At 39.6% G+C, this 144,179-nt stretch overlaps 1 protein-coding gene across 1 annotated transcript; it reads right to left on the bottom strand.

Moving 5' to 3' along the window:
• Positions 1-42,970: 42,970 nt before the first annotated feature.
• On the bottom strand, positions 42,971-116,900 carry LOC148362861 (solute carrier family 23 member 1). The gene is made up of 12 exons (XM_088340435.1): positions 116,758-116,900; positions 88,210-88,341; positions 83,309-83,466; positions 77,769-77,949; positions 74,787-74,968; positions 69,668-69,785; positions 68,474-68,630; positions 65,078-65,331; positions 60,959-61,123; positions 52,832-52,940; positions 46,508-46,603; positions 42,971-45,666 (listed from the first exon to the last, which is right to left on the bottom strand). The coding sequence occupies exons 1-12, from the start codon at positions 116,830-116,832 to the stop codon at positions 45,473-45,475; spliced, it is 1,821 nt and encodes a 606-aa protein (XP_088196561.1). The 5' UTR covers positions 116,833-116,900; the 3' UTR covers positions 42,971-45,472.
• Positions 116,901-144,179: the final 27,279 nt, after the last annotated feature.

Genomic DNA, 144,179 nt, shown 5'->3' with positions numbered 1-144,179 from the left:
TTAGGACGACATTGCTGCCCGGCGATGCACCTTGTTATCCGCAAGTGGATTTATCAGACCTGATTTTCTGAATTTGTGTTATTTGTGAATGTCAACGACTGCCTTTTGTAAAGTGACTGATCTCATTTTTATTATTATTTCAGTTAAGTACTTTATATGCCAATTAAACAACTGTTTAATTTATTTTATTTATTTTTATGCTAAAATGAGTGGAAAATTAAGTTTCAGACATAGACACCATCAAGAAGTTTGAAGACAGGACATGTAAATTCATTTTCATGCAGTTGCGTAAACCTGCAGAAAGCACCTTTAACATAATTAAAAAAAACAAAAAAAAACTTAATTCCAACTACTTTTATGACACAAACCACTGGCACACATCCAAGGCCTGTTATGTATCTTTCCTAGCAGCGGTCAAATTTCCAGTCATCAGAGATAAGATAAAATTTGACTTTCTTTAAAATAGTGATGGACAAAATAAACAGCTAGATGGGCTTTTAGGGTAGGGGGGTTCTTAGGTGTCAGCACCTCTTTTATCACAGTTTGACAAGTAGGACATTTGTGCCACGCAGTGGGCGGTATCAAACAATTTTATCAGCTTTAAAAAAAATGTGAAATGAGAACTTGAAGATAAACCAACCTTGTGAGCAACGTCTTCGTATAAGACGACCCCGCCACTGTCAAGCAAGCTTTCTAGCTCATAAGCTCGATAGTTTGTTAGACCATTACTGTGCAGGCTAATGAATGGAACAAACAATTAACTTTCCTTTGGGTGCCTCTGTTGTGTGGGCCTATATAGAGTAAACGATGCAAGGCTGAGTTGTATCCACCAAGCCCAAAGCCAGGCCACTTGTCAGCTACTTGCTGCTTGTAGGATTTAAATACATTGTATCAGTCAGTGTTTTTCAACCAGTATGCCGGAAGCCCTCGTCCAGTGTGCCGCAATAAAATGCCCACTTTTGTTTTGGCAAAAGTGCCATTGTTCGGTAATTTTGTTTTCTCCCAGTGATCAACTGAATAAGTGTAAAATTCATCCATATCAGTAGGTGGCAGCAGGTTACTATTTTTGGCTATATATCAGCGTATTTTCACAACCATAAGCCGCATATAAAAGTCAGATTTTCTTCAAATTAAGCAGCATGCCCTATAGTGTCTTATGTAAATCAGTGGGTGCAGCTGCCGTTCACACTACACATCTTAATGCTCAAGTCCGATTTTTGCTGATGTTTTCGTGAGATTGTTGACATTTCGAGCTAAATGCGGTCTCCTGTGACGTCTATAGGTCTCTATATGCAACGGCATCATATCCCGCTTGCGCGGAAGCGAACACGAGACGCCAAACACAATGCATTGTTTGCGGAAGTAGTCATGCTAACAAGTCATGTCAAGTCATTTTTATTTGTATAGCCCTAAATCACGAAGAGTCTCAAAGGGCTTCACAGATTATTACACTATATTACACAGACTATTTTTCAGCCGATGAGAAGCGTAGGTTATTCATATGCTATGGAGTAGAAGTGAGTTTTAAGCTTAGATTTAAACATTTCCACTGAGGTTGCAGATCGGATCTCAGGGGGAAGAGCATTCCACAGCACCGGTGCCCGGATGGAGAACGCTCTCGAACCAGCAGAACACTTCTTTGCTTTTGGGATCACCAGAAGACCGGCACTCTCAGATCGTAGGCTTCGGACCGGGACATAGGGGCAAATCAGATCTCAGAGATAAGAGGGAGCAAGTCCATGTATGATTTTGTATAATACTAAGAGAACCTTGAAATCACATCTAAGGCTAACTGGGAGCCAATGCAGGTTAGACAAAATCGGTGTTATGTGATCATACTTTTTTGTCCTAGTTAAAAGCCTCGCTGCGGCATTTTGTACAAGCTGAAGAGACTTGATTCTAGACTTCGGGAGACCAGAGAGTAGTGCATTACAGTAATCGAGACGGGAGGTAACAAACGCATGAATTATAATTTCCGCATCCGACTGAGACAGTATTGAACGGATTTTAGCAATGTTACGAAGATGGAAGAGTCACTCTGTGTGATGTGACATTTGTCAATGTTCACAGCAGTTTTTGAGAATAAGTCACGGCATTTAGATGGACCAATGACTAACATTTCGGTCTTTTCAGAGTTAAGACGCAAGAAATTGAGTGACATCCACTCTTTTATCTCAATTAGGCAGGCCTCCAAATTTCCACAGTTTAGTGTGGGAGATTCCTCCAACGGAAGATATAGTTGAGTGTCGTCTGCGTAGCAGTGGAAGCTGATATTGTACTTGCGAATAATATAACCTAATGGAAGCATGTAAATGCTGAAAAGAAGGGGGCCAAGCACTGAACCCTGCGGAACACCACAGGTAACATTAAAGGGCTCAGATGTCATTTCGCCATATTTAACACAGTGCGTCCTGAGAGAGGTAGGATCTGAACCACGAGAGGACGGTTCCTGAGAGACCAATCCATTTTTCCAACCGTTCTAGTAGGAAATTGTGGTGCACTGTGTCAAAAGCAGCACTAAGATCCAGGAGCAGCAAAAGTGATGAAGCACCAGAATCCATTGCCAGTAGGAGATCATTTGTTACCTTGATCAGAGCTGTCTCAGTAGAGTGGTTAGCTCTGAATCCTGATTGCATAGATTCAAAAAGGTTATTCTCGGATATGAAATCATTCAGCTGCTGTGCCACTACTTTTTCAAGTACTTTAGAAAGGAAAGGTAGGTTTGACACAGGTCTATAATTACTTAAGATTTCTGGATCAAGGTTGGGTCATTTCAGTGTGGGTTTAATAACGGCAGACTTAAAAGCTGCTGGAACTTCACCTGAGGAGAGTGATATGTTTATAATATTTAGAACTGAAGGTCCAAGGACGCCAAAAAGACTTTTGAAAAGTGAATGTGGGAGCGGGTCGAACTGGCAAGTTGTTGGTTTGGCCGCATTCACCACCTGTTTGAGATCACCAAGTGACAGTTCAATAAAACTGGACAATTTCCCTGGACAGCCACCCTGTTGTGCCTCTGTAGATTTCAGCCCTTTAATATGTGTGGTATTAATAGTATCTTTAGCAATTTCTTCCTGTATGCATTGAATCTTCTTAGTAAAGAAGACCATTAAGTCATGAGCAGAGTGCGTCGAACTATCTGCGATAGTCTGTTGCCTTGTAAGCGATGCTACAGTGTCAAAAAGGACTTTGGGATTGTTCTTTTGAGACACAATCACCCTTGAAAGGTAGGCCGATTTTGCAGAGGCAAGGGCCGCTTTATACTTTAACAAGCTGTCACACCAGGTTTGATGGAAAACCTCAAGCTTGGTAGCGCGCCATTTTCTTTCCAATTTCCTGCATTCTTGTTTAAGGGTTCTAGTTTCATCAGTAAACCAAGGCCTGCGTCTTTTAGGACGTGATTTTAGCTTTATGGGCGCTATTGAATCTAGGACACTAGTCAGGATAGTATTGAACTCATTCATGAGTGAGTCAATCGAGCCATTGTATGAAGGAAAGGACGCAACTGCTCCAGGAAGGAGTTCAAAGAGCTCAGAAACTGTGCCAGTGCTTATATTGCGTTCGCTAAATCCTTCAGCTTTTTTAACACTACATTTAGCTAGCACCTCAAATGTAACTAAATAATGATCCGAGATAACGGTAGTACACGGTAACACCATAATGTTTGAGGTTAAAACTCCTCGAGTCAGAACCAAATCTAGCGTGTTTCCATCTTTATGGGTTGGCAAATCAACCAGTTGATTAAAACCAAATGCATCAATTAGAGATCGAAACGCAACAGTAAGTGAACTGAGTGGGGAGTTCATATGAATGTTAAAGTCCCCCATAATTATAAGTTTGTCTGCATAAGTTACTAGTTCAGACAAAAGTTCAGCAAATTCGTCTAAGATACCGCATCACAAGAGCCTCAAACGCCTTGTAATTATTAGTGGTACGAGGATTAAATTTGAGCGTTTTTTCAGAAATGAGCGCGACACCGCCACCCTTCTTCAACGTGCGTGCTACATGGCTACTCACGTAGTCTGGGGGGGAAGCATAATTCAGCGGTAAATACTCATCCGGGCGTAACCAAGTTTCACAAAGACCGATACAGTTAAGTTTATAATCACGAATAATGTTATCAACAAGTAAAGCTTTAGGAGCAAGCGATCTAATATTTAAAAGACCAAATTTTAGCTTTGCTGAATCATTTGACTTAGCTGAAGTCTTTGTAGTCTTTGTAGAGATCGTCAAAAGATGTCGCCTTTGGGGCCGTTCGTGAGCGTTGAGTTTAAAGCATCGGTTGTCCGGCGAGGAATGAATGGTGGAATTAGTCACATCCTCGCGTCCTTCTTGCTCCTTTGACTTCGCACGCTTCACACATCTACCCGCACGGCAACCACGCTTCTGTTTTCTGTCTTTACGGTGCCGTTGTCGTCGTTTATTAGGAGGAATGGTTGTCCACAAGGATGCCGGATCTCTTTGAAGTTCGCTCGGTATATCATAGGCGGTGTAAAAAGTGCCCGAAAAGTCGAAATTTAGACGCCCACCCAACCGAATAAGTTCGTCCCTACTGTAAGTATTTTTGGCCACGCATGTGTCCAAAAAAGAAAGCAAAAAAGACCAGAAAAAGGCAATAAATAGAAGATTAGCTGGAGAGCAACTAGCCGCAGCAGCATCCACGCGCGCCGCCATGTTGCTTTTTTTCAAACACCATAGCGTATCTAGCAATTAGATTTATTTTGCCACCAGAGGCTGAACAGAGTAGTCTACCCAAATATAAATTAGATCCAAAACCTCACTCTCCCCTTCGTTAAATGCTTTTTGTTTTTTCGTCAGTAATGCTGTGTTGATTTCTAAACTACATGGAAGAGGAAAAGTGAGCTGCTGCAAGAGGAATGAAGACTATATGGAGGACGAACAGAGAGCATTCATTATGTCCTACAACCATAAGACAGCTCTCCTAACATTGTGTGCAGCTGTCACAAACTATTTGCTTCTGGCTGTTAACATTGCACACAGAGGTACTGTATTTCCAACAGCAAATGTTGGCCTGACAATCATTATTTCTTGTGCACAACTGGAAGCTCTTTAGCTCCTGCTGGCCCTTTGTGCTTCTCTCTGGTTGTTGGATTGCAAGAGTTTGTTGTCATTGCTTCAGTTATGTTGGGTGGGAGTTTTGGCTTTCTTTCCAATAGACTTTTCATGTGCCAAGTCACATGCTCCTTTGAAAGCTCTGAGGAAGTTTCGACGTCCATTGGGGATTCCTGTTAGAATTCAAGGTGCTAAGCCCTGAATAATGAGTAGAAGTTCAAAGTGGCAATCTCAATCACATTTTACCAAAGTACCATGGCCACCTCTGTGTCTGGCGCTTGCATGTCTAGTTGCCAACCATCTGGTCCACAGTGTCTACTCCTCCTTTGGTCTGTCCGTAGAAGATACATACACATAAACATAGTTGATCATAGTCATACAGCTATTGAACCTCCCTGGACCTGTTAGCCTTCATATCCGGAGGGATGTCTGGCTTGATCTGTCGCAAAGCTCACATAGTCAGTCTTAAGTCCCAAAGCCAGACCCTTCTCAATGAGATGCTGTGCAAGAGGCTAACTGGTGAAGAAGTAGTCAGTGGTGAAGTTGTGACCTGTGTGTCTGACGGACAGTGTTTTCCCCCAAATTCTTCTTGATGTCCTCCCCTGGTTGTCTTCTAGTGTACACAATCCCTGCTGAGTGCAATGACACTCAAGGCTTCTACAATGCCATCAAACTGCAGTTCTACCCCTGCCCGAACTGCTGCTGGAGACGTTCTTTTCAAGGACCTTCAAGAGATTAATGACAGCTGGGCCAATATCTTTGAAAGTCTATTTAATCACCCCAACCCAATAGACCCCAACATTCTTGACAATGCCTCTGTTGTGCCTCAGATGCAACACCTAGACAGCCCTACTGACTTCACAGAAACATGCAATGCCATAAGGAGCTTGAGCTTAAATGGCAAAAGCCCAACCTGATGGCATCCTATTAGAGGTGTTCAAAGGTGTTCAAACATGGAGGTTGTCTCCTCGCACGCTGTGCACAACTTTTGATCACCCAAATCTGGAAATTTGGGAGACTACCCCAGGACTGGAAGGATGCTAACATAATGTTCCCTACAAGCAGAAAGGGGACAGTGTAGACCGTGGCAATGGTCACGGTACATCCCTTCTCTCCACAGAATAGTTATAGCAAAAAAGAATGCTGTCTCGGCTGGTGGCGTACATTTAAAAGTGTCTTTACCTGAAACACAGTGTGGCATTTGGAAGTCCAAATCCACCGCTGACTTGATCTTTGTTTTACGGCAACTACTGGAAAAAAGTTGAGAGCAGCATACAGACCTTGAGATTGCCTTTATCTACACCATAAATCATGACATGCTCTGGAAACAACTCCGCAAACTCATTATCCTAAAGCAACTACATGATGGTATGCAAGCCGGAGTTGTAACGGGAGGACTCCAATCTTAGCCCTTCCCCATCGATGTTGGGGTGAAGCAAAGCTGTGGCTTTTGTGCCAGTACCTTTCAATCTCCTCCTCTCAGCTGTCACCCACTTGCTCCACCATGCCTTGAAGCACTAACATAGTGTGGACTTGAAATACCGCCTTGACGGTAGCCTCTTCAACATTCTACATCAGAGAGCTCCGGGCTAATACAAAGTCATCAACATAACACATCCATGAACTTCAGTACGCAGACAATTGTGCAATTCTGGCACTTATTCCAGAGTCTATGCAGTACGCCATGGACACCATCTCAGCTCTCTACTAATCATTTGGCCTTCAAGCTAACAACAACAAGAGATTATGGCTCAACTCTGTACTGCATCCCCCCCACCCATATCGATGGTAATCCACCCAGTGTTTTTGACTGTTTCACATATCTGGGTTCCACAGTTTCTGCAGACTTTTCATCTGACAGTGAAAAACACTGTGGCGTTGGTAACGCCTCACTCACTTTTGGACGCCTCCGAAAAACTGGGTTCAGCAACCGCAACCTGAAAACAACCACCAAAGTTGCAGTATACAATGCAGTCTGTAATGGACCGAAACATGAGCGCCCTACAGATGCCATATAAACATAAAAAATATCAGATATTTTCAAAAAATTCTTATCCTGACCTGGGAACATATTAGCAATCGGCACCATAAGCATAGAAGCAACTCTGGCCAAAAAACATCTACACTGAGTTGGCCACACCACCCGCATGCCTGGCTAACGTCTCCCACACCAAGTCCTTTATGGATAAATGCCGGTGGCCAAAAACGCGCTACAAGGACTATACTATAAAGCACTAAAGCGCAATATAAGGGCAGTCCTTTTACCATTTACCAAATTCTGAGGCGGTGTAACATTAACTTCGGCCACCTAGAGAACCTAGATGAAAGCAGACCAGCCTGAGGAGACACAAAAGCAACTGATGAAAAAATTTAATTTAAAGGAAGATAGCAGCAATCAACCTTCCTCAAACATCAGGACATGCCAGCTTCATTTGTGGGAGAGTGCGTGGCTCCAAAATCAGTCTCCATAGCCACATGAGATGGCATCAATGTCAGAAACACTGACCCATGCCCCCTGCTTTAAAAAACAACATCATGAGATGGCTTCCAGGAATTGATTTTTAAATATTTTTCATGCATGGCATTTCTCGAGATTTTGTAAGGAAAACGCGTATCTTGGCTCAAACAAGGTAGAAGAACACTGAAATAGGAATTGTATGCAAAGACTAAACAACAAATCTTCCTTAATTTTTCCATGTTATCAATTGAATTTTTGGTTCAATTTGATGCCGTCCACTGTCTGGCACAAATGTTCTACTTGTCAAACTGTGATAAAGAAGGTGCAGACACATAATATCCCCCCACCTTAAAGGAACAGTATGTAAAATGTAGTGCTTCTTAGTGGTACAAAAAAACTTGTTTTCAGTTAAACAAAAAAAGTGATTTAAATACCGGGCAAAAAAATACATTAATTTTCATACCATTGTTAATTTTCATAAACAAATCATAGATAGAGAAATGTGTAATTTGTATTTTTTTAGTTAGTGCAATCCCTGTCCAGAAATCGCCGCCATGTTTGTCTTTGGTCTCGCTGCTACGGGCACCCAAAGAGACCAAAACTCGCTATGTATTTTAAATGTTGAAAAAAAAATGCGCGAAGCTCCCTGTTCGTCTGCAACTTTGAGATACTATCTATCTATCTACATTGGTCATATCCCTCAAGAGAGGTGACCGACAGCAAGACAAACACCTATACAAAAACAAGGACAAGAAAAACGGAAAAAGTAGCAAAAAACACCCAAAAAATTTCCACGGCCATTCCAAATGCCCAAACACCCAAACAAGTTAAGCACCTAGGCACCCAAGTTGGTCATGCTTTCGTCCCTCCAGATGAAACGGGACACAAGAAAGCAGCCATGTCACTCGGGTCAGAGTGACACAACACACTTTTCTGTTCAACAGCAGGAACCAAAAGCTTTCACTGGTTTACCCCTGCCATATCATACAAGTGCCCTGCTCATCCCTTTGAACGCGTCCAAACATCCCACTATCCTTTCACAACATCTCTCCACTCATTCTTATCACCAACAAGAGCTCTAGCTTCCCCTACTTTTAGACCTCTTTGCTCCAGTGCACTCATAACACTATCCATCCACGTCAATCGCGGCCTTCCTCTTGCTCTCCTTGTTTTCCGACTGCTATTTCTCGCCATGTTTTTATCTCGGTGCTTCCCGATAAATGGGACTCACAGCCACTCATGTCTTTTTATTTACTCGGCTGGTAGAATTAAAATTGTCCTCATTGTCATTGATATCAACGTTGGGAATTATTGTGTGCAGTAGTTTGTTTGCATTTTGGAAGAAAATATTAAACTACAGTACTTTGTTCGGAGTTGGGTTTGGGCGTCCGTAGCAGCAAAACCAGAGACAAACATGGCGGCGACTTCTTGACAGGGATTTCAACAAACTAAAAGTCAAGTCATATTTATTTGTATATCCCATTATCACAAAAAGTCTCAAAGAGCTGCACAGAGCACAAGAACGACAAAATAACTAGCAAAATGTAACCGACAAGAAATACAAATTTCCTTAAACAATGATTTTTTTTCTTTTTTGGGATGATAGTTTTTTGTACCCTTAGGTGGCAATAGATATCACACACTGTCCCTTTAAAAGCCCATGTAGCCATTTATCTATCTATCACGTGGAGAACAGGATGAAGACAACAAGAATGCAGGTGAGATTCGGTCTCTGACAGTTTGTGGAAAAATGATTTAACAATAACAGCCAGATCTCCCAACATGCTGGATGTGGACGTCCTGGGATCATGTGTTTTACACGTGGTCATTGGTTTTGAGACCAGTTAGATAGATTTATTGTGAAAGCATTTGAGAAACCTTCAGCTGATGAATGGGACAGGTCGGAGTCAGGGTTGAAAAAGGCTTGCCTAGTATACACCGAGGTTCGCAGACGGACTGACAAAAGGGGACAGATAGGAGTGGGTTTAAATAGGGACAGGGAGCCAATCTGAGTCCGAGGCAGTTGGCGCCAAAGAAGCGGGCACAGGAGATTCACATCAGTAATCATGACACAACATTTATATTTTCTTTTAATGGGCTTTGGGCGACTTTGCAGAAATATTACTGTTTTTTTTATTACTAAAGTGTATTTGATTTTTTTCCAAAATTGCATTCAATTTTAATTTATCTTAGTTAACATGTTTTTATCAATGTACAATTGCCTTTTTTGTTCAGGTTTCTCAACTCTTATCCTTATCCACTAAGCCAGAGTCTCTCAACATTTTTTGAGGTTTTTGTCATTAGAGGAATCTCAAGGGACACCATTTTTACTACGTTCTTTTTTCAGATGTACCTCTTCTTCAGTAAATAACAAAACAATACAAATTAAACAAAAGTATGTGCAATATTTTTACTTCCATCCATCCGTCATCTGCACCGCTTATCCTCAGTAGGGTCCCGGGAGTGCTGGAGCCCAACCCAGCCATCTTCAGGCAGTTAGCAGGGGACACCCTAAACTGGTTGTTAGCCAGTCGCAGGGCACACAAAGACAGACAACTAACTCGCTCATTCACACCTAGGGACAATTTGGACCGGCCAATTAACCTGACATGCATGTTTTTGGGAGTGTGGGAAGAAACCGGAGTGCCCGGAGGAAACCCACGCAAGCACGGGGAGAACATGCAAACTTTGCACAGGAAGGTTCAATCTCATGACCTCAGAACTGTGCCGCACATGCGCTAACCACTGCGCTGCCGTACCGCCCTGACTTTTACCTTATCTTGATTTATTTTATTATTTTTGCAACAAAATCTTAAACACCTTTAACAAATTACTTCATATATATTCCTAAACAATCTCTTCAGCAAATAATATTGAAGAGAAGAAGCAATTTCCAACTTAGGTCAGTCTTCAAAAACTCCCATTAAAATAATTTCCCTATGTCATTTTTCTCTTTTTAGTCTCTATTACACGTTATCTGGTTTACCCTGGACTGCCACTTCTATACTCGATGCAAACAGTTTTGCTATCAAAGACAATAAAGAGTAGTCTATTTTAAATTATATTTTGCTGCCACCAACTGATATGGATGGATATTTTAGCTACTCTTCTGATCAATGTATGAAAGTAAATAAACTAAAAAATGGCATGCTTTTTCCAAAAATAAAATTGAGTAATTTTCTACGGCAAATTAGACAAGGTATCACGGCAAAATAGTTTGCAGAAAAACACTGCAATAAACAATTGTCATTATCACTGCATACGTCTTTAATGAGCATTTCGGTGGCGTAACATTTGCACGAACGTAGTTAAATCGCAATTAGCATTACACTTGAAAGTGACTTCTTGTTACGTTGCAATAAAATCCTGAAAAGTACATGAGGAAGTATCTCCACTGTTTCCTCATGTTCTCTGTAACTCTGTGCATTGAATCCCATCTGTTCTACATCAGGTGTGCGGACAGGGTTTTGACGCAGAGAAACACTGATGACCCTGCGAGTGTAATCTAAAATCACCCCAGATTACAATGCACTTGTAAACAGGAAGTGGAGATTCTCTTGAAGCCAACACGATTAGTAGACTAAGAATACAAGCACCCGGCATCTTGATATTCCCACATGGCATCTACTCGCAAGTGCAGTAAATTTATGTATAAAAAATCGTATTGTACTGTGTTTGTGAGAAGCCCTCCAAGCACTTTTTCATGTTTGACTGCAGGGTTGCAAAGAATCACATCATGAGATTTTGAGTTTTGTATGAATTCTACTTGTGTGTTTGCGCTATTCTTGTAAATATCCTCCTAGAATAACTACAATCAGGAGGATCAGTATGACAAGCCAAATCAAGCCCAAGCCCTGTTATATGTCGAAGTGTCCATGGGCAAGACACTGAATCCCTATTGCCCCCAATAAGCAGGTAGGCGCCTTGCATGGCTGACTCCCTATTGACGTGTGAGTGTGTGTGTGAATGGGTAAGTGTGAAGCACATTGTAAAGCGCTTTGGGAGGTCTTCATTGACGTGAAAAGCGCTATATGAATGCAGACCATTTAGCATTTACTTAATACCCCCAACAGTCATTAACAAAAAAAATTGGCAAGCCTCCACAGGTGAGTCATGCCACCCAACTTGATGACCATCAGGAGTTTTAAAGCCAGAGAAGGCTGCACAAATCTGCCTAGTAAAAAGCAAACAGAGTTAAAATATGGTTGCTGTCCGTCAGTCCATCACACATGACCTTTTATACTGATCTACTGGGTCTGATGTGATTACCTTTGTGAGTTACTTGGTAATTGGTTGCACTCAAATCTAGATTGATCAATCGTGCTTGGGCCCTTCTTGTTTTTGCCAGCTTGAGACTCGTGATTCCTCCCATGGTAATTTTCTTGTAAGCCGACATACTGCACTAGAAAGCTGCTGGAAGTGGGTGATTAAATTAATAGAAATTCAGATGATATGTTTCTTCGGTTTGAGTAAACTATGCATGCAAAGCCCCATAGTGCCCCCTAAATGAACATAATGTGCAACAGAAGCTGGAAATTGTTTAAGTATGAGAAACTGCATGTCTTGCTGACCTTTTGAGTCATATTTTAAGCTCTGATAAGTATTAATAAATGCTACTTTCCTCAAAATTCAAGTTTTCTTTACAAACATACATTTCAAGAGTAATGAGGGTTAGGCACCTCCATGGCCGGAGTTGGCACTGTACTGAAGAATACATTGCCATCGGAAGCGTTATAGGGTCATTGTACACTACTGTTTTATTTTAGGTAAGACAAACTCAACCTAAATTCTTCATGGTCACAGATTCATGGTTAATAAACTTCAAATGTTCTTTGTTGACACTTTTCCATTCAAGAGTTGAATGCCAAAAGACCTGTACAGATGCTCTGCAGATCTTGCCAAGAATCCAACACATGTTTTTGTACTACTTCTACAGCTATGATGCAGATTGTTAACAAATGATTCACGCTAGTAAGGGGTCACACTTTAGAAATATTAATAATATATATTTTTCTGTAATTAGTGTTTAGTTCAAAAGCATGATCAAAGAGAGGTGTGACATTAATCACAATATCAACAACATCAAGACCATTTTGTACCTCCAACTGAGGAGAATTGCCAACAAAACGTGATGACGGAAGTCCTGGCAGTTTTTTTGAGAGTGGAGATCAGCTATTATTTCGACTGCACTAATCAAAATGGTGTATAATGGTAAGAAATCAGATATACAACAATTCTCAGTTTAATTAAGATTCACATACCATTGAGAGTGATGTCCTTGACTATGGTCCATTGTTTCAATAATATTTAGATGCCAGTGGCTTTTAATTCTTAGATAAGCACTGCAATTAAAAAAGGCATTTCTGTATAAAATATGTGGGCATATGGACGAGATAAAACTAAACAAAAACCGCTGTCAAGTAAACATAAACATAGTTAATTGCACAAGTATACAGTTTAAACAACACCTGATAATGCAACGAGCTTTTTATGCCTGATCTTTTCAAAAACGGACGCGGCAGAAAAGTGGGACACAAAGCGGGAAAGCGTAAAATAAAGAAGAAACGTGCGGTGTGACCTGCCAAGTTTACATTTCAGGCTGTAAAAGTATCTATCTATCTATCTATCTAAAAGAAAAGTACCGGTAGCACTTAGATTGTTTTCAGGGCTGAGTTCCAAAGCAAATACTGAATTTGTGAAAGCAAGGTTGAGCTAATGTTAATGGCATGCACACCTTGTACATCTGTGAGGCCCCAATGTTGCTGAAATAATTCAGGTTTTGGAGAAAAAGGAAAAGTATTTTTCAAGGTCAGGCCTGTTTGCTTTAGCAATACAATTGCAAGCCATGTTATGCATGTACAGTAGACTCTCGGGATACGGAGACCTCGCTTTCTAACATTTTCACTTTCCGATGTGGAATAAGATCATTTTTGGGGCCCTCTGTATGGCATTTCTCCAACAAACTATTACTAAAACTAAAATTCCAACTTTGCTGTGTTGGTGCGTATGTGATTACAGCTCTTAAGCTACCCCTCCTGCTATTTGTTGAGGTCATACTGATACATCATAAAAACCCAGAAATAATAAATTACTTACACCTTAAAATGATGCTAATTTGCATACATCATTTACATTTGTTATTTTTCCATTATTGAGTGGTAGAAATAAGTTAAAAATATACAAACACTAAAAAAGTAATGATAGCAACAATCTCCAGAATAATTACACACTTTTCTTAAGTCAGCTCAGCTATGGTTTAGAAATTTTCATGTGTTCTTAGAGCCAAAGCTGAAAAGAGGCAGAGGTGGCTGCCTCCAAATGTTACAGTACATGCTATGAAAAAACTGTGAAGATTTGCCTACTGGAGACTGACGTGTGGTTGCATGACGATGTTTGACAGAGAGCGATAAAAAACCTCATGGCATTTTTCCGTTTAAGTGGCGTCCCGTATGGAGGTTGCATGTCACAGCCATGCTTTATGCAAAGCAAACAATGTCTACTCTTTACTTATCAGACATCTCTGTTAACATCGTCTTCAGGCATTTAGCTTCACCCATCATAGTATTCTTACAAGAACAGCACAAAAAGAAAGTCTCCCTCATCTTAAGTCAAAACTCAAACCATTTATTCTGGATCAAGTAGCTTAAGTAAACAATGCAGAGAAAAGAAACTTCTTATTTTGTACGACCATGGGAGTTTTGCGACCAGCATGGACATGAGGTCTTTGGTTTAGATTCGTCCAGATATGCTTAATTGTGGCATGAAGAAGAAACATTGTTCATGAGGGAAGAACATGACTTGAAAGTGGTTTATTACCATTGAGAATTTTTAATGTCATTGACTGCCAAAAGCACGGGGTACTGGAATGCTCAATATTATTGCACGTCTTATCTACCACTGCAAATTGGACTAAACCAAAAACTAATGTAGTAAACCAGAAAACAAAAATGTATGTGACAAAGTTAATGAATTTGCTATTGTGTAAAACAGGGCTCTCATACTCAACTAACTTGGGGACCGCCGGAGCTAGGGTCAGGGTGAAGTTAGGCCCTATTGGATTTTCCACAAGAAAAGCTTTATTCAATACATTCCATTGCTTCAAATTACTTTGTATTGTTTGTCTACACAAGCAACAAAACATCAAGAATTAGTAGTTGGGCAGCGCAGAGGTATCAATATCAATCTTACGCAGCATCAACATTAAAGATTCATAATAAGGCAGGGGCCTCAAACTATCACTGGAAATTTGAAACCTCTGGTGTAAAAGAACTCCCAACCGTGGGTACACCAGCTTAGTTGCACACGAGACTTAATACTGCCAACTACCTTGTGGTTTTTTTGTGTTTTACAAGTGTTGTAACAGGGAAGTGCACAACTTTTTGGATCGACCACACGCCAGACTCAAGACTAAGAACGCTAATCATTATTGAAGCCTAAGATCCTCCCTGGCTACCTTCCTCAGCGCGGGGTAAATGAGTTCATGTCACGGAGAAAAAAAAGAACGTCGACTAATCTCCCGTCTGTTGGTGCCCTGCGACCGAATACAGTTGCGCTACACTAAAAACAACAATTTGCCAATCTTTCTAAAATAGCAAACACTTGAGTCATATGTTTGTTGATTGAAACTTTTATTTCTTTCTCTCTGTACATCAAATACTGGGTTACAATGAATTCAAAATCAACAACTTTGATAAGCAATTAAAAAACAGATATAAAAATAGAGCTGATGGTGAAAAGCCAGAGCTTATCTTGTCACTGTCCCCTCACAGCCCAAACACTTTACACATTAATCAAATCTTGTAACCAGTTTATATGACAATAAACAGAACTGCAGATTTTTTGCCAGTACTACTGAAATGTACTTAAAAGACTAGTACACAACAATTCAGAGGAGTGGATGATGTCTTTTAGAATTAACTATACAGAAGAGGCAGAGGGATGACCCAGGCAGGCAGACAAACGAGCCAGGCTAGAAAACGTGCAGGCAGACGGACAAGCCAGGCTGGAAGAGGTGCAGGCAGACAGACGAGCCAGGCTGGAAGACGTGCAGGCAGACAGACGAGCCAGGCTGGAAGACGTGCAGGCAGACAGACGAGCCAGGCTGGAAGACAAGCAGGCAGACGGACGAGCCAGGCAGACAGACAGACAACTCAGGCAGGCGGATGATTCAGGCAGGCCAACGGTGGCACCACATTTTCCCCAAAACACCCTTCGAGGCACAGCAATTGCCATGGCGGGCGAGTCCGTAGACCGAATGGGCAGGAACCGAGACAGCACGGCAGGAGGAGAGCCCCCGGGAGGCGGGGCCGTTGCCGACAGCGGACGTGACAGGAGCTTAGTAAGATTAGCTTTCTCCTGCCGACGCGCACGATCCGTTCAATTTTCTGGAACAGGAGCTGAAGGACGGTCACTTGACAGCTCTCCCCAATCCGCGCTTGGGTGAGCGTTTGCTGGGTCCATTTCTTGGTCAGCCCGTACTATCAGAACCAGAACAGATACAGGACCCAATCGTGTGACGTTCTCACACGAGCTTTTTATTTTATGGGAAATGGGGAGTCATGCACATTAGGAAGCCGGTCTGGCGTGGAAGGACAGGACGCCAGGGACCGAAGAGATTGATAAAGGATCAGGGTAACGAAAATAAACAAGAGAAACGGGAACCAAAACTGGAGAAACTAACCAACAGGACAAAAATAGACGGAAAACAAACCTGGAACCAGGAATCAAACAGTACAAAAATAAAGGGGAACAATATCGGACTGCAGATATCATGGGAAAACAGGACAGAACCCACGTCTTGTGGGGCAGAATTTCGTTGACGGGCTGACACTGAAGCAAGAGATTACTGAGCTTTATATACACAGAAAGTCAACCTCTAAACGGGCCGGAGCTGCACCACACGGGCGGGGTCAATTGGGCACCATTGCAACCGTGACACACACGGGCAGGGCCAATTGGGCACCACGTCAACCGTGACTCACACAGACGCGGCCAAGTGGGCACCATGGCAACTATGACATTGATAGAGGCTGCAATAATAATTTCAGCCAGAAGATGGAAAGAGCAGGTAGAATAGTTTGTTAAGTTATGGACGCTTACTTTCACAATATCATAGCAATGAAAAACATTAAAAAGTTTGTTTTCTATGTGTCGTCCTACAGAAACCAGATTTAAAATATCTATATTTCCCTCCTCTTGCTTTACAATTTCCAAGCATTTTTGAAGACGCTCCAGGGAACCACTAGGCCAGTGCTTAAAAGCTGCGCGTGGCCCTATAGCTTCAGGTTGCTGACCGGCACTCTAACTCCTGCGGTTATTTAAGATATACAGAACTTTTATAACACTTTATCGGAATTGTTGAACCAAATTATTATTTCAGGCTTAAAAAAGGGTGCTAAAATTTTATTTCTATGGTAGCACTTTGATGCTGACTCAATAGGCCTGTGGGCGAGCAGGCGTAAGAAGGCGCTTGAGCTTAAAACGGGTGGCCTCTACATTTAAAAGGATTTGACAGGAAGGGTTCACGGCCTCTGCTGGCACAGCAGGTGACCCCGACCAGGCAGCAACCCTCCTTACAGCTTTAGCATTATTGCTAATCTGATTAAGGGGCAGGCGGCAAGAGATCACCTGGCGTGTTATGTTGTGTCTTACTTCACAATTACAACTGTGCTGCCCTGAAAATGGCGGCTGGACAATGGAAGGCAATGATAGCTTCCATTTCTGTTGATGCTTAGAACATGCAAATAAAAGCACAGGAATGACAATTGTTTTCACAGGTGGTGACTAAATTGTAAGATCGGAAGCAGAATGGAGCAAAATAAATGTCAAGTATTCAAAAACTATATACAAATGACAAGTAACCAAAATTTTGCATAATGGGTCTATGGCATGGGTGGCTCATTTTAGCTCAGGGGCCATATATCAGAAAAACTACTCTCATGGAGGACGGTCTTGTCAATTAATTGCATTGAAAGTGTGCCTTAGCTGTAGGCCAGGGTATCTTTCGGAGCCTCACAATTAAACCAGGTTAATGAATCTGTAATGCACTACCCTCCAGTCTGCCGAAGTCCAAAATCAAGAGCCTTCAGCTGGTACAAAATGCTAAAGCGAGGCTTTTAACGAAGACAACAAAGTTTGATCACATTACCCCGATTTTAGCTAACCTGCATTGGCTCCCTGTTAGTTTAAGATGTGATTTTAAGGTCCTGTTGGTAGTATACAAAATCATTCATGGACTTGCTCATATCATTAGGATTTAATTTTCCCCTATGTCCCGGTCCGGAGCCTTTGCTTTGAAAATGCTGGTCAACTAGTGATCCCACAGCCAAGAAGAGATCCACGTTCTCCATTTGGGCCCCAGTGCTGTGGAATGCTCTTCCCGCTGAGATCTGATCTGCAACCTCAGTGGAAATGCTTAAATCAAAGCTTTAAACACACTTCTATTCTATATCTTATGAAATACCTATATTTTATGTTGACAATATCTGTTTATTATTTGTTATTGCAATATGCATTGCAGTCTGGTCATCCTGGATGGGGGGTTACCTCATGTGTGTCCCTTCTCAAGGTTTCTTCATTTTCTTCATGTTGAGGTTTTTGAGTTTTTCCTTGCCCTCATGTAGGTTTTACATCTCCAACTCAAATGATGCAAATTTTCAGCTTGTTGGCAAGCTGTGTGTAAGCTTGATAATGATCCAGGTGATAGGAATCACCTGCATTGGAATAGAGAAATTCCGAAAATATGCAGAAGATGCAGCTCTCAAGACCCAGGTTGGCTACCCCTGTTCAAGCATCTTTGAACTCATGCAAAGAAACCCAGGTTTTTTTTTTTAACTTTTGTACTTTTGAAACAAAATGTTAACTGATCATTCCCAATCATTGTGTATAAAAAGCATAGGTTAGTAGCAATTAAGAAAAACATTCACGCACTACATGTGAGTGCAATCGTATTGCCTTAAACAGTGCTTCCATGACTTCTGTTTAAAGTCAAATAACACTGAGGTAAGTGTTTCCTCAAATGTTTTCTGGTTGATAGATGGTAGTCAGGAAATACAGCTGTGGTACCTGACTTGGGCGACATCAAGTGGGCAGATTTATAATGGCAGGAAATTGATGGGCGCCCTTTTTTTCTCATGTACTTTTCTCTGCATTGTCTTGTGGGCTGGATTAAATCCGTTGGTGAGCCTGATAGGGCCCATGGGCTGTATGTTTGACACCTCTGGTCTATCGTATCAAAGGAATGGAAACCAAACATTGTTTACTAATCCTCAAATTATCCCATGTGTGTGTTCATTTTATCCATTTGTCAAATAAAAAAGACAAAAATTGTTGAAAAATACCGATCTTGTTTTCAAATAAGAAGCTGTTGGCTGCCCTTATGTTGCTTGTGTGACTGATAAAGTTTTTTTTGTTATTTTAAATTTTGTATTGGGAATATTTTTTAAATAAAAGAATGACTGATCTGGTAAATTGTTTTGGTTGAAGATTTGATATTTAAGAAATAATATGACAGTGAAAAAATGTTATTTTCAGCAGACTGCTGCTTTCTAGGAGGTTGTTCATTATTCACCTGAACTGGAATTTTCTTACACTTTACTGTGGTGGAGTCAAATGCAGGAGTAGATGTTTTTTCCCAAAATCCTTATTATACATCATTAGATGTTTTTAAATTATATTGTTTTGGGGAATTTGGTGGTATGTAGTCAAGAACAGAGTTTTGCCTTGTATGGAGGGGGCCCGTGCCCACCAATATCAAACAGTCACTGTTTTGTCCCAAACAATTATATGTGATCACTTTTCAAAAATGTATTTTGTCCCCACCAATATTTTGTGATCACTCAAAAAAATATACTATGTTCCCACCAATGCCAAAACCAAAGCTACGACCTTGTGAATAGTCAACATTAAGAAATCCAAATTTTGTCTTTACAGTGCATCCGGAAAGTATTCAAAGCGCTTCTCTTTTTCCACGTTTTGTTATGTTACAGCCTCATTCCAAATTGTATTAATTTAATCTCTTATCTCAAAATTCTACACAAAATACTCCAGTATGACAATGTGTAAAAGGTTTTTTTTTTACTTTTTTTGAATTTATTAAAAATAGAAAACTAAAAAATCACATTTACATAAGTATTCACAGCCTTTGCTTAATACTTTGTTGATCCACCTTTGGCAGCAAATACAGCCTCAAGTCTTTTTGAATATGATCCAACAAGTTTAGCACACCTATCTTTAGGCAGTTTTGCCCATTCTTCTTTGCAATAAGTCTCAAGCTCAATCAGGTTGGATGGGAGACGTTTGTGCACAGCCATTTTCAGATATCTCCAGAGATGTTCGATCGGATTCAAGTCTGGACTCTGGCTGGGCCACTCCAGGACATTCACTGAGTGGTTCTGAAGCCAATCTTTTGAGATCTTGGCTGTGTGCTTTGGGTCGTTGTCCTGCTGAAAAATGAACCTTCGCCCCAGCCTGAGGTCAAGAGCGCTCTGGAGCAGGTTTTCATCCAGGATATCTCTATATATTGCTGCATTCATTTTTCCTTCTATCCTGACTAGTCTGCCAGTTCCTGCTGCTGAAAAACATCCCCACAGCATGATGCTGCCACAGCCATGCTTCACTGTAGGGATGGTATTGGCCTGGTGATGAGCGGTGCCTGGTTTCCTCCAAACATGGCGCCTGCCATTCACACCAAAGAGTTCAATCTTTGTCTCATCAGACCAGAGAATTTTGTTTCTCATGGTCTGAGAGTCATTCAGGTGCTTTTTGGCAAATTCCAGACGGGCTTCCATGTTCCTTTTACTAAGGAGTGGCTTTCGTCTGGCCACTCTACCATACAGGCCTGATTGGTGGATTGCTGCAGAGATGGTTGTCCTTTTGGAAGGCTCTTCTCTCTCCACAGAGGAACGCTGGAGCTCTGACAGAGTGACCATCGGGTTCTTGGTCACCTCCCTGACGAAGGCCCTTCTTCTCCGATCGCTCAGTTGAGAAGGCCGGCCAGCTCTAGGAAGAGTCCTGGTGGTTCCAAATGTCTTCCATTTACGAATAATGGAGGCCACTGTGCTCATTGGGACCTTCAAAGCAGCAGAATTTTTTTCTGTATCCTTCCCCAGATTTGTGCCTCAAGACAATCCTGTCTCGCAGGTCTACAGACAGTTCTTTTGACTTCATGCTTGGTGTTTGTGCTCTGACATGCACACTCAACTGTGGGACCTTATATAGACAGGTGTGTGCCTTTCCAAATCATGTCCAATCAACTGAATTTACTGCAGGTGGACTCAAATTAAGCTGTAGAAAGATCTCAAGGATGATCAGTGGAAAAAAGATGCACCTGAGCTCAATTTTGAGCTTCATGGCAAAGGCTGGAAATACTTATGTAAATGTGATTTCTTAGTTTTCTATTTTTAATAAATTCAAAAAAAGTAAAAAAAAAAAAACTTTTTTACACTGTCATAATGGAGTATTCTGTGTAGAATTTTGAGATAAGAGATTAAATTAATACAATTTGGAATGAGGCTGTAACATAACAAAATGTGGAAAAAGTGAAGCGCTGTGAATACTTTCCGGATGCACTGTATATTGATGACACTGTACATTGATGATAAATGACTGTTATCTTTGTTTTTCACATTTCATACATTGAATATAGTCGTCTTGATTTGGGCCAACAGATAGATAGATAGATAGATAGATAGATAGATAGATAGATAGATAGATAGATAGATAGATAGATAGATAGATAGATAGATAGATAGATAGATAGATAGATAGATAGATAGATAGATAGATAGATAGATAGATAGATAGATAGATAGATAGATAGATAGATAGATAGATAGACAGACAGACAGACAGACAGACAGACAGACAGACAGACAGACAGACAGACAGACAGACAGACAGACAGACAGACAGATAGATAGATAGATAGATAGATAGATAGATAGATAGATAGATAGATAGATGGATAGATAGAAGGATAGATAGAATAATAAAGCAAAAAGAATACAATATACAAATACCCAATGTGACGTGCTAATACCCACTGTAGCATGTTATATAGAGTATCTAGATAGTGCTACACAGAATACACATTGCAATAAAATACGGTAATATGCAATGTAGGGGGTGTGGTTTAATGTGGGCCTTTTCTCCGCCGGGTGGAGTTAAAGAGCCTCATGGCATGAGGAAGAAAAGATCTCTTCAGTCTGTCCGTGGTACAAGACAGTGACAGCAGTCTGTCGCTGAACCTGCTCTTCTGTCTGGATATAATGCTGTGTAGTCGATGTGATGAATTGTCCATGATTGACCGCAGCTTTTTCAGTGCCCGTTTCTCAGCTACTGTTGTCAGGCTGTCCAGCTCTGTGCCCACAACAGAGCTCGCTTTCCTCGCCAGTTTATTGATACGAGAGGCATCCTTCTTCATGACGCTGCCTCCCCAACACGCTGCCGCATAGAAGTGGGCGCTTGCCACAACTGTCTCATAGAATATTTTCAGGAGCTTTTTGCAGATGTTGAAGGAGGCCAGCCTTCTGAGGAAGTAAAGTCGGCTTTGTCCTTTCCTGCACAGAGCTTCTGTGTTGGAAGTCCAGTCCAGTTTGTTGTCCAGCTGCACACCCAGGTATTTGTAGGTCTGGACAAATTCTACACCTTCTCCTTTGATGGTTACAGGAGTTCTAGTTCTCCTGAAGTCCACCGCCATCTCCCTAGTCTTGGTGGTGTTAAGGTGCAGGTGGTTTGCGTCGCTCCATTGGACAAAGTCCTGAATCAATTTCCTGTACTCCTCCTCCTGCCCACTTCTGATACATCCCACGATTGCAGTGTCTTTAGCAAACTTTTGCACGTGGCAGGACTCTGAAAGTCCAATGTATACAGAGTTAATAGGAACGCAGAGAGAACGGTCCCCTGCGGAGATCCTGTGCTGCTAACCACAATTGACAGCAGTAAATGATTTAATGTTAGTCCAAACGTAGATGAGACACCAATTAGAAATCTCTTAGGCATCTATGGCTCAGAGGGAACTGTATAAAGTTGATGGTGGAATCACGTCGATCCATTATCTGTTATCTGCACCGCTCGTCCACTGTAGAAGACACGTCACAACTTCCATCCATCCATCTATCCATCCATTATCTGCACCGCTTATCCTCAGTAGGGTCGCGGGGGTGCTGGAGCCCATCCCAGCTATCATCGGGCAGTGGGCAGGGGACACCGTAAACTAGTTGCCAGCCAGTTGCAGGACACACATACAGACAGACAACTCACTCGCCCATTCACACCATTTGAATTGGCCAATTAACCTGACATGCATGTTTTTGGAATGTGGGAGGAAACCAGAGTGCCAAAACGGAAACCCACACAAGCACAGGGAGAACATGCAAACTCCACACAGGAGGATTCGATCTCATGACCTCAGAACTGTGCTAACCACTCAGCCGTGCTGTGTCACGTATTGTACATAAATTTGGCCACAATAAAAGTTAGACAACATTGGGAAAAATCCGTTAACTACAGTGATCTTGTCTGTGCCATGAAATTCCACGAAGCGAGTAATATTCTTGACAATGTTTAAAGCGTTTGTCTTCCTTAAGCCTATTTGGTGGTTCTTCCCTGGGGCTGTCCCCTTTTCCAACCCGTATCATTGTAGAGCAATATAAACGACATAATCTTTTCCTGCTGCGGCAACTAAATCTAGCTTACATTGAGTCAGAGGAGACATTTCAAATAATGTATCAACTTGTCTTTGTAGACCTGTTTCCACATGCTACAACGCTGATGGTATTCATAACTAGAGGCGTTAACCATTTACAGAAAACAACATACCTGAGCTGTTAGTAGGACTGTGGGAAAGAGACCCCGAAAATTCAAATAACGGAAAGGGCATGTATAACTATACTTTAGAAAAATACATTTGGATTTATTTTTTTTCTTATAAATGAACACATTTTAGTCGATCAAATAAATAACATGATTTTGATTAGAACAGCATTTATTATGCAAATGTGGGTTCAAAACTAAAAGTTTCGCATTGAATGTCATAAATAAGTGCAAATAACATAAGGACTGAATATTGACATGCATCATTATGTAGTATGTCTTAAGCACGGTAGCAGACAGAAAAACCTTACAGAGAATAATCAAGACATCCCAGAAAATAATCAGCTGCTTCGTACCCAGTGGAAAGAACATTGCCGTTTCGCGATACCACAGAAGAGCCAAACACATAATTAAGGACTCTCTGCACCTCAGCCACTACCTCTTATACCCGCTGTCTTCTAACAGATACTACAAGTCCCTTAAAACCAAGACTAACATGCCCAGACACACTATCTTCTCCTGACACAACACCACCCTAAACAAGCGCGCACATATTCATATGTTATACCTCAACTCAATTTTTGGAAATATAGTGGAGCAAAAGGGTATTTAGTCAACCACCAATTGTGCAAGTTTTCTTACTTGAAAAGAGAGGCCTGTTATAATTATCATGGGTAAACCTAAACCGTGTGACAAAATGTAAAAAACAACAACACATTGTTTAAATTTTAAAAGAATTTAGTTCCCATAATAGAGTGGAAAATATATATTTCTTCACCTACAATCAAGCAGCTTTCTGGTTGTCAAAAAGGTCTAACTTTTCTAAAGAGGTCCAACAAAACTCCACTTTATAGAGTGCTTCGAGGTCCTAAGATTACCCACAATGCATTGCTGGCGCCCATTTCTGAAGTCCACAAAGCTTTTCACTTCATTGTTATTGTTCAGCGAACCAGTTAGATTCTACATTGTAATGCCGAATACGTGCGTTATTGTTGGCTGTTGTAGCCGAGGGGAAAAGGGTGGGAAGGGCTTCTTTAGACTTCCGAAGTGTGTTTACGATCAGGGGATTGAAGCTCAGGAGAAAAGTGAACGGCGAAGCGAATGTGGCTGGCAGCTATCAACCGGTCGAATTTGCCAAAGCTTGACTGTGTTCGTGTTTGTTCTGACCACTTTCTGACAGGTAAATTGAATTATTTATGATGTAGAAATAAATTTTAAAAAGGTTATGGGACATGTGTACTTCATGACAACAGCTCGACGACCCCAAACTACTTTTATAACATATATGTGAGGTATTTCGCCGAAAACGACATTTAAAAACCGAACAAAACTTTCTCATTCGTACACTATTTTGTTGGAGAAATTCAACGCGGTTTCAGGGAAAGAGAGTCTCCTTTCCTCAGTCAACTCGCGTCAATAGAGGATTTAAAGCCCCCGAAAGCTAAGCTAACTTAACCACCGGTGCGCCGTTCGGAGAAGCGTTGCCTTTCCCGGGTTGTTCAACATAGAACAAAAGGGAAGCAACATGAGAACAACATTCCCCTAAACCTGCAATGGGCACACAGAATCGATGATGACTTGTCAACAATGATCCATGGTTGTAAACTTGGCTGAGACAAACTCTGAGAATGTAGAACTTTCCCTTTCACAGTCTTGTTTTCATCACCTTCGCTTGTGTGCACAGACACATCCCGAACCCAACCAGACACAAATCTGTCGTAGGCTTCCATACTTTTGTAATTTTGAAAATCCTTTAGATCACAAAAGGGACTTGGGTGGAAAATAAGATAGTTAACAAGTTCGATGTAAGTCACACACGGCAACAAATCGGGATCAGACTTCCAGTCCTTGTTTTTAATTTTGTAGGGATCCAATTTTCCAATAAAATGCAACTTCGCAGCGTACCGCTAGCGTGCTTGCTTGTCTAAACTCTCCACGTAGTTTTCCATAGTGTTGATGGACAAAATCCGTACACAAACGAAGCTAGTTGAGTAAATAAATAGACAAACTGAGTAAATATTTGCTCCTCTCGCTATCACCGCTTGTAATCGACAGACTTCCAAGATGGCGGCACGAAGCCGTGTTACTATTTTTAGCACAAAGCGCGGAGCCCTCTATACCTGTAGTAAGGGCACCTCTTTTAACTTTTGTCGGAATAAAAGACAACTGTCAACAACCTTATTCAATCACACTCAACTCCACTATGGACAAGACCAAAGAGTTGTCAAACGACACCAGAGACAAAATTGTAGAAATTTACCAGGCTGTGAAGACTGAATCTGCAATAGGGAAATCAACAGTAGGAGCAATTATTAGAAAATGGAAGACATAAAAGACCACTGATAATCTCCCTTAATCTGGGCCTCCATGTAAGGTCTCACCCCCTGGGGTCAAAATGATAACAAGATCGGTGAGCAAAAATCCCAGGACAACACAAGGGGACACAGTGAATAACCTACAGAGAGGTGGGCCACAGTGACAAATGCCCTTTTCCACTAAACGGTTCTGGTCTTCCTCGCCTCGCCCACCCCTTTGGTTTTCCATAATGAAAAGGTAACCGGTCCTTAGTCCCTGGGAGCCTGGCCTTAGGTACCCTCTCTGTTGAGGTTCTATACACCGGACCAGGGACTTAAAACATCAAGTGCCCCACTGCCGACCATTGATTGGTGCACTACATTGGCGCACTGCTGACCACTGATTGGTGCGATTCCAAATTAATACGACTTTCATGTCTCTTTTCAGAAAACAGCCACACACAGACTACCAAGTAAATTAACAGCTCCGCGTCCCGTTAATCCGTTGTCGCTTGTCTTAGTGTGCTCCTGGTTTGTGCTGAAGATTCAAACTAAAGACTCGCGCCAAATATAACGCTGAAATGACATCAAGATGCAGCTCCGACATTAAATGCAAAATGTACTCGGGGGAGGCTGGGAGAGGCCTGGTAAGGCGAGGAAGAGCAGAACCGTGTGGTGTAAAAGGGGCTAAAGCAGGGGTCGGGAACCTATGTAGAGCATATATGGCTCTTTCTATGAGTATCTGTGGCTCAGAGACAAATTTGATTGCATGGAAAATTTCTCCATCTTGTTCAAAATTTGAAACGTCAATGCAATTCAGGTCCACGTAAGGCCAAACCAAAGCTAGTTAACAAATGATTTCTTCGCAGTATATATAGGGCACGTTTTCACTACAATTTACAGTCAAGGTGTCACACAAAAAAAGGGGGGAAAAAAACTCGTTTTGGCTGTACAACGCTAAAGAATCCTTTATATAAAAGTTTACTATATAATCTGTGTTAGGTGTTCAGATACCTTATGATGAATCCACAGAACTGTAAATACGCCAAAACACCGGAAGAGAACTTAGTCATTTAATTGGGTGAGTGGGAGGGATGGGTGGAGCTATGCAAAATGTGCAAGCACTTCCTCCCATCTCTCGCCCTACGCCGTCTGCGCCAAAAGTGAGCTCATCAAGCTCCCTATTTGCAGAATGTTGTGACGTTTTTACACAATAACTGCTTGCATCTGGTTTTGAAACCAATATGTATGAAAAAAAAGGGTAAAAAGAGTTTAACCGATCTTGAGTAATTGCAAGAAAGAGACAAGTTTAAAGTGGTATGTTTGTTGATTTAGGGACAGGGGCTCTGGCATTATTCTCTTTTCATAATTTTTATCAAATCATCAAAAATAAATGTGCTGAAGACTATGCTTTTGTCTGGGGCGCGGGTTTAGCAATTTAGTAAATTTGTCTCATAATATATGGTGTGGCTCTTTCCCAAAATAAAATTAATATTTTTTGCTTTTATGGCTCTTTGAGTCAAAAAGGTTCCCGACCCCTGGGCTAAAGGCTACTATCAGTAACAGAATGCACCACAAGAGACTTAAATCCTGCACTGCCAGACGTGTCCCCCTGCTTTAGCCAGTACACATCCAGGCCCTTCAGGGGTTCGCTAAAGAGCCTCACGGGCCTAGGCCACCAGGGGACAATGGCAACCAACAAGGCCGAAAGACACAGCCTGGCCTTTTCCCTATCCCTCGGCTGAGCGAAGCTACCAGATGGATTGAAAGACTTTTCTGAGGAAAGAGGCATTTTTGCCTTGCGGCCAAGAATGGGACCATGCATTGAAAGATTTTGAGTCAATCGCCTTCCGTCAACAAGGGCATTGAAGATAACATGTGGCTGGGTCTTTTAGCATGACAATGAACCCAAACACAAAGCCAGGGCAAAAAAAGGAGTAGCTTGGTAAGAATAATTCAAGGTTCTGGAGTTGCCAGCCAATCTCAAGGTCTCAACCCCATACATAATCGGTGGAGGTAGTTGAAAGTCCGTGTTGCTCCGATAGACAGCAGACAGCGGGGACAGCTGAGAGAGGCCGCTCTGTGTTGGATGCGTGTGACTTTCTGTGTGACTGTGATGGGCCGGTGTATGCTGTCAGTCCAACAGAGATCAGGTGCTGCTTCCTGAAACAAACTGGGAAGCATAATGGCTGCTAGCTTTTAGCAGCTTGTTACATTGAAAAACAATTAATCAATTAAATCAGACAATAAAGACAGTCAGAAAAACGCAAAGAAATGGCGATCACCAGTGGATGCTCCCTGGATTATTATCGGCTTTGAAAAACAACTAAGGCAGCGTCGGGGAGAAGGCAAAAGCGGTACCCCTGGATCGGCCTAATGCTACGGCTAAGCTACATAGCAACCGTCACAAGCTACCTCTCCGGAGCCTGCATTTCAGCAACGCCAGATCTATTACCCATGAAACGGATGACCTGAAGCTACAACCGTTGGGAAACTGTTGGTATTGCTTGTCAATACTCAGTTCAGTGTCCAAAGCACTACTATAAAAATATTTCTGCCTATTTTCATAACATTCTTTTATCTCATGCTTTCATTTAGATATTTATTAAATATTTAGCCTGGGATGCCATGTTTATTCTGGTTGTAAACCAAGTTCAGTACTTTATTATCAATGACAATGAAGACAATTCGAATTCTAATATGAACATACGACACCAATGATACCTAATTTCCCTATGTTTAGGCTTCCTTAATTTATAGAAATGGTAAATACTATTTGATTTATATTTCTACCTAAAAAGACCCTCAATGCATTTAGATGGCACCCAGTGTATCCTCCAAGGCTCCCCATCACATTTACGGAAAAGACAATTAAAAATTTGCAAAGAATGTTGAAAAGAAAAATTTTAAAAAGCCCACAAATGGCGAACACAGGGTCAACAACTTAATCGGAGTGTCACGCACACAGGCAGAACTACAGACACAGTGGAGCCACCTAGAAAGCTTCCTTGTTGAAATGCGACAATTGATTAGTTCAAGTTTCATTTGGCCCTTTACAGTATGTAGTCCAGCCAACCTTAGAAAAAAAGAAGTTTTATGCTCTAGCCGCACATTTGTTTATGTAAAAAACAAAGGTTCAGTTGTGGAGTTATTTTTCTACAAATCTTTCGACAACAACAGATTCTAAGCTCCCTTCTAATCAAAATCTACATTTACACACAGCATTCAAATTATCATTGCATTAGTGCAGTGCTTTTCAATTATTTTCTGTCACGCCTCCCTCGTAAGAAAAAATCCTCTTGCGCCTCGTCTCTCTTGAGCCTCTTTTTTTTTTAAGTGATCACATAATATCGGCTTATTTTCACCCAAGAAAAAATTAAGCGTCTTATCAGCGTGATTGGGTGTAGTGTCTTTAAGTGACGGCTTAATTTACTTGGCTTCGTGCTGTCCGCTGCCGACATTTTTGACATAGCAAGCACACTGGTCTTTTCTCTTTTCCCCCCGTGGTCGCAGTAAAATGATTCAACCTGTCTCTGCATCCTGTGTTAACTATTTTATTTTATGGGGTCACTTGACGCTCTCCTAAACTTTGTGACTACAATTCATACTCTGTGCTTAATGCACTGGATGGAGGCTGAATGTAAAAACACTGCCACTGAGAATGCCACTGCTCCCTATTGTAGTGGAAGTGCAATTGCACTTTTTTTCTGGGATGTTATAAAAAAATTAAAAAAGGCTTGCTGAAGTCAAAGGAGAATTTTACCAGGCTCAACTGTTCTTTTTCTAAATACATGCTCGCTTCTAGCTTACCAGTAATTATACTGTAGCAGGGATTAGTTTGATTGTTCAGTTTGACTTGTGCGTGTGTAGTTCTCTTTGTTCCTTTTAATTATTTTTTTAAAACTTCTGTTTTGCATGACACTTTGGCAGCAGTCTCATTTGAATGCATTCAGTGAATGTGTGACCATGTTGACAAAATACTAACACCTAAATGCTTCTTATTATGTATCAAGTTGAATGTAAAGGCTTTCATATCCACTTATTGAAACATGAATATTTTGTTTGTTTGTTTGTACATGATTCAATTGTTTGTTTGTTTGTAAATGATTCAAATTGAATCTTTTCTTCCGGCGCCGTCACGAATGGCAGCCACTCCAGCAGCTCCCGTGTTATTTTCGATTGTTCTCGATTGTTCTCAGCTCAGGGATGCTGCTGGAAATGTGAATTTCCCTTCGGGGATGAACAAAGTATCTATCTATCTATCTATCTATCTATCTATCAAATCAAAATGTATTTGTTAAGCTCTTTTCCGATAACGAATTACAAAATTACGACTGATAAAAAGATTGCAACACAAGTGAGAACTCGTCTTTTTCCGTAGTCGTCATATGTGGTTGCCATGGTATTGGACCTAATTTCGTTCTTTTGTCATTGTTCCTTGAGGATTAAAGGCTACCCTAATATCTGGACGATACAGAAAAGGAACTGTAGGCTTGTAACATTCATTCCATGCTGTTCGATTTGTAAAATTAAGACTATGCTTAATTTGTGGGTAAAGAAGTAGAGAAATTGTGAGTACATTGTAAATAATGAATAATGCACTGTCAAACCTCCTGTTTTGTTCATGTTAAAAATTATATGAATAAAGTTGGCAAAAATTAACAGACTTATCCACCCAGAAATCAGACAGATAAAATAGCAAAAGAATGTTAAGACGTTTAAAAACTAGTAAATGTACCTTAATATCGTTTCTTTCGACAAATATTTGACAACCAAAATCAACTTGCAAATAAGGGATTTTATGCAAAAACATAGCTCTCAAATAAGTGTTGAACATTTTGTAGATTCCTGACTACACTTTAAAATGAAACAATGTAGTTGAGCAGTGTTTTTCAATAAGTGCGACAGAGCACACTTGTGTGCAGTGAGACCTTAACTAGTATGCCGCAGGAAATGTCCCAATTTAATCCTTGCAAAAAAAGCATGCTGTTATTCTTATCTTGTTTTCCAGTGATCAGCTAAGTAACTGTAACATTAATCCATATCAGTAGGTGGCAGCAGATTACCATTTATTTTCCTTTTTATTCAATCATTATTTACTCATGAGGTAATACAGGGAAATATATTTCATAATTTTTTTGTTTGTTTGATGAAACTGTTAAAAAAAATAATAAAATCAAGCAAAACAAAATCTTGTACACAATTTTGCTGCTTTTAATTATTATTTTCCTATTTTACAAAAAAAAAAAAAAAGAGAGAAATGTTAAAACGTAATAAGAGAGGTTTTAGTTAAACTGGCTGGTAATTTTTGCTCATTTTAAGCTCCTGACTACCAGTAGTTCAAATTTTCTTCTCTGTAGCGGACATTTCTAAACCTAAACACACACAATCCCCTTTTTTTCTTTTCTTTGTTTTCGTGTATGTGTTTGTCTTGCTGTCGGTCAGACCTCTCGAGGGATATGACCAGGTTAGATAGATAAATAGAAATACACACAATCGTGTTAACTCCTATTTGAGCTCCTTTATTGAAGACATTCAGTTCCTTCCAATGAGACCAAATTTATAGAGGTTGGTAGAAGAAAATGACCTCCCTCAGTGCAAGCACTTTTTATGGGAAGAGGAGAAGGTAAGGTTTAATAGTTTGCATCCAGCACATTTTGTCTCAAAATGATGTTGGTATTTTGTTTATAAGACTCTTATGAACGTGTTAAAGTGTTGTTTGAGCTATTTTAGGTGTATTTTAGCATAGTGTCTCAAAAACCTTCCCTGTAGTCGACATTTAAGTCCAAACATTCAAATGTATTGGGCCTCAAGTACTAAAGTAAAAAGTTGGGCGGGATCCATGACAGAAAACATTTTTAAAAATTGAGAAACAATCAAGATTGTCGAAGACCTTGATGTTTCAGATGAAGAAAAACAATGGATCAATTGTAGAGAATCAGGCCCCACTTGAGCAAAGTAAGTCAAGGATGTCTGAGTCTGCCAAGAACAGGAAAATTCTGCATTGACAAGAAAATGTTTCCTTTTACTGGTCGATGCCCAGTCCGCCAGTATGTACCAGGCAAACCAAACCCAACTGGACTGAAAGTTTTTGTCTTGGCTGCACCAACTGGTTTTATTTAGGATTTTGTTTTCTACCAAGGCAAGACAACTTTTACAGCTACAGGAGAAAGGGCATTGGGGATCAAGCTGTTTCTCAGTTGACAGAGTCTGTTTCCCCAAGGCACCCACCTGTTCTTTGACAGATACTTTACAACAATCAGCCTCCTTAACACCCTAATGACAAAAAGATTGACAGTGACTGGAATCAAAGATCCAAAGGACAGAAGGTCATAAGCCAAAAGCTATTCCAAAGAACAAGGGTCGAGAGATTGTGGTGAGAGGATGCACATCTGAATTTGCTGTGAAAAAATGTTTGGACATGGCGTCATCTGCCTATGGGATTGAACCTCAGGAACCATGCAAAATATGATCCAAGAAAGAAAAGATGTATCCAAGGTTCAAGGCCACAGGCAATTGTGGACTACAACACAAGAATGGGTAGTGTAGCTCTGAGACACTATGGTGCTGAGCATCTTCAAGAGATGGTGGATGACACACATGCATCAAGATATCGCCAATCTAGCTGCAACATATTACTTGCTCCAAGATTTTTCTTTGTGTTTCCATAAAACAGGATTGCTTTTTAAAGTGTCATACCACATAAGCATAATGAAAACAAAATGAAAAAGAATGATGGCCAGTTATGTCTGTTGAACACTTTGTAAAGTTGACATTTTGATTTTGTTTGTTGGACTGTTTCACAATGAAGTTCATTTTCCACTGTATTGGGTTCCGATGTCCACTGTCGAAGACACGTCAAAACTTCCATCCATCCATTATCTGCACCGCTTATCCTCAGTAGGGTGCTGGAGCCCATCCCAGCTATCTTCAGGCAGAAGGCAGGGGACATCCTGAACTGGTTGCCAGCCAGTAGCAGGGCACACAGAGATGGACAACTCACTCTCTCATTCACTCCTAGGGACAATTTGGACCTGCCAATTAACCTGCATGTTTTTGGAATGTGGAAGGAAACAGGAGTGCCCGGAGGAAACCCACACAAGCACGGGGAGAACATGCAAACTCCACACAGGAGGTTTGATCTCACGACGCCAGAACTGTGCCGCATACGCGCTAACCACTGCGCTGCCGTGCTGCCCCACGTCATAACTTGAAAATAAAAATTTCAAAAATGTATTTTGCAGTATTCTAATTACTTTATATGTGTACCGGAATTTCAAAATAAATATGATTTGGATAACATTTTTTTCTGTTGGTCAGAAGACTATGTATACTTTTTGTTATTTTTCTATTTAAAAAAAAAACATGATTAAAATATGGTAAAATTTGGAAAAAATGGTTACAAATTTGGTAAAATGGTAAAATGATCAACCAAACAAAAAACCTGTATTACTTCCTGAGCTACGGTGACCAAAAATGAAAAGAAAAACGTACTGTCAATTAAGGCAAAGTGATAATTTAAACTTTAAAACGCATAACTGATGCTGCAAATTTTTCTAAAGATTTTTGAAGGAATGTTTTGAGATTTTTTGAAAGAAAAAGAAAAAACCAAAACGTTTTGTTTTAGCTTAAAAGGGGTTGAGAAAAACTGCGGTAGAGCTCAATTCAATCTCAATCTAATTGTTGGGTATGGAGATTGCACGCATGATTTTTAAAAGCTTTTATAACCCCAGGGAAAACATGTGTTCACAGATTACATACGACCACCCTCCAAAATGAATCAGAAAACGTGTGACTCACATCAACGCAATTGAGGAGGAATTATCCAGGATACATAACAGCCAACATTTTACTTTCAGCTCCTCCATGTTTGTATTGATTCCTAACGACATTTGGCCATTGTGTTGACTTGAGGCATCTGCAACATATTGAAAGATTTAAGTCAGAAACATGTGAACACAGGCGAGCTGTCAAGTCAGGACTTTGTGTAAATTATTATGCACCCACCATGTGTCATCTTTCAACTGTCCATTACAGTTCGTTCGCTTTCTAGTTTAGATTTGCTGTTTTAAATGAGGCAGGCTATTGAAATGAAGGGACACGCAAAGTTTAAACGGGGCTCCCCCTCGTGGCTTGATGTCAAATTCCAGGGCACTTACAAGACAGGTCAATTGTTTCCAAATGAAGAATTACTGACTTGAAATTGATTATTTTTCTTCAATGAAAAAAGTAAACAATTTAGGGATTTCTGTTTTGACTCAAGTAGTATTTTTCACGTGGTGGTTATGGTTTTTAAAACAAAAAAAATAATAATTTTTACGTGAGGTTTTAAATTGAATACATATTTTATAATGTATACCCCAAACACACAGCATTATATATTTCAAGGGAATGTTTGGTAAATGAAATTTCAACTGTAAGGTTGCAGATGATGGTGAAGAATATTCGATACCTATGAGTTGCTGCTAGCGCTAGCATGCTAGCTCCTCCGTGCTAACAAGCAGTCTGGGTAATTTTGACAGCTGCCACGCACGTTTGCGTTTTTTTTTTAAAGGGGCAATTTACTGGATAAATGAATACATAAATAATTAATTAAATGGTTACAGTACAGACGAGTAATCTATTTCCTTCGAGTCAAATTTGAAATTGAGCGCGTCAAAACAAATAGATTCAGCCGGGCTCACGTCGAATGACGTAATTTACGGCCTGTGTCGCCTAGCGTTGTGGTCAGCAATGCGATGCCCGCGGGCACCAGCTAGTCCGCAAGAATGCATGAGAAGCCCGGGGACCAATTTTGAAAACCACCCACCAGTGACGGGTCATTGTGATTTTCTAAGAAATATATTTCTAAATGACAGGATCTTGTAGTTGTTGACTAAGCCCATTTCGATCCTACTTGTAATAATCCCATACCTGTCATTTTATATGGTTTCCCAGTAGTTTTTTTGATAATTTCAAATGGTCTTCGCTGAACACAATTTTTTGCTTGGGGAAAAAATAATTTAAAAATAATATTCTCGTCTTGCCCATTTGCCTCTAACACAGATCATCTTGGGCAGACAACGTCATCATATATTGCTAGTATTGTCTCTGTACCCTACATAGTCTGTCTTACTGTGAGTTGATAGATGCCACGTTGCGTTTGTAAGGTATATTATTGCTTAATAAGCTTAATTGCAATCGTTAATAAGGGAGGTAATTGGCTGAGGTGGAGAGGTATGTAATTCCAACCTAGTTAAAAACATAGTAAAAGCATAAATAGATAATTCCCGCAGCAATTGTAAGAGTTGTGATGGATCTGGCAGATGTTGGTAGAGAACCGGTAGCGTTGCGTTGTTAGCATTATGAGTTAACAAGTTTTTAACTCAGAGGGATGTATTTGTACTTTTTTACTTGGTTCTGTGGGGGGACGCCAAACAACCCCCCCCCCCCCCCCCCCCGGTACTGGCAAGTTCATTTCAGATGGACCCATAATTGTTAGCAACAAGGATATGCCTTGTGGAGGTCTATAAAAAATCACATTCATGGTAATAAAATAGTAATAAAACTGTTATTACACTTTAAAAACTTTTAAAATATATATGTTCAAAGAGAATGGGCCATTCTATTTGAATTGGCCCATCCGGAATGCATTGAGCCCATTCAATCTGCTGAGTCTTTAGCATGTTAGCATTAGAATAATTTTTCAGCATGAAGCAGTTAGCATTTAGGCGTTAGCATCACTTTTTAGCATGTAGCAATTAGCATGAATCAATAACATTTTCCCATTGATTTTTTGGCACATGGCGGCGCATGGATACATGCTTGCGGCTCGTTCTCCAGCTAATCTTCTATTTATTGCCATTCTCTTGTCTTTTTTGCTTTCACTTTTGGACACATGTGTGGCCAAAAATACTTACAGTAGGGACGAACTTATTCGGTTGGGTGGGCGTCTAAATTTCGACTTTTCGGGCACTTTTTATACCGCCTATGATATACCGAGCGAACTTCAAAGAGACCCGGCATCCTTGTGGACGGCTATTCCGCTTAATAAACGACGTCAACGGCGCCGTAAGGACAGAAAACAGAAGCGTGGTTGCCATGCAGGTAGATGTGTGAAGCGTGCGAAGTCTAAGCAGCAAGATGGACGCGAGGAAGGACGCGAGGATGTAACTAATTCCACCATTCATCCCTCGCCGGACAACCCACACGAAAAGCCACAAGAGCGGCAGCTTTTGAAGATTTCGACAAAGACTACAAAGAGATCAGCTAAGTCAAATGATTCAGCAAAGCTGAAATTTGGTCTGTTAAATATTAGATCGCTTGCTCCAAAAGCTTTACTTGTTGATAACATTATTCGTGATTATAAACTTAACTGTATGTGTGGTGTCGTGTAATACACTCCCCTTCCTGCGGTGTCACTGTATACTTATGCGCAGCCTTGTACTTGTGCTAGAGAACTACCGAAGAAGGAGTTGAGTAAACACTCTATGACTGTACCGTCCGTGCCTGTCTCTGAATCCGACTGCACCCGACTACATACACAACATATTGGCGACGAGGATGACTTGGATCCAACTTGCTCATGCTACACACCAAGGGATAGTTCGCACAAAACAAAGACTGAGAGACTTGTACTGGTGGCCTGGAATGGATTCTCACGTTGAGCTCGCCATCAAATCATGCACCACCTGCTTGCAGCATGACAAAACCGCAACCACGCGTACTGCACCATTACAGCCTGTGCCTACCCCAACTGCTGCCTGGGAAAAAGTTGCTGTGGACATTGTTGGTCCTATTCACTCTGCGCCTGCTGATTGCCGCTTCGCCATCACCCTCATTGACTATTACAGCCGATGGCCTGAGATTGCCTTCTGCTCAAATGTTACTTCTGCCTCTGTTATGACTTTTCTTTCCATTGTGTTTAGCAGAGAAGGTAATCCACAGGAAATTGTTACTGACAATGGCCCTCAGTTCGTGTCGACCGAGTTTGAAGCATTCCTTAGTGACAGGAACATCACACACCGTCGCAGCTCTGTGTACTACCCCCAAGCCAACGGTGAAATTGAGCGTTTCAACAGAGTCTTCAAGGACTGTCTACAAACAGCCAACATCGAAGGTAAACCACTGAAAGCCTTCTTCACTGAGTTTTTACAGACTTACAGAGCCACACCACATGCTGTGACTTCAGTATCCCCCGCTGAACTGTTGCATGGTAGACCACTGAATACAAAGCTTCACATCACAGGTCTTCACTCCATGCGTCCCACTGCTGACAAAGGCAACATGCTACAAAACATACAAAACAAACAACGGAAGTCCAAACGATACACCGACAAACGTCGCGGTGCAAAATCACCCAGCTTCCAGATTGGCTCTGCGGTTCGCATCCGCAAACCTGGAATCATTGCGAAAGGACACTCAAGGTTCACCAAGCCACTGACAGTGGTAGCTCAAAAGGGTCCAGCCACTTATCTGCTGTCTGATGGAAAGGTGTGGAATGCTTTCCACCTTGCCCATTCTTCCACCTGTGCTGCTGTTTCAGCGCCACAGCCTCCTGATAATGATGCTTGCCTCCTGCCAAGCGACCAAGTTGCTGAGCCACCCGAAACTGAAACTGTGCCCTCAACACATCCCTCTCCTAGTGCACCGAGAATACGACATGCTCCTGCATGGCTTCAAGATTATGTGACTGAAAAAAAAAAAAAAATACAGAAAAGATGTGATGATGTAAAAAAAAAAAAAAAAAAAAAAAAAGACATGATGAATGTTCATTGTTAAAAAAAATTGTCATGTTTGTTTATGATGTGATCTTCATACAGTCTGCTTAAGTTTACAAGGTTTACACACTTTTGCTTACCGATATTGACAGTATAGTTCCTTACGTTATTGCTTACCTCTGATAAATATTTACCTCTAATCTGGTAATGAATATTGAAATGTATGTTTTCTACAAGCTCATACTTACCGAAGAGTTATTGCGTATTTTAGATTAATGCTACTGTTGTGTCCTATGCTAACAAAAAGGGAATATGTGGTGTCGTGTAATACACTCCCCTTCCTGCGGTGTCACTGTATACTTATGCGCAGCCTTGTACTTGTGCTAGAGAACTACCGAAGAAGGAGTTGAGTAAACACTCTATGACTGTACCGTCCGTGCCTGTCTCTGAATCCGACTGCACCCGACTACATACACAACAGTATGGGTCTGTGTGAAACTTGGTTACGCCCGGATGAGTACTTAGCGCTAAATTATGCTTCTCCCCCAGACTACGAGAGTAGCCAAATAGCACGCACGTTGAAAAGGGGTGGTGGTGTTGCGCTAATTTCTGAAAAATCGCTCAAATTTAATCCACGTACCTCTAATAATTACAAGGCGTTTGAGGCTCTTGTGATGCGGTCCTCTCTATTGTCAATTTATGTAATAACTATCTATCGTGCACCTGGGCCATACACAACTTTCTTAGACGAATTTGCTGAACATTTGTCTGAACTAGTAACCTATGCAGACAAAATTATAATTATGGGAGACTTTAACATTCATATGAACTCCCCACTCAATTCACTTACTATTGCGTTTTGGTCTCTAATTGATGCATTTGGCTTTAATCAACTGGTTGATTTGCCAACCCATAAAAATGGGAACACGCTAGACTTGATTCTGACTCGAGGAGTTTTAACCTCAAACATTATGGTGTTACCGTGTACTACCGTTATCTCGGATCATTATTTAGTTACATTTGAGGTGCTAGCTAAGAGTAGTGTTAAAAAAGCTGAAGTATTTAGCGGACGCAATATAAGCACTGGCACAGTTTCTGAGCTCTTTGAACTCCTTCCTGGAGCAGTTGCGTCCTTTCCTTCATACAATGGCTCGATTGACTCACTCATGAATGAGTTCAATACCACCCTGACTAGTGTGTTGGATTCAATAGCGCCCATAAAACTAAAATCACGTCCTAAAAGACGCACGCCTTGGTTTACTGATGAAACTAGAACCCTTAAACAAGAATGCAGGAAATTGGAAAGAAAATGGCGCGCTACCAAGCTTGAGGTTTTCCATCAAACCTGGTGTGACAGCTTGTTAAAGTATAAAGCGGCCCTTGCCTCTGCAAAATCGGCCTACCTTTCGAAGGTGATTGCGTCTCAAAAGAACAACCCCAAAGCCCTTTTTACACTGTAGCATCGCTTACAAGGCAACAGACTATCGCAGATAGTTCGACACACTCTGCTCAGGACTTAATGGTCTTCTTTACTAAGAAGATTCAATGCATACAGGAAGAAATTGCTAAAGAAATTATTAATACCACACATATTAAAGGACTGAAATTTACAGATGCACGACAGGGTGGCTGCCTTGGGAAAATGGCCGGTTTTAGTGAACTGTCACTTGATGATCTCAAACAGGTGGTAAATGCGGCCAAACCGACAACTTGCCAGTTCGACCCGCTCCCAGGTTCACTTATTAAAAGTCTTTTTGGCGTCCTTGGACCTTCAGTTCTAAATATTATAAACATATCACTCTCCTCAGGTGTAGTTCCAGCAGCTTTTAAGTCAGCCGTTATTAAACCCACACTGAAACGACCCAACCTTGATCCAGAAATATTAAGTAATTACAGACCTGTGTCAAACCTACCTTTCCTCTCTAAAGTACTCGAAAAAGTAGTGGCACAGCAGCTGAATGCTTTCATATCCGAGAATAACCTTTTTGAATCCATGCAATCAGGATTCAGGGCTAACCACTCTACTGAGACAGTTCTGATCAAGGTAACAAATGATCTCCTAATGTCAATGGATTCTGGCGCTTCATCACTTTTGCTGCTGCTGGATCTTAGTGCTGCTTTTGACACAGTGCACCACAATATCCTACTAGAACGGTTGGAAAAATGGATTGGTCTCTCAGGAACCGTCCTCTCGTGGTTCAGATCCTACCTCTCAGATAGGACGCACTGTGTTAAATATGGTGAAATGACATCTGAGCCCTTTAATGTTACCTGCGGTGTTCCGCAGGGTTCAGTGCTTGGCCCCCTTCTTTTCAACATTTACATGCTTCCATTAGGGGACATTATTCGCAAGTACAATATCAGCTTCCACTGCTACGCAGACGACACTCAACTCTATCTTCCGTTGGAGGAATCTTCCACATTAAACTGTGGAAATTTGGAGGCCTGCCTCACTGAGATAAAAGAGTGGATGTCACTCAATTTCTTGCGTCTTAACTCTGAAAAGACCGAAATGTTAGTCATTGGTCCATCTAAATGCCGTGACTTATTCTCAAAAACTGCTGTGAACATTGACAAATGTCACATCACACAGAGTGACTCAGTTAAAAATTTAGGTGTCATATTTGACCCTGATCTAACCTTTGAGATGCATGTAAAGAAAATTACTAGAACCGCTTTCTTCCATCTTCGTAACATTGCCAAAATCCGTTCAATACTGTCTCAGTCTGATGCGGAAACTATAATTCATGCATTTGTTACCTCCCGTCTCGATTACTGTAATGCACTACTCTCCGGTCTCCCGAAGTCCAGAATCAAGTCTCTTCAGCTAGTACAAAATGCCGCAGCGAGGCTTTTAACTAGGACAAAAAAGTACGATCACATAACACCGATTTTGGCTAACTTGCACTGGCTCCCAGTTAGCCAAAGATGTGACTTGAAGGTTCTCTTAGTATTGTACAAAATCATACATGGACTTGCTCCCTCTTATCTTTCAGATCTGATCTGCCCCTATGTCCCGGTCCGAAGCCTACGATCTGAGAGTGCCGGTCTTCTGGTGATCCCGAGAGCAAAGAAGTGTTCTGCTGGTTCGAGAGCGTTCTCCATTCGGGCACCGGTGCTGTGGAATGCTCTTCCCCCTGAGATCCGATCTGCAACCTCAGTGGAAATGTTTAAATCTAAACTTAAAACTCACTTCTACTCCATTGCATATGAATAATAACCTACTCTTCTTGTCGGCTGAAAAATAGTCTGTGTAACATAGTGTACTAATCTGTGAAGCCCTTAGAGACTTATTGTGATTAAGGGCTATACAAATAAAAATGACTTGACTTGACTTGACTTGACATTAGCATAATTTGTAAATATGAAGTCGATATATCATAGCCATTACCAACATTTTTAGCACTAAGCAGTTGGCATTTAGCCGTTAGCATGAAGCGTTAACATGTAGCCATGAGCATAATTTTTCAGGATGTAGCTGTTAGCATGTAGCTGTTAGCATGATTTGTAGGCAATAAGCAGTTAGCATTGACCAATCAGTGTTTACAGCTATGCCAGCCCAACACTTTGCTAGCAGCGCACATAGCTGTTAGCATCCTCTCGCTAGCATCCACTCTTTGAAATTCACAATTTACCCATGGTTAAAGGTAATGTAGGTTGGGCCCCCTCAAGCCACCTCTGGACAGTCCCTGGTTACTATGACTACCCGCTGGAAAAGCCCTCGTTTCCATGACTACCCATAGAAATGAATGGGCCCATGTATTCCGGATGGGGAAATCTCAAACCCCATTCATGTCTATGTAAGAAAAAAATCATCTTTGTGAGGCTCCTGTGTTGTCATGGTGATTGCCATCCCTTACCAAAATCATAGCACGCGATTCCCAATCGGGCCAAAGTCTTGGTGTATAAATCGTTGGGTTACTTTAAAAGCTCTGGGAGGGGAGACGAGCCAAACCTTTACGGAAGAAGATATAATATTTATAATAATAATATTTTGGAAGAGATTAATAGTTGTGTGGCCATGCCACTCACAACACATTACAACTGTGCTTTCAGTTCAGTTAGTAATTAGTGTTGTGTGTGGCTAGGCCATCACATCTAACAAGTTGTTATTTTAGAAACCCATTAGAAACAGTTAGCACTTTGCGCTAAATAGTAGCAAACCAATTAGCTCTCAGCTTCAAAAATGTTAGTGACTCCTATCTACTGTATCTGATGTCACATTTCAAACAAAGTTTAGTTAAGGAAGTTATTTGATGTTCGTCATTCTGTTCATTTGGACAATAAAAACTGATTACAATGTATTTGTTTCTATAAAAAAGATGCGTGATAAGTTATTTTTCACTGTTGTTCGTCATTATGATTATTATGCCGGTTAACATCATTGACACTATTGGCCAATCATTTTTGCTGTTCTTGATCAACACCCCTAGCAGTGTCTGAAACTCATGACAAAAAGTTACCGGACACCTGGGCAGAAAACTCTGAAAAGTTGCTTTCCCCATTTTTCACAACTTGAAACACAAGACGACTCATCGCCAAAAAAAAAAATCCCGTTTAAGGAATCAGAATATATAACAGAACAACAATCTAAATTAAAGTTTATTATAAATCTACTTATAACATTCATTGCATGTATATGACATTGCTGTTTTCCATCTGCCGTCAGTATGTACTTGCATTTACTCCTCTTTGTTCATCCAATGTTTGCATTGCGTTGTCTGCTACAAGCCACATGAACTCCTCTTTCCACGATGTTTTTCATGTCCGTTTACGTTTTGTAGCGTCGCAAATTTTGTTAGCTTCTTTTGAATATTTCTTCTGGGGCTGAGGTTTTGGCTTGATTCCGAACCACTTATCCATTTTTCTTGTGTTCTTTTTGCGTCTACTTTGGAAAATGGTCTTATAACGCTCGGGAAAGTCCGGAAGCACGAAGTTATTTGATGCAGGCTTCTGATTGGCTGCAGAGTATGCAAGTTGCCAAACAAACCGAAATTTCCAGACCGAACGAAGATTTCGAAATCAGAAAAAGGCAAAGGTTTTATTTGAAGAAAAAAAAAAAAGTTGTCGGCCACCCGGGCAGAGTAGTTGTGAAAGTTGTACGCCCGACGTAAAAGATGCAGGCCCCGGGCGTCTGGGCAGACGTTATTTCAGACACTGCCCCTGGGCTTATCTGCTTTTTTAACCTAAGAGATTTAATAAATAGGAAGGACTCTGGGCAGGACCATTTAGAACAGTTTGGAATTTCTTACCTGATGGTTTCGATACAGTCATATCCTGTTCTCTTTGCAAGTTCCAAATCAATCTATGTTCTTTGTCCTTACTACTAAACTACAAACTTCTCAGGTTTCAAGATGCTGTTGATAATGTAGTTCCCAACTGGAATTATGGTGCTAGTTGGGTCTCAAGTCCGATTCGAACTTAGAGTCTAAATTTGGGTTCAATATGAAGAAAGTGTTTTGAAAATGGGGTTTTGATTTCAAAAAGGCAAATTCTTATAAACTTTAGTTTTTTTCTTGTTTTGTTTTTTAAAAGAGTACAATTTCATGCTGGAGTAACAAGATTGGGGTTTCAAGATGAATCTAATGGTGTGGTATTAGTGAATGAAATTGCTCTGTTATATCGAGGCATTTATTAACAACTTTTAGTACATTTACAATCAGCATACAAAAAAAACCATACATCTTCTCACAGGAGATACTAAATCCATTGTGTAGATTTTGGAACTTTTGGAAGACGTTTTATCTAATTGTTAGTATGAAGAAATCACTTCTAAAATGACCGTCCCCAAAACACTTTTTGTAAAATATATAAATACATTTCTTAATTCATTTGAAAGGGGAGGGGGGGAACATATCCTCTGCGGTATTTACCATATTTCTTCAAACAGCAGAAATGGGAATTACACGGCCAGAACGTAAATCAGTCAAACAGTGGCCCATTAAAATATTTTCCATTGTGAAAAACAAATGACAAGTTGTAACAGTACATAATCTCAGTTCAAAGCAGGACAATAAAAAGCACCGAGTAGCCAACAAAAACCACAACACTGAGAGGCACTTGATATCATTCTTTAGCGACCTAATTTAGGGTTTAAATCAATGTTATTTATGGCAGCTATACACTGTGGAATGCACGATTGTGGATGTCATATCTCAATTTAATTAGCTCTTTTTTGCCGATTGAAGTATTTTCCACAATGTTGTGTGCTTTTACTTTTATGTTCCGCAGCAGTGACGTGCAGTGAAGCTGTGCCTCACCTGTCATCATAGAAATATAAACTAAAAAAATATATTAAATTTGCGTATTCAGGGGGCAGCACGGCAACACAGTGGTTAGCGTGTGCGCGGCACAGTTCTGAGGGCATGAGATCAAACCTTTCTGTGTGGAGTTTGCATGTTCTCCCCGTGCTTGCGTGGGTTTCCTCCGGGCACTCCGGCTTCCTCCCACATTCCCCAAAACATGCGTGTCAGGTTAATTGGTCGGTCCAAATTGTCCGTAGGTGTGAATGAGCAAGTGAGTTGTCCGTCTCTGTGTGCTCTGCAACCAATTCAGGGTGTCTCCTGCCCACTAACCGAAGATAGCTGGGATGGGCTCCAGCACCCCCGCGACCCTACTGAGGATAAGCGGTGCAGATAATGGATGGATGGATGTGTATTCAATGTTCTAGTACTTTATCCTTTAACAATTTTAGCATTTTCTCTTTCAAAACCGCTGTATATCATTTACACAATTAGTATCTAAATCATTACTGTGCTAAGCGTCTGCAGATGCAGTGAGGCACGCAACTCTCTTGCCTCATGGCAGTCTTATTGGGACCACACTTCAGACGTCGAACAAAGGAATTAGTGATAGTGCTAGCAAGCCAACAGAAATTCAAGCCAACCAGTCATTTGTTCCCCCTGTTGCATTGACTTTTTTCCCCATAATGGAGGATTACCCATCGATAATTTAATTCAAAAGCAGTAGTCATAGACTTTGTTTACAAGTCAAGTTATGACAATGTCATGAACCGGAACAGGAGGAGAACCCAAATGCGTGACGTTTCTTACACAAACTTTTATTTTACGGGAAATTGCTCGAGCAGATATTGGACAGATGTAGCGAGAATTCATATATTTCTCTCGTATGCTGGCAATAAAATGATGTAAATTTGACTTTTCCTTACCAGACTAATTTGGGATTTATTTTATTCTGATTACCTAATTTTCACATGTTATGAATATTATCAATAAAATGAATATATAACTTATTACTGTGCCGAGCAACTGCCAATACAGAGTGAGGTACACAGTTCTATTTCCTCATAGGAGAGGACGATAGTATTCCAATTTGGTGCACACCTCAGCCCCAAACAATAGAATCAGTGATATGATTAGAAAGCTAACAACAATTCAAGCCAACTAGTAATTTTTTTGTTAAATTGCCTTTTTTTCATAATGAAGGAGAGAGTACCTAACGATGCTTTTACTCAAAATAAGCAACACAGACTATATTTAAAAGTAAAGACAATACATTTTTTTTCTTTGTTTAAGTTTATACTGTTTATTGCTTTTTTGATTTGCCAATCAAATAATTAATAAGATGTAGGGTCTTTTATTTGTATATCCTAGTGTGCCTCACCAGACACAAATCTCACTGCACATCACTGTTCTGCAGAACTATCACTTGTTGAACTTACTCCGTGCCTAGTAAATTGCTTCTTATTGTGCATTTAGTACAAATGAGTTCCAGCAAACTGTGACATGGCTGCTTCTCAATCTTGTGAATACATTTCAGTGTTCTTGGGAGTTTTTATTAAGGTATTTGATTGTGGTATGAAGATGAATGTATCATTAAGTTTTTCAAAATGTTTTCTCTTTAACAACCACTATGCTTCACCTTGCGTGAAGCCACTATGTTTCCTACAGTTGTTTGCGTTTCTCTTAATTGCCTTTTGATTGGGTTTTAATTTCGACTTTCCTTTGACATACACGAGCGACATACAAATGCCTCTCTAGTTTGCAGTTTATTGATTTTTTATTTCCAATGCACCCCTTACTTCCTGAAACATAGTAATGTCCATTTTGTTTCACTTGTTTGTAAACAGTTGTGTTCATGTTGTGTGTAAAATGGGGCAAACGAAAAGGAGGCCGTCACGCTAAAGCGTCCGGCGTTGCCTGCTGGTCGGCCTTATAGGACGGAAGGAACGGCAAGAAGCGGCACAAACGGCAGCGCTTCCAGATGACGTTACAAAATGGAATGTCGTAGCAGGACTGGTCGCACGTGGAATTGCTTCCCAGGTTTTCTGTGTGCTGCCACTTGCGGAGGCCTCGCTCTTCGTAGCTGCCTGGAGGGGGAAGAGGAACAACAGTTGATTTCCTGTAAATTCCTAAGCCATTACATTTTACACTGCTGCTTTGAATATGGTAGGACTTGTTCCCCCCCTTTTTTTAAAATCCTTGCTGGAGTTTCCTTTAAGCCACATGGAACGATGACAATGGAATGCAATTGGGTCCAATACAGACCAGCAACTTTGCAATGACAAAAAGCAGACGTCTCTCTTTTTATATTTGCAGAAGAGTAAATATGTGGTCGCCTTTGTGATTTCCATCTTGAATGGACACGTGAACCGGTATCACGTAACCTAGGCATATTAGGGGGGAGGTGGAAAACGGCAAATAGGTTACTCTCCACCATTACCTCCGTTCCCAATTCCTCATACCTAATGAATGTCTCTCCAAAAGGTAAGATAAAAGCATACAGACTCCGTAGAAAAAAAGCATAAGGAACCTATGAACTCAGTTGGGCATCGTGAACACAGAGTTAATAGAGAAGATTTTCTACTTGCAAATGATCTGGGTATTGTGAACACATACCTAATAGAGAAATCTTCAATATTGTTTGAGGACACCTCAAACGTCGCAACCAACATTTAGGCCTGCGGCTTAAATTCTGGTGAGGCTTGTACAAAGACAAAATTGAGTTTCCTTCTTAAACTTGCACATGTGACTTGTAATCAGGTGCGTTCTGTAGTCCAGAATTTACAGTAAAGGAAAAAATACTTTTGTGTTTTCTCATCAGGGATCAGATAACACAATTCGATAACACAATCTCTTATGGACAAAAAACTTAAAACTAAACCTCTTTTGAAAAAGAACTGAGTTAGTCATGTTGGACTTAGATCTTACCTGGAATAGTGTTGTCAAGGAGGAAACCAAAAAAGCCGCCAATGAACATGTGCGTAGTGAAGAGCACCACGATGATCTGGTCTAGCTCTTTGACTCCTTTGAAAAGACAAAACACACACACACCTCTTTTGAAGCAATGTCATTGGAATGTGACCAAAATAAACCCCGAACATTTACATGGGGCTCAAAGGTCGGGGTGAAATGGAACCAATTAAAGCATGAGGTTCTTTAACTAGGGTCAGCCCGAAAGCAACGAGTCTGGGTTGAGCAACATGTTCAGTTCTGGTATTTTTTTCAGTAGTTAAGAAAATAATCGGATCTATGATAGATGACAAAAACCAGTACAAAAAAATAAACCTTCGGCTTCAGCCTACTCCCTTTGGGCAGTATGGTATTATTGTATTGTATAGATATTTGCGTGAAACGTTTATTTTTTCCTTTCGCTTATCGATGATTGACGGTGTTTTTTTAAGTTGTGCTTAAAAAAAAAGCCACAAACATACAAACAAAAAGAATTCTTGCGATGTAGTATTTGTATGGCCAAATGGATGATAAATAAAGATTTTTTTTATAAGTTTGCCCTCACCCTTTCTTTTAACAAGAATTGGTTTTATAGTTACTGTACTATTATTTACATAGAATAAAATTGTCTTTTACAGAATAAAAGATGGTATACAACAATAAAATCACATCCATCTCATTTACTTGATCAATAATGACTTTGTAATGTTATGACAATGAAATCCTTACCTTAAAAATACCAATGTTTTGTGTAAAATAAACTAGTAAATTGGGTTAACACTCTATATATCCTTATTCCGCAGCCATATAGTGTCTCCCTTTGGAAAAAGCAATAAAGAGGAACCATTCGTAGAACTTCAATCTCCTTCAAACACTCTCATTTGTCACCATTACAAGAAAACGCAATCAGGTTTTTAATGCCTTTTCAGAGTACCGTAAAATGTCATTCTTGTGTTATATGGTGACAAGTGATGTGCAGCATGTCGACTTTCTTAATAAGAGTACTGGTACTGAAAAGAAGTTAATGGAGGAACAGCAAAGCTTCAAACAAAACAGGTAGATTAAGGTAGGAATAGTAACAACCAACAACAGGAGATTTTGGGATCGAGAACAAAATGGAGGGCCACATCAGTGTAATGACTGTCTTTAAATGGCTTGATGTAACTAAATAAAAATAAACGGTGTGCAAAAAAAAAAAAACTACTCTTTCATGTAAAATACATTATTCAAGTTACGAGCTTTACTGCTGCATTAAAAAAAAGTCACTACACATATACTGTATATTATAAACCAAATTAACAAAATCTCCTTGGGCATTATATTATATCCAGATATATACAGATTATATTATATATTATAGTCCACAGGCATTGTGGGAAATGCAGTTTTTGTTAAGGCAATCTTTTGACCCTTAAATTTTGTTTTGCTCAGACATTTTAAGATCTTGCGGGCCACATGAAATAATGTGGCAGGCCAGATTTGGCCCCCGGCCATTCATTTTGACAATTGTATTCTATTCCCTTTCAACAGCTTCCAATGTGGGTCTGAATTCTGGTTGAGGGTATTTTTGACCATTCTTCTTTACAACTCGCTTTGAATCACACAACATATGTTAAACATTCTCCAGGTCTGGCGACCCAGATGGTCATTCCAGAACTTCGTACTTGTTCCTCTGCATGTATGCCTTAGTATAATTGAGCAGTGTTTAGAGTCTTCATAGAATTAAGTATTTTGCCTTTTTCCCCCCCACTTTTACAGGTGCTGTCCGGAATTTTGTCACCATATCGGGCTTGAAGTCATGATTTATTTTTAGACACGCTCGAACAAACTATATATTTATTGTTTTGGGGGATTTGGGGCAGCGTTTAGACCCTATTTAAAACAGGCCACACTAACAAAAGCTGTGATGACGTGCATATAGTAACCCTCTAACACAGGGGTCTCAAACTCAATTTTCATCTGGGCTGCTGGAGCTAGGGTCTGGGTAAGATTGGGCCAATCGCAAAAAGGATTTTAAAAAAACATTTCACTCATTTCAAATATCATTTTTTCTTAGTTCCCTAAAAAAATAAGACCTAAAAAAATATGAAAATGACTTAATCATTAATAAATTAATCCATAATCAGCCGCGGTTGCAATAATCTGTGGTCTGTGACAGAGACTCGTTGTGATTAAGGTCCATAAGAATAAACATGACTTGACGTGGGTAGAATTAAAGGGATGATGCATTTTATTTAGTGCCTCCTAGTGGTAAAAAAATGTCTCTTTTTTGAAAAAAAAAAACTTCTTTTTTTTAAAATAATTTGCAAAAATACATGAATCTATAGATGTGTTTTTTAAAATACTCATTGGTCAATAAATGTATATTCATTACACATTTGGGGCGGCTGTAGCTCAGGAGGTAGAGCGATTGTTTTTGGATTAAGGGATCTCAGTTCGAATCCCGGCTTGTCCGTGTTACATGTCGAAGTGTCCTTGGGTAAGACACTGAACCCCTAATACTCCCAATAAGCAGGTTAGCGTCTTACATGGCTGCAATACAAGGCCGCTATTGGGAAATGTGAAGCACACTGTAAAGCGCTTTGGGAAGTCGTTGACTTGAAAAGCGCTATAGAAATGCAGATCATTTCATTTCATTTCATAAAGCGCTTTGGGAAGTCATTGACTTGAAAAGCGCTGTATAAATGCAGATCATTTCATTTCATAACATGAGCCTAACAAAGAGGGCAATGACACAATTTTCCACCATATAGATGCTGGGCAAAAAAAATTGCAGAAAAATGCACTGCTTTTCAATTGCACGACAGAATACTACAACAAAACATACACTCTTCCCATTTGACTTTCTTATTAAAGCAGGCGCCTAAAACTGTCATCTTGAGGGCCACAGATGGCCCCCGGTCCGCGTACTTGAGGCCTTGTTTCAACCATACTCAAATTTCAGCCAATCTCCTTTTATCTTATTATTAGACTATTTATACTCATGATTCCACAATGAAAAATCTTGTTTTGGCTGAACTCCTTCCCATAATGCTCCATTAAAACATTGTACAATGTTGCACCGAGAGTAAAAATAGTGTGATGATGAGATAAAATCTAAAACAATTTCCATAGTCTATAAACTTAGTCATGTGGTGGATAAGATGTCACTCTCACTATCAAGATCTAGGTTTAATTCGCTAGGGATTCAATGCTGAGGAAATGTGGTTAGCAATGTATGTTGATTGATCAATCAATGCTCAAAAACAATACAATAAGATTGTAAATCCTCAATGTAATGCAAACCTAAACTTTTTGTGTGAAAAAAAATACAAATACATACAGTCCAAGATACCCCCCCTTATAACAACCTACAGCGTCTAGGGGATGAAAGTACTGTAGCAGTATTATCAATATATTAGTATTAAACGAGGTCATGAGTAGCAGAAGCATCTGGAGTTCTAGATAACATATAGCTGTCAAGTACTATAAATGAAACATGCTCAGAAAACAGAGTTATTGGGGGAAAAATAAGAATCAACTGACAATAGACTGCCTTAAATATACTGTTCTTCTAAGACAGACAAAAGTTCAATATGTCTGGCAGATTTTGGGGCGAAGGACTGATGCACAAGGCCCTCCTGCGGCAGGAGTTGCTTATCTGAGACGGGCAGATTACAGCCGGTGACATGGGGGTGCTGAGGGAGGGGAGAGGCGGTAGCGTCAAGAGGATTTGGGGGAACTAAGCGGCCTAGACTTGACAGTGGCAGACCAGTCCCACAGCGGATTAGCACTTTCCTCAAAAGATACCGGGATCATCTTCTTATGTCAGTGCCCCTTTCATCTCCAGCAGCGGCGTTGCGTTTTGACGACAAATCTCAGTCAGCAAGGAAAGCGTCTGATTGTTCATGTTTGGCAAGTGTCTCACATCCTAGTGTCGAGATAAATGGTACATTGTGCAGGCTTTGCCACCTTGTCAGATCCACGAATGCATTTGCGAAGAAGTGCAGCTCATATCCGATGTCTAAATTCATGTCTGGGCAGTGTTGAGAGCATTACTCAAAGAAATTGCGTCATCCCCCAGATTACTGACACACAAGAGTGACGCAGGAATCTGAAAGTAAGGTATCATGTATAAGGCGCACCATACTACAAGTTGATTGGAATTAAAAAACACAGTAAGGCCCGGTCACACAGCCTTTCACGGGCGTATCGAGGCTGGATCACGGCCAGAAATTTCTGCCTGTGTGACGGGGCCTTAAGGGCTAGGGTTGAACAAAACAATCAATGTTTGCGCATTGATCAGTCAGAATATATCACTGATCACAATTGCATAATTTTAAATGATCGGGAAACAAACTGCCAGATCCCAATTCCTATATATATATATATATATATATATATATATATATATATATATATATATATATATATATATATATATATATATATATATATATATATATATATATATATATATATATATATATATATATATATTCGGTTTCCTCCCACATTCCAAAGACATGCATTTCAGGTGGATAGGCCAGTCCAAATTGTCCCTAGGTGTGAATGAGCGAGCGAGTTGTCTGTTCCTGTGTGCCCTGCGATTGGCTGGCAACCAGTTCAGGGTGTCCCCTGCCCACTGCCCGATGATTGCTGGGATGGGCTCCAGCACCCCCACGACCCTACAGAGGATAAGCGGTGCAGCTAGTGATATATATATATATATATATATATATATATATATATATATATATATATATATATATATATATTGTCTTTTAAAAATCCAGCAAATGAGCTAACTTAGCAGGCCTTGTCCGACAACGACAGTTCTTGTCGTCGTTCGACTAGTGAGAGGAATGGTCTTATTGAGTTCAAATACTAAACCAAACAGTAAAAACAGGTGGGTAAACAAGATAAAACAAAAAAGGTTTAGGTCAAAAATGGACAGGCCAAACACTTAATATGACCTAATGATCTGGGTGGGTGGCAGCACAGCGACGCAGTGGTTAGCGCGTGTGCGGCACAGTTCTGAGGTCATGAGATCAAACCTCCTGTGTGAAGTTTGCATGTTCTGCCCGTGGGCATTCCAGTTTCTTCCCACATTCCAAAAACATGCATGTCAAGTTAATTGGCCGGTCCAAATTGTTCCTAGGTGTGAATGAGCGAGCCAATTGTCTGTCCCTGTGTGCCCAGTGACTAGCTGGTAACCAGTTTAGGATGTCCCCTGCCCACTGCCCCAAGATAGCTGGGATGGGCTCCAGCACCCTCGCGACCCTACTAAGGATAAGTGGTGCGGATAATGGATGGATGGATCTGGGTGGGTTTGCTAAAACTACCCCGACAAAAGTTGTGTAGTACTTTAAATATTTTGTACAAAAAGGTTCTGCAACATAGGTTCATTTTATAGGAGTCTGGGTCATTGTATTTACAATACCCCAAATAATTGGGTTGACTTTTGTACAACCCGAGTTCAATTTACCCAAGTGTGTGCTGTTTTTAAAGGTTAGTAAACAGATCTCAAACTGTACTCTCGGATATAAAATTAATACCCTACATCTTGCCTCATGCGTCCCCTAGAGGCTGAGCTGCTTGTGCGCCAGCTGACAAAGCCAGTTCAAACATCCATTCCCTAAAATCCTCACTCCAACCCAAACAAACAAGCAGGCAAAGACAGACATTAAGGCAATTAGGCTCTCCAAATCTGGGCCAGGGTACTCAAAGGTGAGCAAGCAGCCTTTACCATCTGGGCCCCGTGGGATTTGGGAAGGCCTCTTGGGTTTTATGAGAGATTTAAAGGCCGCTTCTACCCTGCTGAGGTACGTAATCTGCCCCCCTAGACACCCATTCATCCACACACTAAACACAGGGGAAACACTCCTGATTTCTTTTGGTTAGTGGGGACAAGAGAAAACCAGAGATGTTAAAAAAGGCTTATTAGTGATGCTCATTCGAATATAGGGGGGATTCGTCTTTCAACGTATAATGCTATATTCATGAATAAAATGAGGCTGTTTATCAAGAGGCCGATATGTTTGAAGTACAGTACATCTGTCTTTATAAAGCGCACCAACCACAGCTCTTGACATAAAACACACACCTGTGTTGGAATGCGAAGTATTACTGACATGAGAAGTTTCAACCTCTAATTAATCATTTTTAATGGTTTTTTTATCAGTGTGAAGTTAAAAAAAAACCTGGTAAACAAATATTATCGTTAAGATAAATATAAGAAGACATGTCACATTTCAAACCTAAGTAATACTCTTTTGAGTCATGACTGTATTGTTATGTTTGTAACATGAAGAATGTCCTTACCTGTGTTGATGATTCCGGGGTTGGACTGAAACCACGTGGGCAACACAAGACCGCTGAATGTGGAGAATCCAAGGATGAGCAGGTTACGAGACGAGTTGAGATCCACATACTGAACACATAAAAAGAGAGGAACTATACTATAGCTGTTTTATTGACAGATGCAAACTATTAAGTTGCTTTTTCATTGGTTACAGCTGAAATCTATTTGCCATCACGTGTCTTGGAATGTTGGCATGAAAAAAAGAGGTTGTATAGCATGTTAAATGAGTATTTACACACGCAGCCCTGTGGGAAGGAACATAGCTGACTTCCATGTCAAATTCCAGCCAGGCTAGCCGGCACTACCTACCTGGTTTACACAATAGCCTGGTGACGTTTGTATTCTGAGCCACTTTTATTTATTCATTTTTTTTTGGGAGGGAGCACATTGTGAGGAAAAACTAGTTAATATATGGATGGACGTCTACAGCCACAAAAAGGCAATAAATTATTGTATTTTTGAATTTTAGGTGTCTTAAGGACAGCAGAGTCATACTGACGTTTTATTCCAATGTTTCCAATTTCGTTGTACTTGTATATTGACAATAAAGGCTATTCTCTCATTATTTATTGTATTCAATAAGATTGTTTTTTCTCACTGAACCTGGTTTTTAATAATAGAAATTAAGTGGAATAATAGTTCATGTCTTGGGAACCTCCTGCGTGGGTTCAAATCCAGCTCCAGACTTTCTGTGCAGAGTTTGTATGTTCTCCCCATGCTTGCGTGGGTTTCCTCCGGGCACTCCGGTTTCCTCCCACATTCCAAAAAACATGCATGTCAGGTGAATTGGCCGGTCCAAATTGTCCCTAGGTGTGAATGAGCGAGTGAGTTGTCTGTCCCCGTGTGCCCTGCGATTGGCTGGCAACCAGTTCAGGGTGTCCCCTGCCCACTGCCCGATGATTGCTGGGATGGGCTCCAGCACCCCCGCGACCCTACTCAGGATAAGCGGTGTAGCTGATGAGATGAGATGAGAAGTGGAATAATGAAATTTTTAAAAGTATGTTCAAGCTCATAAAAGCTTAAAGTATGAATAAAAGTACTGAAATAAAATACATATAAATAAAGAAAAAACCCTTTGAAAATGAGATGACGCATTTTAAGGGGATACTTATCTGCCACTGGAGAAAACTGGACAGTTAAATTATAGAAATCTGGAGGCTTGCCTTACTGAGATTCAAAGATGGATGCCACTTAACCTTTAATAACCCCCAAAAAAACGAAATGTTGATTGTTGGTCCAGCTCATTGTTGTGAGTTGTTTTCAAACACTACCCTGAACCTAGAAAAATGGAATATCACCCACAGTGACTCGGTCAAAAATTTAGATGCTATATTTGATCCTAATCTGTCGTTTTAGTTACACATGAAAAATATTACTGTGGAACCTCAGTTTTCGAACGCCTCTCAGTTCGAACAAATCGGTTCTCGACCAAAAATTTAGAGAAATTCTTGCTTCGCTTTTCGTTCAAAAAATCTGTGTTCGAACGCCGTTACGCTAGGGGTGATGCCGAGCGGCGCACGGGTGTAGATTGCCCCCACCCCTCGTGAAGAACTGTTGTCACGTGAGCGGGCACTTCTTTTTGCTTTTGTTTTCAATATCGGTGAACGGAGTGTTTTAACCCCTAATTATGCCTTGGAAGAAGGTCGGTGCAAGCAGCACAGTTGCTACAGGTGAAAAAAGAAGAGTAATGCACACAACTATTGCATTTAAGAAAGAAATAATAGCAAAATATGAAGAAGGTGTGCGAGTTTCCGATCTTGCTATACATACAGCATGGCTTCTGCTGAGCACCACAAAGGTAAGAAATCCTATTCATAAATCTTTTCTTCAACCTTTAACCGCTCACCACTTGTTTTGGAGACCCGGGTGCTAAATGACGTGTAAACGACCTGATTTTTTTAGTTGTACACGTTCATGTTAGCGTAATCTTTCGTACGGAAGATTACGCTAACGCGAACGTACGATTAGCCTGGGTTAGCTTTATGTTTACGTTCATGGTAATTATTCAGGGTGTTGGAACGTATTAAAATGATTTTACATTACTTTTAATGGGAAAAACAATTTTCTGTGATCGGACAAATCGGTTTTCGAACAGGGTTTTGGAACGGATTATGGTCGAGAACCGAGGTTCCACTGTACTAGAATAGCCTTCTTCCACCTCCGTAATATTAGAAAGATTCGTTTGATGCTGTCCCAATCAGTTGCAGAGGTTCTAATTCATGCGTTTATTACTTCTCGGCTTGATTACTGTAACGTATTGCTTTCTGGTCTCTCGATGTCTAGCATCAAAAGTTTGCAGCTGGTTAAGAATGCGGCAGTGAGACTCTTGATTAAGACAAAAAAAGTTTGAGCATATTACTCCTGTATTGGCCAACTTGCACTGGGTCCCAGTTCGCTTAAGATGTGACTTTAAGGTTCTCTTACTAACATATAAATGTTTGCATGGACTTGCGCCCTCTTATCTCTGAGATTTGGTTTCCCCCTATGTTCCTGCAAGGAGCATCGGCTCTGAAATTGACGGTCGACTCCAAGAGCCACGAAGAATTTTGCAGGCTCGAGAGCGTTCTCTATCCGGGCCCGGTACCATGGAATGCTGTGCCTCCAGAGATAAGATCTGCAACCTCAGTGGAAGTTTTTAAATCTAGACTTAAGACACATTTCTATTCAAATGCTTATGATTGATGCCCACCTCATATTTTGTATTGTCCTGTCCTTTTCTGACTGCCTGCCTGGTGGTGATACGAGGGAAAATTACGATTTGAGATGAGTCAGCGGACCGGCGTCTGACCTGAAGCACGTCACATCTAAATCGACCATCCGGCAGAGATGGGAAGCTACGTCGTTGCTGTCATGAACTTTTTGGTCTATTTTACAGGCTTGAGGCGTCGTTGCTGTCATGCACTTTCCGGACAAATTTCAACATGTTACCTAGTCTTCTCTTTTATTGATGTTTACTATGTTTGTGTACTGTTACCCAATGCTAAATCCATTCCATAGAGGGGGGACTACCACTTGTGAGGGTCCTTTTTAAGGTTTTTCCTCATGCTGAGGTTTTGAGTTTGCCCGCATGTTGGTTTAAGATCAGGCGATGGTGTCATTATAATCCTGTGCAGTCCTTTGAGACATTTTTGTAGGGAGGTAAGGGCTGTACAAATAAATGTGACTTTACTTGACTTGATGAAGTTACAACATGTTTTCAAATAAATAAGACCTTGAAAAGACCTCCTTGGAGCAAATGATGTATGAACGTTAACGCCTTCATACATGGGGCTCACTTCACTTCTGTTGGCATCTTATGCATTTTATGTGAGAAGCACAGTGCTTTTGGAAACGACAGGCACAAAAAGGTTCCAAATAATAAAAGGCCCAGAGCACATACGTCAAAGTCAAGGCCGCATCCAGCCCGCAAGACGGTTTTCTCCGGCCTATGAGATGATCTTGATTCAGTAATGTATCATACACCAGGAATTGTTGTGTATTTTTTTCACTGTATATTACTTCTTCTTGCACTTTATTTTATTGTAGTTTAGGAGAAAATGGAAAATGCTACTATTTATTTTTCCTTTTGAAGATATTGTAGCCCACATTTTCTAAAATATACGCCACTGATAATGACTGAATAAAACTGGCTACTTTCATTTAATGTTTATGTAATGTGAATTTTTACATCACTGGAATTTGTATTTTTTGACCGTTAAAAATGATATAGCCATAACAAAATGTCGCTGTATTTATCCTATATTACTGGAAAACATTTGTTTGCGTTTCAGTCGATTTAATTAGGTTCACTTGGGTATATAAATCATTTAAAACATGTTCAATATTCAGTCAGCTTGTAACTTAATTTTTTTATTTGGCCCTTCCATTGTACTTTGACACCCTGGCCTAAAGTAACCTGAGGATGTAATGTGAATATTCTGACTTAAAATACCAAGTTTTTAAACATTAAAATGTATTTTGTTTACCTAATTTTTTGTTTTCGTTTTTAAGAAGCATTTCCTTTGGCACTTATTCTCAGCTCAATATCACTGTTTTTTAGTTTTTTTTACCTCAAACCTTCCTGTTTGTGTCTAGCTTGTATCCCTAAAATCATCCCTTTTTTATCACATCTTTGAGCTTTCAGAACACGTATACGTCAAGCCGTTTTTCAACACGGTTCCGTGTTCTGTCAATAAGACGCAGTGGGGCTTTGTAACAACTGCACACGGATACAGAGGTCAAAATTTCCTAAATTTTGTTGGTTTGTCTTTTCAAATTGATCTCCTCAAAAAGCTGCTTTCCACTGATAAGAATTCTGGGAAGCGAAACGGCAATGGCAAAAGCTGCTGCGAGGCATAAAAAGATCAAAATGGTTGAGCACATTCTCTTTCATTGCTTTGTTTGTCTTTTCTTTTCTTTTTTCCTTGTTGCAAATAATTTCCACATGATGTTGGGAGGGGGTGGGTATTTATTGCGTTCTGTTTAATGCCTGCAAATAATTTATTTCCAAATGCGTGCAAATTACTTTTTCTCCTTGAAGTGTTGAAATGCAAAGGAGCTGTTGGTGCTCTAAAAAAGACTTTTTCAGGTCAAGAAATATAGGAAAGGTCTCATCATTTGGCTAGGAATACCAAGCAAGATATTGTACACACCTCCTTCCTAAAATAACAAAATGTGGCCTGGTTTGTTTTATGTAGTTGTCAGCAGCAAAAACATTTATTTTTTACATTTCACTACTGACAAATCAAGTCAATTCCGAGGCAAAATTCAGTTAATTTTAAGGAGTACCTTTAGGTTGATTAATTTGAAATTCTCCTTTTTTTCACTCAAGTACTAACTTGGATGCATCCTCATATTATGTTCCACAGATGAAGCCATAAATTGACCAGAGAATAAAACACATACCAAATAAAATATTTTTCAATTCACAGTTCATTTGTTGTGTGATTAATTTAAATCAAGCTCTGTCAGTAAGCTCTTTTCCAATTATTGTTCTTGAAAAACACATTTTTCATATCCATCTGTTTGATTGTTTTTGGGGTCATGTCATGTTCTTATTCTTTCGTTATTTATTTGTTTGTTAACCTATCAACACACATATACACACACACAAACACAGGCACACATATACACGTATATATATATATATATATATATATATATATATATATATATATATATATATATATATATATATATATATATATATATATATATATATATATAAGGCTGATTTCTTCTACTGCATCAATAATAGCCATTGTTGCTGATCTGTTTGCTCCAAAACCATATTGACTTTCATTAGTCAATTTCTGTTTATCTACAAATTGTTCTAGTCTATTATTGTAAAGTTTCTCTAATATTTTAGAGAACTGAGGAAGCAGAGATACCGTTCTATAGTTTGTAAAAATGTGCTCGTTTCCATTTTTGTATTTTGGTATAACCTTTGCTATTTTCATTTGATTTGGAAATTTGCCTGTATAACAAAAACTGTCCAATGAGACAAATTAATATTAAGAATAAATCTGTAAGAATAAATAACTTTGGACCCAGGATAGAACCCTATGGTACTCCACAACAGATTTTCAAGTATTCAGATGACAACTCTCCCATTTTTACATATTGCTTCCTCCCCGTCAAATAACTTTGAATCCATTGCAAAGCCACGCCCCTGAAGCGGCGCCACCACGAGTGGCTGACTTTTCCAGCAGCTGCCCTGTTATCTCTCACTTTTTGTGATTCATTGTTTTATTGTCTGCTCCTATCTTCGGTGTTTTTCTTCCCGTTTGACAACTATACTTTGGATGACTTTCTATCCTATGGACATGGGTTTTAGCGCACAAAAATGCGTTTGTTCAAGGAATCAACTCCCTGCCCTGAAGAATTCACGTGCCGACGTGAAGAGGGGGCCTATGGTGGAAGAAGAGCCGGAGCTAGCTAAGCGGCTAGCGGCGTTATAAGTCTTCGGTACCATCCATAATCATGGTAAATGTGAACTCACTACCAAATAAGTGCTGGTGGAAAACATCAAAGCGCACAGGGAGCGCAGTTGCTGTGTTTTGCGGAAACGTGGCTCACATTCAGCACCCCGGACGCTAACGTGTAGCCACCCAGAGCTACCCGGAGCTATTTTAGCTATACGGCTTCAGCGCCGCTATACAGAGACATGAAAGCCTACGGGAATCGGAGAGAAGACGGACTCGCTAACACGAGGTGGTGTATCCCTGGACACAAAGAAAAAGATTTTATTTTGCCGCAGGGATCTCGAACTTTTGGACTGGCGTGTGACATCATCCACTCCGCTACAAGCACCCCTAGGGCATCATGTTAATCTGTTAATAAACAACAGGGTAGACTGCTGGAAGTGTGAATTTCCCTATGGGGATTAATAAAGTATCTATCTATCTATCTATCTATCTATCTATCTATCTATCTATCTATCTATCTATCTATCTATCTATCTATCTATCTATCTATCTATCTATCTATCTATCTATCTATCTATCTATCTATCTATCTATCTATCTATCTATCTATCTATCTATCTATCTATCTATCTATCTATCTATCTATCTATCTATCTATCTATCTATCTATTAACAATATTTTTAATGTTTCAAAACTATTGAAAATAGTAATATTTGCAGACGACACTAACATTTTATATTCAAATGATAACTATATTGATTTGGTAACCTGTATTAATCGTGGAGTAATTAACCAAAAAGTATGAATGGATATAAATAAATTATATTTCAATTTAAATAAAACCAAAGTAATGTTCTTTGGTAATCGCAAGGCAAATCAAGATTTAGAAGTAAAAATGGATGGTGCTACAATAGACGCTGTATCAGAAATTAAGTTTTCAGGGGTCATAATAGACAATAAATTAAGGTGGAAAACACACATCAGACACATACAAACTAAAGTATCTAAAAGCATTTCAATAATTAATAAAGCCAAATTCATTCTAAACTATAATGCATTGTATTTATTATATTGTTCTCTAGTTCTGCCATACTTAACATACTGTGCAGAAGTCTGGGGCAATAATTACAAAAGTTCACTACAGCCCCTTTTTATCCTCCAAAAACGTGCAATTAGAACCATACACAGGGTAGGATATCGAGACCATACTAATATTTTATTCCCGCAGTCCAAATTATTAAAATTAGAGGATTTAATAAAATTTTTCACTGCTCAACTGCTATTTAAGGTCAACAAAAACATAGTGCCAGAAAACATACAAAAACATCCATAAATTAATAATTCGGAAAGAGGAAAATTTTAACTTAAGGGGCAGTAGTGTATTCATAATCCCAAAGGTGAGAACCACCAGGAAAAGTATGTGTGTGTCTGTGTGTGGAGTCAAGCTTTGGAACGGATTGCAAGACGAGATCAAACGGTGTCCAACTATTCACTTGTTCAGGTTTAGATACAAAGGAACATTCCTGGCGGAATACAGAGATGAGGAAAATGGGGTATGAGTGGTGCGGCAGATTGGGAATAGTGTATTATTGTTGCTATTCTTATAAATGTCATTATTAATATAATTACAATTCTTGTTATATCATTGGTATATTTGGTGGGGAAGATGAAGAGGTAGGTAATATAAGCATTTGCTTCTTACTACCCCTTTTCGAACATATTATGTAGCGTTATTTTGTTGTTGAGTTATTGTTTTTGTTCTGTTTTTATTCAATGTTCAAATAAAGTTTTCATTCATTCATATACACACACATACACATATCTTCATGTATTTATTTAACTACCTACTTACCTCCCTACCAACCTATCTAACCACTCATTTCGTGTTTGTGTCTGTATTTTTGACATTCTGAACAATGGCTGGGGAGATAGTGTGGGATTTTACCTAGTGTACATTTAATGCTTTTCATACAGCATTTTGAGTTGCATTTTGGTGGCAGAAAAGTGCTGTACAAATGCTTTTTTATTTGAATTGGTGTTAAATTCTACATTTACTTGACAAATCTTTAACGCATCGTACGATATAAAAATGAGGGTGTCTGGCCCAAATATGCACCAAACTCACTATTTGAAAATGCAAGCAAAAAACATCTGTTATTTTTTTGTGTGTGTGTGTCTACCTGCAAGTTGGATATCCCAACAGCGGCAATCATTCCGAACATAACCAGAAACATGCCGCCGATAACCGGATCCGGGATGGTAATAAAGATGGCTCCAAACTTCCCAAAGATTCCCAGGACAATCATAAGAATTCCAGTTGTCTGGAGCACCAGTCTGCTGCCAACCTAGGGTGCATTGAGCAACGGTGAAAGGAAAAGTTAGACGGACGGTCTTTATTCATAGGCTGTAAACTAGAAGAGAACCATGACAAACTACAAAGCTTTAAGAGACTTTCCATCAAGTTGGTCTTGGCGGCAGTGCAGCAGACTTGTACTCAAACAGCAGACGATCTCAAGTGCATAAAATGTACCATAAATTCCGGACTATAGAGCGCACCTGATTATAAGCCGCACCCACCACATTTTCAGAAGGAAACCGATTTCGTACATACACAAGCCGCACCTGTATATAAGCCGCATGCGCCCACGTTAAAAAATTGTAACACAAACATTAAATTTATCCAGACCCGACTTCAAGTCGCGCGGTTGAAACTAAATGTCCTTCATTGAAGTACACATTCCAAAAATCACAGCCGGCAAAATGAACGGAAAATGATACCGGTGCTTAAGGTTTGATGCAGACCTCCAGAGTCTGGGTACCCGTTGAAACTAATCCAAGGAAAAAAGTCTATATTTCCAAATGTAAGGGTGGGAAAATATATATATCCACTATTGTCCGCCACGACAATAGGTCTCACTCACCTTTACCCCACTTCCCGTCAGCCCGCGTTTGCTCCGCCCCTCTTTTTCAATTAGCAAAACATATCAGAATAAGTGTCTCAAATAAATACATTATAAAAATATACAGGTGCAAATACATATTATACATTGGTTACACATATTTACAAAGAAAGACGGTACACAGAGAGAGTTTTCAAAGCTTTAATAATAATAATGATATAACTTTCATCCCAAACGGTGCCTGACAGGGCAGTTAAGGGTAGCAAAACGCTAGCAACACACTCGCAACACAGTAAACAGGTCTGTTAAAAAAACATACCGTACTTGTAAAAATCACAGTAAACGGTCCTCATCTTCCTCCTTAGAACTGAAGCCATCAAAGTCGTCTTCCTCAGTGTCGGAAAGAAACAGTGTTGTATAGACGTCGTCCCACGCTCCCGCAGCCTCACTCGCACGGTCACTGTCGCTGGTGTGCCCTCCTCTCCGTCACGGCTTTTCGCAACCCGTTGGTGATGGTGGAATTTTTTATGCTGCCCCACGCTGACAGGATCCACTGGAAGACTTGCGAAAAAGTTGCCTTTCGCATGCGGCCAGTTTTAGTGAAAGATTTCTCGCCGCTAGTACAGCCAAGTAGTTGCAGTCTTCCTCGGCGCATATATTCCACCGGTCTAAATCTTACCTTTGGTACTCGAGCGCCGCTGGCGGCCGTTAGAAAAATTACATAAATCGGCCGCATCACTGAATAAGCCGCAGGGTTGAAAGTTTGGGGAAAAAGTAGCGGCTTATAGTCCGGAATTTACGGTAATCTCAACATATCAATTTGGTTGGATTTCATTGAGATTTCACATAATTTGACAGTCTTTCCAAAAACAGTTCTATTCATGGTTCTGTGTTGATGGTCCATGTTTTATGAGGATCAATTAAAGAAATGCAAATTATGACTTTGAGGGTTTAAACACGGCATGTTTGATAAGAACATCAGCTGCAGTATTAAATAAATCTGCACCACAACCCATTTGATTTATAGTGGTTTGAAATTGCATCACTGAAACACTTTCAATTGCATAAAAGGTCTGTGTCTGCTCTCTGCTCCAATTGACATCATAATTAAGTACAAATAAAAACAGTCGACTTTACAAAACAAAATTGTTTAGTCGCCACAATGTAATATATTTTTACTGTACAACTAAGGTCTTGATTTCAGTGGGTGAGATTTACGCTACGTGCAAAAAGACAAAACAAAAAACAATAAACTGATTCTAACAACAACCAAAATCTTCTGAAACAAAACCCAACCTAAAGTATGTAATTAGCTGTGGGGCGATATGACAATATTAAATCGCGACGGACTTAAACAAGTGCGTGGTCTTGAATTATTTGAAAACCGTTACATTGGTGATAATGCTCATTCAATTCAGGTCGGTTTCTGGCAGTCATTCCTTTGTTCTTTCATTAATAATTCATGTTGTGGTTCCGTTAGACCAAAATACATTTAAAACCATTTAAAATAATAGGAAATTTGTAACTACTTTAGATGAATATTACAAAATGCCTTCTGAGGTAAACAGAAAAGTGCACTTGAACTCATTCAATTTGGCGGTATTGAAATCAAAATAAAACCTGTTCAGAAAGCGGAGTTGTCTCAAAATGTCAGAACTTTTCTTTTAATTAAACATTAAATTAATCCTGAAAACACAAAAGAGTGGTAATGAACGAGATTGTAATACGATATTTTCACTATATCGCAAATCCACATCAATCCCAACCTAAACTAACAGTAAACCCGTCTGTTTGCTGGGACCTCCCTTATTCCAAATCAAAATAGAACAATTTGACAACGCTGAACCTCTTGAATTGTAACCTGAACAAACCATAACTCCCAACCCAAAACATCCTTTTTTTCAGTGTGAAAGTGGCAGGGACGAATATGAGTTTGTGCTGAGGAAGTGTTGGCTGAAGTGTTCAAGAGCTCTCTGTCCAGCACTATTGTCATGTGTAGTAAATGCTAAAAAAGTAATAAACACCTCCGATGAGACACAATGGATTACAGAGGACCTGAAACGGGTGATTATCGGAGTCATTTTGTCTTGATTGTCATCTGTACTCACATCTGTGTTTAATTGCAGGCAAAATAAAGGTAATAAAGGTATCCGAACAACAGACTGCACTGTATTCTTTTTATTACGTCAGATGGTGCAAAAAAACACTTAGTATTGTAGGTAAGTCAAAACATTTATTAGTTGTAATAAATGTCCTGCCTTGAGCTCATTATTGTAAGATTAGCCATGTCATAAAGCACGATTCCTCATGAAAGGCAATTTAATCGTATTTATTAGACTCCTTGTAACAGTTTACAACAGGCAACAGGAACTTCTGCACTTGTGATTTTTTGAAGGTAGAAAAATTGGGGTTTTAAGCTTCAATTTAGGTTTCAAACTGAATTTCAAGTCTGGGCTACAATTATGCGTATCAAGAATGTGTGAGGTATTGTTATTTTTAGTTACAAGTCTTGGGGTTTAGGGTAAAAGTGTTTAAAACTTGGTTGAGATTTTAAAGCTATCTATATCGCCTGAGTGCCATCATGAATACTCTGTCTTTAAGACTTGGATACAAACTTTAGAAATTACAGAGGGGCTGCAGCAAGTATTGAAAGTGATAACGTTTTTTAATGGCCAAATTCAAACAAGTTTTAAGGAGTTTCAAAGCCAGTTTTTCCAATTCCTTCAGCACCATTAAAAGAAGTAATCCGTTGTGAACCATGTTTTTTGCAGAGCCACAGATATACTGTATCTTTAGTCTTGATTGTGCATTTATCAAGTCATAAGATTTTTAGATCTTGAGTAAATGGCGAATATATTTGTTTTTGAGACAAATCTCTTCCCATATATGTGTTGGGTAAATTGACCATGATATGTAGCTAACATTTTCAAATGTAGGGAGCTCATCCCATTACAATTTACCACTGGGAAATGGTACCTTTAGTTTTGCATGGCCCATCATTAACGTCTATATCTGCTTGCACCAATACACATTCTATAGTGCCCTGTTTAGGTGTAGCATGCACCTGTCCTCTTTGGAACAAAGCGTAGGGGGCGATTGCCCTCCATAGGACAATGCCATTCAAATGCCAACTGCAGTTAACCATGAGGGAAGAAAAAAATGCAATAGCAAAGCAAAGTCACCAGAGAGTAGTCTCTGCGTCATCTCAGAGCAGACTTGTTGAGAAATATTGCAACAATTTCAAGAATCACCCAAAATTCAAGCCCTTTTCAACCCTTGTTTACATAAGATTAAAATTCAAGCATTTTCTAGGATTTCAAGCACCTGTATGAACCCTGAAAATATGTAAGACCTAACACTGATTCTGGATTAAATCTAAACTAGTATGTTTCAATGTACCTTAGTTATGCCAAGTGCAGCAATGTTCTGGCTGTAGGATGTGGTTCCATTGCCCGTCCCCCAGAGACCGGCAAGGATGCAGCCAATGCCTTCGATGGCGATGCCGCGGTTGATGGCGTGAGTTGGTGGTGGCGGCGCCCCCGATAACCGGGCACAGGCGTAATAATCGCCGATAGACTCCATGGTGGATGCCAAAACACCCGCCATCATGCCTAGCACCGATGAAACACTGACTGTAGGCATGCCCCACTGACCTGTAAGCAATTAATGAATGATTGTCGATATTTTGTGTCATTAAAATGTTACAAGAGCACATATGTTTATTTGCTACATCACAAATGTTATTGGATGAAGACATGTTTATTTTTCAAATGAACAAATTTGAGGCAACCTGGATAAGTGAACGCTGACGACTTTTTTGACAACTTAAACATGACAAGGTGAATGCTTAGATCTCAGCACATCTGCCTCACAGTTGAAAAGTTGAGTGTTTAAATCCTTCATTGATGCGTAGACTTCCTTTTGCTACAATGGTTTTCGCCAGGTACTCAACATTCCAAAAGAAGCATGATGAGGATTCACAGAGGGGGCAGTAAACAACATCTGCGCCATAAATGTGGCCTGGCGTTGCCAAGACGACGCCATTTGATGTTTTATACAAACATCTGGATGTATGACACCATTCCTCAAATCATTTTTGATTCATTCAAGCAGTGCCAACTTCAATATGTATTGTATTGCATTGTATTGTATTATCTAGATGTTGTCCTCCAACTCATTCCCGTTAATCTTATCCAAACGTCCCTATGTTCCGTTTCAGGCTGAACGAGTTCCTGATGTGGGACCTTGCGGAATGGTTCTGGATTTTGTAAAGCACTCCCTTGTCACTCCAGAGGCTCGACTTCTTTTACGCACGCTGCATTGTCGTAGCAAAGTAAGGACCTGTCAAGTGTTTTATGACCCACCTAACTAGATTTGCTTGTTAAAAGTCTGAGTGTTTCATACTCTAATTTATTCATTTAGTCATCAAAGGCCCTTCACATTTCCTCCTTAGAATTGCAACCATTATTGCTGAGTGTCCAAAAAGGAGGCTTTGGCTCCCATTTTTTAAATGATTTGGTATGACCTGAATTGGGATCAAACACCCTGACCTCACAGTCTCAAAGCAGACACTTTACCACAAGGCCCCTGAGCTGAATTATTTCATTATAATTGATGGGTTTTTTCAGTTAACAGGACTATCTCAAACGATGTTGGGTTAGCTGGTGTGTTCTTGCCTAAAATGATCCATTTGAGAGGTAAACATGGCTCATAAATTAGAAAAATCAGCCTTAACCCTGCTTCAACTGAGCTAAATCAACAACTTCACATACTTACTAGATTAAATCTGAACACTGAACTCCGAATATGCCTGACTTATTAATGACCCAGTGTAAATTTAATGAAGATGTACTATGGATGTCCCTCCCACCCCACAAACCATTCAAACCATTTCCAGGTGTCTTGGAAAATGTCTGATGTATTGTGTTGAAAGTATAGAGTGAGCAAGTTTACTAATTCAAGATCATATCTTAAAGATATTTTCTCGACACCAATTGTTTTTTCCCCTCTTAGACGGTCAATTAGTGGCAAGTGTAATAGAAAAAACATTTTAAAACTATGATGAGTGTTCAGGCAGCACGGCGGGGCAGTGGTTAGCGCGTGTGCCGGCACAGTTCTAAGGTCTTGGGAACCTCCCGTGTGGGTTAAAATCCAGCTACCGGACTTCCTGTGCGGAGTTTGTATGTTCTCCCCGTGCTTGCGTGGGTTTCCTCCGCATTCCAAAGACATGCATTTCAGGTGGATTGGCCGGTCCAAATTGTCCCTAGGTGTGATTGAGCGAGCGAGTTGTCTGTCCCTGTGTGCCCTGCGATTGGCTGGCAACCAGTTCAGGGTGTCCTCTGCCCACTGCCCGATGATTGCTGGGATGGGCTCCAGCACCCCCGCGACACTACTGAGGATAAGCGGTGCAGCTGATGAGATGAGATGAGTGTTCGGCAAATGCTTGTCTAGCCCTGGTGACGAATCTGTGTATGTCCTGTTAACCTTAGTACAGCGGCAGCCACTCAACTGTTGATATGATGTGATATGGATGGGAGGGAAAACAAACCACCAAGTGTATTGGAATTAGAATCAAGATCAGCTGTTCTTCTTGTTTCATGTCCGGACTTTGTTGTACTCAATCCAAACCATTGGAGGAGCCTCATGTTTAACTAATGAAATATCTTGTTTTTGAGACAAAACCCAGAGTTTGTCAGTCTAACTTACTTTCACAATTGTTCTGAATTGTATAATTCTATATGGACAGCACTCAAATTGTAAAAATTGTATGATCTCTAGGACAGTTCTTGCGCTACGATAGTAGGTTTTATTTTTTAAAACATTAGTTGATTTACTGGATATTGGTATTGTGCTACAGGCCAGGGTAATTTTTGATGAAGCGCTAAAAAAATGGGCCTCAGAACATTTGGAACCCCTTTGGACTGAGAGTCACACCTCCTCTGGTATGGGGCTCCCTTTAGCCTAAAAAAGTTCTTTCCACTTCAACTAACAGGCTATTGCCACCCATTCGACTCCAACCACAAACATTCTTGCGCACTACCCAACCTCTGTCAAATGCTTACAACTGAAGTTGGTCGCTAGTGAGAAGCTGGCGGCTGGGGCCGAGAGCCAGGTATTGCGAGACGGGCAGCACTCTTTGGTGTAGGAGGCTGCAACTGTTGGGAGTTATTGAACCTGCTTTTACAATTGTTGCTAACCACAACAATATACAACTTTCATTAACCTAACCATCTTTCTGGTTGTACAATATAATTTATTAGTTTAAATTATAACAGAATGCTTGATGAATGACTATTCAAGTTAATGATTGTGTCCATAATGTCCATTAGTTTCTTTTTAAACTGTTGTTATCTTCACATGTTATATAAGCAAAAGTAAACAATTCTGAAAACATAGTAAACATATATGTCTAAAGTTGTTATGTGTTTTTTGGGTAGACCTAAGACTGCTCTGAAAGGTCCGACTGAAACCACATCACCGTTTTGATAGTCCCGTTACTGTGCTCACGCGATGCTGCTACCAAAGTAAATTGGTGAATTATTAAAAAAGACGACTGATTAATGTCAGTAAATATTTTTATTCCAAACATGTATAAATCATATTAATATGTCAATATTTTTAAGACTTTCAAAAATTGAATTTAAGGATTTTAATGCCTATTAAGGCCTTATTTTTAGAAAAATTAATTCCATGACCTTTCAAGAATCTGCAGGGATCCTGTTGATATACCTCAATAGGGTCATGATCACCCAATGAACAGCCATTGTCACTTTGAGTCTGTGAGGGTGTTGTTACCTGGGTAAGGAATGTGGAACCATGGTGAATTATTGATGGCATCCATGTTAATGTCAGTCCTTGCCGAGTAACCGTAACCGTCCGACTTGGTTGGTAGCACATCAAAGACGGTCAGCAGAAAACAAATCAGCCAGCCGCCACACATTCCAAACAATGCCTGGAGTTTTACAAAGCAAAAATTGTCCATCAGGGAACCGAAGAAGTAAGCCGCATGAGAATATTGCAATCAGATGCGGATGGAATCACATCAAAGAACAATCTTCTGAAATACTTTTATATGACGTTCCTGGACTTGGTTAGATGGACGTATTAATTACTGTATGCTTTGGACTAGTCAGAGGATGAGGGGGGAGATATAGCTGAGGGATTAGGGTATGCCCAGGTTTAAGAAAGATATATTTGAAGCTTTTTAAAGTCTCAAAATACTTTTACCTATATTAAGGGAACAATTGTCAAATACTGTACATATTTTCTTGATCTGTTTGTTTTTTTCAAAGAACATGAAACTAATTATTATTTTTGATTTGACTTCTTGCACTGGTGTTATTTCTTATAATATGTCGCTGATCAGACCCTTATTTTAAACCACCATCCTGCCATGGAAATGTTGTTAACAGAAGAACTTGGCTATCCTTAAATCCACTTTTTGGTGTGATTCATCCGGGATATTTACAGTTAAAAGTTTTTAAATCAAAGGTCTATCATGCAAAATTCATCCTATTTAAAACGCCCTTTGACAACAGGCTTTAGGAACGGTAGTCTGTAACATGGACATAGCTGGGCGTTGGCATGTCTTTCAGTGCTGCATTAGGAAAGCTCATTCCGTTTCGCCAGGACGCCCTATATTGTTTGTGTATTTGATATTAGAGCACACGTTGAAATATCCACACACTTTATATGAATTATGTTCCTGTCCGAACGTTCAACGCCGGGAGCTGATGTGACTCAGAGTTCTTGGATCACTCCTCCATAACGCCCTTGGACTCAAATTGGCATGCCATTTTCAGGAGAAAACACAGGCACTGTCGCCAGGTGCATTCCGTGGTGCTATGCTTGATGTCCTTTGGGAGCTGGGCCAGCATCACAGGTGCTAGTGTGTCAGCAGTTTCTCAACAGTAATACAAAGGCTTAATAGTTTGTATGGAAGAGTGCACCTAGGGCGGAGCAGTTCAAGCATGCAAGATGGTGACTCACCGAAAAGAGCTTGAAGAGAGGGTAGTGGAACACCTTCCACTTCTTATCCTTGTAGGCAATCAGCGGAACATCCACTTTGCTCAGGTACTGCGAGAACAGCAGGATGAGGGACACTGTGCTGTGGACACACAACAGGCAATTTACACACTTTGTAACTAAGTCTCTTGAGCAGCGGACCTTGTTTGAAACACAAGCTCACAAGCATGGATATTAATGATGATGTGAAGCACCACCAATGGCTTATCTTTATTTTAAATGCATGTTTTGTTTTATTACCCTGGGCTGGAGGTAACATCTTGGGTCCGGCCTCGAACCCGGGTTCAATCTTAAAATGTCAATCATTAAGTCGGGCTTCTCTCTCGCTGTATTTATTTTTTGTAGAGCATCTTACTTTTACTCAAATAAGTATTTAGATAAACAAAATACTGACCAAACTATCAGTTTAACTAAAAATCACTAGATTTAAAGAAAATTTCCTCCTCTATGTTAGGGTAAAAGACGCGCGACTTTGTCCTTCCACTTCCTCCTTCCACTTCCTCCTCTACCGATGGCTGACAAGCTTTACAAACGTTCTCTCTGCTTTTTGGCAAAATCTTTCACTTTTTTCAGCTTGTAATCTGCAGAATTGGATTTTCTTTTTGTGCCATTTTGTTCGGTTTCCATTTTGTTTGCTGTATGTCGCCGAGATACGCACTTTGGCGCCAAACCATTCATTTAGGTGCTACACTTGCAGTGCTGACTTGATTTGAGGCACTAGGCCTCAAGTAAATCCCAAGCTGCGTGGTTAAGCCAAAACTCACAGATTGTTGCTAAAGTACGCACGGCCGGAGTAAAGCTACGTGTTTACTTTGGTGGCAAATTAAGGCTTCGGGTTTCTTTCGGGCTTGTTTATCAAATTAAGTTAATCCGTCGCGTTTGGGCGGGTTCGTGTTTATATACCCGCGACTTGGGTCGGGTCGGGCTGAATTTTTGGGCCCGACCTTACCTCCACTAATTAAAGCCATATCCCTTTCTTTAAACTGTAATTGTAAGTATTTACCAAGACTTAAGAAATTTGACTTACATTTAAAAGTAAAACCCAAAAACCATTATTTGAGACTAGGGAAACTAAACCATGAAACTTGGATTCAATATAAAACCATAACCCTTTCTTCAAACTAAACCAATTTTAGCAATCAGATCTTATTTTTACACTAAAAACATGACTTTGTAACCTTATTTAAAGGCTAATTCTAATTTGACAAAACCCTACTGACCTTAAATTGAAACAATAAATTATGCCTGTGTTAAAACCATTCTCCATTTTAACGCATATCCTGTATAAATGTATGGATTTTTAAGCAAGATAGACCAAAGAACAAGTCCATAATAAGTAATGTAAATTATAGTAACCAATTCTGAACATTTTTTTAATACTTAAATCAGTTTAAGCTTCTTTTCCCAAGCAATCACAAATGCCATTGATATTTACAGGCTTGTTTATGATAAGAGCAGCTTCTAGAATATTTTTCACAGTCATAGATGAATAATTTATGTCTATTCCTTTCTGTGGGAGGTTTTGAAACAGTGTTACACTTCCTCTCAGTGTGATGTATTATGTCGAAATGAGTGTGTTGACAAGTAGCACATCTGCAGATGTTCAAAAGCAGCAATACAGTCCTCCCTAGGCTCAGGTGGCAACATATTCCTTGAAAATGAAAATATACCTTTGTGTCCCAGGAGAGAGACCCAAATCTCCCTTATTTTGGGATATCAGCAGCTTGAGCTTGAAATATCTCATCTCATTAGCCATACCGCTTATCCTCATTAGGGTCGCGGAGGGGCTGGAGCCCATTCCAGCCATCTTCAGGCAGTGGGCAGGGGACACCCTGAACTGGTTGCCAGCCAATCGCAGGGCACACGGGGACAGACAACTCACTCGCGCATTCACACCTAGGGACAATTTGGACCGGCCAATTCACCTGAAATGCATGTTTTTGGAATGTGGGAGGAAACCGGAAGCACGGGGAGAACATACAAACTCCGCACAGGAGGTCTGGAGCTGGATTTGAACCCACGCAGGAGGTTCCCATGACATGAACTGTGCCGCACAAGCGCTAACCACTGCGCCGCCGTGCTGCCCGAGCTTGAAATATATGTGTTAATACAGTATTTTGTTGAAATAAAACGACGTTCCGAAATGCAATGATTTTTTTTTCTGTGCAGTAACGGATCAAACTTGAGAAAGAAATTGTATGTAAGACAAAAATATAATATCAAACAGGTGTGTCTGGCATGATGCTGCTATAATTTCTCATTATAAGAATGCAAAATAAGCATATATCGTTAATTAGGCCACCATGCACTGCCTACTTTTCTTAGAAATGCCTTATTTTCTTTGTTCACAGTCCTATCACGATAGGAAATAGTATTAATTTTAATTTCTGGGAACTTTTCAAATTATCAGTCTGACCTGGCAAGCGTCAGTAGTCAAGATTAGTCGTATCCCTCCCACACATTGACCGACATCAAACACGTCACGAATTCCTATGCACACCTGGATTGTGTGAGGACGAACAAATCATTTGTAGTGGGTCGTGAGACTGAGCATCAGTGTCTCTCATCTCATCTCATCAGCCGTACCGCTTATCCTCATTAGGGTCGCGGGGGGGCTGGAGCCCATCCCAACCATCTCCGGGCAGTGGGCAGGGGACACCCTGAACTGGTTGCCAGCCAATCGCAGGGCACACAGGGACAGACAACTCATTCGCTCATTCACACCTAGGGACAATTCACCTGAAATGCATGTTTTTGGAACGTGGGAGGAAACTGGAGTGCCCGGAGGAAACCCACGCAAGCACGGGGAGAACATACAAACTCCACACAGGAAGTCCGGTAGCTGGATTTGAACCCACACAGGAGGTTCCCAAGACCTTAGAACTGTGCCGCATACACACTAACCACTGCGCTGCCGTGCTGCCCCTCCTCAAAACATTTTAAATGAAAAATAAAACACTTTACTGACATTGCTGAAGCAGCCTGAAAGAACCATTTTGCTTGTGTAATATTAGCAACCAATTATTTTCTTATAGTTGTGCAGTAAAGCGTAAAACCAAAAATGAGGATGAGACGTTTTTGGAGGCTTGCATTTCACACAAGTTGTCACTCAAGGTAAGTTGTACTTGACAAAACAATACTGTTCACAGTGTAAAAATGATACACTTTTGATTTAAAGATTTAGTGCCAAATCGATCCTTACTTTTCCTATTGTGTCTTAGCAGACTGCAAGGCTGTTTTGCACCTCGCAGGTACACTATCCATAAAAAGTGGCCTTGAGTACAAATGCAGATGTTGCTTTGTTCAAGCTGGAAACAAAGTTAAATGAATAAAAGCGCTTCCTGTTAAGCATCTGCAGCTGTAGCCTCCTGACCTCAGTGACAAAACCACTTGTACTGACAAATCTAAATTAATGACACAAGGTTTTCAGCACCAAAGTCAGTGGAGAAGAAAAGAAACTATCAAAACACACTGCGGCATGAAGATGAAGATGTATTGCCCTTGCCATCGTGCCATAAACCTTTCATCTTCTGCAGAGACACACATAGCGTCTTTGCCAAAAGCAGAGCCAAATTCTCATTTAGGCCTACACATTAAAAAGGAGGCTAATTATGGTAAATGGTCTGTTGTAAAATAGGAAAATCCACAGCATATCCTTAATGTGTGTCTGTGTTACGTTTTCAGTCTTACACGGAAGACCGCCAAATTTGTCATTCTCAAGTTCCGAAACAAACAATTGAAGTCACAGTAGTCTGAAGCAAATTGATTCAAGTTGAATTGGCCTGCTAATAATGTTTCAGCATCCATACAAGAAACTCTTTTGGTTAACATTTGGATTCTCTTAGAACTCTCTCATAAGAGACACAAACTAAGAGCTAGGATCTGCAAATCCTGTAACCAAGTGTGCCTAAAGAAAGACCGAATTCTTTTTAAATACAGTTTGTCCATTAGATTTAAAACAAATTTAATGACCGGTATTTTGACAGCGTGTCAAAAAGTGATGAGTAATGAAGAGTTTTCGGCCATTGGATTGCATTGTGTTTTATGTTGGACGAGAACCAAATTTTTTCCTTATATAATATACAAAGTAAAACTTGCTACAGGGGTTGAAATCTTCGCAAAACATATGTGAGGGAAATATTACATCGCAGTTCTCAAAATATCCCCCCTTTTTTGGGTTATTTGTTGCTCCTAAACGTTAATGCACTTTTATTGCACTATTGTTACGTTGCACTATTATTTTTTTTTATTTACAAACATTGCACTAATATTATAAAATAGGCTAGTCTCTAAGCACTACATTTTTTAACGCATTCATCCCGATAAACTTTCATCTTGTTTAAATTGTGAGGTTTTTTTTACACGTTTAGCCTGGAGTGAGATGTCTAATCTCGTTACATACAATGTGTCACAACGTTAAAGTCAATGACAATAAGAAAAATTCAATTCAAACCAATTCAAATTTAAACAACGATCGCCCCAAAAATGAGGGACATTTGGGCCAATATTGCAGACAGCCGCTAAGTGAGTGTAGCTCTACAAATTATTATGACCATTTTTTCATCAGTCATTAAATAATAGTGTAGGATGCCAGTTGGTTGTTATTTTTGCACATTGTTATTAGTTGTTTTGACTAATATGAACTGTTCACATCATTGTCGCTAACAGCCAATCATGTTACTGTTCTTCGATTATCCCAACTTTTAGGGTGAATCTGCTTTTGTTACCTTGGAGATTTAATCTAAAAACAAAGCTAATGGGAGGACATTAGGATGCAATTTCTTATCTGAGGTTTGAGCTCCTAATTTTTTTCCTTGTAAGTTTGAAAACCTATTGATGTCTTTTCGACTAATTTTGAGTCTCTAATAAACTATAAAATTAGCAATTAAGTTAAGTCAAGTCACATTTATTTGTGTAGCTCTTATCACAAGGAATCTCAAACTGCTGCACAGACCTTCCCTGATGTAAAACCTACATTAGGGCAACGAAATCCTCAGCATGTGGAAAACGAAGAGACCTTGATAAAGGGTTACATATACAATGGATGTTGCATGGGAACCAATACACAATTGTGCAGACTCACAGGGCAGCAATCCCCCAATGGCCACCTGACTTCTTGCCAGCCTCAGTGAAGAGTGACAGGCCGATGAGGTTGATGGTGGGCGCAATAGCCAGCGGCCCAATATATCGGAGCACAAAGCCCACCAGGCCTGTAAAGCCCAGCATGATCTGGACCAGCGACGACACCAAAATAGCTCCTTGGATCTGTCAAGTGAGTTGGATAAACAAGATGACATTTGTAATATTTTCTCGCCAGTTACAGTGTTATTTTTTGCTAATTATAGTACTGTCGTAACGAAATACAAGCTTCTTATGCTGGTTTGATCGTTCTCCATAAGGGAAAATGATCATGCCGGATATAACATAAAAATCTATTAGATTTTCAGCACCTACCTAATCCAGCGAACAAAGCAAGTATACTTCTAACTACAGGGTTGATACGACTCACAAAAAAGAGGCTAAACAATGTGGTGGTTACGACCTTTGACTGACTACTTGAGTTCTATTCGCTCCTGTGAGGATTTGTTTTGCAACACAGTACTGACAAAGTTGAGAGTGATGGCTGAAAAAAAAATCTATGTGCTTTAAACCAATGACAGATGAATTTCCCAGACAGCTATTCAATTCATGACCCCCACACCCTTTGAATATACACCGGAACAGGGAATTGGGTTTGTAATGAATATTCCTCTCACTGTTAGGGGAATTGTTACATTACATGTTGAGCTACATTCCAGCAAAAGTAGCAAGTTGGAAGTTTCAGCCCTCCCTGTTGGAAAAGCACCAATACGGTTTCATTTCGATTGACCTACAGGGAGTGCAGAATTATTAGGCAAATGAGTATTTTGACCACATCATCCTCTTTATGCATGTTGTCTTACTCCAAGCTGTATAGGCTCGAAAGCCTACTACCAATTAAGCATATCAGGTGATGTGCATCTCTGTAATGAGAAGGGGTGTGGTCTAATGACATCAACACCCTATATCAGGTGTGCATAATTATTAGGCAACTTCCTTTCCTTTGGCAAAATGGGTCAGAAGAGGGACTTGACAGGCTCTGAAAAGTCAAAAATAGTGAGATATCTTGCAGAGGGATGCAGCACTCTTAAAATTGCCAAGCTTCTGAAGCGTGATCATCGAACAATCAAGCGTTACATTCAAAATAGTCAACAGGGTCGCAAGAAGCGTGTAGAAAAACCAAGGCGCAAAATAACTGCCCGTGAACTGAGAAAAGTCAAGCGTACAACTGCCAAGATGCCACTTGCCACCAGTTTTGCCATATTTCAGAGCTGCAACATCACTGGAGTGCCCAAAAGCACAAGGTGTGCAATACTCAGAGACATGGCCAAGGTAAGAAAGGCTGAAAAACGACCACCACTGAACAAGACACACAAGCTGAAACGTCAAGACTGGGCCAAGAAAAATCTCAAGACGGATTTTTCTAAGGTTTTATGGACTGATGAAATGAGAGTGAGTCTTGATGGGCCAGATGGATGGGCCCGTGGCTGGATCGGTAAAGGGCAGAGAGCTCCAGTCCGCCTCAGACGCCAGCAAGGTGGAGGTGGGGTACTGGTATGGGCTGGTATCATCAAAGATGAGCTTGTGGGGCCTTTTCGGGTTGAGGATGGACTCAAGCTCAACTCCCAGTCCTACTGCCAGTTTCTGGAAGACACCTTCTTCAAGCAGTGGTACAGGAAGAAGTCCGCATCCTTCAAGAAAAACATGATTTTCATGCAGGACAACGCTCCATCACACGCATCCAAGTACTCCACAGCGTGGCTGGCAAGAAAGGGTCTAAAAGAAGAAAAACTAATGACATGGCCTCCTTGTTCACCTGATCTGAACCCCATAGAGAACCTGTGGTCCCTCATCAAATGTGAGATTTACAAGGAGGGAAAACAGTACACCTCTCTGAACAGTGTCTGGGAGGCTGTGGTTGCTGCTGCACGCAATGTTGATCGTGAACAGATCAAAGCACTGACAGAATCCATGGATGGCAGGCTTTTGAGTGTCCTTGCAAAGAAAGGTGGCTATATTGGTCACTGATTTGTTTTTGTTTTGTTTTTGAATGTCAGAAATGTATATTTGTGAATGTTGAGCTGTTATATTGGTTTCCCTGATGAAAATAAATAATTGAAATGGGTATACATTTGTTTTTTGTTAAGTTGCCTAATAATTATGCACAGCAATAGTCACCTGCACACACAGATATCCTCCTAAAATAGCTAAAACTAAAAAATCCCCACTCCAACTTCCAAAATATTCAGCTTTGATATTAATGAGACTTTTGGGTTCATTAAGAACATGGTTGTTGTTCAATAATAAAATTAATCCTCAAAAATACAACTTGCCTAATAATTCTGCACTCCCTGTATAATCACGATACAATCAAACAAAATCAATCTCCTTCATTCACAATTTCTCCAAAATGTAATTAATCATAATGTTGACAGGATAGGCTATTTTCAAATATAAGTCTGGATGTATTTGAATTATTATAAGATGTATGTTTTAGTGGGTATTTGGAGGGGCATTAATTGTTATTTTAAAAAATATCTCATGATAAGTTTATTTTGTTTTTAATTTTGGACACCAGCAAAGGAGATTGCATAGGATGACAGTTCGTTACTTTGACCCTTTCACATCACTGTTCTCCGATCTTTGGACTTTTATGCAGTGTTTACATCATTGTCACCATCAGCCAATCATGTTGCGTTATCTAATTTTTATTTCCACACCCGTGAGGCAGGATCTGCTTTTGAAACCACAGAGATTTAATCAAGAGAAAGGGCTCAGGGGAGGGCTTTTGGAACAGGTTGGAATTTCTTATCTTAGGTTTGAGTTCCCCTCTTTTCACCTTGCAAGTCCTTATTTTGAATGTGTATACTAAATTATAAACGTATAATTTTAGCTTTAAATATTAATTACGTATTGGCCCTTAAAAATCTAAAACTTAATATGGGTGTGTCATTTCAGATCAAAATTATGAGCATGTCAGACTTACCTCACACATTCGCGACATCCACACTTCGTCATTACTTTTAGTCATTTGTAACGCACTGGTGCCGTTGGACGCAGAAAAGCTGGCAGGTTCTTGAAGGCTGGGACACTTCCATTTAGGAAGAGCAAGGATAGCAAGGGTAGGAGTGATAAAGCTGAATGTTCCACCCTGGAGGATTGGAAGCCTGCATGTGGAAAAGAGTGATTTAAAAATATCGCTAATCTAGGTGATTTGGAATAAGGCCAAATACATGATCGAAGCAAAGCGATGCCATTTTGGCCACTCCCATTTGTCCCTCCAACACATGTACTCGCTATTGATTCTGGAAAACAGCTACTAAATATAAGGCATGTCCGATTTGTGTTGCAAATGGACCATAGCATAAGCGTTTAAATCAATAGGTATAATTGGATTAAAGTTAAGATTAGGCAAGAATCTTGAGCCTCGTATTAACTGTTTATTTTGATACAGTGCAAGGCCTTTTTGACGTTTTAAATTGTGCCCGGGACTCAAAGGGACAGTAGGTAATGTTTAACCGCTAGAAGTCGCTGTGTTGTATAGTCCAACCAAAAAAAGGACTAAAGAGCACAAAGAATAAAACAAACTAATGAGACTCAAAGTGACCATTGAGCACCATTTTCTTTTAATTTTTTGATCATCCTTTCACGAGGTTTTCAGTTTTTGGGTACCCTTAGTAGCAAGATGATAGACAATTATGTCCGCTCCTCCAAGGTAAGGCTCATATTATGAAAAAATACAAGTGTCTCAACCGACGAGATTTCTAAAAATGAGATGGTACACTATCATGACAGAAGTACATTTAAATCCATATTTATTTATTATTATAATTGACAGTTTTTTAACCACTAGGAGGCGCTAATAATACACAATTTCCCTTTAACAGATGTATTGCCACCAGCCACCACCAGAATACCATTTTACATTTACTTGAATGCAGACAATGGCCTATATCCACTTAATGGCAACCTAGGTCAACTGTATAAAATGCATTCAAAAGTTGGAATTAAATTCAGCTCAGAGCAGATTTCTATATGAAACATCTTTTTGTGTGCACAAAGTAGTTTTTTTTTTATCACTTTCTTCAATCCTTTTTATAAATTATGTCCAGGGCCCAGTGAAAGGTTTGTAGTCTGTAAGGAGTCTGTCACAACCAGAACAGATGGTAGACCCAAAAGCAGAACGTTTTCACACAAAGCTTTTTTTGGAGAATCGAGTAAGTCAGGTGCTGGGAAACAAACAACAGCGATCCAGTGCTCGCTGGGCAGGAGGAGCAAGGAGCTCATAGGACCGGAGCGTGGTCGGAATGGGGAAACGAGTGGAGTGGCTGGGATGGGCAATCTGAGCGTGGTCGATGTGCAAAGACGGGTCAAGTAGCCAGAGCAGGAGATCGGAGCGTGGTCGGTGGGCAAAAACGGGTCAAGTAGCCGGAGCGGGAGATCGGAGTGTGGTCAATGGACAGAACGGGTCAAGTAGCCAGAGACGATTGGGAAGTCGGGGACAGACAGGCAGGATACAGGTGAGGACGGGATCAGACGGGAGCCAGAGTCAAATTATGCTTGCCTTGCAAATGCGGAGGTTCGCTGACGGACTGACAAGGAATGAATGGAGAACTGAGTTTACAAAAGTCAATTCCATTGAAGTTGGGAAAAAGTTTAAAATGTCAGTAAAATTAGAATAGAATGACTTGCAAACCTTTTCTAACCCATATTTAAATGAATACACCACAAAGACAAGATTATCCATGTTCAAACTCATAAACTTTATTTCCATAAGCAAATAATGATAAACTTAGAATTTTATGATTGCAACAAGTGCCAAAGTAGTTGGGAAAGGGGCTTCTTCACCATTGTGTTACATCACCTTTCCTTTTAATAACACTCAATAAACGTTTAGGAAGTGAGGAGACTAGTTGTTGAATCGTTGATAGTGGAATCCTTTCCCATTCTTGCTTTATGTACAGCTTCAGCTGTTCAACAGTCCGGGGTCTCCTTTGTCTTATTCTGCGCTTTATAATGCGCCACACATTTTCAATGGGAGACAGGTCAGGACTGCAGGCAGGCCAGTCAAGCACCCGCACCCTCTTACTACGAAGCCACGCTGTCGTGAGACGTGCAGTGTGTGGCTTGGCATTATCCTGCTGGAAGAAGCAAGGGCGCCCATGGTAAAGATTCTGTTTGGATGGCAACATACTTTGTTCCAAAACCTGAATGTACTTTTCTGCATTAATGGTGCCTTCACAGATGTGCAGGTTACCCATTCCTTGGCCACTCATGCACCCCCATACCATCACAGATGCTGGCTTTTGCACTTTGCGTGCATAACAGTCTGGGTGGTTCTGTTCTTCTTTGGACCGGAGGACACGACGTCCACAATTTCCAAACACAATTTGGAAAACTGACTCATCAGACCACAGAACACTTTTCCACTTTGTATCAGTCCATTTTAGATGGGCTCGGGCCCAGAGAACCCTGCGGCGTTTCTGGATGTTGTTGATGAATGGCTTACGCTTTGCAACATAAAGTTTTAACCCACACTTACGGATATAGCGTCGAACTGTATTGACTGACAGTGGTTTTCCAAAGTGTTCCTGAGCCCATGTGGTGATGTCCTTTACACATTGATGTCGGTTCTTAATGCAGTACCGCTTGAGGGCTCGGAGGTCACGGGCATTCAATAATGGTTTACGGCCATGCCGTTTACGCACAGTGATTTCTCCAGATTCCCTGAACCTTTTCACAATATTATGGACTGTAGATGATGATATCCCTAAATTCCTTGCAATTGTACTTTGAGGAATGTTGTTTTTAAACTGTTCAACAATTTGCTCACGCAGTTGTTCACAAAGAGGTGAACCTCGCCCCATCCTTGCATGTGAATGACTTAGCTTGTTCGGGTCTCCCTTTTTTATACCCAGTAACAACTCTCACCTGTTGCTAATTCATCTGTTCACCTGCAAATAGTTGGTTGATTTCCATTCATCCACTTTCTGAGTAGTTATTGACACCTGTCCCAACTATTTTGGCACGTGTTGCTGTCATCAAATTACAGAGTTGATGATTTTCTCCCAAAACAATAAAGTTTATGAGTGAAGACAATAAATATGTTGTCTTTGCTGTGCATTCATTTAAATATGGGTTGAAAAGAATTTGCAATTTACTTGGATCAATTTTTATTTGCAATTAACACACTTTCCCAACTTCATTGGAATTGAGTTTTGTAAATAGGAGGGGAAACCAATCAGGCCACGAGCAGCAGCTGTCGCCAAACGAGCGGACACAGGTGAGGGCAACGAGTAATCATGACAGAGTCGAAAATGTGGCCTTCAGTTTCCTAGTTGCGATGGTGACTTGTCTAATCTGGGTCAAGTCAAGTCACACTTCATTTTATCCAGTGTATAGCCCTTAATCACAAGATGTCTCAAAAGACTGCAAAGGATTACAATTACACCATCCCCTTATCTGACTTTTTGGACTATTTTACAGGCTTGAGGTGTTGTCGCTTTCATGTAATCTGGGCTCCTTTAATGCTGTCATTTTAGAGCAAAAATACACCAACTCGATTTTAAAGCCTCAAGCCATGGACTCTGACCCATATCTATATATCTTGTTAATCTCAGGGTGACCTAACTCAGAAATCAGGGATGGATTTTGCTTTTGATGAACCTCCTTTGTGTGTTATAAACTGCATATCCCCACTTGACTTCACTTTTAATATCTAGGAGTGGCTGATGAATTTTTTTAATGAATCTATTTTCCCACCTTACCTAAGCAGCAGTCCATCTGCCTCGGAGCCCATCACAAATGAAAAGGATGCAAAGCAAATAAAGATTACGCCGGGGTATTTGCAGGGATCTGCATTTATGTTGCGTTATGGCTTTCGTCACCTGTGTGGGCAGGAACCCAGGACAAAAGCTTTCATTATTTGCTCAGCTTTTGGAGCACAAAGTCCGTACCACTGACTGGTGTGGGAGGCAGAGGCATACTTATAGAGATGGATGCATCGCCAACATCCTCTCACTCCCTCCCCCGCGGTGGAGCTTAATGGATACCGAGTGTCCTATACAAACATGGGCGATACGCACTAAGCTGCGTACACACATTGAATGTCTTATTTATGACGATGATGAGAGATAGAGGAAGAAGGGAGCACATGAGTATGACATTTGAAATTTGTCTGGACAAGGAGTTAAGAGAAAGTGTTTGTGCAGTTCTCCTTAAAGAAGGAGCAACGCAGAAGTTGGATTGGGAATTATCATGACACGAGGTTTTACTTTTTTGTTTTTGTTTTTATCTCTCCTTCTTTCTTCATCAGTTTTTCTTTGCTCTCTCTATTTCTTTCTCCTTTTTATCTCCCTCTCTCACTCTTTCTTTTTCTCTTTTTTCTCTCAATTTCTCCCCTTTTCTCTCGTCACTCTCATTTTCTCTCCCTTCTCTCTCTCCACTCTTTCTCTCTCCCTCTCTCTCTCTTTCTCTGTCTTTACCATTATTTCTATCTTTATCTCTTTACCCTTATTTCTCTCCATCTCCTTTATTGTTATTTTTCTTTATCTTTATTTCTCCTTATTTTTGTCTCCCTTTATCTTTATCTCTCTTTATCTTTATCCCTCTCTTTATCTTTACTACCATTTAGCTTTATCTCTTTATTGCTTTTTCCTTGCCCTCATGTAGGTTTTAGATCAGGGGATGGTGTAATAATAGTCTGTAGTCTGTAATAGTCTGTGATCTGTGCAGCCCTTTGAGAGTTCTATACAAATAAACATGACTTGACTTGACAGTGGGGGAAACTGGAGATAATGGATTTTACATGCCATCTCTTAATATTAGACTGTTACACAACTTCTTTCAAGAGGTAGTTGCGACTTTCTTGAAAATTTAAAGTGAAAAATTGGTGATACAATCTAATACTATGAATATCAAAACTAGAATGTCACACCGCTGTATATACCGCCCACCCCAAAATTCTTAAAGGATGGCCCACCATGGGGGCGGCAAACATTCAAACAACTCAAAACTTCAGAAAATTGATGATGCAAATTGAACACCAAATGTTTAAAAAAAAAAAAGGAAAGGTGGAGCTGCTCTAACAAGCTGCCATTTATTTACACACATTACCTCCCTCCCAGTCAGTTCTGTCACGGTAAAATTGAACTGAATATTTTGTCGTGATTGGCTACGAATGAATCAGTTACACTGACAAAAAACTATGAAAACTGTTATAATCGTATACTACAATACCAGGAAGATGATAAGGAATAAAAACACATATCAAAATAGCTTAAAATGTTAAAGGCTAATCCAATTTTGTTTTTATTGCCCTATTAATGCGAAATAGACAGTGCATTTTGGTGGTGAACTAAAAGGAATATTGCGATCAAGCTCTAAGCACCACCAGAAGTTAACTAAGTTCATTAATGTAGTCTTTGTGTATCAGTAGAACATGTCAACCACCTGAAAGGCATTAACGCACATGTTATATATAGCATTATGTAGACCTATTATTATTTCAATTCATCAAATATTTACCTGACGCCAATTACTGTCTGGAGCAGTGTGCTAAGGCCAGACACGAAGAAGATGGTGCAGATCAGCTGACTTTTGGCGATGTTGTTATCGGCGATGCAGAGCGGCTCCGCCAGAATGAGCGGGATGGCGATGATACCACCGAATGCTAAGACATAATGCTGGAACAAAGAAATAGAAATATATTTAATGTCATTGAGTACAACGTAGTGTACATTGTTCACAAGATTAGATGTGGCACTGCAGGATAAACCATGTGGTAAAAGAAAGTGTCTCTGAACCTGTTGCTTGACTAGATCAAATCTAGAAGCAAATTACAACCATTTTTTAGGGGACTATTGTGTGTGGCCTAAACTAAAGACGAATTATCTTAATTCTTTGTCAAGAATTAACATGTTTTTTAGTTGCTTATATTAAAATTTCAGTACAATAAACGCACTGCCATGTCACATTGTGTAAACGTTTAAATCAAATATAGACTCTAAGAGTTTGATTACTAATGCAGTCGAGACACCTGTACTACAACCTTCTACGGGCCGTCAAACAGGCGACTCGCGGGCCGAATTAGGCCAGCTAGGCGATTGAATCCGGCCCGCGAGACAACGCTCAGAGAAGCGCAAGAGGAAAATGAGCTGCAGTTTGAATTATATCCAATTGATGTTGCCAAAGCCAGGTGCCTCTCACAAACGCTGTACTTGTTTTTATTTATTTCTCTAACTCACTCTCTTCTTTCCTTTTTTGCTCACTCTCTATGTTTTTCACTCTCTCTGTCTCTCTTTTTCTCTTTCTTTGTTCCTCTGTCTCTTTCTCTGTTTCCTTTTACCTTATGTTGCTCTCTTCCTTTTTTCATTTTCTCTCTCTTTGCTTCTCTCTTCCTCCCATTCTCTTTCTCTCCATCTTTTTTATCCCCATTTCTCTTTCTATCTCTCTTTGGATTTCGTTCTTTCTCTCCTTTTCTTTACGTGTTTTTCAATATGTCTTTATAATCTCTCTCTCTCCCTTCCTTTGTCCCACCCTCTCTTTCTCTTATTTCTTTCTCTCTTTTTTCTTTCACTCTAATCTACTAGACCGGCCGTCGACAGAATGTTTGTTCTACTGTTTGTCTACATAAACAATATGTCCCGACAACTTATTGTATGATCAAAGTCAGACCAACGTTGTCGTAGAAATAATTCATAATAACAATAATGATTAGAAAAGAAAACAAAAAACCTCACCTGCCTCACATGCTAATCACTACCATGTGCACTTCAGTGACCGGTCGCAGTTTTTGAAAGTGAAGATTTGAAGAAAAATAAATCAAATGTAAATATAAACACTAAAAATGAAGATAATAGTGACATTTTTATACTTTCTAAGATTTTTACCGTCATCGTCTCTCTCCCCCCCAAAAAAACCAAAAACAAAAAAACGTCACCTCTTAAGTGCCAATCACATTCGTGTGCACATCAGTGACTGGTCCAAAAAAACAATTTTTCATAAGTAAAAATTAAAAATAAATTAAAAAATAATTCAAATTGAAAGAAAAAAAAAACTCAGATTTGGATAATGACGTATTTTGTTGTCATTTTTTTGACATCTAACATCTTTAACTTGAGGGCTAACAGTTGTGGGTATTGTCATTGACGAAATTGTGGTAGACCTTGTTTACAACTTGATTACAACAATAAATGAAAATCAAATTTGAAAGGTCAAAATGAACATTAGGATAGGGAATGTTTATAAACTAAGTGCATGTTGCCTGGCCCAAGGTGAGAACTATATGACATAGACATGTAATAAATATTAAAAGAAAAAAAAAACATGATAAAAAATGATGTCATTATAAATAGGGAAAAGTATTTAGAAGGTAGTCTTTTGAGACCTTCTGAAGTTTTGCAAATCTAATGTAGCAAAAGTGCAATAATATTCAGCAAATAGAACTACATTTTTCATTGTAGGAAAGCAGGATAACAACAAAATAAATATGAAATTTTTTTCCTATTATTTTGTTATGTTGAAATTTGAATAGATTTTTTATTGTTATTGATAACAACATAGTCATTCAACTCATTTAATGTGAAATGACCCTTGGATAATATTTTAACTTGCTACTTGCAGTTTTTGGAAGGAAAAAGTCAACATAAGTAGACAATGTACAGTGGAACCTCAGTTTTCGGACGCCTCTCAGCTCGAACAAATCGGAGTCCGACCCAAAATTTCGACAAATTCTTGCTTCGCTGTTCGGTCAAAAAATCGGAGTTTGAACGCCGGTAATGCGTGAGTGCGTACGCTAGGGTGCGATGCTGAGCGGCATACGGGTGTAGATCGCTCTTTTCCTGACCAACTGTTATTGCGTGCGGACGTGCTTCGTTTTGCTTTCGCTTTTAATATAGGTGTACGAAGTGTTTTAGCCCCTAATTATGCCTCCGAAGAAAGTCAGCACAAGCAGCAAAGTTGCTACAGGTGAAAAAAGAAAAGTAGTGCGTACAACTATTGCATTTATGAAAGAAAAAATAGCAAAATATGAAGGAGGTGTGCGAGTGTCTGATCTTGCTAGGGAATACCCCACAGTCCACCTGCGCCTTCTGCTGACCACCACAAAGGTAAGAAATCTTAGCGTAATCTTTCGTACGGAAGATTACGATAACGCGAACGTACGATTAGCCTGTGTTAGCTTTAGTTTACGTTAAACATTCAAGGTAAACATTCAGGGTGTTGGAACGGAGCCCAACATTCAGGGTGTTGGAAGGGAGCCCCCTTTCCAATGAACCGCTCAACACTTGTTGTGGAGACCCGGGAGCTAAATGACTTGTAAACCACCTGATTTTTTTATTTTTACACGTTCATGTTAGCGTAATCTTTTGCACGGAAGATTACGATAACGCGATTGTACAATCAGCGTGGGTTAGCTTTAGTTTACGTTAAACATTCAAGGTAAACATACAGGGTGTTGGAACGGATTAAAACGATTTACATTATTTTTAATGGGAAAAATATTTCGGTTATTGAACAAATCGGTTTTCGAACAGGGTTCTGGAACGGATTATGGTTGAGAACCGAGGTTCCACTGTACAAGCATTTTGTTTGTTCTTCCTTTCAACAGATTTCTACCTATTTCTCACAAATTGACACAGAGAAAATATGTTGTCTTCCAAATAGCCCCTGTCTGGTACTCTTTCCCAACAGTTTTATATGTTCCCAGCTGATGAAACACAGGAGGATGAAGTGAGGGCCAAGTTATCATCATACCTCAAAAATTCAGCCAGCTCCTGTCATCATAACAAGCTCAAAGCTTTCTGGCGCTGCCAATACTTCATGTTTTGGCCACGTAAACACTGCGGGGTATTCGAAATGCTTGCTCTCTCTCACCGGGAGCTCCATGTTCCATTTTGACCCCTGTGGATAATCCCCACTGCCTGCTCAGAATTTTATTTTTGAAAAACTCTGGCATAAATCAAATAGATTTATGGTGGTCTATTTGAACGCCTGCATAGCACATCAGGAAAGAAGATGCCAGTTTTGTTCCGGAAGAATCCAAGGAGGTCATGCACGCATGTCAGGATTCTTAGGGTTGATACTCACCAACGGTATTTGTTTTGGAAATCAGCTTTGCTGATCCCTTTTTAAGAGTCACTGTGACCAAGAATTTTGGTGCTACAACCAACGACTATTCATTGGCGACTCGTCATCGACTACTGACACAATAAGTCAAACAATCAGAAAATAATAGATTGTTTTCTTAAATTTAGCATAGAAGTCCATTTAATTATTTGGAAGATAATATATATATATATATATATACACACACACACACAGTTGTGGTCAAAAGTTTACATACACTTGTGAAGAACAAAATGTCATGGCTCTCTTGAGTTTCCGGTTATTTCTACAACTAGGATTTTTCTCTGAAGGAGTGACTGGAACAGATAGTTCTCTGTCACAAAAAACATGAATAAGATTTGGTTCTTTTATGACTTTGTTATGGCTTCACTTCTACTTGATGTTGTTGCAGCCATTTCTGTATGTTTATGTTACCACTTGAGACAGTGGCATTGTTGAGCATGAGATACTCGGCAAAGATTATATTCATATAGGGATGCCTCACTCTGTTGGAAAAACATGTCTGGCAACAGTCTGCAAATAGTCGACAATTTCTACTATTGACATTTGTCGACATCGTCAACTAATTGTTGCAGCTCTATTAGCTTTTTATCTGCCGTATGAGAGTCTCATCTCATCTCATTTGCTGAACCACTTATCCTCAGTAGGGTCGCGGGGGTGCTGGAGCCCATCCCAGCACTCATCGGGCAGTGGGCAGGGGACACCCTGAACCGGTTGCCAGCCAATCGCAGGGCACACAGGGACAGACAACTCGCTCGCTCATTCACACCTAGGGACAATTTGGACTGGCCAATTCACCTGAAATGCATGTCTTTGGAATGTGGGAGGAAACCGGAGTGCCCGGGGGAAACCCACGCAAGCACGGGGAGAACATACAAACTCCGCACAGTAAGTCCGGTAGCTGCATTTGAACCCACACAGGGGGTTCCCAAGACCATAGAACTGTGCCACATACGCGCTAACCACTGCGCCGCCATGCTGCCCCGTATGAGAGTATTTTGGACAAATAATTGACCACTCAAATATCATGTTTGATGATTTTGTTCTCCCAATTAATGTATTTTTACTGACCCCAAAAGCAGTGCCACCTTTTAAACTTTTTATGGAAACTGAGGTCATACAAGATTGTGAGATTGATTTCGAATAGAATAGTCTTTATTGTCATTGAAAACAACGAGATTAGGCATGGCACTCCAGGATAAACAATATAAACACGTAATAAAGACCGGAAAGAAAAAAAAATGAAAGAAGGTCCAGATAAATAGGCAAACTATTTAAAAGGTAGTGGGCTTGGAATTTACCTGGAATCCGAGAAGAATGCAGAGGTACCAGGGCGGTCGGTCGTTGATAGCATAAATCAGGTCAGCAGCTGAATTCTTGGTCTTTTTGTGGGCCTCCTCGTCTACCGCTGGCTGTTCGTCGGCATCTTTGCCCTTCAAATATAGCACAAACTAGAGTTAAATCCTGTAAATTGATAAAAGTAGCTCGAGTAAGGGGAGGAATTATGCAAGGGTGCTCAAATGTACCAGCACGACCAATTATGACAATGTGAAAGTTTTGGTTTTATTTTACTTTTTTTGAATTTATTAAAAATAGAAAACTAAGAAATCACATTTACATAAGTATTCACAGCCTTTGCCATGAAACTCAAAATTGAGCTCAGGTGCATCTTTTTTCCACCGATCATCCTTGAGATCTTTCTACAGCTTAATTGGAGTCCACCTGCAGTAAATTCTGTTGATTGGACATGATTTGGAAAGGCACACACCTGTCTATATAAGGTCCCACAGTTGAGTGTGCATGTCAGAGCACAAACACCAAGCATGAAGTCAAAAGAACTGTCTGTAGACCTGCGAGACAGGATTGTCTTGCTGCACAAATCTGGGGAAGGATACAGAAAAATTTCTGCTGCTTTGAAGGTCCCAATGAGCACAGTGGCCTCCATTATTCGTAAATGGAAAACATTTGGAACCACCAGGACTCTTCCTAGAGCTGGCCGGCTTCTAATCTGAGCGATCGGGGAAGAAGGGCCTTAGTCAGGGTGGTGACCAAGAACCCGATGGTCACTCTGTCAGAGCTCCAGCGTTCCTCTGTGGAGAGAGGAGAGCCTTCTAGAAGGACAACCATCTCTGCAGCAATCCACCAATCAGGCCTGTATGGTAGAGTGGCCAGACGAAAGCCACTCCTTAGTAAAAGGAACATGGAAGCCCGTCTGGAATTTGCCAAAAAGCACCTGAATGACTCTCAGACCATGAGAAACAAAATTCTCTGGTCTGATGAGACAAAGATTGAACTCTTTGGTGTGAATGCCAGGCGCCATGTTTGAAGGAAACCAGGCACCGCTCATCACCAGGCCAATACCATCCCTACAGTGAAGCATGGTGGTGGCAGCATCAGGCTGTGGGGATGTTTTTCAGAAGCAGGAACTGGCAGACTAGTCAGGATAGAAGGAAAAATGAATGCAGCAATATATAGAGATATCCTGTATGAAAACCTGCTCCAGAGCGCTCTTGACCTCAGGCTGGGCCAAAGGTTCATTTTTCATCAGGACAACGACCTAAAGCACACAGCCAAGATCTCAAAAGATTGGCTTCAGAACCACTCCATGAATGTCCTGGAGTGGCCCAGCCAGAGTCCGATCGTACATCTCTGGAGAGATCTGAAAATGGCTGTGCACAAATGTCTCCCATCCAACCTGATTAAGTTTGAGACTTATTGCAAAGGAGAATGGGCAAAACTGCCTAAAGATAGGTGTGCTAAACTTGTGGGCTCATACTGTATTCAAAAAGACTTGAGGCTTTTTGAGACTTGTAATGAAATGAAATGATCTGCATTTATATAGCGCTTTTCAAGTCAATGACTTCCCAAAGCGCTTTACATTGTGCTTCACATTTCCCGATAGCGGTTGTGATCTGTGCAGCCATGTAAGGCGCTAACCTGCTTATTGGGGGTAATTGGGGGTTCAATGTCTTACCCAAGGACACTTCGACATGTAACACGGACAAGCCGGGATTCGAACTGGGATCCCTTAATCCTAAGACGATCGCTCTACCTCCTGAGCTATTTGGTGAGTGTAATTTAATACAGTAGGGGGCATTTGGCTCCACTGAGGAGCAAATATTCATCATAAACTCTAAAATGTATTTTGATTTCCAGTTTTCTTAAGAAGGGAGGCTATGGCAAACTCCCACCACACACGCTCGCACATACCGCACATTTTTTCCCCATTCCCGGTGGTCCGTCTGACCTTCTACCTCCTCTATATTTTACTGTGGCTTTCAATAACATATATGGAAATATGTACACACACTTAGGTCAGCGACTCCCCACAAGCCTATTTTTCTACTTGATGTCTTCAATAGAGGTGGGCGATACTGAGAATTTTAATATCAATCTGAAAAATGACATTATTGAATGATTGAATAAATAGTTTATATTTATGATAAAGACTGCACAAATAGTTTAGGCACTAAAAATGTTTCATTTTTGTATTAAATAACTACACCTTAATTTTTAACAGTATAGAAAAAATAAATAAAAATATTTCTATTATAACTGTTTCAAAACAAAAGCCAAGAGAGTCAAACAAAAAGCAGTAACAATGCGGTGTTCGTACAGGTGCTTGAAAACCTTGGAAATGCCTAAACTTAATGTTGTATTTTCAAGAATTGAAAAGTGCTCGATTTTTGGGTGGAGTGCTTGTATTTGTTTTCATCTTTCTCAAAAAGTCTGCTTAAAAATCATGCCGACACTGCTCCCTAGTGACTTCCCTTTGCCAATGCATTTCTTCTTCCCTCGTAACGGCAGCTGGGATTGGTTTGTATGGCATTGTCCTATAAACTGTTTTTCGCCCCTTCGAGTTGCGCCCAAGACTACAGATGGATGCTCCACCTCAAAGGGCAGTAAGAAATGGTTTTTAGTGTGAGGTTTACGTATCATTTATGGACATTTATTATGGTCCAAGCAAAAAATCAAAGTAGCATTTCCCAGTTGTTAAATTTTTATCGAAAGAAGTTCCTGCAACTGAAAATTTAGGATGCATATTACTTTTTTTGTCTCGATGAATGCACTCACAAGATTATATTTGCATATGTAAATCAAGATATATTTGTGTTTGTGCATTATATGTGATTGACGCCGGATTTCTTATTTTAATTGTACTGGAGATATTTTGAAAATTGGCTTTGAAATCCTTTAAAAAGTTCTTAAATTTGGCCATGAAAAAGGTGCACAAACCCTGAACAATGTCAACATGTCAACTATACCTTTTATTGAACAATATTTTGAAAATAAAGTCAGAAAGTGCAAATAGTGTAAACAATACAATCTAAAAACCATTAAAAGGATAAAGAATACAATACTTCAACAACTATTACAGACCAATAGACCGTCAAACCAAATATATCAGCAATGTAATTAACAAGCCCTTTTGACCCTGTAGCAATAGGACAACTGATTTACAGTGATTGTTTATGAACATTGACATTTTTACATTTTTGGTTGCAGCACGTTGCTCTCTTGTAGGGTAAACCTTTTTCATGTGCTTATGTAAATTTGCCGCAGTAGCAAACCACTTTACTACACATATGACACCTGGCATTGTCCTTTTCTGTAAAAAAAAAAAAAATGTCCACACCACATCTCTCTTCCATTTGCCTGTGTTATTTTTAGCTTCTCGTTACGCTACACACGTAGATTTGGCCCTCTTAAGCCTGCAAGGCAAGATGCAACAGCAATCCAGGTCGGGGAAGGTGCTAAAAGTGTGCCTGTCAGTCACACAAACAGGCATAAACTTAGAGAGTGTCCGAAGGTGATGGGTGGGGAGAGAATGGGCTACTGAAGCAGTGTTTTAAGGAAATTGGTGGAAGGGTGAAGTATCAATCCCAAGACAATAGTATTAATCCAATTAAAGTACTTACTGGGCTGCACGATTTTGTAAAAAAAAAAAACAATTGCGATTTTTCAGACCAATATTGAAAATTTCGATGTGATTTTTGATTTGAAAATAAAAGTGCATTTTCTGTGCTACTTTTGGTTTATTGTGAGTACTTAATCATAGTACCTTAACCCCTTCTGGGGAGCTTTGTTAGGGTTGCGGTGGGTGTGTGGCATAGCTTGCTGCTTGCAAACTTTGCCTCGTCTTTATTGGTTAGTACCGTTAAAACTTGCCTCTGATTGGCCGGTGGTGTTTAAACCCAAACTGTACCAATTCTGGTCAGCCAAACACTCTATAAATCAAATGACAAGGGGGGAACAAAACTCAAATATGGAACTATATGGAACTTGCGATTACACAATTGCACATCGTCATAATAATAAGATTTCGGTTACCGTATTTTCCGCACTATAAGGCGCACCTAAAAGCCTTTATTTCTTTCAAAAGCTGACCATGCGCCTTATAATGCAGTGCGCCTTATATATGGATCAATATTAAGTCGCAAAGTCTTGCAACTAAAGCAAGCAGCCGCCGACTAGATTTTCCCCCGAAGGCGAAGTCGTCCGCGGTGTATGCTGGGATTTATGTACCGGCGTTTCATTTCCTAACCAATGTGTCAATCATCATTTGAATCAGTCACTATCGACTAAAGTTATTCTGAGGTAAAGGGGGCGGATCCTTTTTATCATTTACAGGCTCGCATAGGCTAAAGGGGCAAAACAAAGCCTGCAATTGGCCGAAAAAGATGAATGTGAATCACACGTTGGTTGGGTTGCACTACGGCATAGAGAAAACATTTTTTAACATTCTGTATTTGTAAATATTTTACTCTCTTGGATTTACTACACTCACGGTTGTAAGAAGTATCATTAATGAACGTGAAGGCTGCAAGAGAACTTAGATGAGCTATACGGATTTATATTTTCCCGGTATCTTGTTTTAGAACGATCTTGATGTTTCTGTGATGAGTCTATTTTTTAACTAAATTCAATTCAAAGTGTTTATTGTCATATGCACAGTAAAGAACCCCGTTTCCCTGCACGATAAAATTCTTACTTTGCTGTCCACACAGTTGCCAGCAAAAAATAAAATGGAAACTAAGAAATGTTTGTTTGGTGACATCGTACGGACACCGCATCCGCACGTGTCTACGACACGTATTTGCTTCTTTGCAAGCTTTGGGAATGTTAAGGGGGTAATCAGTTGGACTGAATCATCTGACTGTTTTGTCGACGTTCCCATTGTAGCGCCTTATAATCTGGTGCGCCTTATGTATGGAAAATATAGGAGCAAAAACTATTTTTTGGGGGTGCGCCCTACTACCCGGTGCGCCTTATAGTGCGGAAATTACGGTAATCGTGCGGCTCGATTACTTAGTATCGATAATATCTATAAGTCCGCCCACCGCCAGTCTTCAATCGAGTCTGGTTTGGTGCAAGGCTGCTCAACTCACATATAATAAATCTGTCTTCGTCACATCTATAGTTGTTTCCTTTGCCCAGGGTGTCAGCTGTCGTGCAGTGTTAGCAAATACCCTGTGACAACCCGTCATTTCTGGAGTGGGAAATTTGCATATAGCACAACCGTGACATGTTTGACATGTGGTTTAGCCCCCGTAAGCATGCGTTTGATTGTGCTATACATGCCAGAGTTGAAAGTAGGACTCATGATGGGTTCCATTAGCGCATGCAGGCCGCCTTCATAGCATCCAAGGTCAATTTAAATGAAACTGTCTCGTGGTCTTGTTAGCAAATGAAAACCATGTGCATCCGCTGTAGGCTTTGTGAAACTTGTAATCCATCAAAAACAGTTTTTGATTCTTGTGGTATTATTTGGAACTTTTTGTCATTTCTTTATCTGCGTACAGCAATTATGTACAGTAATTATGAATGAAACGTTAACTTCAAAGGCACCTTTGACATAGGAAAACAGGACAATTTTGCCATAATTATCTACAGCTTCAGTACAACCCCCAGGGCATGCCCAGTTTTATGACATTTTCCCCACTGTATGACATAGACAGCAAATTATTTTGTGTGCCCAAAAACTTACAAAGTTTGCAGTTTTCGTGCATATAGCGTTACGTCTCCAAGATGTCTGTCTGCTTATTGTCAAAATCAAACTGAATGCTGGTCTGCTATAGTTTGCTTCATTAAAATGCTGAAATTCTATTGGCTGAACTACCTACCACAATGCTTCATTCAGTTCACATACCCATGTGCTTTGTAAAGACCTTGAGAGTAGGAATTACTACACAGTATTCTTTGTAATGTATTTTTTGCTCTGGATACCTCGGTTTGCAGCGATTCTAAATAAAGCAGCAAAAACATGATAAACATGGAAACAAAGCTTGCGTTTATCAAGTAAAATGAAGACACGTTACCCTCGTCTAACCAATCAACGATCAGGACTATTATTAAAAATAAGAAGACGATTAAGGCAATGAAATATTCTGAGGGTATAACAACTCTTGCAAGTGGAAGGTTTAAAATGAGTTTTATTTTAATTACGCTGTCGCGACCGCACACCCCCCCCGCCCCCCCCCCCCCCTCTGCATCCACCTGCTACTCCACTCGACCAGCTCAAGTCACGCCGCACCATCCATATTTATTTATAATCTTATTTAATCATATATAAGAATATTAAACAGAAGTAGTACTTACGATATAGTAGTTTTGTTGTGTGGATGTCATTAGTTGAGGCACTGGGGTTCGGAATGCATAAGCTACGCGTTACCATAGGTTTTTATCGAGTGCTATACCCCAATTTTAATAGTGACAACCGCAGATCCTTGTAAAGCCTCAAAAGGCATTGAATTCATTATTCTAAAAATAAGACCTTAATTGGCATTGAAATGTCCTCAATCCAATTTTTTTAAAAATGTGAACATCCCCACCTTAGAACAGATTAAATCTGTTTACCCTCAGGATACAAAATTAAACGTTTTCTCCATAGAGTGCTAAGGTCCATTAAGGACTTCACTATATAATAATCATCCGATATTGGGTTGTATTTAACTTACAAAGCGGTGCTGATTTAGTCCAAAACTATGTTGTTTAACACCTTTTTCCACTTTGGCTTTTCAGCCAAATAAAGAGGTCTTTTGGAAAGAACCCTGTCATTCTTGTAATGTCTTTTTAAACAATTTTTGCAGGGTGGGAGATGCATGTAGCACAGAAAGCAGCATTCTTGTTAGGTTCACTCCAGCCAACACTATTCTTCTTGGAAAGGCACGTCATGTTTCGGATAAACAGTGGGGAGTGTGAACGAATCAGCTTTAACGCAGGATACCTCTGCTTAATAGAAGTTTGCAGCTGTGAATCAGTTGTCAGACACTTCATTTCAGACATCAGGACCAATTCAAGCCAGGGTTTTTTTTCTTAACCGTGTCAGCACGTTTCTGCTGTACACAAAGTTGCCTTTGAAACCTTACCTCGTCACCGCGTAGCATGACGTCCTGTGAGTCGCTGCTGTACAGACACAATGCAGTCAGAAATAGCCAGTGGGGATTTTTTTTTTGTCACCTTGAATTTGATAGGCTTTGTTGTTTTGTCTGTTTTGATTCTTTGTCATCCTAATTATGTAATGACAAAGTATCCTGTTCATGCTCTGGTTTTAACAAGAGGTTGCGGTAAATGATAAGGGTGTGTAGTACACACTTCAAAGTTGATTTGGTCCTGATTGAAATACTGAAAAAACCTTGGCCCCCCCCGCCAGCTTTTTGAACCCTGGTTTGTTTCAAAGCCGTGTAAGCTGGTGTGCAGCACAAAGGCCACCTTTGGTGTATACTAAACATGCAATCTTTCCTGCATATATCCTACAAACAATAGTAAGAATATTGAAATGTGTCACTGCATATGAAGTCATGATTCTACAGGGTTCCCGCAAATCCTTGAAAAGTCTCAAAAGGAATTGAATTTATTTTTCTAAAAGTAGGGCCTCAATTGGCATTAAAATGTCTTAAATCCAATGTTCGAAAGTCTTAAAAATGTTAAAACATTATCGTAAAATTCGGACAATAAAGCGTACTGGATTATAAGCCGCATCCAGTACGTTTTAAAGGAAAAAACATTTCTTACATACATAAGCTGCACCTGACTATAAGCTGCATGTGCCCACGTTGCACATTGAAACATGAGATATTTACCAAGTACACAGAAAGAGTTTTACTAATATGTGGTACCTGAACCCTTAACATTCCGACGTCACACCAGTGGGCCGACAGATTTTTGATGAACAAATACATGTTTGTCCGATATCACCAGTCACTAAAATATGTCATGCCACATATTAATGGAAAGCTTAAAGTCTTGGGATTCAATATAGGACCATTTCAAAAAATACTCATCAGTCTGAAACAAGATACCCGAAAACTATAAAGCCAGAGTAACTCACGATTTTGTCCCCGGGCCATCTTCTATTTCTTTGAATATCAACAAAAATGACTTTGTTACATCAATGACAATTTATGGAAAATATTTACTCCAAAACAATAATAGAGACTGATACGTAGGAATCCGCCATGAACATTTCTGATTCGTTGGAAGTTGCTTCTTGTAATTGTCACAGTTGCCATGACACCCAATTGGCCCCCGCCCGTGTGGCGCCAGCTGCGACTCATTAACAGATTGGCTTTCCGTCTTTTTAAGCTCAGTGCGCTTGGTCTTACTTTGTCAGTCCGTAAACGAACTTCTGCCCCACAAGACGTGGGTTTCGACTCAGTCCTGTCCCTGTTGGTATTTCCTGTGCGGTATTGTTCCCGTTTATTTTGTCCCGTTTAATATCGGTTTTCAGTTTAGTTTCTTTCTATTTTTGTCCTGTTTATTATTTTCTCCAGTTTTCGTTCCCATCTAGTTTGTCCTGTTTATTTTCGTTATCCTGATTCATTATCTATCCTGTCTGTCCCTTCCTGTCCGGTATCGACCCCATCTGTTCAATATCAACTCGGGCAATTGGAATCGATCTCGTCGGTCTCTGGCTTCCTGTCTTTCCAAGACAGACCGCTGCCTAACGTGCATGACTCCCTATTTCCCGTAAAATAAAAGGCTTGTGTGAGAATGTTATGCGTTTGGGTCCTGATCCTGTTCTGGTTCCTGACGGTAATCTGTTCCTTACACCACAGTATTTCCGTTTACAGTTAAACCGACTTGTAAAATGATACCCAATATGGTAGTTAGCCTTTCCCTTTCGATTGACACCTTTTCCATGATGAGGGTAGGTTCTTGCTAGTTTTATTCATGCACAAAGTTCGATGTTACATTCAACTTTCATTTTCCTCAACTCATATTCCACCTGTCTCACTCTTATATTTAGTGCTGAGGGGCTCCTGGCGGGTGTTAGAAAAAAATGCATGAATTAGCCTCATAATTGCATAAGCCGCAGGGTTGAAAGCTTGGGAAAAACACTGGGGCTTTGACGGTAAAAAAAATAGTTACATTCAACAATTATCTTTTTAAATTTGGTAACAATGTTGTGTGACCACAATAACGGAATGATCAAAATGGTGATGTGATTTCAGTCGGGCCTTTCTGAGCATTAGCATGTATTAGGTATACCCACAATACACATCATATCTTTGGAAAGAGACGTTTACTTTGGACCATGCGAATGTGTACCAGGCACGATGTAGCGTGCAAGAAATATTTGTGTTTTTCTGTTTTGTTTCTTTTGTTTTTGTATTTTTTTTTTTTACTTGGTCTTTAAAAGTCTTGAATTTAACTTGCCTTTAGCTGTAGGCACCCTGTTGAATGAGTGTGCCTTTCTGTCGTAGCCTTTTTATTCATTTTAATGATCACATCATTATCTCGATAACTAAATTATTCTAATGCATTCACTGGACATATCAATGCATTCATTCATTCAGATGTTATACAGTCTCGACTTTGCTCTAAGTGTTGATTTACTGTTGAGGGAGAGGCTTTGAGTCTCTGGATCTTATGAAACCACCTGCAAAATCCTGCGAGGTCCAGTCTGAACAGGAACAGGGTAAGAAGAGGATTCGGGGAATCTTCCACTTACTCTATGGCTTGTTTTCTCATGCTCATCTTTTGTAAAAACAGTGGCCAGCCATTTAGTTGACGCTTTGTGAAGGAGACACACCTAGTTCTATTCTGTATTCACAAGCCCGGAATATAATTTATTTTATTTGTTTTATTGTAATAAAAACCTCAACTGAACTTCGGGCTGCAGCAGTGTTTTTACCTGTCTAGTCTCACAACTCGGATGTTAATTTTAACATGCGGAGGAGAAAAAAAAACTAATTCACTATATATCCGAAGTTATTGTAATAAATGTGCACACTCGGGTGCCGACAAACTATTGACACCAAACCAGTCGACATTGCTGCGTACCAATTACGTTTGTGATTCGATAAGTGAATTTGAGCGCAATACGGTAAAAAATAACAAAAATAGCAGGCCTCCATATGTGAATCACTCAGACAATTTAGCATCAAGTGGCGTGAAGTTAAAAGTCCATTCAAGGCTATCTCTGCTAGCCTGCTCACAATTAGGAGCCTCAACAAGTAAACACTACATTTACATAACACGTTTGACATAAAATCTGCCAAAATCGGATTCCTTTAATTTGTAAAATTAAACCCATCAGTCCCTCGCTTTCATGGGCTGCCATGTGTACAAAACAGATCTTGACATTTCCAACTGTTGGTCAAACGTTCACATTGTAAAAATTAATCTTTTAAATCCGCATCTCGTTAATTTCTCTCTTTTACTGATTAGCTGAGGTAAATTGTTAGCTATATGTATAAATCCCTCTGACAACTTGATTAAAAACATGAACAGCAAAGATTGATTTTTAAGATTGATGACGGATCTGATTTGAAGATGGACCTTACACGAAACATGGTGAAAAATAAGTCTGACTGTTTTTTATTAAACTGGTCTTTTTCTGCTTGTGTTAGCCTGCGCGTCAATGACGTTGCAATCTGAGTTGTATGCATAAGTAGAACAGTTTGATTAACCTACATCTTGTACTGTATGCGCAAATATTTTTCCATTTCAGGTTTTTTTCTAAAAGCCATCACAACAAAAAAACGCTCTAGATCGAAAAAAGTACCGGGGGCCGGGCCAAAATAGGAAAGGAAGATGATTTCTATTGCCAAAAAAGTTGGACTTCTTGATCCGCTAAACTTGTTTGGGAGCCACATGAAGCTCTTTAGCGCTCCTAGTGGTTCCCTAGCACTTCTTCAAAACTGTTTGATGATGGAAAACATGGTTTCTGTAAAAGAGCGTACAGAACACATTCATAACGTTTCCGAGGAATATTGTGGCAGCCCAAGATCCCAACCTAAAAGGCAGGCTGAATTTGCTGGGCTGACACGCCCTTTTCCATTGGGCAAGATTGTGAACCACGTTACCTCCCAGTACATGTCCTGGAATCACACCCGAGGGCAATCCACTCGTTGCCCAGTGAGCTGTATTTAAGAGCAACTACCCAAAGAGAAGGTGTGATCACCAGGCTTGTGAGTTAGAGCGCCAATCCCTCTGAGCGTCTGAGGTATGCTGCCAGTGGCCGAATCTTTCGAAGTAAGAGGAATTTAATTTTGTTAGGGCTGAAGACAAGGCAGAGCCCTGGCTTTTGGGAGTGTTTCAAGACTCCTTTGAATTTTCTCAACTTAAGGAGGGGAACACAAACAGCACCTTGCAACACCGGAGCCAAGGCTCCACCGACCACAAAAAGCCTACCACCAAGTGGAGAAGAACCTTAGTATTTTTTGGACCTCACCCCCCATTTCCCCAGAACATCTTGGTACTTTAAAAAAAACCTCTTGTCCAATCCTACAAAACTGTCTCTTGGTTGTGTGATTTCTGTGTGCAAAGCCTACCTGATTCCCTGGGTTGCCACAATATGGATCGATTCAGTATGTGTTTCCTTCCTTAAAACGTATGTATGGCTTTTAATTTTTTTGCGTCTCCAGACCTTTTTTTTTTGGTCCATTATGGATCAACATTTTGGGTTCCTGACCAGACGGTAAATGCTGTTTTCCATAACATCCACTTGATGGTGCCAAAGTATTATGTGAAGTGGAGTGGATTGTGTCCTTAATACATCCATCCATTATCTGCACCGCTAATCCTCAGTAGGGTTGCAGGGGTGCTGGAGCCCATCCCAGCTGTCTTCGGGCAGTGGGCAGGGGACACCCTGAAGTGGTTGCCAGCCAGTCGCAGGGCACACAGGGACAGACAACTCGCTCATTCATTCACACCTAGGGACAATTCGGACCGGCCAATTAACCTGACATGCATGTTTTTGGAATGTGGGAGGAAACCGGAGTGCCCGGAGGAAACCCACGGAAGCATGGGACGAACATGCAAACTCCACACAGGAAGGTTCGATCTCATGACCTCATTACTATGCCGCACATGCGCTAACCACTGCTCTGCTGTGCTGCGTCCTTAATACAGTTGTGCCATAAAGCAACAAGATTTTTTTTTTTTAATTATTACATGACACTACAGAAAATATTTGGAAGAAAACACTTATAAAGTCCAGTACTTTTATTTGTTAAACAATTACTTGAGCCTACAATTTGGTTTGGTTTATGTTTTCAAAAAGCCAAGGGAAGATGCTTTCTTTCGCCAGCAAAGTTGGACCGCTTAACTTTCCTATAAGGGCAAACAGGACACAGTCTTAACGTTTTACAATATAGATGGATACAGTTTGTGTTTTCTTCTTTATGAGTCCTATATAAGTTTAATTTTTTGCTGCTCTATTAATGTTGTTTTTCCCCCTTTAAACATTTTGGGTTGCCAACTGGAAGGTAAATGCAGTTTTCCATAACGTCTACATGATTGTGACAGTGTCATGTGAAATAAAGTGGATTGTGTCCCTAAACAACACAGTGTGCAATAAAGCAGAGGATTATTTTTAAAATGATAAATTTCACAGAACAGAAGTTATTTGTAAAAAGAAAACGTTTATAAAGTACAGTACTCTGATTTGTTGAACAAATAATTGTCCCTGCAAATTTGGTTTGTTTTTTTGGATTCGATATCAAGAATTTTAAAAAATAAAGGGAACATCACGGGAGCTTTTTGTAAAAACAAGGGATTGCCGTTCATAAAATGACTTTCAGACATCCAATAAGTACCCGGAGCTACCCAATAAGTGTTTTGATTTGCGCCAAAGAAGTTTCCTGTGTGGAAACCGAAAACCCCGATAAGAAGCTCTTACGGTACCAAACACATGACCGAATTCAACCCAAGCGTAAACACGAACTTATGCAATTATCGAGTGTTGGAAAGTAGGTGTTGGCATGTATATGTGAATGGAGCAAGGGCCACCTGATACGCAGCACTGAAGGGGTGTCAAAAAAACAAGGAGGTCAACTCCTTTTTTTGAGAGGCCGCATGGGAGGGATCGCTTTCCTCAGCATGGTACAAGCATTCAAGATACATTTCCGGATTTGACAGGCTTCCCCCGACCCTTTTTCTTGCTTGAAGAAAAAGGAAAGGAAATTCGTGTTATTCCTTGCAAGTTATGCTTTTATTTCACCCCCTTCTGGGATTTTCTGCGGAATTTCTCTGTGCATCGTCTTTCACTGCAGTGATTAAAACCAAAGTCCTTTGCAGTAAATCAATAAAGAAAACTTCAAAGACAAAACTAAAAAAAACAATTTGTGCTTGCAAAAAAAATATTTTTTTGTTGTTTTTGTTTTAAATCAATGTTTGTTTGAAAACCTGACTTAAAAATTTGCTCAAAGGCTTTAGTCTTTAAAAGGAATTCAGTAGTTTTTATATTACTTTTAGCATTTTGCAAATGTTTGTTTTTGGGATTCAAGATTTAGAAAATACAATAATCCTTCTCTATTTCATGGTTCAAGTTTTGCAGTCTCACTGCTTGAGTTCTGCTTTCTGATGGCTGAATAATATATAATTGTTTTTCAACCCTTTTTGAACCAGAATACACTTTCATTTATAAAAAAGTTCCGAGGCACACAGTCCGTCAAAAATGTTTCAAAATGAAGTTATGTCAAACATTTCACCTCATAAGAAGCTAATTAGTATATAAAATGAAGAAAATACTTAAATAAAAAAGAATGATGTGCTTTATTTATGTTTTTATTTTTTACAGTGCAATCTTAAACCTTAAACTTAAAGTTATCAAATGTACTGTGCTACCTCATGAGCAGGTAATTAGTATATAAAAATCTACTGCCACCTACTGATATGGATGACTATTACAGTTCCTTGTCTGGAGATAGCAAAAATACTGAATAATGGCCCGATTTTTTTGGGAAGGATAAAACTGGGCAAATTCCAGCGGCACACTAGACAAGGTCTCACCGTTGGAATTGGTAGTTGATACAATCTCATCTCATCTCATCTCATTAGCCGTACCGCTTATCCTCATTAGGGTCGCGGGGGGCTGGAGCCCATCCCAGCCATCTCCGGGCAGTGGGCAGGGGACATCCTGAACTGGTTGCCAGCCAATTGCAGGGCACACAGGGACAGACAACTCATGCGCTCATTCACACCTAGGGACAATTTGGACCAGCCAATTCACCTGAAATGCATGTTTTTGGAACGTGGGAGGAAACCGGAGTGCCCGGAGGAAACCCACGCAAGCACGGGGAGAACATACAAACTCCGCACAGGAAGTCTGGAGCTGGATTTGAACCCACGACAGGTTCCCATGACATGAACTGTGCCGCACAAGCGCTAACCACTGCGCCGCCGTGCTGCCGGTAGTTGATACAATTTTACTTAAAATATCTATATGCTTCTATTTGTTAGATGAGTGCTTGGGTCGGCGGCTGGGTGGTAAGCGCGCAGTCCCAAGGTGCAAAGGTTCAGGGATTCCCATGTGGAGTTTGCATGTTCTCCCTGTGCCTGCGCGGGTTCGGCCAGTCAAAATTGTTCCTAGGTGTGAATGAGCGAGTGAGTTGTCTGTCTCTTTGTTCCCTGGGACTGACTGGCAACCAGTTCAGGGTGTCCCCTGCCCACTGCTCCAAGATAGCTGGGATAGGCTCCAACACCCCCGCGACCCTACTGAGGATAAGCGGTGCAGATGATGGATGGATGGATGCTTGGGTCTGTAGAAATGGCTTGTTCTTTGCTTTCAGTGTATAACGGAGTATGGAATTGTATAATAATTGTGTAAAAAACAACTACTTCACAGATTTTACCTATCATGGGTTCTTTTAGGAATATAAGCCCCTGCAATAAACAATGGTTCACTGTAACTCAATCTTTATAATTATTTTAAAAAATATAAGGAAGAATGTTGAACAATTTGTAAATCTTTATTTTGTTTTTGTTTTTTATTCAAACCGTTAGTGTACATGAGCTTGTGTTTTTTTCAAATAGACATGTTTCCCGGGAAGGCACTTTTTTTTTCGTATCATTCGTAAAATACATAAGCAAAAACTGAATTGATAGAAATCAATTCTCAATGTTATTGTTTTACAATAGAGCGCTCGTCTTGGGATCAAGAGGTCGCAGGTTCGATTCCCGGCTCCTCCGTGTTATATCTCGAAGTGTACTTGGGCAAGACACTGAATCTCTAATGCCCCCAATACGCAGGTAGGTGCCTTGCATGGCTGACTCCCTATTGGTGTCTGAGTGTGTGTGTGAATGGGTAAGTGTGAAGCACATTGTAAAGCGCTTTGGGAGGTCTTCATTGACTTGAAAACCGCTATATAAATGCAGACCATTTACCATTTTAAACTATTGCACAGCTTGCAGTTTTCAAGTTATATCCTTTCTGTTCATTTAAACAATGATCACATTTTTAATCAAGTAAGTTATTTGTTGGTAGTTATTGCACCTTACAAATTATCCATATATTTTAATGCACTTATTTACTTCTTTTATTCAATTATCAGCACAATATATATATATATATATATATATATATATATATATATATATATATATATATATATATATATATATTTTTTTTTTTTTTTTTTTTTTTTTTTTTTTGTCTCGTTCTTATATAGTCTTTACATTGTTGTAAGCAGTGTTCTGAAATACTGTTGAGAGGCCTTGGGTCTTATGAAACCACCTGTAGAAAAGGTACGGACAAAGGCCTGGTGTGAAGCTGGTGCTTTTGGAATTTTAATGTACTGTATTTCTTCTGCCCTCTTGGTATATTAATGATTTTGAAAGCGCAATTGTGAAACCATGACACCCCTTGTTTTGTACTTACAAGTTTAGAACATTCTACTTTTTTTATTTTAGAAAAAGCTCAGACTGCTCTTTCCAGCGCTTGTTTTCACCCACCTTGTCTCGCGACCCAAGTGTTGATTCAAACAGGCAGAGGAAGAAAAAGACTGTCCTCCTCCATCTTGGTACACTAAAAAGAAATCATTTGGACCTTTTTCCCACCCACCCAATGTTGTAAATATTAAAATAATACATCACTTTAAATTTTCTGTACATTTGAAACTTCCCACAGCTGTATTTGTCTCTGCCTCCTCAAAGGATTGTCACGAGTAGCAGCTCTGGACTTAGATCTTCACTCCCAACAATCACTTTTGAGTTTTGAACTCTCGGTCAGCTATTAAATTCACTTTGTTGTCAACATACGGAGAAGATCTCCAACTTCTTGGCGTGTCACCTGAGAAGTGTGATGAAACCACGACGCAACAGAGGAAAAGAAGGTGGAAAAAAATGTTATACTTGGCAAAAAAAAAAAAAAACCTTCATCTGGAAGTGTACACGGCACACGCTGATCGCCATTAGCAGCCAGCAAAGGATGCGCCTCGTGAACCTTTAAGGAACATCTGCGAGGCGAAAAAGGATACCATTGGGCAATATGCACCTGCAATACTGTTCTTCTTTTGGATGTTTTATTGATTCTTAGCTTTGGGGGGAGAAGTGCAATGGTACTTTCCATTAGGTAAGAGAAACGCTGGTTTTCCCCATCATGCTTTGAATGAAAGTTTTTCCCTACCCCCTACTGCGACTTTTCTACTGTTTTTCTTATGTAGGTAGAGTCGGAAATCTCCGTTGCATGCTGTTAATCCGTTCTCAAACAGGGCACGTTTTGTTTGGAGTTGAACTTTAAAATAAAAGAATTAGCAAATGTAAATAGTAAACTTTGTAAGCCGTTATCATGGAGTGCATAATTCACATGACGGGCATCAGTTTAATATGCCTCTCTATAATACTAACTATACATATTGTTAGTATGTAAATATGTTCACTTTTTATAACCCCCTTAACCATCTTTGTCGTAGGGGCACCACTTCCAGTGGTGTTTCTTGGACAGGTATAGCCTGGCGGCGCACATCCCTCTAGGCGTTTATTTTCTTTTCGTGTGTCGAAGTTTTTTATCCCCTGCCAGAAACATATAATACTAGTTTGGGTGTGCAAAATGATTCAGCCCCATTGAGTTAATACTTTGTAGCGCCACCTTTTCTGGGATTTCATCCGCAAGTCGCTTAGGGTATGTCTCTATCAGGCACATCGAAAAACTAATATTTTGGCCAATTCCTCCTTGCAAAACAGCTCGAGCTCAGTGAGGTTGGATGGAAAGCGTTTGTGAACAGCAGTTTTCAGTTCTTTCCACAGATTCTCAATTGGATTGAGGTCTAGACTTTGACTTGGCCATTCTAACCCCTTGATATGTTTTTTGGTGAACCATTGCATTGTAGCTTTTGCTTTATGTTTTGGATCATTGTCTTGTGGGAAAACAAATCTCCGTCCCAGTCTCAGGTCTTTTGTGGACTCCCTCAGGTTTTCTTCCAGAATGGTCCTGTATTTGGCTCCATCCATCTTCCCATCAATTTTAACCATCTTTCCTGTCCCTGCTGAAGAAAAGCAGGCCCAAACCATGATGCTGTCACCACTATGTTTGACTGTGGGGATGGTGTGTTGAGGGTGATGAGCTGTGCTGCTTTTACGCCAAACATAACGTCTCGCACTGTTGCCAAAAAGTTCGATTTTGGTCTCATCTGACCAGAGCACCTTCTTCCACATGTTGGGTGTGTTTCCCAGGTGGCTTGTTGCAAACTTTAAACAACGCTTTTTATGGATATCTTTAAGAAATGGCTTCCTTCTTGCCACTCTTCCATAAAGGCCAGATTTATGCAGTATACGACTGATTGTCCTATGGACAGCTTCTCCCACCTCAGCTGTAGACCTCTGCAGTTTAGCCAGAGTGATCATGGGCCTCTTGGCTGCATCTCTGATCAGTTTTCTCCTTGTACAAGCTGAAAGTTAAGAGCGACGGCCCGATCTTGGTAGATTTGCAGTGGTCTGATACTCCTTCCATTTCAATATCATCGCTTGCACAGAGCTCCTTGTGATGTTTAAAGCTTGGGAAATGTTTTTATATCCAAATCCAGCTTTAACCTTCTCCAAAACAGTATCTCGGACCTGCCTGGTGTGTTCCTCGTTCTTCATGATGCGCTCTGTGCTTTAAACAGACCTCTGAGACTATCACAGTGCAGGTGCATTATTACAAAGAATTGATTACACACAGGTGGATTCCATTTATCAGCGTTAGTCATTTAGATCAACGTTGAATCATTCGGACATCGTCACTAAACTTCTGGACAGTTTGCTGCACTGAAAGTAAAGGGGCTGAATCATTTTTCACACCCACTTTTTGGTTTTTTATTTGTTAAAAAAGTTTAAAATATTCATTAAATTGTGTTCCACTTCATGATTGTGTCCCACTTATTGTTGATTCTTCACAAGAAATTATAGTTGTATATATTTTTGAAGTCTTAAATGTGGCAATAGGTCACAAAGTTCAAAGGGGCCAAATAGTTTCGCAAGCCACTATGAATATAGTTATGTGAACGAATTGATCAGGTATTTAAAGAGACATCATGGCTAGGAATTAGAAACGAAGTTTGAAATCATTTCAATCATAATGATCCATAACTGGTGAGGTATTTTCAGAACCGGTCAGTGAGCTAAAACCCATTCTTATGGTGGTACCTGGTGCCCGCGAGCAACATATTGGTGACCCCAGCCTCAGGGGATTTTTCTCAGCGGGTGCCTTACATAATTATAGTTTTTGTATTTGTAATTTGAAATTTAAAAAATGTCAGGTCTATTTCATCATTGAGCTTTGTACTTGGAAAATCGAATGGTCATCACGATAGACTACAAAAAAATATATATACTAGTATATATTGATGCATTATCGCTGTGTACAACCAGTTCGGGGTGTCCCCTGCCCATTGCCTGAGGATAGCTGAGATTGGCTCCAGCAACCCCGCGACCCTACTGAGGATAAGCGGTGCAGAAAATGGATGGGTGGATATTGCTGTGCGTGTTGTCAGGGAAAAATTGCTATATTTTGCAGCAGACACAGCCTGATAGATACTTCACATTGGCCTATTCCTATTTTCTCTCCCAAGCACAAGAGTGAACGCCTGCTCCAGAGATATTCTCAAGTCATTCCTGGCTTTGTGCTGCTTTCTAGTGGCAATTTGCATGTACTGCGATGCCTTAGATTTAACGATGAGTTAGAAATGGAAACTTCAAGTTGTACCATACAGTGTATGTTTTTTGTCAACAGGAAAAAACAAATAATTCAAATTGATAATATTCTACAGGACTTTCTGAATATTAGAATATTGTGATAAATTCCTTTATTTTCTGTAATACAAAAAAAAATGCCGCGCATGCTCGATTTATTACAAATAAGCTAAAATATTGCATGCCTTTTATTACTTTGTTATTGCTGATAATGGCTTACATTTTGACACAGGGCCATATCAATGTAATAGCTACTTTCAAAGGGCCTGATGTAGTTAATGTGATTAAATTGTAGGCAAAATACGTCTATTTTAATGTGAAATAATTCTGATTTTATTATATATTCAAGTCACAAACATTACAGTTGCATTGAAAAGCTGTGCATAAAGGTATAGACTATGTTACTTTTTTACTAAATGCAACCAAAATCTAAATCTTCCTGGACATTTTTTAGATCATTTCTCAATTTCATTCATTGCCATTTATATAAAAAACACAGGCTTGTAGTGTCGCTGAACCATCACTCTGCAGGTATTGTAAGCACTTTTTGACACGTTTATCATTTAGATGCTCAAGTCAAGTAAGTCATGTTTATTTGTGACACCCTGAATCACAAGTAGTCTCATAGGGCTGCACAAACCACAAACTATTATGACACCATCCCCTGATCTTAAACCTACATGACGGCAAGGAAAAACTCAAAACCTTAGCATGAGGAAAATGAAGAAACCTTAAGAAGGGACCGCACATGAGGTCATCCCCCTTCCAGGATGACCAGGCTGCAATGGATGTAGCAATACACAGACATTGTTAACATTCAACATATGGCATTCGCATGCTTATGAATATAAGTGTATTTTAAGCCTAGATTTGAACAGTTCAACTGAGGTTGCAGATCACAGGGCAAAGCATTCCCTAGCATGGGGGCCCAAATGGAGAAAGCTCTCGAACCTGCGGATTTCTTCTTCGCTCTCGGGATCAGGGCTTATAATATTTCACGGCTCTGAACAAATGACTTTTTCTTTGTCCAATAAGTCTCTTTCAACATTTTGGGTTGTCGACCCATGGGCTAGCTTGTTGTTTTGCCCGCAGAGCTTCTTAAAAAAAGTATCGGGGCTTTAAATGTTCTTATTATATATACCACAACCATATCTCCCTAGTGGGAGGTGGCTAGAGCCATTTCTGACTCTTTTTTGGGGAGATTGATTCAGAGGAGGGAATTTCCAGCCCCCTCGCTCAACCCAACTGAGGTTTTTTTTAAATGTTCTACTTGCGCTTAAGTAATTTGTTTGATTCATACTATTATAATATACTTGATGATTGTAATTTATTTTAAATAAATTGTAATTCATTGATGATTGGAGGGACTTTTATAATTTGATGATCCGATTGTCAAGTGGGTCAACATGACTTTTTGTGACGCCCTTAATTACAAGGAGTCTCAAAGGACCACAGATGATTGCAAGCCACAGACTATTATGACACCATCCCCTGATATAAAACCTACATGAGGGCAAGGGAAAAACTCGAAAACCTCAACATAAGGAAAATGAAGAAACCTTGAGAAGGGACCATAAACGAGGTAATCCGCCTTCCAGGATGACCAGGCTGCAATGGATGTTGCAATAACAAACAATAAAATTAAAAACAAAATATAGAATAATTAAAGTAGTATAATATAAAATAAATAAAATCAAAGGGATGACCAGGTTGCAATTGATTTAGCATTGACAAACAATACACAGATATTGTCAATGTGAAATATAGGTCATTCATAAGCTATAAAATATACGTGTGTTTTAAGCCTAGATTTAAACACTTCCACTGAGGTTGCAGATCGAATCTCAGAAGGCAGAGCATTTCACAGCTCAGATATTTGAAGCTCTCGTAGGCCACACAAAATGTGTTTTGTGTACAAATGTTTTATATACATTACTGGCGGTCAACATATTCTATTAGTTCTATGAAAGGACTCGCCGTCCGGTAAAGATTTGCTCATGGGCCGTAACTGGCCCCCAGGACCGGCCTAAGACTTCATGGGGCCCGAAGCAAAACTAAATTTAGGGCCCCCTATTACTTTATCATTTTCACACCTACTAAAACTCATTCCATGTTCTACTCTAGGGGTGAGCAACTATTTTGAGTTGGGGGCTGCAGGTGGCATGTGATACTTCTTTTGAAATAGATTAGTTTCATCAATTTGGTTTTGAAACAACCAAGATTACAACAAAATAGTATATTAGGTCCCTGGTATAAGCACTTCATTTGTTATTTAGTTTTGAAGTATTACTTATTAGTCTTTCTGAAGTCAGATATTTATTGAAGTTCTAAGTTTTTTTCTGTATTGTTACTATTTTTGTACTATTCTCTTAGTATTTCTGAAGTATTTTTTGTAGTATTTCCATTGTAGCTTTTTTTAGTATTTCTGTAGTACTTGTGTTGTATTTTGGAAGTAGATTATTTTGTTATATATCTGTAGTGTTTTGGTATTGTTACAGTACTTTTATGATTATAGTATTTTTATAGTGTTACTGTAGTATTTTTTTAGTATTTTTGTACCATCTCGGTTGTGTTTTGTAGTTTTTCCACATAAAAATATGTTGTATATCTGTAATATTTTTGTAGTACAGTGTTACTGTAGTTTTATTTTTGTAGAATTCTTGTGATATTTCCATGGGACAATTTTTGTAGTATCGCTATAAGTGTAATTTACAGTATTTCTGTTGTAAACCTCTTTTACTAGTATTTTTTATATTATACTAAATTTTGTTGGTATTTTTTTATTTCAGAAGAAGTATCATTTCTGAATTACCAAAGCATTATCTTAGTAGTAGTTTTGTAGATTGTTTGTAGTATTTCGACGGTAGTATTTTTGTCATATCTCTTTAGTATTTTTGTAATATTACTGTATTTGTCTTTTTTGTAGTAAATAGTTCTGTATTAGTATTTTTTAATATAGTATTACCGTAGTAGTATTTTTGTCGTAATTCTATACTGTTTTTTTATTTTCATAATGAAAGCAGAATAATATAGGAGGCCCTTTTTAAGCACTATTTTTTATATTTAATTTTGTCAATTAGATGTAGTATTTTTGTTGTATTTCTGTTAAAGTATTTTTGAGCGGACACACGAAGTGAGAATGGGGACAATATTGGCACAAAAAAGTGAACCACTCTTGGGGGCCCCCTAGTGGTAGCGAGGCCCTAAGCAGCCGCTTAGCCCGCTTGTGCCTTGGGCCGGCTCTACGTCAGCTCATACAAATATTGCCAGAATTTTAATTAGCGGTGGGTGAGATTTCAATTTTTTACAATGTCTACTGGAAATTGACCACAAGGTGACATTCAATTTCCTGCTTGAAATCAAAGTGATAGACATATTTAATAGCAGGTAGACTTTGTTTCCAAATAAAAGAGGTAAAATAAACAACTATTTTCGAATTTAACTTTTCTGGTATAATCTCTTAACACTTGCTTGGCTGGTCTATTTAAATAAACAGTCTTAAATCAACATTTAAAGGTGGTGTCGCCAACTTCAAAATATACTTGCTGACGCCATCTTCTGGCTGAAATCATCATTGCAGCCTTGGTCAAGCTGCTTGTATGCATGTGTCTCTCTGAGACTTGCCTGATTAATCTCTCCTTTTTTAATCTTTTTGGGGGGGTTGGGTTTGCATTCAGACTGGAGTTGAAACAGTAATTGTCTTACTTTCACCATTTTCATCCTAGAATCGAAGAAAAGCTCGAGCACAGGCGGGAAAATCCCTTTCCTCCAGCATAATGCGTTCAGTGGCCGCATCAACAATAATTAAAGTTAGATAAAAGCAAATGGGCATGGTGAAACAAACAAACAAAACAAAACGAAAAAAAAAAAAATATATATATATATATATATATATATATATATATATATATATATATATATATATATATATATATATATATATATATATATATATATAAAGGCTCTTTGAACTCAGTTGGGCATAGTTACCTCATACGTAATAGAGAGAATATTTATTTTTAAACTTTTTCAGAACACATCAAATTACGCAACCCACCTTTAAAGGGACCGTGTGTATCATTCCGTGCCTCCTATTGGTAAAAAAACAAACAAACTTGTTCAAAAAATAACATTAATTTAAATAATGAGAATTAAATAGAATATTTCTTGGTCAAAAAATTAGAATTAATTTTGCATAACGTGATCATCACCGAAAAGGGAGCTGACATAATGGTGGTCCGTGTATGGGAAGTGTTGAACTGACACTGGTTACGGTATTTTATTGTATAACATTATAAATGGAATAATGTTCTTTTGTATAAAACCTATGAATAGTTTACCATGATACCATTTACTACTCAATGAATAGATTCTCTGAGGTTCAAATAATCTGATGTGTTAAATACAGTAGAACCTCGGGATACAGTGACCCAGGCAATGTTCCCTCTAATTTTCCACGGGTCTGAGCATTCACACAAAGTCGGTGAGCAACGCTTGAAACAACAGTGAGCCACCATAATCCCAAGTGTGGCAAGATCAAACATGTCCAAAACTTGACATCAAGTTACAATTTCCTGAGTTTTCGGCATCGCAAAAAATTTTCCACTTTTGAATGAATTGAGTAATGTATGATTGCAAAGGTTGTAAGGCCTACAAACGTCATTTGTTTTTACAACAATTCTTTCAAAAGTTTTCGATTTCTTTTTTTTCTGGTATCTTTTGTCGCATAATACTAACATTTTTGGGGGCGTATTTAGTCGGTTTCACGATACACAACTGTATTTAATCACATTTTTGAGTGAAAGTGCAATTTTGGCAACAAAATTGACTTGGTATAATTGGAAATTATTTGAATGCAACAAAAACTTTTTCTTATTTTTTCTGTGTTTTTTTTCTACTTTTTTTTTAATTCCTTTAAAAAAAATCTCATTGTGTTTATTTTTTCCGAGCTGTTAATTATTTCTTTTTGTAATCTATTTACTTTTTCCTACATTTCTTTGTTTTCTTTTTTTCTGGCTTTTTTCTAAATTTTTCCTTCTTTTTTTCTCAGCTTTTCACTACTTTTTCATTTTGGTATTTTTTTCTTTTTTGTTCTATTCCCCCTTCTTTTAAGTCATTTTGTGCATAATTTTACTTAATATTTGGTCATGTTGGGATTAAAGAAGCAAAAACAACCTGCAGAGCCGTTTAGGACCCGAAAGAGCCGGTTCCCTTTAGTGAGCCGAGCCGAAGAAGCCGGTTCTCGATATACTCTACTAACTTTACTCAACTTCGTTCGACTTCAAAATACCGCATTTAGGACACAACGTCAGGGGAACCCGTGTATTTTTACCTTCATGCACTGTAACTTTGACTTAAGTCGCTTCTTAATAAATAATTTTGAGCCCTCATTTTTGTGCGCTGGCTAGATTTTCTTGTGCGCTTAGAATGTGCGAGCGGTGCGCAATTGCGCACGTGCGCAGCTCAGAAGGAACACTGAACCCAGGTGTACAGCATTTTCGTTTTAAAACACGTTTATGTGGTAGTTTATACATTGTTTCTTATTTTTTTATGAAATGTATCTCATTTTCATCTTCTAGTTATTTATTTATCTAAATACTCAAATCAATTGAACATAGATACAAAAATATACAAAATGCAAGGTCCGTCATCTGACAAAGAGACTTTCGTATGAAAGCCACATGTGATGCAATGCGTATTTTGCGATGTGATACTCAAATTTCGAAACAAAATGTTTTTTCTTCAGTGATTAAGGATTTAGTATCAGTCCGTCAACGCCGAATTCCGGCCCATATCTGGAAAAAGAGATGACGCCTTACACTGAAAAACAACGGAAACCGAATGACAAAGGTGGTGTATCTGAGTCAGATCAGGAGGCTTATCCTGCTACTAGTAACCATGAAAACTAGTATTATCTGATTTCCAATGATTTTGAAATCGGAATAAAACAAACGTTTGATTTGAAAAAAATTGTAAAAAAAAAAGAACAAAATATTTTTTTCCCTTTCTTGAAAAAGTTGACGGCCACCTGGGCAGAGACGTGTAAGTTGTACGCGCGACGTAAAAGATGCACGCCCGGGGCGTCCAGCCAGACGTTATTTCAGACACTGATTATACTACAAATCGGCCTAAAGGGTCTTTTAAGCTAGCTATCTAGCTCCCTTTATGAACTTACATTACAATACTGTATTATCATTGATATAATCATATTTGGCATTTGGATTCTATGTAAACCAAGTTACATATGTACTCTTTCCATATTTTGCTTCAAATATTTCAGTTCCCGCAAAAATGTTCTTTATAGCTGATGTTATATTTTACTAGTTATTTTGTTATTGTGTTCTATAGAGCCCTTTAAGAGTTTTTGTGATAAAGGGCTATACAAAGAAATATGACTTGACTTCAAGTCTCAATACTAGGGGATCCAGTGTTCCAGTTTGACCCCAGGAACAGATTCTCTCCACAAAATTGAGAAAATGCCAGACTTTATGTATATTGGCAAGCTTTAGCTGGGAAAAAAAAAATGAATCCTCAGCTTGAACAAATTGTTTGGGTCTCAGTTAACGTCACACGCTACTTCTGCTTGTCACAGTCACACTGATATGGGTTATATAAGTCTGTATTTTTATTTGACACCAATTAAACTCTGGGTTTTGGTATTGTCAATATTGAGAAATGTAAAGGGTGCAAAAAAGTATCTTTCATCGCATGTATAATGTGAGCTAAGAATAGAGTATTTTTACTTGTACAAAAGAACTTGGGAAGACAATGACTGCAATATATTGAGTGAGACATGTGCTTAGGTCTGTTTGTTGTGTTAAAACCTCCCTCCTTGTGTTAGCTGTGGTCAACCACAGCCACCATCATTCGCTTTTATGTAGGATTCATTGACTATTTTGTCAATGCTACTCACTATTTGTGCCATTGATAAGACAACATTGGTACCGTTCTGAGAACTAAAAATGTAATATTGAGAAAAAAATGGAAAATGTTTTTCTTTTACATGTGGCATGTCTAAACTTTAGACAACTCTTCTGTTTCACCCACTTTTCAGAGACTGACATGTAAAAAGGTCAGTTGTCCACTATCTTATAACGTTTTTGAAACCGTTTGTTTTGTACCATGAGAAGTTTTGTTAATTTTTTTGTTTTTTTTTTCAATCTAATGTCACATTAAAGTTCAGCTGGCTCAAACATTTTGAGTTCCAAGCTGTCATTTTTGTATTTTTAGTTGTAAACAACTTAAAGATATAGCTACTAAGTATTAAATGAACATTTGTGGGATTTCAAATAAAATGAAATGGTTGGACAGAGATTGGTGATAAGGTTCAATGACACAATATTGGTTTTGCAAAGCAAATTCGTATATTTCTATTTTCTTAAATTCTGAACCCGGAACTAAAAAAACTTAGCGACTTAGCATGAAATACCAGCTAAGAACTGCAAAGATATTCTCGAGGACACCAGGCTCTAAAACTGCCGGAAATGATTTCTGTTCGAGTTCTAAATAACAATTTTACCATAACGTCACAAAAGGTTGTCAATGATGAGAACTGGTTTCAGATTTTATTCCAGGTGCACTGAATTTAAGGAAGATTTTTGAAGATAGATCCTAAAACGGAAAAATAAATCCCAGATATAATCTTGGGCTTTATACCTTTTGAGAAAATTCACATACGTTAACATACCCTGACCAAATATGGTTTTCAGTGTTGGGAATATTGCTGTTATAACACTGCTACGTAACGGCGCTATTTTGTAGTAACGGGTTAATCCAACTAATTACTTACAACGACGTTATCTTGACTGAGGGTCAAAACCTTTGCGTTACTTTGGCTGCATAATGCCACCAGATCTCTTTTCAGCGGCGCGAGTTTCCTTTCTCTTCCAAGTTGTTTGCGTCACGTGTTTTCAGATCATGGCACCCTTCAAAATAGCGACTACCATAAAGATAGATAGCGATCACTAATATAGTATTCACTAATGCACCGAAAGAAAAGGCAAATAAGGGCTGAGTTAATATAGTCTGTGGTTTGCAATAATCTGGGGTCTGTGCAGCCCTTTGAGACTCTTTGTGATTAAGGGCGTCACAAGTAAACATGACTTGACTTGACTATGTTTCACAGCACTGGACACGGGTCGTTCGCAAATGAAACGTCTCGATGAGCCGGCTCTTGGAAATGAACTCCTTTTGTCTCTCTTTTTTCTTTTGTTACAGTATTTTTTGTTCTGTTTCTGTATATTTGTTCCCTTTTTCCATTTTTGTCTTTTGTTCTTTTTTTTACCTCTTAAGTTATTCTAGTCAAGTCAAGTCACATTTATTTGTATAGCCCTTAATCACAAGATGTCTCAAAGGACTGCACAGGATTACAATGACTCCATCGCCTGATCTCAAACCATTATGCGGGCAAGGAAAAACTCAAAACCTCAGCACGAGGAGAATAAGAAACCTTGTGAAGGGGCCCCAGAAGTGGTAATCCCCCTGCCAGGATGACCAGGCTGCACTAGATTTAGCATTGGGTAACAGTACACAAAATATCGTAAACATCAATTTAAAAAAACATAGATAATATGTGGAAATTTGTCCGAAAAGTCCATGACCGCAACGAGCCAGCTTCTGTGCATAATGTCACATAATAATTGGTATCATAGAGATTAAAGCAACAAAAACAACTGGAAGAGAAGTTTGGGACCCGAAAGAGCCGGGTTCTTTGAGTGAGTCGAGCCACAATAGCCGGTTATCTAAAAATAGTAAAAATTCCCATCTCTACAAGTAAACGCGGCGTTTCGTAGCCGCTCGAATCATTTCGAATGTATGACATTTAACAACTTTATATTTAAAGTAACGTAAATAGTTTGTTTCCTGGTAACTCGTTACTTTTATAATAGAGTAATTCTGTTACTGACTCTTTTTTTTTGAAAAAGTAGTGAGTTACTGTAATGAATTACTTTTTTAAAGTAAGGTGGCCCACACTGGTCCTTTTTAGCCAGAAGTCTTGGTTTTTGCCAAACAATTTAGGTTGAAATGCTCAGTCCTTCATCCTTGTTTTCTGGATTTTCTTCTGAGACTTTGGGCAGTCAAGTCCAAACAATCTTCTCAAGGACATTAAGGACCTGAACATATTGGAAATCACTGTAAAGTATTCTTTAAAATTGAATACAAATATAAAGTCATTTAAAGGGAAGAAATTAGGCAACCGTGTTCTGTCATCGGTGTATGAGGCATATCGTCAAAGTGATAGCAAAAAAAAAAACAAAACTTCTAACTTTCTCCTATACTGATCATATATTGATATCAATTCCGTTGACATTCAACCCACTTTCAGAGTCCACATTCCACAGTGGCTTACTACTGCAACACTGGTAAGGGCATAAACACCACAACAACAACCTAAAACAAAATCAAAGGAGACCCCGGTTTTGCCATCCCCTACGCGTCAAAGGTGAACTCACCCCAAAAACTGGATTATCAGCTCCAAGAGCCTTCAGGCCCAACTCCATGCGTTCTTCCTTGACGCTGAGGTGCATGCCGCAAGGGGACCAGCAACAAACTATCGTCCGAAAGTGACGCAGGGAAAAAGTGAGACCGAAACCAGTGACGGTCGCCACGGCAACTGAAGCTCACAGTCAAATCCCAGGACGGGAAGCCAGGCGATTCTGGGACCTCCCGCCCATTCACGTACTGTACGGACATGTGATGCGTGACCAGAGCGGCCCTCTAAGATCGCGTCCGTCACATGTGGCGCTTCATTGGTCACCCAGAAATCAGGAGTCATGGAAAAGTCTTGGAACTGTCCGTTTTTTTTTTTGTCTTCAGAAGTTTACCTTCCATAAATTATCATATCTCTCTGGGTGGAGCTTATGAGGAACATACCACCGCTAACGAAATTGAAATGTCATTATTGTGTTGATTACGTCAGTGATCATTGTTTTTAAGCAATTAATCAATAGGATAGAATGAAAATCTATTCACGTTTTAAACCAATGGATTTATTCACCTATTTATTGATTTATTTTACAGGAAATACAAACGGAATTTCAATTTATGGGTTTTGTATAGCGAATGAGCAAGAATGTGCAGTTTTTTAGCCAGCTATCTGGCTACCTTTTTAACCATTAAGCAAGCTAGCCCTTTACTTTTTTCATGATATCTAGCTATCATTTTAACCTTTTTTGCCAACTATCTAGTCAAATTTGGCCTCCTTCTAGCTAAGTAGCTAGCTTTTTTTAGCTTTCTATCTGGTTATTTAGTTGGCTTTTTACTTTTACCTAGCAATCTAGCTCCCTTTTAGTTATTTACCTATTTACTTTTCTAGCTAACTATCAATCTACTGTAGCTAATTAACAAGCCATATAGCTAAGTTACTATTTTAGAAATGATTGTCAAACCGGGTGCCTTTTGAGTTAATTAGTACCAAAAAGTAATTAGGAGAGTGAACCGGCATTTGAGACGGTGCGTTTGAATTCAAATCAATTTGGCCATTTTTCTGTAATTCCTTTCTACCCATAAAACCAGTCTAGCAATACTTGTACTATGTACTTACAATTTTCAGTTATATTCAGCCTTATTTGACTCTCACTGCGTCAAAATACTGTTATGTGGCATTGTTTTTAAGCCTGGTTTGTTTTCTGGAGTAGCTTTCTAAAATGGCATTTGTTGACTACAGTAAGAACTGAGTGTATGTTTGAATGCCAAGATTCATTTTCTATCATCAATAAAAGTTCTGTTTGTAACAGTTCTGAGTTTCAGTGTCTAGTTTTACTTGATAGTAGAGAAAACAAAATTGCTGCTATCAGGTCAACCCAAGGTAGACATCACTAGGGGGTAGAACACCATGCAACTGGTTATAAGAGCAGAGGGGTATTGCACAAAACGCCATCCTCGAGTAGAGCCTGTGATCAATGTCACAATCAGGTGATTCAGTGGGATAATGTTGGCTTGCCACGTGGGGGTCCTGGGTTTGATTCCCAAGGCAAATGCAATAAATACAAATGTCTGCCTATCCATCATTAAAGTGTTTTATTACGTGTTTATCTACGTCAAATCTAAGAGTAACAGTGTAGCCTACATTATTTACTCCTTTTTATAAAACTATTCTTAAAACCCAGTTTTACGCTTTGTTTCTGTTTCAATGTAGTCTACATTATTTATTAAAAAATGAAATGTAGATAAACACGTAATAAAAAAGAGAAGAGTAACGATAGATAGGCATCGATCCTTCATATAGTACAAACTTAAAAGTGCAGTGCTTAGCGCAATCGCCTGGTAAGCAAAAGTTCCCCTGTTCAAGACCAGATGAGAACATATGTTGGCATGGCCAGGCTCTACTTGCCCAAGGCACACCACAGGAAATGGTGTCCCTACGACTCATGTGGTTAAGGGATCCTAAAAGCATTTAGTGTTTCCGTAATGCAGTATTTAGCACATTAGACTGGTTCATGAAAGGTCGCCGGTTTGAGACCGGATAAAAACATATGTTGGACTGGAGAGGGATGGGCATCACCAGACTATTCTGGCCCAAGACACACCACAGGAAATGGTGCCCCTATGACTCATGTGGTTAAGGGATGTTCTTTATGATTCCTTAGTTCAGTGGTTAGCACATTCGCCTGGTTTATGAAAGGTCCCCGGTTCGAGAACGGATGAAAACATTTGTTGGCATGTAGAGGGATGAAGAGGGAGGGCCGCCACCAGGCTGTACTTGCCCAAGACACACCACAGGAAATCATGCCCTAACGAACCGTGTGGTTAAGGGATCCAACCAACAAACCAACCATACTAAATGATGCTTGTCAAAGACTTCATTCCCCTTTTTAGAATCCCGAAAACAGCCATAATTTACATCACATTTTTAACAATACTCCGATGTCCATTTGACAGGCATTATTAATTGGGATATCAATAAAACACATGTCCTGACAGCAATAAATTGACTACATGAATTATTATGAAATGACTCTTGCAATTATAAAGTCAACTGAGGTCAATTAAATGACAATATAGTCTACATGTAAAATGTTGATTCAGGATAATTAAAGTCAAGTCACATTTTTTTAAATAGCCCTTAATCACAAAATGTCTCAAAGGACTGAACAGGCCACGATTACACCATCCCCTGATCTGAAACCGGCATGCGGGCAAGGGGAAACTCAAAAACCTCAGCTAGTCGCTAACGCCAAAGATTTGTGCCTTAATATTTAATTACTGTCTGATCACTTGCGGGTTTTAACGTCCATAGTAAGTGTAGTAGCAATTTTGCTGTAAACTCTGTGAAGGTTGCCTGCAGGTATCCCTAGTCTCTCGCTTTTGAGTTAACTGGCCTCGTTTATGAAAGTTATAGCCCGCAAAAACAAGGCTAAAGCTTCTGTGATTGTTTCAAGCAAAGCCTTTCCTAGCATTAGCTTGTATCTGGTAACACATGGCTAACCGTTTAAAAGACTTCCAGCTCCAGATCGAAAATCATTGAATACACGACACAATACAAACACATACATGCTAGGCTAATCCGTACGAGATCCAGAAACGCGTTGCGACCTTATTGCTAATTTGGCATTTAGCAAGCAGCATTTGAATATGCATCAGTCACACTTCTAAGAAATATGCCAATTTTCTTAATGCTGTCACTTGAGCTTTGTCCTGGCTGAACTTAGAGATTTTCCACATTTTGAAATAATACAACTTATCAAAAAACTCCATGGGGAAAATAAGTGTCGTATCACATTACTTATGTACCTCAAGATAAATGGTTAATGGTAAAGATGATCTCCATTTCACCGTTTGTGTATTTCTTTTTAAGTAGTAGGATGCTCACGATGTCCGAGAGACACTGCACATGAACACCAAATGGAAAAACAAAAGCAGGTCTTTCATATCTTCTCATCTGTTGCTTGTTATGTCAGATGTTGGAGACCCTACTGTGTTTAGACCGTCAAGAATCATGTTTTTACTGCTTGCACTAAGGACGGCCCTATTTACAGTTCACACCAGGACAAGCTCAGATAGAGCAAGGGTCGGGAATTTGTTCGACCAAAAGAGCCATAATATTTGGATTTTTATTAAGAGAGCCGTACCATATATTTGAAGGCAAATCTTCGCTAAACCGCCAAACCCGCTCTTCCAAACAAAATTTTATTTTTTAGCACATTTTATCTTACTCTGATGTATAGATAGATAGATAGATAGATAGATAGATAGATAGATAGATAGATAGATAGATAGATAGATAGATAGATAGATAGATAGATAGATAGATAGATAGATAGATAGATAGATAGATAGATAGATAGATAGATAGATAGATAGATAGATAGATAGATAGATAGATAGATAGATAGATAGATAGATAGATAGATAGATAGATAGATACTTTATTCATCCCCGAAGGGGAATTCACATTTCTATGTACGATGTACATGTTCGATGATTAGACAAAATCTATCAAATAAGAGTAATGCCAGGGCCTGTGTCCCATATCAACAAATATACCACTTTAAACTTGTTTCCCTCCCGCAATTACTTAAGGTCATTAGGCTCATTTTGGCCTTTATTTTTTGCATAAATAATGATTTAAAAACATGGTACAAGAATTGTTTGTTTGTAAAAATATCACAAAATGTCACAATTGCCCATATCCCTTACCTGAACCCGTTCGTTTGGCGCCAGTTGCTGCTCCTTGCCTGATTGACTCCCCTCCTATTTAAATTCGGTGCTCTCATTCTCCCCTTGTCAGTCCGTCAACGAACCTCTGCACTTGCAAGACATGTATTTTGTCTCTGTCCGGTATCCTGCTTGTATATCCAGTATCCAGTATCATTCCCATCTGTCCCGTCCTGTCCGGTATCTTGCTCAAGTCTCCAGTATTGATCCCGTCTGTCCCATCCCTTCCAGTATCTTGCTCGTGTATCCAGTATGGATCCTGTCTGTCCCGTCCGGTATCTTGCTGTTGTATCCAGTATCGATCCCGCCTGTCCCATCCTGTCCAGTATCTTGCTTGTGTATCCAGTATGAGGTATCGGTCCCGTTTGTTCCGTCCTGTCCGGTATCTGCTCGTGTATCCAGTATCAGGTATCGCTCCCGTCTGTTCCATCCTGTCCAGTGTCTGCTTGTGTATCCTGTATCTAGTATCGATTCCGTCTGTCCAGTCCGGTTTCGAGCTCGTCTGCCTCCGACTTCCCGTTTTCCCGCTCCTGACTTCCCTGTCTCACTTCTTCCGCCCAGCCATCGCAGAAACACTGGAGTTTGGGTTCACTTGCTTGACTGCCCCATTTCCGTAAAGTAAAGCTTGTGTGAAAACGTTACGCGTCTGGGTCCACCCTCTGTTTGGGTTCTGACACAAAATACCGACAACAAGGAGACTGACGTATTTACCTTTGTTGCAGACAGCGGTGGGCAGAGAAGTGTGCTGTGTCTATTGCTCCGCCCACCCAATTAAAAGGTTCTGTGTGCTTGGATGGCGTTTCTGGCTGTTTACAGTTTTTGTGTGGGTTTTCATCATAAAATGTCTCAACAGTGAACCTAAATTGTTTATTTACCTTCCATATTTTGGATCCCTTAGTGACGTGCAGCCAAATTAGGGTCTGTTGGTGTGACACCTTGACTGTAAACTGGTGGGAAGTATGCTCTTTATAAACCGGATCGAACCATTTGCGCAACTAGCGCTATATTAGCTATGCATACTAAACTGTCCGCGCTTATCAGAAATAGAATGCTATAGATGAGTTTGCTTACTGCAATCTTAACTCCAAGCCATATTTAGTCATTAAAAAAATCTTTCTGCTGCTGGTCCCAAACTTTGGAACATTTTGCCCTTGCACACCTGACAGGCTCCCTGTCCTTTTTATAAAACTAGTCTTGAAACCCAGACTTTGTTCCTGTTTTATAATTTGTATACTTTTTAAGTGTTTTCATTGTTTTTTTGGTATACTTAACGTTCTTTGTTAAGCATATGTTATTAGTGTACATCACTTATAAATAAAGTTGAGTTGAATTAAGTTTTTGACAGTGCCAGAAGGCGGCCATTTTGCCACCCGCTGTTAAGCGAAATGGACATTGAAAGTACAAAAATAACACTGTTTTCGCGTACTATTTTTAGATTTGCCGCAATTTATAAGATGATGGCAGTTAGTTACACAAATGAAAACAAACATGTTATCCAACATGAGTTTAAACACAAGATAGGAAAGAAATCAGCAAGCTGTGTGTAGCAGATTGCACTGCAATTCGAATATGAATTCAGTAATTGACATTAAACGCTACAATTCAATTTCAAATTTGACATTTTAACTGAGTGTTACCCGCAAGAGATAAGAAACAAATATTTTTCCTCTCGCTTATCAACTTCTTTCCCATGCAAGTCGTTAGCACGGCGGTTAATAGCTAGCGTGGCAGATAACGGACACCACTGTGCTAGCTTTAAGAATAGCCAAACTTAGAAGTAGAATATTGATACAGTACTGTTTTTATTCGTATCAAAAATGTCAACCCTGGTAATAATTGTGAGAAAGCTGTCGGTTCGGAGAAAGTATCTAGAAAATACTCATGAGTATTGAATTAGAAAACAAAACCTAAATAATTCATACCTGTCAACCCCTACAGCTCCATGCCCTGACAAACTGTCGTATTTTCCCTTACAAAATCTTACACCATATTTTTTTTCAAACGTGTTTATTTATGTAGTCTAACATGTTATATTGTACATGTGTTTCGTCATATCATATATATTGTTATTTAACATTTTGTTGTGAGATACCGAGTTGCTCGACATGAATGAGGTTTATTATAAAAAAAATTCAAAAATGAAGTAGCTTGGACGTTCACTGTAGAAGGAAAAAATACATGCAAATATAATTAGGTAGAATAATACATTTTCTTATTCAAATTATTAATTCATTTTCTGCATTAAATTATTTTTAGTAATATACTGATTAAAGGGATAACCACACACCAGTCTTTTTTCATTTTATGCTTCCTTTTTTTCTTAACTTCTTTATACAACATAATAATTCGTAATATAATGCATCAAAGCTAGTGAGCTGTTTGAGAGCCGGCTCTCTTTGGTGAGTTGAGCCGAAAAAGCCAGTTCTCTAAAAAGAGACGGACTTCATGTCACTACATCAAACCGCTCGCTTCGTTTGCAACTAAAAAAAAAAACAACAGGATAGAGGCTGCTGCGGCCAACTCGTTTGACTTGATTGATTCGCCGTTTCGTGATAGTCGGTGTATACCGCATCGTAACCATAATTCACAAATTTGCGTTTTTCCGTACAGATTTTCTTTTACGTCGTACACGTCTTAGAATGCATAATAAACGTACTTTGTACGGCAAAAACGTAAAGGTTGACAGGTATGATAATTACAATAGAGATGAACCATTTTAACGTACATACACTCATCTGCAGGCATTTGATTGCAAAATGTTTTTTAGACGAGAATAAAAAGGTTCTATTTCTGTGTGTTCCAACTCAGATTATTCAATGTTAGTAGCACGTGCAGAGATTATTTTAGTTTGGGACAAAATTGTATTGTGTAAGCAGTGTCTGAAACTCATGACAAAAAGCTACCGGACCACAGGGCAGACAACTCTGAAAAGTTACCTGCCCCATTTTTCACAACTTGAAACACAAGAAGAAGACTCATCGCAAAAAAAAACATTGCTGCAAAGTATTAAGGATTGATAATCAGAATATATACGAGCACAACACTTTAAAATTAAATTTATTATAAATCTACTTATAACATTCATTGCATGTATATGGCGTCACTGTTTTCCATCTGCCATCAGTATGTACCTGTATTTAGTCATCTTCAGTCATGCAATATTTGCGTTGCATCGTCTGCTACAAGCCACGTCAACTCCTCTTTCCATGATAATTTTAATTTACGTTTACATTTTGTAGCGTCATATATTTTGTTAGCTTCTTTTGAATATTTCTTCTGGGTCTGAGGTTTTGGCCTGATTCCTAACCACTTATCCAGTATGTACCTGTATTTAGTCATCTTCAGTCATGCAATATTTGCGTTGCATCGTCTGCTACAAGCCACGTCAACTCCTCTTTCCATGATAATTTTAATTTACGTTTACATTTTGTAGCGTCATATATTTTGTTAGCTTCTTTTGAATATTTCTTCTGGGTCTGAGGTTTTGGCCTGATTCCTAACCACTTATCCATTTTTCTTGTGTTCTCCGTGCGTCTACTTTGGAAAATGGTCCTATAACACTCGGGAAAGTCCGGAAGCACGAAGTTATTTGATGTAGGCTTCAGATTGGCTGCCGAGTATGCAAATTGCCAAATGAACCAAAATTTCCAAACTGAACGAAGATTACGAAATCGGAAAATTGCAAACGTTTGATTTGAAAAAAAAAAAATCTATTGTTTTTGTTTTTTTTTCCCTTGAAAAAGTTGTCGGCCACCCTGGCGGAAACATTGTGTAAGTTGTACACCCGACATAAAAGATGCACGCACCGGGCGGACATTATTTCACACACTGGTGTAAGAGACCAAAACCGTCCCTATTCTCCAAATGATTCAAGAAAAGCATTCAATTTATTTTCGTTATGTCTTGAAATAGGATTTTAGGCGAATTTAACAGGAATGTTAAGAGGTTAAAAAATATTTAGTGGAATTAAATTCATGACAATGTTTCCGTCATTTGGATTCTGTTTCAATATTAAAAAATGAGAATTGGGATTCATATGGTTAGTTTTTGTTTTTGTTTTGTTTTTTAAAGGTAAAGTGAACCCTTGTTTATCACAGTGTTTACGTTCCAAAAAGAACCCGTGATAGGCAAAACCCGTGAAGTAGAAACATTTAATTTTTTCTACATTGAAACCAAAGCCCAAACTTTTTTTTATTACAAGCTCAAGTATTTTTTTAACATGTACTGTATACTGTACCTGTAAACCAGGTGTGCCCAAAATCTGGCCCGGGGGCAAGTTATGGCCTGTAATCCAATTTTTATTGGCACACGGTCTGGGTCATAAAATGTATAATATGTGGCCCGCAGGTAATGTTGACCGCAGTATAAAATAAATCTGGACAAAAAGAAAAATCAATCACTAATGCACCAGATGATGGCAGTAGCCCTCTGGCCACCTTGCCCTTAGCTTTTTGTGAAAAATTTAGCCCACCCCATAACGACGTGGCAACTGTACATAAAAAAGGAAAGTTGACAGTGAGGGTCTCCATGACAAGTGTTAATTGGAGTACAATTTATTTTTAAATTTTAATTTAAATTCAAAATAACTGTGTCTGCCTAATTTGCCTAAAGACTGTGGCTGTTTTTAGAGAATAAATTATCAAAAGCCACTGCCAGACCAAACATGTCGACAAAACGCTAACACTGTGAAAAGGAAAAGCAACTGGAAGCTGTTTTAACGGCACAGCAGCGCTTTTTCACGAGACCCTGCAAGCCAAATGAAATGGCTACAGAGGCGAGCTAAGAGGTCTCGACGGAGGGTGAATTTTTTTGAAGACTTCAAAGAATGCCAGGCTGAAAATCTGGCAGTCTTTCTGAAAAGTTTGGACACCCGTACTATTTTAGGAACTGTTTTGCCTATCAGAATGCAGAACCCAATACTATTAGGATTCTGTGAAGGATCAAGACCGTGAAAGGTGAACCACTTTATGGTGAGGGATTTTGGTATACGGAGAAAAATGAATAATCCACCGTTGCAGATTTAATCAAAAATGTCACAATTTAATTCTTGCATGAAAGTCGATGAGAAGTTTCTATTGTTCTTTCATCATCCATTTCTGTTTTTCTTTTAACATTTGACTGTTTTATGCAGGTTTTAAGGATTCGGCTAATTTTTGGTCAGGTCCTATCTCGTGACAACATAACCCAATGTAGTATCAAGAGGAACATTTATTTTGCACTTGGAAGTTTTATTAAATATGGAGAGGCAGCCTATTTGGGCTCTTTCATTTTATTGAATATTTAGCCAATTGAGTTTGTCTTTTAACATTTTCGGAGAAAAGCTGAGTTAACTGCCATCCTCTTATGACATAGTTTTCAGTGTTCTGTGCTATGCGAGAATAACACAGAGCGTTTGAAGTCAACTATTTCATGGACACTTTTAGTCAAACGTGTTCTTAAATCCGGTCAGTTCACTTGCCAATTTATTGTTTGAATCAGTATTTCTCAACTAGTGGGGTGGGACCCAGACATGGGTCGTGGACCGGTTTTCGGTCGGTCGCGGGCCTTTGCCCTGGCAAAGTAATGCTATGAAGAAAAATCAGAGGGTCAATTAAACAGATGGCGATAACGTCCTGTTCTGTCAATCCGCGCTGTCCCAGTTGTGTTTGAAAGGGACAACATCTCAATTTGGTGTGATTTTGTTTGTTTTCTTTCCTTTTTCTACAGTTTTAATGAGTCCCAAGAAAGTTAGTGATGAAGAGAAATAAAAGTGGGAAAGAGTGACAAAAATAATGAGGTCAAAGAAGGAAATTATTGCCAAACGTTAAAATACTGTACATGAAGTAAATGTTTTTTCGACACAATTAGGCAATTATCATTTTTTGGTACATGTTTTATGAATGGGTACAAACTTCTTTTAGTTTGTGGCTATTTTGAAGCAGTTTGGGGGTCGCTTATGTGCAATGCAGACTTACATGGGGGTTAATGTGTTACTTGAAATCGATTTGGTTTTGTTGGACATTTTGTTTTTTAAACAGGTGAATACATTCTACTTCCTCTGCTTTCATTGGATACATTTGACAAGTGGAATTTGTTTTCGTTATTTGCGTCCTCAAGTCAAACCAGTTGAGAACCAGTGGTTCAAATGATCTTTCAATAACCAAGAAACCTTTTCTTCTTCGATACATTTAAGATCATGCAGGTTTGTTCTATGTCAAATATTCCATTTGTTTAAAGGGACACTGTGTAAGATTTGACCTCTAGATATCACTTTAATGTGTATTTCAACAAAAAAATGAGTGCTACGAGCACAAGGAAGTTCACAAGCTATGGAGACCAGACCGCACAATTTTTTTCTTATTGTTTTTTTGCCCAGCCTTTCAGAAGGTTTTTGTTTTTTAGGGTGGGAAGCTCCCCTAACTGCAATATAACTAAATAAAGTATAGAAATGTCTCTACCTACGAGTATTTTAACAAATGCATGTTTATATGATTGTTTATATAATTTTGCCCATTATTCAATACAATATTGTTTTTTTATTATGTTTTTTTTTTACCACTAGGCAGCACCAAAATAATAAATTTCAAGGGAGATAATTCTGTAGTTGTCAGGTAATTTGTAGGACATGTCACGACCAGCACACAGGGTAAACCCAATCGCGTAACGTTTTCTCGCAGTTTTATTGAAAGAGAGAGGAAGGACAGCGCCCGCGATACGATGCCACTGGACGCGGGAAGCAAGTCGCTCTCGGATTGTGATCCGAAAACGGAAGTGGATCTTCTGTAGCGGGCGATGGCGGTGTCAGGGACGGAAAAACAGGCCGATAGCCGGGACCGGAGAGCAAAAATGTGGTTGGAGTCAGAAAAGGGTCATAAGCCGGGACCGGAGAGCAGACGTGGTCGGGATCAAAAACGGATCGTAAGTCGAGACGAGAGAGCAGACGTGGTCGTGGTCAAAATGGGTCGTAAGTCAGGATGGGAGAGCAGACGTGGTCGGGATCAAAACTGGTCGTAGCCGGACACAAACGGGAGCAAAAACGGGACAGGCGAGAGTCAGGGTCAAAAAAGGCTTGCCTTGTATAGTCAGAGGTTCGCAGAGGGACTGACAACAGGGGATTGACAGGACTGGGTTTAAGTAGGGACAGGAAGCCAATCAGAAACCGCGGCGTTTGGCACAGGTGAATCTCTTCGGTAATGATGACAGGACACATGTATATTGTTTAATTCATTACAACAATGAAATGAAAAGATCTGCATTTATACAGCGCTTTACAATGTGCTCCACATTTCCCAATAGCGACCTTGCAGCCATGTAAGGCGCTAACCTGCTTATTGGGGGTATTAGGGGTTCAGTGTCTTACCCAAGGACACTTCGACATGTAACACGGACGAGCCGGGATTTGAACTGGGATCCCTTGATCCCTAGACGAGCGCTCTACCTCCTGAGCTACTGCCGCTCCAAATAATAAATAAAACAAATAATAACAATAAAATAAAGTGTGGGATAATATGTCTTCAGTGCAAATTAAATTCCCCTTACTTTTTATGTATTTATTTAAAATGTCTTGTTTTCTACTGTTAACGTCGACAAAGATTTGTGAATTTTGTATAGTTTTAATGAATGCTTCAGAAGATTTAGAGTAATTATGTATAACATTCTATTGACTTGGATATTCAATGTTTTTTATTAACAAACATATAAATAATAATGACATCAATATTCATAATTGCATATAATGTTCCCTAACAACTTAATGCTTACCTTTGCAATATTTTGTATCTATCTCATCATTATTTTCTATTTTCCATCTTTATTCTCTGCATGATTTAGCGCCTCCTACTGGTAAGAAAAAGTAATTTATTTAAAGAAAAATTATTGGATAGGAATAAAAATATATGAGCTTTTTCTTTTTTTTTTTTTTCTAAAGACTCGTACGTCAGAAAATCTGCATTTATTTCACACAAGATGAGCCCCACCTAGAGGTAGCTGTCATAATTTTCCGCCATGTTGTTGTTACGGGCACCCGAAAAAAAAACAGCAAAAATATAAGACGAAAAATTGTGCGGTTCGGTCAGTTTGAGTCTCCGTAGTTTGCATTCTTCCTTGTGCTTTTTAGCACTCGTCTTCAATTGCACATACACGAGACATACATCGACTTCCATTTCCCAAATAACTCGCACCGTCCCTTTAAGCTTTCAAATAATAGCATTTACAAACTTTTCTGAATTTTGAATAGTTATAAATATTGTACAGATATTTAGTTATGTATAAATGACTTTGATTTGAATATTTAATGTTTATTTTAAGAGATAAATAAACATAAATAATAATAGCAATATTCAAAATTGTGTATGTTCTCTCACCATTTAATGCTTAACTTTGCAATTTTTAATTATTTTTGTCGCACAATTTTTTTGTTAATCCATCTTTATTCTCTTAAAGGGAAACCGTGTAATATTTGACAACTAGATGGGACTGTAAAATTTAAAACGACTGGTACAAAGCACAAGAAAGATTACAAAATACGGAGACTGACAAAACCTCACCATTTTTTTCTCTTTTTGCCCTGCTTTTCACAAGGTTTTTGGTTTTCGTGGGTACCCGTAGATGCAAGATGGCGGACAATCAGTTTTCTTGACCTGCGAGCTATTTTTAAATAGACGTTTATGTGAGAGTTGATGTATTTTCGCTTTTTATTCAAATCAATGACTTTTATAATGAATCATGTTTTTACCACTAGCAGGCGCTAAATAATGCACGCGCCTGTTACAACATTTTAGGTGGACAGCGATGAAGGCAGAAGTCTTTCAAAGCGATTACATTTGCGGTCTTTTCTCACACTAAGTACTGTAAGTGCGTGAGCAGCATACAAACAGTGTAGCATAAATAGCTCCTTGCACATGCTTACAAAGGCGGTGAATTAGCGATGCTACGAGTAGCTTGCGTTTGACGCAATTGGACACCCTGGCATGGCTTGTAAAGGTCCTTTGTGCATTTCGATTCTTTCAGGTCACTACCTTAGCGCGAAAGGCTTGAATGCGGCGTAGCGTAGCATACAAGCTAAAAGCGCGACTAAACTGTGTCATAACGTTAGCGTGGCCATTGTAAAGAATCAATCTCGGGAACATTTCTTAAACCTTGTGACTGAGTCCATGGCTGCCACACACGAGACCGTGTTAATTCTTGACCCGGGACTGCCGCTCCCGCGCCACCACGAGTTAGCTAGAACATCAGATTGCTACAGGAAGTAACTTGACATCATTAATTAGACTGGAACATTGTCCTGAGTCATGTTAGCTTAGCTTGTTCGGATTGCTAACAAGCCAAAGTGCTTGTATGCGGTGTTGGGTGTATAGAGCAACGAGGGAACGCAATTACGGTACTCTTTTTGGGACAAATTTTGTAACGCGTTATTGTAACTGAAGGCGAAAGACGTGTTCTTTTCCGGGACCAGACCGAATATTCGGTCTTTGAAAAATAGAGCTGGAGAGAAGCAACGCAATGAGGACATTTATGACAAAGTTTCAAAACAGAGATTAAACAGGGTACACTGGGTCACTCTGATCAGCAGACAGTTCTCACAGTTAAAAGGGCAGCGAAAATTGTTAGCCTCAGTTTTTATAGGAAAGGGGTGTGGATTTGCAAAATGGAACATAAAACTTCAACAGGCAAAGAATTGAACTCACATCTTATTCAAGAGCCCTAAGTTAAAACTGGTCGCTGCTGTATTTTGAAGGTTGCACGCTAAGATTAGGCCAGAAGACCATTGCTTGGAAAGTACTGACATGAAAGGATAGAGCTAGTAAACCCTTCATTCAAAGTATGTGGATGAACACAAGAGCATTTATAACAACCAAATGAGTAATGTTATAATCGAAGTAATGCTGTGATGATTAAATAATAACTTAATCTAGCTGGAAAACTCATGTTATTTTGACATACTCAGTGACCTATTTTAATAATCTAACATAACTCAATTGTCATTCAGATTCAGATTCAGATTCAGATTCAGATCTACTTTATTGTCATTCTAGTACACGTGTATACAGAACGAAATGTCGATACATCTGACCCGCACAGTTTCCTCGAATGTACAGATATAAGTAAAAGTTGTATTGTATTATGGCTACGTATAGTATTTTACCATACCATAGTGCCGATAGTGCAAGAGGAGTAGCTAACCAGATGTGCAAAATGGGCATTCAGGTTAACAAGTCAGGTAAACAGTAACATTAACACTGTAACAGTAACGCTGTAAGTACAATAGTGCAGAGAGCAAATGTGCAAGTAGTGGCAAGCTATAAAGAACTGCCAGTAGTGCAAAAAGTCAGATTAGCAGCCGTTAAGATTTAGGTTAACTATGTTAGATTGACCATTTAACAGTCTAATGGCCAGGGGGACTAGACTACTGCGGAACCTGGTGGTCCTGCACCGCACACTGCAGTACCTCTTCCCAGAGGCTAGCAGAGTGAACAGTCCATGATGGGGGTGAGAGGGGTCCCCGATAATGTTTTTAGCATGGGATAGGCAGCGCTTCTGGCCAATGTCCTGAATGGAGGGAAGTGTAGTCCCGATTATTTTCTCTGCTGTCCTCGTTACCCTCCTCACACTACCCCAGTCGGTAGCGCTGCAGCCTCCACACCACACAGAGATACAGCTGGTCAGGATACTTTCTATGGTGCCCCTGTAGAATGTGATGAGGGAGGGTGGGGGCAGGTGGGCTCTCCTCATCCTCCGCAGGAAGTACAGGCGCTGCTGTGCCCTCTTAACCAGTGATGCAGTGTTCACGGACCAGGTGAGTTTGTTTGTAATGTGCACCCCTAGGAACTTGATACTGCTGACAACCTCCACAGCCTTGTTGTTGATGCAAAGTGGGGCATGGTTGGGCTGGTTTTTCCTAAAGTCGACAATGATCTCTTTAGTTTTGTCAACATTCAGGACCAGGCTGTTGTCCCTGCACCAGGCCACCAACTGCTCCACCTCCTCTCTGTAGGCCAGGTCGTTGTCGTCCCTGATGAGGCCCACCACTGTTGTGGCGTCAGCATACTTCACAATGTGGTTTGTGGCGGACCTAGGGACGCAGTCGTGTGTCATCAAGGTGAACAGCAAGGGGCTCAGGACACAGCCTTGGGGGGAGCCCGTGCTGAGGTAGATGACATCTGAGATGTTCTGACCTATCCGCACTGATTGGGGTCTGTCACTGAGGAAGTCCAGCAGCCAGTTCCGCAGGGGGGTGTTGAAACCCAGGAGTCTCATTTTGTCTACCAGATGTTGTGGGATGATGGTGTTGAATGCTGAACTGAAGTCCAGGAACAGCATCCGCACATGGGTGTTCTTCTCCTCTAGGTGTGTCAGGCTCAGGTGAAGCGCAGAGGAGATGGCATCCCTGGTGGAGCGGTTTGTCCGGTAGGCAAACTGAAAGGGGTCGAATGAGGAGGGGAGACTGGAGGTGATGTGCTCTTTAACCAGTCTCTCAAAGCACTTCATTATGATAGGAGTCAGTGCAACGGGCCGGTAATCATTGAATGATAAGATCTGGGGTTTCTTTGGCACTGGGATGATGTTGGCAATTTTGAAGCATGATGGTACTTTGGCTTGGTCTAGCGAGGTGTTGAAAATGTCTGTTAGTACACAAGCCAGCTGATCGGCGCACTCCCTAAGTACCCGCCCCGGAATGTTGTCCGGGCCTGGAGCCTTCCTTGTGTTGACCCCTCTCAGGGTCTTTCTCACGTCGGTTGAGTCCAGGTGGAGTGCCCTTTCGTCCTGATTTGGAACCGCTTTCGCTGCAGTGGTGCCGTTTTGTGCCTCGAACCTTCCAAAGAATTTGTTGAGGTCATTCAGAAAGTCCATGCTAGTGTCCTGCACTGGGGCGGTGGTTGGCTTGTATTTGGTAATGGCCTGAATGCCTTTCCACATATCCCTGGTGTTGGTTTTATTGAGGAAACGTTCTTGGATTTTTTGACTGTACGTTCGCTTTGCTAGTCTGATAGCACGGTTCAGGTTAGCATTACAAGATGGTGCGTTATTCTGCTACTTTTTAAAAGCACATTGTGAATAACGACATCTACTGCAATTCGGCAGTTGCCCCTTTGTCCATGGAGTCACACAACACTGAATACTTCAAATGATCAAGGCAGGGATCTTCATATCTACCTACATAATACAACTTAATACAGTTAAAATACAGTACGAAGACAAGTAATTTCTGCCTACTGATATCCTTTCTGCCCTATACACTCTCATCCAAGACATATGTACAACTATAGAATACTGAAATCAAGGGATCAGGATTAAAATACTTACCATAGTTTCCTATGGGAAAAAAAAATTCGGTACCGAACCAAATCAGTAATCAACCAACAATCAGGAACGCATTATGATTGAGGACCGAGGTACCACTGTAAATAGTTATGGATAATTAACATTGGTACGTATGTATTTTTGCTTGTTATTCAAATAATTTTTCGTCATGGAATTAAGGTTTTCTGTATCACTTGGAAGCACTGAATATTGCACACTGTCCCTTGAATAGAGAGAATTTAATTTTTGACGGTCGCCACCAGTGTTCCCTCTAAGCTGCGCGCGTGCGCAATTGCGCACTGCTGGCACATTCTCTGCGCACAAGAAAATCTAGCCAGCGCACAAAAATGAGGGCTCAAAATTATTTATTAAGAAACGACTTAAGTCAAAGTTACAGTGCATGAAGGTAAGAATACACGGGTTCCCCTGACGTTGTTTCCTAAATGCGGTATTTTGAAGTCAATGTCGAACGAAGTTCAAAAGTAAAGTTAGTAGAGTTTGTCAGGGAACCGGCTTCTTTGGCTCGGCTCACTAGAAGGAACTGTCTCTTTCAGGTCCTAAACGGCTCTTCGGGTTGTTTTTGCTTCTTTCATCCCAACATGACCAAATATTATGTAAAATGATGCACAAAATGACTTAAAATAAGGGTGGAATAGAACAGAAAAGAAAAAAATACCAAAATGAAAAAGTAGTGAAAAGCTGAGAAAAAAAGAAACAAAAGGAAGAGGAAAAAAAGAAGGAAACATTTAGAAAAAAGCCAGAAAAAAAGAAAAGAAAGAAACGTAGGACAAAAGTAAATAGAGAACAAAAAGAAAAAAGTAACAGCTCAGAAAAAATAAACACAATGAGACTTTTTTTAAAGGATTTTTTTTTAAAAAGTACAGAAAAAAACACGGAAAAAAAAAGAAAAAGTTTGTGTTGCATTCAAATAATTTCCAATTATACCAATCTTGTTGCCAACATTGTACTTCCACTAAAAAATGTGATTAATTACAGTTCTGTATCCTACAACTGACTAAATAAGCCCCCAAAAATGTTGATATTATGAGACAAAATATATCGGGAAAAAAAAAAGAAATGGATATCTTGTGAAAGAATTGTAATAACAAAGGCCGTACAACCTTTGCAACAGTACATGAGTCAATTCATTCAAAGGAGAAAAATAATTTTGCATTGCCCGGAAACTCAGCAAAATGTAACTTGATGTCAAGTTTTGGACATGTTTGATAATTAATTATCTTGCCCCACTTGGGATTACGGTTGCTCACTGTTGTTTCAAGCGTTGCTCACCGACTTTGTGTGAACGCTTAGACCCGTGAAAAATCAGAGGGAACATTGGTCGCCACCTTCAGAAAGCGATATTTATATTGCACTCTTTTTTTAAATATTTTGGCGACTGATTTTTTGATTGATGTTAAAAAAATAATAAAATATATGTATATATATTATATATTCGGCCACACAATTAGTACATTATCTTCCTCCTTTGAGCAGGACTCAAAGGAGGAAGACTGGCTTCATCCCCAGAGCTGTTCAGCACCTGAACTCACAGCTCCCTGCCCCCTAGTGTTCAGTCGTGTTCTGCCCCTGCACCATTTACGTCAGTGCACTAACTCATTTAGATTGGTACTTTTTTCTACTTTTATTCAGTCTTATTTATTGCATGGACTTCAGTACTTCACTGTTGAACATTTGATTATTATATGTATGTGGGTGGGTGTTGTATGCTACTCTGTGCCTTTTAATTGCCCCTTGGGGACAAATAAGGTTTTTGAATTGAGAAAAGTATACATACATACATACTCATATATGAACATACATGCATTACATATAAACAACATGTGCTTGTTTAAAAAACGGAAGTTACGAGACAGAAATCTCATGCGATCATTGAAGTGGATTAACAAAATAACAAGCGGTGAAAACATTCACACAAAAGCTACTGTTGGTCATAACTCGTACCGTTCACGTGCACACACAGACTTTAAAGCACAAAACGTCCGCCTTTGTCGCCCCCCCCCTTTTCCCTGTGGCACATCCTATCTTACAGGATCAGTGTGTGAACAGAAACAAAAGTAACACACATTACAATGTATAAAAAATAAAGTATTACTAACATGTTAAGTCAGGTCATGTTTACGTGTATAGCTTCATTCAGAAAATGTCTCAAAAGGCTGTACGAACTGCAGACTGTTATGACACCATCCCCTGATCTAAAACCTACATGAGGGCAAGGAAAAACTCAAAAACCTCAGAATGAGGAAAATGAAGAAATCTTGAGAAGGGACTGCACATGAGGTAATAGATGACCAGGCTGCAATGGATGTTGCAATAACAAATATTACACAGATATTGTCAACATGAAATATAGGTCATTCATAAGTTATAGAATAGAATTCGGTGTTAAGTCTTAACAGTTCTACTGAGGTTGCAGATCGAATTTCAGAGGGCAGAACAATTCAGAGCACTGGGGCCCGAATGGAGAATGCTCTTAAAAAAGTTTTGTCTCCATTATCTTTTTGTATGTCTAATATAAAATACTACTACAGAAATTTTACAAAATGACTACAAAACTAAATACCAAATTTAGTGCTTTGAAACAGGAACCCTTGTATTTTTTTTCTACTTACAGTTTTAAAAGAAAGTAAATATCAAAGAAAAATACTAAAATGCTATCACAGTAATAGTAGAACACAGAAGTACTAAAACAAAAATACAACAAAAATATTACCAAAAAAAATCTGACATAGTAACATCAGTGTCTGAAATAACGTCTGCTTTCTTTCGTTTTTATTTATTTATTTTTATTCATTTATTTTTTTTTCAAATCAAACATTTGCTTTATTCCAATTTCGAAATCTATGTTCGCTTTGGAAATTTGGGTTCCTTTGGCAATTTGCATACTCGGCAGCCAATGAGAAGCCTGCATCGAATAACTTCGTGCTTCCGGACTTTACCGAGCGTTATATGGTCGTGCATTTGCATATCAATTTCCAAAGAAGACGCACAGAGAACACAAGAAAAATGGAGAAGTGGTTAGGAATCAAGCCAAAACCTCAGCCCCAGAAGAAATATTCAAAAGAAGCAAACAAAATGTATGACGCTAAACGAAAACATACATTAAAAGCATCGTGGAAAAGGGAGCTCACGTGGCTTGTAGCAGACGAGGCAATGCAAACATTGCATGAATGAAAATAAGTACCGTAAATACAGGTATAAACTGATGGCAGATGGAAAACAGCAATGTCATATACATGCAATAAATGTTATAAGTAGATTCATCTCATCTTATCTCATTAGCTGCACCACTTACCCTCAGTAGGGTCGCGGGGGTGCTGGAGCCCATCCCAACTATCTTTGGGCAGTGGGCATTCCCACCTAGGGACAATTTGGACTGACCAATTAACCTGACATGCATGTTTTTGGAATGTGGGAGGAAACCGGAGTGCCCGGAGGAAACCCATGCAAGCACGGGGAGAATTATATATATATATATATATATATATATATATATATATATATATATATATATATATATATATATATATATATATATATATATATATATATATATATATATATATATATATATATATATATATATATATATGATTTTATGTGAAAACCTTGTACCATTTCCCTACACTTTGCATATTCAAGAATTGGTGATTATCTTCATAGAATGCAAATTTTGCTTTTAGCGTCAACATTTTCCAAACCTTTTATTTAAATAGTCTATCTTTGGAGTTTTAGCTAATATGCGAACTGTAATGTGGGCTTCTTTTTTGACAGACAACACAGTGTGTTTATAAAAAATACGGATTGTTCTATTTTTGTGTTTCGCCACATGCAGGGAGATCATGAGTAACAGCAGACGGGAATTTTTAATGTATAGCACATTTCAAATCATAACTTACTAGGAATCAGCATTATTCATTTTTAAAGTTCATGCTGTTTTGTTTTTTTTAACGGATTAAGTATTTTTCTTACTACTAAGAGACGCTAAATATTACACACTTTCCCTTTAAGCTTTTAGATGCAGTAGTTTCCCAAATTTGAGCTATTCGACTTCCCTTACGACCAGGGTTGGGTAGGGTTACTTTAACTTGATTACTTTCAATTACTTTTGGATTACTCCAATACCAAATATGCTAATAAAAGACAAAAGAAACTAAATATGAATAACATTCCTAAATTCTGTTCAGGCTTGGGGAGTAACGGAATACATGGAACGGCAAAAATGATGTTGGCAAGCTGTTTGGATTTATTTTCATTTTGTTTCTGTCGCATTTTATGTTAGTTTTCCCGGAGATCAAAGAGATCCAAGCCAGGAGAGAAACCTTACCACGTGTTGTGCGTCATAATTTTATTCATATTTAGTTCATTTTGTCTTTTATTAGCATATTTGCTATTGGAGTAATCCAAAAGTAATTGAAAGTAATCAAGTTAAAGTAACCCTACCCAACCCTGCTTACGACTGTCTTCTCATTTCTTGATGAGATTTTCCTTTGTACAGTATATGTAATGGTCATTATAAACAAATATTTTTGGGAGGGTATGGGGGAGTATGCAACAACAGATTAATCATTAGAGATTATTAAATGTTGGGTGAAAATTCAGACATGTTTCCCCCCATTGGGCCATTATTTCTGTGCCTATTTCTGAATCCATCCAATTATCTTGTGAAACGAAAAAGTTCAGTTATCAGACATTCCTGGGGAATGAAAAAAAATACATTCTTGTAATGCCAATAACATCCACCTGGCGGTGGAGCAACATATATCAAGAGGCACTAAATATTGCTCATTGTCCCTTTAAAACAGTGGTTCCCAAAGTGGGAGGTTCCACCCCGCTGGAGGCAGTGGAAAGATCTGGGGGGGAGGGCGGAGAGGAAGAATGGGACGGTAGGGGGGCGGCAGTCCGAAGTCGAAGTCAGAAGTTTAAACGTAGTGCGGTTGTGAAACAGCAAGGCGCTGCGTTTTTTTCCAAGGTTTTTTAGTGAGTGATGGAGTTTTGGCGAACCACAATTGTTACTATTCGAGTTTCAAAAGCGCGGACCAATCGGAGGCAAGATTTAATAATAGCACAAACCAATAAACGCGATTAAAACTTTGCAAGCACCACACTATGCAACACCCACTGTGTGAGCTCGAGTGTCATGGCGGACTCCGTAAACATAGTCCCAGAGTCAACACACGAGAAGGAAACAGTCGCTTGGAATACACTGTAGAGTAGAGGGGGCGCCTGCCTGCAAAAGTTAGGGAGCCTTTGCTTTTTCCCTGGGCTTTTAGATTTAGTAGTTTATCAAAAAGGTGCTATTTAACTCCCCTTTTTTGCAAAGACCATTATAACAAATGTTTCTAGTTTTTTTTCCTCAGTTTTTCTTGGGGGTTATTTTACAGTGTGTAAGATTCATCATTAAAAATGTAAATATAAATAGAAAATGCGGAGCTTTAAATGAAAAAAAAAAGAATCATACTTCAATATGAGCCTATTTCAAAATAAAAAAATAACTATGTTAATTATTGGTAGCATTTCATGTAAAAAAAGTACAAATATTTATATTTTGTATTTATATTTTCATGTTTTTCCCAATAATGTTACAACAAACATCACATTAGAAAATGAACAAATTGACCTAAAAGAAAAAAGGGGATTGCAAGTTGAAATCAAAGGCTTGTAAAAGACCTGTCATTACCCGGCTTGTCTATTATCTATAAAATATTAACCATATTTATTCGTTGTATCATTTGACTTCAAGCGAAGGAGTTCAGTTTATCAAACGTTCCAAGTGAATAAAAATACAACTTGTAATTACTAATGATATCCGCCAAGTGGCGGTGCAACATAGACATAACGAGGCACGAGTTGCGCTCTCTTTGCAGTGTTGGATTATGGCTAGATGGATGCACGCAAGCATGAATTGGAGGATGGTAACAAATGTGTTAGAAACAATATTAGTATAAAATGATTCAGAAATTTCTATAAATTGTTCAAATATTACATAGCTTACTTTGATTTTCAGCAAGCAGACTATTTTAATTCCTCCCAATTGAAAATAAAAGTACAGATTGGTTTCGCCGAGATTAGACATGGCACTTCAAGGATAAACAAGATAAACACAGAAAAGGACTAAAGAGAAAAATAGATAAATCAGGATAAATAGGCAAAACTATTTACAAGGCATCAATCTTTCCCTATGAATGAATCCAGAAAGCATGACATCATCATTTATCATGCCCCCCCAGACCCCCCCTCCCCCCCCCCCCCCCCCCTCCATTTCCATGCAGCATTGACATCATCCTGCAGGATTACAGTTTAATCTGAGGAAGATGAAGAGCAGGGAAGGAGGGCGGGGTGGGGGCTCATTCATCATTTTAAGGCCTTCATTGAGTCACACGTTCATTCATAGCTGCAGTTGCTGCGTTACGTAAGCAGGAAGGACGAAGCCCGAGAGGGGGAGGATGGAGACGGGTGGGTTAAGTGAAGGACATGGAGGAATGGGGGGGAGTGTAGGAGGTAAAGGCGACCCCCTGCTGAAGCTGCGGTTGTTTCTTTTATTTTGAGGATAAAAGATGATAATGGTGCATTTCCCTTCAGCTTGTGTACCATGCATGTCAAAATCAATTTGGCTTGGAGGCTAGATCCAGACTTTATGTTCACTAAAATGAAAGTCAACACCAAATATTTATCTTTGTTTTTCAGTGCTACGATTTATCATTCAGCGTACATATGTAGCCTACCCTAAACATTATAATAACGAATGAAAAGCTATCTTTTCTAAGCACAACACATGTATTTTCATGAACAATAGGAAAAACAGATTTTCTCATGTGGCATTTAAAGTGTTAAAAATTGTATAAGAGTAAAAAGAATGCAGCTTTACATCTGAACCAACTCACCACACTTAACAAACTCAAGTACATGCTATAAAAAATATGCTTGCCTCAAATTATATCCTGCTTTGAAATAAATAAAAATAAATACTAAACAAGTGTGTCACGGTTGCTATGGTGCCCACTTGGCCCCGCCCGTGTGGCGCCAGCTGCGGCTCATTGACAGATTGGCTTCCCTTAAGATCAGCTCTCAATCTCCCTTTGTCAGTCCGTCAACAAACCTCTGCCCCGCAAGACGTGGGTTTTGACCCGGTCCTGTTTCCTGTTGGTATTTCCTGTCCGGTATTGTTCCAGTTTATTTTGTCCTGTTTAATATCAGTTTCCAGTTTCGTTCCCATCTAGTTTGTCCTGTTTAATTTCGATATCCTGTTTCATTATCAATCCTGTCGGTCCCGTCCTGTCCGGTATTGACCCCATCCGTCCGATATCTGCTCGGGCAATTGGTATTGATTTCCTCGGGCTCTGGCTTCTTGTCATTCCACGCCAGACTGCTGCCTAACGTGCATGACTCCCCATTTCCCGTAAAATAAAAGCGAGGAACGTCACGCATTTGGGTCCCGATCCTGTTCCGGTTCATGACAAAGTGTTTTAGCATTGCACAGCCAATAACAACAGATACAACCACCAAACTGGTATAGCTGAATTTTAACATGAAACCAGATAAATCTTATTTTTGATTATCTGCGCCAACCAATTTTATTCCATCACTTCACTCTCCCTCTCTAACTGCACTCCTGCAGTCTACTTGTTGCCGCTGGCTCCCAAAACTTTGTTTTGTCTTTACAAGTGTATCAATATCAGGTGTCAAATCCTGAGCAGCAGCACATTTAAACATATCATCAAAGTCATTGTTTATTAACTTTGAACGCTTTGTTTTATCATTTTTCCTCACAGAGAACACCTGTTCACAAAGTAGTCCCAAACATGGATAGAACCATTGCTGGATGTCAGTACTCTTACATTGTCATTGCCTTCTAGCGGCAAGAAGGAGCATTTGGTTTGTATTTATTAAAAAAAAGCATAACTTTTGATAGAAATGACAGGTTGGGAGAAGCAGTGATAGGCTTTGGCGCCTCCTACCAGACCAGGGAAGGATGTTCTTAGGCTCTTTGCCCAACTCCTCAGTTCGCCATCATGATTATGGTTGGGCAGTTGGGCACCTGGCCATTTCAATTGAGCACCAGGCATTCAAAACGGGTTCCCAAGTAAAGCAATTGTTTGTTGTTCTGAAGGTGCAACTCCTTACTCTCCCTCACAACTAAGAAGGCTATCGCAACTCATCTAGTGCCCAGGGGACTGGTGACCAACTCAACAATCAGGTGTTGTGTCATGTGGCACATCCAGGAACTATGATGCGTGTGGGAAAAAGGACTATTAGGCCTGAAAACCCCACTATTAAGTATTTGAACCATGGTTACAAATGGGAAAGATTTAACTTCTACAATATAAGGAAGATGATTTTGAGCAATGTGCTTGTCTCATGGATTTAACCATTGGTTGCTTGGTTCCCTTAACCACAAGAATCGTAGGGGTACCATTTCCTGTGGCTTGTCTTGGGCAAGTACAGCCTGTTGGCGCTCATCCCTCTCCGGGCCAACATATTCTTACACCCAGGCTCGAACCGGGGACCTTTTGGGGGATTGTGCTAACCAATGCACCGTTACAGGACTAAGAGTTCAACCGTGCGCAAGAAATACAAACCCAAAACAAAACATTGAGACAGTGGCTTAACAGGTGATTCAGAAATGTCATCATAAAGTGTAAAGAAAGACCTTGCTGAGTTCTGCTGTCAACTCCCGTTGGGAGGTAATAGACCACCATCTGTTTTGCAACCTGTTTCCAACTTAATGGAGAAGAGTGCCATTTTGAAGCAAGGACCAGATTAAAAGGGTCAAAAGTCTACATTAACCAAAATCAAAATGAACTCTTCCAAAAGGCACGGCAAATGAAAACAAATTGACTGATAGACAGCACGTGGACGACAAATTATAGCGTTTTTGTTAAAACAAAAGGAAGTCCATCCATTCATTATCTGCACCGCTTATCCTCAGTACGGTCGCGGTGGTGCTGGAGCCCATCCCAACTATCTTTGGGCAGTGGGCAGGGGGGGACTGGTTGCCAGCCAGTCGCAGGGCACACAGGGACAGACATTTCGCTCACTCATTCACACCTAGGGACAATTTGAATCGGCCAATTAACCTGACATGCATGTTTTTGGAATGTGGGAGGAAACCGGAGTGCCCGGAGGAAACCCACGCAAGCACGGGGAGAACATGCAAACTCCATACAGGAGGTTCGATCGCATGACCTCAGAACTGTGCCACACTCGCGCTAACCACTGCGCCGCCGTGCTGCCCACAAAAGGAAGTCTTCCAGGTGAAATCACAACAATCAAGAAGATCGGCAACAACTGAACACACGTGTGGAAATCTTTTCTCATTATTTCATAATGCTATTTTCATCATTGAGGATGGAACTTATCAAATTGGTCATTCAAAATGCAAACACAAACTTTTCGATTATTCTCATTTCTGGCACAACACCAACTCCTGATTATTAATCAAAGTCAACAAAAAAAAAAAAAAAAACGTTCTTTTGATCAGCGCTGGATTTCTTCCTTTGAAAGTACTGGAAAAATTGAAAAAATGGCCTAAAAGTGCTTGAAACGTGCTAAGGATTCCCACAAACCCTTGAAAAGTCTTAAAAGGCATCTATTCAGTCATCCATCTCTCCTTTTTCTGTGCCGCTAATCATCACTAAGGTCGTGGGGGGTACTGGAGCCCATCCCAGCTGTCTCCAGGCAGTGGGCAGGGGACACCTTGAACTGGTTGCCAGCCAGTCGCAGGGCAGACAGGGACAGACAACTCGCTCGCTCGTTCACACCCGGGGACAATTTGGACCGGCCAATTAACCCAGCATGCATGTTTTTGGAATGTGGGAGGAAACCGTAGTGCACGGAGGTAATCCACGCAAGCACGGGGAGAACATGCAAACTCCACACAGGAAGGCTGGTAGCTGGATTTGATCTTATGACCTCAGAACTGTGCCATGGATGCGCTCACCGCTCATCCATGCTGCCCCCATTTTCAATATCAGTAAAGATCCAAATGTGTCAGTAACTGCGACCCTACTCCCCCCCACATGTGAGGGCTTCATGGTAAAAATTCTTTCCAACAATGTCTACACCGTCAAAAGTTTTGCAAAAGTGGTCATCTTTCTTTCTCCTCGGAAAATGTCGCTTTGCCTCACGTGGGCAGTGATCCGATTACACTTAAGTAGATGAATGCAACGCTAACAGGTCAAATGAATACAAAACAGCCCCACATGCTAAAACATGCAGATGCAGGTTACACACGTCCTTCTATAGGCTTGATGGAAATCTGCTTACCGGATAACTGAACTGGAAAAAAAATCTTTGAAGTACTGACCACAAAGGAGATCTGAAGTATAAGTACTAGCTAATATTTGAGCCACAATAATACATTTTTTTCCTCTGCTGTCATGAACTTAACCAGTGTCTGAAATAAAGTCTGCCCGGACACCCGGGGCGTGCATCTTTTACGTATGGCGCACAAATTACAAAATGTCTGCGCCCGGGTGGCCGACAACTTTTTCAAGAAAAAACAAAACAAAAAAAGATTTGTTTTCAAATCAAACGTTTGCTTTATTCTGATTTTGAAATCTTTGTTCGGTTTGGAAATTTCTGAATTTCGGTTCATTTGGCAATTTGCATACTCGGCAGCCAATCAGAAAACTGCATTGAATAACTTTGTGCTTCCAGACTTCCCGAGTGTTATAAGGTCGGTTGCGTATCATTTTCCGAAGTAGACGAACAGAGAACACAAGAAAAATGGATAATTGGTTAGGTATAAAGCCAAAACCTCAGCCCCAGAAGAAATATTCAAAAGAAGCTAACAAAATTTATGATGCTACAAAACGTGTGATAAGCAGATTTATAATAAATTTAATTTTGAAGTGTTTTTCTGTTATATATTTTGATTATCAATCCTTCAACAATAGGTTTTTTTTTTTTTCGATGAGTC

Source organism: Urocampus carinirostris, chromosome 7 (assembly GCF_059441175.1).
Source record: "Urocampus carinirostris isolate Australia breed hairy pipefish chromosome 7, RoL_Ucar_1.0, whole genome shotgun sequence".
Lineage (NCBI taxonomy): Eukaryota > Metazoa > Chordata > Actinopteri > Syngnathiformes > Syngnathidae > Urocampus > Urocampus carinirostris.
Note: the sequence above shows the minus strand (reverse complement) of the source record. Positions and strands in the feature narration are given on the sequence as shown.

Bases quoted from the DNA above. Each gene is read 5' to 3' on its own strand.
- LOC148362861 (XM_088340435.1), bottom strand. From the start codon at position 116,832: ATGCACCTCAGCGTCAAGGAAGAACGCATGGAGTTGGGCCTGAAGGCT. The intron at 83,467-88,209 runs GTAAATTCCAAG...TCTTTGTTCCAG, and splicing joins GCATTCTTCTCGGATTCCAG to CATTATGTCTTAGCATTCGG. The intron at 45,667-46,507 runs GTAAGATCTAAG...TTCCCCCTCCAG, and splicing joins CCTTGACAACACTATTCCAG to GCAGCTACGAAGAGCGAGGC.